This window comes from Bubalus kerabau, chromosome 15 (genome assembly GCF_029407905.1).
Source record: "Bubalus kerabau isolate K-KA32 ecotype Philippines breed swamp buffalo chromosome 15, PCC_UOA_SB_1v2, whole genome shotgun sequence".
In the NCBI taxonomy this organism is placed as follows: Eukaryota; Metazoa; Chordata; class Mammalia; order Artiodactyla; family Bovidae; genus Bubalus; species Bubalus kerabau.
Window position 1 is genome coordinate 55223571 of NC_073638.1, and position 140298 is coordinate 55363868.

General features: G+C 52.2%; 3 protein-coding genes and 2 non-coding genes across 9 annotated transcripts; 3 read left to right on the forward strand and 2 right to left on the reverse strand.

Moving 5' to 3' along the window:
* Positions 1–3709: 3709 nt before the first annotated feature.
* Positions 3710–8707, forward strand: RPS3 (ribosomal protein S3). The gene is made up of 7 exons (XM_055549104.1): positions 3710–3856; positions 4681–4811; positions 5088–5181; positions 6280–6374; positions 7495–7682; positions 8115–8311; positions 8636–8707. Exons 1-6 carry the CDS (start codon positions 3713–3715, stop codon positions 8306–8308), a joined length of 846 nt encoding a protein of 281 aa, XP_055405079.1. The 5' UTR covers positions 3710–3712; the 3' UTR covers positions 8309–8311; positions 8636–8707.
* Positions 4386–4535, forward strand: LOC129629402 (small nucleolar RNA SNORD15). Its single transcript, XR_008703229.1, has one exon. It is a non-coding gene; the product is annotated as a small nucleolar RNA SNORD15 (small nucleolar RNA).
* LOC129629401 (small nucleolar RNA SNORD15) lies at positions 7859–8002 on the forward strand. The gene has a single exon (XR_008703228.1). It is a non-coding gene; the product is annotated as a small nucleolar RNA SNORD15 (small nucleolar RNA).
* Positions 8708–13252: 4545 nt separating the features above from the next.
* On the reverse strand, positions 13253–20336 carry KLHL35 (kelch like family member 35). 3 transcript variants are annotated; one of them, XM_055549102.1, is made up of 7 exons: positions 19229–20336; positions 18074–18258; positions 17264–17382; positions 16255–16359; positions 14733–14921; positions 13629–13813; positions 13253–13513 (listed from the first exon to the last, which is right to left on the reverse strand). In XM_055549102.1, exons 1-7 carry the CDS (start codon positions 20098–20100, stop codon positions 13372–13374), a joined length of 1797 nt encoding a protein of 598 aa, XP_055405077.1. In that variant the 5' UTR covers positions 20101–20336; the 3' UTR covers positions 13253–13371. The 3 variants fall into 3 exon arrangements, with proteins under 3 accessions (XP_055405077.1, XP_055405076.1, XP_055405078.1); XM_055549101.1 differs by having other exon boundaries at positions 16171–16359; positions 19229–20315; XM_055549103.1 differs by lacking the exon at positions 13253–13513 and having other exon boundaries at positions 13615–13813; positions 16171–16359; positions 19229–20325.
* A 5364-nt stretch (positions 20337–25700) lies between these two features.
* On the reverse strand, positions 25701–116635 carry GDPD5 (glycerophosphodiester phosphodiesterase domain containing 5). 3 transcript variants are annotated; one of them, XM_055549106.1, is made up of 20 exons: positions 115766–116635; positions 105138–105283; positions 94520–94620; positions 94286–94367; positions 81931–82019; positions 68028–68204; positions 54123–54226; positions 50927–51020; positions 50000–50059; positions 44125–44223; positions 43729–43822; positions 43207–43352; positions 38748–38830; positions 37264–37414; positions 36502–36720; positions 35555–35712; positions 35174–35321; positions 33880–33962; positions 31030–31142; positions 25701–26622 (listed from the first exon to the last, which is right to left on the reverse strand). In XM_055549106.1, the coding sequence occupies exons 6-20, from the start codon at positions 68142–68144 to the stop codon at positions 26474–26476; spliced, it is 1818 nt and encodes a 605-aa protein (XP_055405081.1). In that variant the 5' UTR covers positions 68145–68204; positions 81931–82019; positions 94286–94367; positions 94520–94620; positions 105138–105283; positions 115766–116635; the 3' UTR covers positions 25701–26473. The 3 variants fall into 3 exon arrangements, with proteins under 3 accessions (XP_055405081.1, XP_055405080.1, XP_055405082.1); XM_055549105.1 differs by lacking the exons at positions 94520–94620; positions 105138–105283; XM_055549107.1 differs by lacking the exons at positions 81931–82019; positions 94520–94620; positions 105138–105283.
* Positions 116636–140298: the final 23663 nt, after the last annotated feature.

Consider the following 140298-nt stretch of genomic DNA (forward strand, 5'->3'; position numbering starts at 1 on the left):
ACAGTGATGACCAAATAGAGTGGATATTATCCTCAAACAGTAATCCCTTAAGAGGTGCTCTAGAGACTGATGTACCCTCTCTCTGTGAATCCAGTGTTCCCTCAGGATTGGCACAGATCCCTGGTTCTTTTGTTGAACACTAGGAAAAGTTGTTGGCTTATTCAGGGGTCTTGTAGGAAAAAAATATAAGTCACTGAACACTCAGCCCAGCTAGATGCTCACCCTCAGGGAAGAGCAGGCCCTCAGGGAAGCAAGACCCTTCACAGCCTGTTTAAGCAGAAGGGCTCTTTAGTCCTCCATCTCACATGCTCAGGGAACAGGGAGGCAGGCACACCCAGTTTCACTCTAAATTCTCTCTTCTTTTTTTGCCAAGCTCCTCTAGTTGGATCCACATATGTTAAATGCTTTCTATGAGATTCCACTGTGCTGGTCTTTAAGTAACTACACTGTTCTCCAAAACTGTGGGCTATATTCATTCAACCAGGCAAGCCTCACCTTTGATTTCTAGAAATTTCAGGACAAGACTTGTGTGGCCCTTGTGTGGACAGACACATCGCCCTTTCTTCACAGTTCCAGGTACACCTCTGTGGCATGACCGGCCAAAGTGAGTAAACCCTGTTTACATTTTGGATATTTGGGAAGAGATTAACAACTCACTCTCATAGTCCCAACATTTTTTGGGGGGATGGGTGGGGGGCTTCACTGTGGGGCACACCTTGTCTTAGTTCCCTGCCCAGGGATGGAACCTGCACTCCTGCAGTGGGAGCACAGAATCTTAACCACTGGATCACCAGGGAAGTCCCAAAGTCAGATATCTTTTTTTTTTTGGCCATGTCAAGCAGCTTGTGGGATCTTAGTTCCCTGATCAGCAATTGAACCTGGGCCCTTGGGAGAAAGCAGAGTCCTAACCACTGGACAACCAGGACATTCCCTATTTTTAATTAGAATTCAGTGTATTGTGACTATTATTTTTACAGTGTGATTTTGAGTGATATAATGTCTTCTTGGAGAAGGCAATGGCACCCCACTCCAGTACTCTTGCCTGGAAAGTCCCATGGACGGAGGAGCCTGGTAGGCTGCAGTCCATGGGGTCGCTAAGAGTCGGACATGACTGAGTGACTTCACTTTCACTTTTCACTTTCGTGCATTGGAGAAGGAAATGGCAACCCACTCCAGTGTTCTTGCCTGGAGAATCCCAGGGACGGGGGAGCCTGGTGGGCTGCCATCTATGAGGTCACACAGAATCGGACACGACTGAAGTGACTTAGCAATGTCTTCTTATAATAGATAAAGAGGAAGGCATCATGGTAAAGGCTTCCTTCATGGGCTTTCTCCTGGGACCAGAGGACAATACCCAGGCAGGCATCCTCTTGTGTCATTGGGAAGGGGCAGGAGATGAGCTACCACAGAGACTCCAGAGGTGGTGTTTACATCAAAGAATTCTCCATGGTCTGATCCTTAGCTTTGAGTCTCCACAACTTGGTTTTGTGGGTATCCCAGGAAGATGCAAGGAAATGTATATGAGCCACACTACTAAGAATGGATTTAAAACCAGAATTCATTAATTAATTTCTTTGATAATCAAACTTTGATTGACACTGGGCCTGAGCCAGGCCATATCCTAGACTCTGGATGTAATGAACAAAACAGACTTGGTCTCTGCACTTAGGAAGCTTACAGTCTAGTAGGAAAAACACATAAACAGGCCATTCCAACCCAGTGAGGTGAGTGTGCTAGTTACAGGAACAGCTAGAAGAGGCCCAATCCTAGAGGAAGTGACAGTGGGAGATGACATGGAGAAAAAGCCTATTCCTGATTTCCTTACCTCAGTGAGGGTTCTCACTAAGCATCTAGCCTTGATGTCATTTTCAATTCTCCCCTCAACCTCAATCCATCACCAAGGTACATTAGATCCACAGCAAGTCTCTTTGGTTTATCCATTTCTTTCCATCTTCCCTGGTCCCTCTGTACAGACTCCCCCCAGAACTCTGTTAAGTCCATGGTTATAGGATTAGAGCATCTCAGCATCAGAGGTGTTTCAGTGCTGGGCAAAAGCTAAGATGGCTTCTAGGACCAGACAATCAGTGAGCGAAGCTGTCAGAAACCGTCGCACATTGGAAACCCTTTCCCATATAACGGGAAAGGAGTGCTGCCATGAGGAAATGTGGGGCCACAAGTTTGCTAGATATTTCTATATTTTTAAGAAAAATGTAAAACAGTTTTATAAAGAAATTTTCTAATTTTTTAAATAGAAACAAACTTCAGATTTAAAATAAAAGTGTTCATCACAAGGAAACTTTTCCTCTTTTTTCAATTTATTTTTGTATCTATATAAGACAATGGATGTTAGCTGAATCTTTTGTGATAATCATTTCATGATATAAGTAAATCAAGCCATTATGTTGTATGCCTTAAACTTATACATTGATGTATGTCAATTATTTCTCAATAAAACTGAAAAAAAAAAACTGTTGGGGAAGTCTAAGGTGTGAAGTGTCTTGATGCCTGAAAGTAACTTTGAAATGTATCAAAAGATGCATTGTTGGGTGGATAGAGGCAAGTATAAATATGTGATAAAGCAAATACAGAAAAAATGTTAATTGCAGCACCTAAGGGATGCATATATGGGTGTACACTGTACAATTCTTCCAACTTTTCTGTATGTTGGAAATTTTTTTGTCTGTGAGGGGAGATTTTTTTAATTGAAAAAGAATTGCGAGCCACTGTCGTGGCTTCTGTTACAAGCTGTAACAGACTTTATGAACGTGAGGTAGAGGTAACGAATTAATAATATAAAGTCCTAAAACAGTCCTTAGAATATTTAATACATATATATATTATTATTATTATCAGTTTACAACAGAGGAAGTGGACACAAATTGGAAGAGATAGGTGCCTCAGTGAATTTCACTGAGGGCTTTCAGCCCAAAAGCCCTTTTTTTTTTTTATTCTTTTGTTTTATTAAAGAATAAAGTGAGCAGACAAGTGTGTGTTTATACTTTGTTTTAAACTGATGAGAACTGGGCTCTAATTAAACTGATGAGAACTAGACTCTAAACTTCTCTGAATTTTTTAAGCTCTGATTGAGATATTGGCTCCTCTGTCTATGGGATTCTCCAGGCAAGAATACTGGAGTGGGTTGCCATGCCCTCCTCCAAGGGATCTTCGTGACCTAGAGATCGACTCCTCATCCCTATGATCGACCCCTCATCACTCTCTCTCCTCCATTTGCAGGCGGGTTTTTTACCACTAGTGCCACCTGGGAAGCCCCAGGTTTCTGGATATTGTTGTGGTTCAGTCGCTCAGTTGTGTCCAGCTCTTTGCGACCCCATGGGCTGTAGCACTCCAGGTTTCCCTGTCCATCGCCATCTCCTGGAGCTTGCTCAAACTCATGTCCATTGAATCGGTGATGCCATCCAACCATCTCATCCTCTGTGTCCTCCCCTTCTCCTCCTGACTTTAGTCTTTCTCAGGGTTTTTTCCAATGAGTCAGCTCTTTGCATCAGATGGCCAAAGTATTGGAGCTTCAGCTTCAGCATCAGTCCTTCCAATGAATACTGAGGACTGATTTCCTTTAGGACTGACTGCTTTGATCTCCTTGCAGTCCAAGGAACTCTGAAGAGTGTTCTCCAACACCTCATAGTTCAAAAGCATCAACCCTTGCACCGCGCTTTCCCCTTTTCCTTTTACCAAAGTGAAAACTACACTTCCCATGAGCGCTCACAGGCGTCGACGTCGCGCAGTTCTTTGTCGTTGCACAGCGCCCTTTATACGCACTTCCGCCTGCTTGCAACTTCCTTTCCCTTCGGCGGCTCGCGGCGGCAAGATGGCCGTGCAAATTTCCAAAAAGAGGAAGGTGAGATCCCGGGGCCAGGTTGCAGGGAACTGTGGCGTTTCGCGGGTCAGGAGCTTCTCTGGGTGCTATTGCGAGACCTATAGCTCTTCGCTATACCCTGGGCAGGGGCTGGACTGTGCCGCTTTCCCGTAGGCAGCGGATGGCGGTGGATTGAGCGCAGGCCCGTGGCTGCTGAAAGCAGTATGCCTGGGCTAGGAGAGAAGGATTTCTGCCGGTTCCGGGCGGAGAGCAGAGATGAGCACTGAGGGCTCCTCCTGCGCTGGAGGAGCGCTTGTGAGCCTTTCTTAATCAGTAGTTAGTAAAGTTACTAAACGTGGTGTTTTGAAGGCATGAGCCTTTTCCCTCATCGAATCATAGTTTTGAGAAGCAGTGTTTGCTTGCCTTCCTAGGCGTGTCTGGGTGCAGGCTTCTGACCCCAAGGACCTCAGTTGGGAAGGTTACTGACAATTTCTTGTTCTGTCTTGGGGTCAAGGAATAGTTCTGGGGAAATGGAAGGGGCCTGGGGAAAACGGTTTGATAATTTAAAACCCTTCAATGAAGAGGAGATGACGAGTCTGACTGGAAGTGTTCTCTTTGTCCAGGTGACCCCTACCCTGTGCCGCGTTCTGTGGCACAGTTTTAAGGGCCTGGGTCAAAGTTAACTTCCAAAAGATGACCTAGAGGCATTTGTCTGAGAAGGGTTGCTATGTTTCCTCTGGAACAAGGCAGAGTAATTGATGATGGGTCGTTGGTTGGAGGTGTTGAGTTTTGATTAGGGTTGCATTGACTGGGCTAGAAAAGTGAGCCCATGTCCAGATCCTGATTTTCATTTTACTTTTGGTTAGTTTGTCGCTGATGGCATCTTCAAAGCTGAACTGAACGAGTTTCTCACTCGGGAGCTGGCTGAAGATGGGTACTCTGGAGTTGAGGTCCGAGTTACACCAACCAGGACAGAAATCATTATCTTGGCCACCAGGTAAAAAATTCATTTTTTTGGCCATCACCTGTAATTTTCGTCTGCACTAAGGTGATTTGTTCTGTAAACTCAGCAGAACAACAGTTGAGTCTTAGTGAATGAGTTTTTAAGCTGCATTAAAAAAAAAAAAATTATAATCTCTTAGTTCTTGTCATCCAAAATTTAAACTTGGTTGTGTCAGATGAATTAGATTTTTACTACCACACATGTGCAAGATTTAAAATTACATCTGTAATGTTATGAGAGCTGTGAATTGTCACTCTTCATTTTCCCCAGGACGCAGAATGTACTTGGTGAGAAGGGCCGGCGGATCCGGGAATTGACTGCTGTGGTTCAGAAGCGATTTGGCTTCCCTGAAGGCAGTGTAGAGGTGAGTGATCCTGGCTTGTATGGGCATAGAAATGGCTGTTTAGGATGATGTTGTGCTGTGCTTTGTCACTCAGTCGTGTCCAACTCTTCGTGACCCCCATGGACCCAAGGCTTCTCTGTCCGTGGGGATTCTTCCAGGCAAGAATACTGGAGCTGGTTGCCATGCCCTCCTCCAGGGGATCTTCCCAACCAAGGGATTGAACCCAGGTCTCCCACATTGCAGGCGGATTCTTTACCATCTGAGCCACCAGGGAACCCTCTTTAGGATGGTACTTCCGAAAACTCATATTATCACCCTGAAAGCTTACTTGTGATCAGTGAGTATTACAAATGGATTGGTATTTTGTTGAAGTTCTTTTAATAAGCAGTTGGCAGCCGTTTATATCCATCTTGGATATAGTAATGATATGTAGGAGAGAGTGGCTGCCCATTGATCTCCATGATTTGGCTGTGGAAGGAGGTGGGGGTGGGAGAAAAATGAGGAATGGTTCAGTTCAGTCTATGTCCCTGAGTGTTTGTTAGATGTGGGCATCAATGGCACCCCGCTCCAGTACTCTTGCCTGGAAAATCCCATGAACGGAGGAGCCTGGTAGGCTGCATGGGGTCGCTAAGAGTCGGACACGACGGAGCGACTTCACTTTCACTTTCCACTTTCATGCATTGGAGAAGGAAATGGCAACCCACTCCAGTGTTCTTGCCTGGAGAATCCCAGGGACAGCGGGGCCTGGTGGTCTGCCGTCTATGGGGTGGCACAGAGTCGGACACGACTGAAGTGACTTAGCAGCAGCAGCAGCACAGTGAAGGGCTTCCCAGGTGGCTTACTGGTAAAGAATCTGCCTGCTAGTGCAGGAGACGTAGGTTCAGTCCCTGAGTCAGGAAGATCCCTGGAGGAGGGCATGGTAACCCCCACCAGTACTCTTGGCCTGGAGAAGAGGAGCCTGGTGGGCTGTAGCCAATGGGCTTGCACACTCAGCCACTAAATGAGAACAAGTATAGTGATACATAGAGTGGTGTCTGCTTGAATCATGAATGAGCTGATTTTTAGTTGAAAACAGTGGTGAGTGTAACAAGTTTAAGAATGTGCCTTGTTTCTTTAAAGCTTTATGCTGAAAAGGTAGCCACAAGAGGACTGTGTGCCATTGCCCAGGCAGAGTCTCTGCGTTACAAACTCCTAGGAGGCCTTGCTGTGCGGAGGTAAGAGTCCGTATGATTGTGTCCTTCTGTGAATCAGTATATCAGCTATTTTGTTAATTTAGTAAGTGGACTGTGACAGGCTCAGCTAGTCTCTGAGGGCTTTAACAATAAGACATTGTCAGTCCATGTTGCAGCCTAGTTAGAAAGACTAGTAAAGACACAAGTGTTTAAAAAAGTGGGTGGTGTTAGTAGAGCACTGTGTGCTTTGGGAATAGAACGTAGGATGGGGGTGGGAAGTGGTTTGGGTTCATGTTGAAGTCATTCACATACATTGTGTGGTGGTAACTCTGGGGACTCAGACAAGACTCATTGCTGATGAGAGAGCTTAAAATCTAGTCAGGTATGCCCTCTAGGTATGTATAGATAGTAAATGTCAGGAACAGAGGACATGAGGTGGTTAGATTGGCCCCAGAGCTGGGCTTGCTAATAAGATTTCAGCTGGCAGTTCCTTGAGCGATTTCACTACTTGGAGTAAATGAAATGCCTTGCTTGGGTGTTGGGAGTTCATTAATCCTTAATGCAGAACCTTGGGAGGTTTTCCAGCAGAGGAGGGATGTGAAGGCTGTGCTGTAGACGGGCTCCCATGGGAGGAATGCCGTAGGCAAGGGTGTGCAGAAGACTGCATACCTGGTTTGACTGCCATCTCCACCACGTAGAACGGTGACAAGTCTGGTGTCTGGGCCAGCATCAGTGTTGCCAGTAAGAATTGATGAGAAATAAACATTTTCCGTTTCCAACCCATACTCACTGAATTGGGGAGTGGGGGGAATACAGCCCAGCAACCTGTCTTCATAAGCCCTGCAGGTGAATTTTGCACGCACTGAAGTTTGAGTGGTTCATTTGGACCTTGAGGCGATTCTGTAATGTGCAGTCAAGTTTGGAAAGCACTTGATTAGAAGGAACTTGATGTGTTTCCCTAAGGAGTTCCCTAAGATGGTGTGTGGTGGGAGTGGAAGAAGGTTTCTATCTCTTGGGTCAGGCTCTGGTCAAACTTACTCTGCATTAAAGGGACACTGAAAGCAGTCAAGTGCAGGCTGAGTTCCGTTCTGAAGTGGGGTGGGGTTGAGTGGTCGTGCCTGGTGATGACACAAATGGCTGGCTGTCTCTTGTGCGCCCAAAGGGCCTGCTACGGTGTGCTGCGGTTCATCATGGAGAGTGGGGCCAAAGGCTGCGAGGTCGTGGTGTCTGGGAAACTTCGAGGCCAGAGGGCTAAATCCATGAAGTTTGTGGATGGCCTCATGATCCACAGTGGGGACCCTGTTAACTACTATGTGGACACCGCCGTGCGCCATGTGCTGCTCAGACAGGGTGAGTAGCCAGGAGTGCTTGGGGCAGTGGGCTTGAATGGGTAGACGTGGTTTTACACATGCTTTTCAGTGTTTGGGGAATTGGGGATATAGTGGAACATTTTTGCACTCTTTGGGTTCATTGTTTAGCTTCATTGAAGAGAGTTGGTTTGTCCTTGTCTCAGCCACTGGTGTACCCTTCAGTGATGACACGATGACGAGTCAGAAAAGGCACATTCTGCTCTCAGTCCTTGTCGGTGCCACGTTCTGTGGTGCTGTGCATGGGTTCCTTTTGCAAAGTGTCCTGTTCATTGATTGATTAGAGGCATTTGTCTGAGAAGGGGCCAGACACAGGATGCTTGAGTAACCTGTTCTTTTTTTCCTTCTGCTCTGTTCTGTTGTGTAGTGGGGGGCGGTGGAACTATAGGTAGGTCTTAACTATGGCATCTTCTAGGTGTGCTGGGCATCAAGGTAAAGATCATGCTGCCCTGGGACCCAACTGGTAAGATTGGCCCTAAGAAGCCTCTGCCTGATCACGTGAGCATTGTGGAACCCAAAGATGAAATACTGCCCACCACCCCCATCTCTGAACAGAAGGGTGGGAAGCCAGAGCCGCCTGCCATGCCCCAGCCGGTACCCACAGCATAATAGGTAAGTCTGTAAGGGCCTCTTGGGGCATAATGGAACAGTATTCCACCTAGTGAATAAAAAGTAGATTACACTTGCTTTACATGAAAGGACACAGATTGGAGCCAGGGACTCATTTAGCCCTGGTCTTCTTTAGTTCATAATTTTCAGGTCCTCTTATTAGTAATTAGCTGTTCTTCCCACAATCCGTTAAAGCGGTGACAGGCCTCTCCTACGCCTGGTGCCTGTTGTGGTGTTTGTTTCTGGATGTTCTCTGTGTGTTGATTTTCATGCAAACCCGACACTGAGGTGAATTTTCTGTTCTTACTGTATTTTGTCCGCTTTCAGGTCTCCTTGGCTGCTGGATCTGGAATCTGAATGTTGCTCTGCAAAGACCTTTAATAAAATCTTTTTAAAAGACATGTGGCCTACTAGACTCTACATCTAGGATTCAGGCTGAGGGCCATGTCACCCCATGGGACAATTGCTTGATCAATTCTTAGGAATCGGTCACAGCCTGGTTCACAGTGTTTCTGTGCTTTCCTTAAAAATCCTGTTGGTTTCGGTGTGAGGAGAGGGACAGAATGAGAGACCCAAGCAGAAGTAACCAAAGTAACCCTCTCCTTGTGGGGGAGTAAATCTGGTGATGGTGAAGGCTGATAATTTACAGGACAGCACCTTGATCGCCTCAACCTGAAATTTGGGGTTAAGGGAAAGTGAATGCTGAAGAGCATGATGTTCAGAAGTAGGTTCACCTAAGCATTATAGAGTTGTGATCAAAATCTACATCTTTGTGTCCTTGTTCTCTTAACCATTATCCTCTAGTAAAGTATAAAGGGTACTTAAATTAACTACCATTCAGTCTGATGATTTAAAGAGTTTTATACTGATATGTGGAGAAGGCAGTGGCACCCCACTCCAGTACTCTTGCCTGGAAAATCCCATGATGGAGGAGCCTGGTAGGCTGTAGTCAGTGGGGTTGCTAAGAGTCAGACACGACTGAAGCGACTTAGCAGCAGCAGCAACATACTGATATGTATTTATAAGAAATTGGATTGTCTTCATTTATTCAGGTGAGACTAGTGAGGGACAGGCTGGCATGAAAATCCTACAAGACAAAAGGCAGTAAATTATGTTGAGAGCATACTGACATCTGTGTTGTCCCCTTTTTAATAGAGCTTTGGATGTTTCTACTGGCTAGACAGTAATACCTTAGTTGTTTTTGTCAGTGTTAGTGGAATTGAGACCATGTCTTGGTGGTAAAAGTACTCCCCTCTAGAATACCCTAACCACTGGAATAGCTGTGGTGTTAATCACCGCTTACCGTTCCATGGAATGGGCTCGTGTATGTATATTTCACCTTGTGGCAAGGAACTAGAGCCTGAATACCAAAACATTCTCCTTACTCTGGGGTGGCACATTTCCAGGAGTGAGTCCTTTCTCAAGCTGAGAAAGTTTTCTGAAAAGGCCCAGGAGAGGTGGTTGCTGAAAATTGTAGTGTTTGAACTGAGCTAAGCTGAGGTGTCGGAAAAGACTTAAGAGTCCCTTGGACTGCAAGGAGATCAAAAAACAAATCAGTCCTGAATATTTATTGGAAGGACTGATGGTAAAGTCCCAATACTTTGGCCACCTGATGCTGGGAAAGATTGAAGGCAGGATAAGGCGAGGACAGAGGATGAGATGGTTGAATGGCATCACTGACTTGATGGATGAGTTTGAGTAAGCTCTGGAAGTTGGTGACAGGGAAGCCTGGCGTGCTGCAGTCCATGGGGTCACAAAAGAGTCAGACGTGACTGAACTGATAGTCAACATTTTCTATCTCAGAAGGTAATTTTTTTGTTTTCTCCCTCAGAAACGAGATTTTTATATTTTACGAAATTTTTATTTCATCAACAACTTAACTAAGTACAGTAGTGCCTCCACACGACATCCCTTAGTGCAGTGGATACACTTCAGGCCCTCCAGGGCTGCCTGATACAGCAGATGGGAAACGATACTACGTTTTTTCCTATACTAATGGGTGGGTAAATACACAGTATAGATACATTTTAGACTTTAAAAAGAATCCAAGACTTCCTTGGTGGTATAGTGGGTAAGAATCCACCTGCCCGTTAGGGGACATGGGTTTGATCCCTTGTCTAGGAAATTTCACCTGCTGCAGAGCAGCTAAACCTGAGCACCACCGCCACTGCAGCCTGCGCTCCGCAACAGGAGGAACCACTGCAGTGCGCTGCAACTGCAGAAAGCTGAGTGCAGCAACAAAGACCAGTGCAACCAGCAGTGAAGAAGAATCCAGTGAGTCCATATAGTGATTGTGTAATATCAAGTTTTATTCTGTTGTGTATGAAGTTTTCCTAGTTCCTTTGAAGCCCACTAAGAATTCCAGTTATGTAGCTTACTGAATGGTAACAGTTCACATTCGGCAGGCAATCTGGGGCCCAGAGAGCAGTGGACCAGGAGCCAGGGGTCCCTGTATATATGGTCTAAGCAGTCGTCCTAGGACATTAGGACACGGCTGTGGCTGTCACCTTTTGCTTGTGTTCCTGTGAGCCTCTCCAGGGATAAGCACTGTCTCCCCTCATCAGGTTCCAAGCCAGAAGATCAGGGGCAATACGCTATCAGGCTGGAGTCTCCCATGGTGGGAACGATGGAGCTCCTAAAGGGTGCTGCATCTCACACCGTTTTCTCAGATTAGCAGGGGCTGCTTGGAGAAAGCAGACTGGAGATGGCAGACCTGAACTGGACTCATCCCATGACCTAAGAAAGCAAATCCCAACTCTTGAGTTCCTCATTTGTAAGCCTGGGAGGGAGAAGAGAGGATCATGATGGCACCTCACAGGTATTATGAGATAGAAATCCAGGAAACCTTGGTTTTAAGGTATTCAGTGGAAGGCTTTTGTTCCAGGCACTGGAGGACACAGCCGTGTGAAACACCTCTGTCCTCCAGAGGCATCCTATGAGTGTGTCACACCTCTCTCCTCCAGAGGCATCCTGTGAGTGTGTCACAAGAGACCAGAGGTGTCACACAGAGGCCTGGCCAATTGTCAGGTGATAGGAGGGCTGAGGTTAAGGGTACAGGGAGGGAGTGGTCAGCTCTGGGGTGGAGGGCGTTAGGTCTGCCCAGGCCTGACACCCTCCTAGACAGCAGGAAAGGGCATTGGCACTTGGCATGAGCAAGCACTGGGACAAATGGCCATCATGGGGGAAACTGGGCAGTGTGCCTGGCTACACAGAAGTGTTTAGCCTGGGGAAGATGCCCACGTCTCAGGGGAAAGCTTGCCCTGGATTTGCTCCTACGTTTTCCACTCTGGCTTTTACCTGGGTAGGCAATAGAGCACCTTCTTTGCCTTGTCCTGGTGTTTCCCATTGGGTGGGAGGAGGCAGGCTCTGAAGCTAGGCCTCTATCCCACTGCCCTCCCCTTTTGCCATTATCAGCATGTCCAGATGGTCACAGGGTCCCTAATCTGGGATAATCGGAGGGTAGGAGCTCAGCTGGGACCCAGGCCTTTGTGCTGGGTGTGATGGGCCAGCCCCAGCTGGAGAGATCATGCAGACAGGGCCCTGGGGCTTTGGAAGACGGAGAACAGCATGGGGCTGCCCTGTACTGAAGGGGATGGAGGGGCAGATGATAGCTCTTCAAAAGGCAATCTGAGTGCAAATAAGAGGAGCCCCAGATGGGGCCTGCCAGCTCTGCTGGGCCTTGCCTCAGTCTGTGGCATCCATCCTTTGTTCCCTTTCTCCTCCACTGGGCGCACCCCTCCCAACCTGACAGTTTTATGTTGCTGCCCCCGAGCCCTAGCCAACCCAGCTGTTTATAATGGCATCAAGAGCTTGCGCCCCCTGTTTATGCTGGGGCTGTGGCATGTCCAGATGCAGAGCTGGACTCATTGGTGTCTCAGAGGCCTGTGGCGTTGGTGCCCACTACCCTGGGCTTCCAGTTTGCTGTGAGCCTTGACCCTGAGTCTGCTCAGGGTTCTGCAACTGTGTTTTGTTTCCGCTTCTTTCATGAGTGGAGGAACCCTGCCTTGGCCCAGGCTTATAGCAGCGAGCCTGGGTTTGGAATGTTTTTAACACCTTTATCCCAGAGTCTGAATCCAAAAGCTTGAGCTTCTGCCTTACGTTTTACAGTTCTGTTTCTGGTCCTCAGACATGTTTGCTTACTTATGAGCCTATGCCTCTTTTTAGTTGTCTGATTTTTGATTTTATCTATCACTGAAAGTGTTAGTTGCTCAGTCATGTCTGACCCTTTGTGACCCCATGGATTGTAGCCTGCCAGGCTCCTTTGTCCATGGAATTCTCCAGGTAAGAATACTGGAATGGGCTGCCATTTCCTTCTCCAGGGAATTATCCCAACCCAGGGATCGAACCCCGGGTCTCCTGCACTGCAGGCAGATTATTTACCATCTGAGCCAGCAGGGCTAGGTGGTTAAATGGGAGAGGATGGTTTAGAAAGGGAGAAGCTTTCTGACCAGAAGTACCTCTTAGATTCTGAAGCTTCATGAAATCTGTGGGCTATATATTCTGCCTTCTACTAAGTATGTGGCCTTGGGAGAGTCTTCTTTTCTTACAGATATTAGTAACTAGCTGACTAAAAGTTTTTTTTTTTGTTTTTTTTTTTTAACTGTTGATAATCTGAAATATGGGCTTCCCAGCTGGCTCTAGTAGTAAAGAACCCGCATCTCTTATGCAAGAGACATAAAAGATGCAGGTTTGATCCTTAGGTCTGGAAGATCCCCTGGAGGAGGGCATGGCAACCTACTCCAGTATTCTTGTCTGGAGAATCCCATGGACAGAAGAGCCTGGTGGGCTACAGTCCATAGGGTCACAAAGGGTCAGACACAACAGAAGTGACTTAGCACAGCACAATCTGAAATACAAGAATAGTGACTATTCCTGGGAGGAACGTGGGAAGGGATGGATTGGGAAATAGACAGGGGGACCTACAAAGGCATTTGTAATGATCTATTTCTTAAGTTAGGTTGTGGGAACACAGATATTTATTTTATTATAATTTTTAAACTGTACAAATATATTTCTTTTTGTGCATAAAATATTTCATGATTCTTTAAATGTCCACACTGTTATTATGAAGGTAAATGAAGTAACATGAAGTGCTGAAGTGCTTTGTAAAGAGACATAGCAGGGAGCAGATATTGGGCATTACTTCTCCAGGCAAAGGAGGCTTGAGCTGGAACACAGACTCGACCTTTGAAGAAGGTTTTATTTCTACAAGAAAAGGGGCAGTAAGTTAAGACGCTGTTTACATGGAGGTGCCAGAAGGGGAGCAGTGGTGAGCCTGAGTTCTCCCTCCCCCCCACCTCCTGCCTCAAGTATGAGTCACCTGCCCCGGCTCTGGACGATGGTGACGCAGCCATGGGAGCTCGTGCAGCGCTGCAGGGATGGCTGGGCCTCCACCTGCCCACTGCTGGGGTCAAAGGTGAAGACCCTGTCGGTGCTTTCCCCGTGATCATCCCGCCCGCCGAGGATGTGGACTTTCCCATCACACACAGTCACGCCACAGCTCTCCTGGGTGGACAGACAGAAAGATGATTAGCTATGTGGTCCGGCCAGGGGTTCCCTCTGTCCCTAGCTGGCTAGGCCAGACAACAAAACCTTGACCCACAGAGTATGAGCAGACAGTCTGGATGGTAGAGAAGTAGGAATTGGATGGACCTGACTTCAAGCTCTGGCCTGACCTTTACTAAATGAATGATCTTAGACAAGTCATTTCACCTCTCTGGGCCTCAGTTTCCTCACTTGCAAAGTAAGAAGAATAACAGTACCTTCTTCATAACGTTCCTTTAATTTAATGAGATAAAGCACGTAAAGCATTTTACATGTGCCTGGAATATAGTAAGCACTCCAATAACAGTAATTACCACCACCACCATCTTTGGATCTCAGAGAAGCCAGAAATCTTAGGCTCCTAGAATTACTGGAGATCAGAACTGGCAAGGACCACCAATCCACATCCCTAGATACTCTCAGGAGCTTTGGAGAGGGAACCGAACAGTGAAGGGGGGCAAGGAATGCAGAGGTGGAGCATCCAGGGCCTAGCACCTCCCTTCTCCAATACCAATGAGGCAAGGGAACTTAGCAAGTCCCCTCTCCGCCTCCTTCCTCCTCCCACAAGAAGCTACCAGGTAGTGGCCTACCAAGAGGAGAGACTGCAGGGCCACTGAGACCAAGCTCCCCATCCAAAGCTACAGCACTTCGGGGCTGGGATTCCAAGTTCTGCTTCATGTGGCCTTGCTGCTGGCCTCAAGCTCTCTAAGGCCAGTCTCCTTACCTTTGAAGCCCAAGGCTGATTATCATTGTAAGGACTAAACTAGAGAACATGTAAAACCACCTAACATGGAGTCAGACACAAGACTCACTACCTCTGAGATCCAGATCCTCCTCAATGGAACCAGTGCCAGGGCTGTACCCAGGAGCATCCACTTACCACAGGGCTGGGGAGGACAGCTGCCTCCCCCCAGACATCTGTGCCAGGGTCATAGGTGAAGATTTTGCTCATAAGGCCGCCAACCACATAGATGGTGTTCTCCAGGGAGACAGCGTCAAGGCACCGCTGTGAGAAGGGAGCTGGTGACCGCAGGCTCCACTGGTCCTCCTTGGAATCAAAGCACTGCACCTGAGGGGCGGAGTGGCGTTGTGAGGCCTCAGCCCCTAACTGCCCCGCTGCCCACACCTCTCACTCCTCTCTGTTGGGGGTGCTCATTCAGCACATTTGCCTGTGTCCACCAGTTCTGAGCTTGGGTCCCTCCCCTCAAGCGTGCTCTGCCTGGTTCCACATTCTAGCCCCTCTCCCTGGACTCCTGTTGTTAAAAGTGTTCTCATCTTTGAAGGTCCAGGAAGTGGTCTGTATCCCAGGAGGTAGAAGTACTGTCTGCATTAGTGCTGTAGAGGGTTCTCAGAGCAGGTCCCCTGTGGAGAAGCATTCCTGGCTGCATAAACTGTCAACCCTCTCTCCTTTCTGGTGCAGTGAGGTAGTGACAAGGTTCTAGCTGGGGTGTCTTGTCGCCCCCGTTCCTGTAGCTGTCCATAGGCGGCCTAGGCCCACAGGTGTTTATGCCCTCCACACTTTCTGAATGTTCGAACTGCTGCACAAGAAGGTGCTAAAGAGCACTCCCTGAGCCAGCCCAGAGGCACGCCAGGAAGGTGTGCTGGGAGTGGGACTGAAATACGGTGAGAGCCCTAGTTTTGGAAAGTTAGATTTTAGGGCCACATTCCTATGAGGCCATCAGGGCAGGGAGGAAGCTGCCACAATGTTTCGTTCACAAAAAGCCTAAATGTACAAAATGTGTACATTTTTTGATAGATGGAAAATTTGATAGACTATGATTCAGCCACCCAGTAGACTATCACACAGACATCGAAATGATGGCTGCGAAGAGTTTCTATGCATGTAGGAAGTACTTATAATACTTTGAAGAAGAAAAAGCAGGATAGAAAATTTTACTAGTGGAACATAAAATTGAGACAGAAAAGCAAAAGTTAATTCAGAGGAAGCCCCGAAGGCAATGTACCAAATATTAATAGCAGTAGTTATCCTTACCTGATGAGATTATGGTTTCTATTTCTGTTTTCTAAATTTGCAATAATAAGTGTATTCTATTTTCGAATGGAGGAAGAGCATTTTAATTACCATTGCCCTCGCTTAATTTTTTAAATCTTTGAAACCCATATAGCACTAGGCCAAACATTTAGGTCCAGACCTACTGTGTGACCTTGGGGTCCTTTTTCTGAATTCATTTCCTTGCCTGAGATATGGGGAGGATGACTCAGTGTTGTCGATGAAATCAAGAAAACGGACAAGGCCATGAAAGAGGTAGCTCGGCTCCTGGCACACAGCAGGCCTCCCCCGCCCTCTGCTGGCCCACCTTGTTGGTGCTGACGCCATCCTGCCCAGCGCCCCCGATCACGTAGAGCCGGCCGGCGCAGGGGGCCACAGCGGCTGAGCTTACTGCCTCGAGGAGCGGGGCCGCGGACGCCCAGGTGTTAGAGAAGGGATCGTAGCGTTCCACGCTGCGCAGTCGCCGCAGGCCATCGAAGCCGCCCACGACGAACAGCTGTGGATGAGGAGGTCACCTTGAGTCAAGGCTGTCTGCATCTCCGCCTCACAGCCGCAGGCTGGGTGTGGAGAAACTGTCCCACCCAGGGAGCATCCCAGCTCCTGGCTCCACCTATGCCCCGGCCATTACCGATCCTCCCTTAGATTTTCCTCTATTAATGGAGACTGGTTTCTAGGATGGGTACTGAATGTGTATAAGATCTGCAAAATAACTGGCACCAAGTTAATGCTTATGGACAGCTATAAAAGTTACTATAAAAATAGTAATTTCTTAAAGGTTTACCACCTAACTTAACTGATCCATTTTATTTGCATTTCTGAATTTGGGGTGTAACTTACAAAGATAATTGGCAGGTTTTTGTTTTTTTTTTTTGGTTGGTCTTAAGTGGCAGAGTCAAGATTCAAACCTAGGTTCTTTGACCCCAGAGCTCACACCCTCGACTACCTGACTACCAGACTGTACTGTCATTACTATTTTTATTAGCATTACCATTATTAAGCAACTTGGAGCAAGTTCTTTTTCTTTTACGTGCCCAAGGCAATGGCACCCCACTCCAGTACTCTTGCCTGGAAAATCCCATGGGCGGAGGAGCCTGGTAGGCTGCAGTCCATGGGGTCCCAAAGAGTCGGACACGACTGAGCGACTTCACTTTCACTTTTCACTTTCATGCATTGGAGAAGGAAATGGCAACCCACTCCTGTGTTCTTGCCTGGAGAATCCCAGGGACGGGGGAGCCTGGTGGGCTGCCATCTATGGGGTCGCACAGAGTCGGACACGACTGAAGCAACTTAGCAGCAGCAGCAGATCCCTTCTTAAAAAGAGAGGATCCTAGAGGGCCCTCCCCCAGAAGGCCACAGCTCTCTGCCTTGGGCCCAGGGCAGCAGCAGCGAGGTGTCCCTACCTGCCCCTGCACCACCGCCATCTTGTGTCTCCACCTGCCCCTGTGCAGCGAGGCCACCTTGATCCAGGTGTGCAGATGTGAGCTGAACATCCAGACATCACGGCTGTTGATGTGGCCTCCTAGGGGGAGAGAAGCAGCTGTTGTCCCCAGGCCCTCTTGCTATCCCCTATCCCCAGGGCACTCCAGGAGAGCAGGGGCTGTGTTTTATTCTCTGAACCTCTAGGGCCCAAATCTCAGGGAGGACACAGTCCATTGGTATCAAATCGATCTTTGCCATTGTGCCATGACAACAGGGAAATTGTTGACTCCCTGTAAAATTGTGTTGTCATGGGAATTAACTAATATAAGCTGCATAGCATAATGCACAGCACATGGTAGGCTAGATAAAGAGAAGTGGTTAATACTAATCTGAATTGAAGTAAACACAGCTGAATAAAGGGTGGAGTCACACCAGTGATTGGCTCTGCAGTACCTCTACAGTATGGCGGTGGTGGTTTAGTCACTAAGTCGTGTCCGACTCTTGCGGCCCCATGGACCGGAGCCCACCAGGCTCCTCTGTCCATGGCATTTCCAGGCAAGAATACTGGAGTGGGTTGCCATTTCCTTCTCCAGAGGATCTTCCCGACCCAGGGATTGAACCCAGGTCTCCTGCATTGCAGGCAGATTCTTTACCGACTGAGCTATGAGGGAAGCCCACCTCTACAGTATCAACAACTGTAGGTTATCAAAAGGATCTGGTTGGAGGAAAAACGGAGGGCGCAAAATGATGAGCCAGTCCTGTGGGACTCCATTTATGGCCTCTGCCCTCACCAGAAACATAGATGTCATTGCGGAGAGTACACGTTGCGAACTCTGAGCGAGCATAGCCGGGCAAGCTGGGCAGCCGGGTCCAGCGCTGGCTGTCTGGATGGTAGGCATCGGTGAAGGGCAGCTTCAGGAGCCCCTTTCGGTCACAACCACCGATGACCACGATCATTTCAGCTAGGTCCATGAATCTGGCATGGGGACACACCCAAATCTGGTTAAGCTACACCCAAGTTTCAGCCTTTTCACCCTCTCATCGACTGCACTGTGCGGTCCTGCTGCCCTTCTGCTCCCCACCCTCCCCATGTTGACTCTACCACTTTCAACCTCCCCTATGGCTACTGAGGTTGATCATTACTCCTGACCCCATTTTGCTGATCTCTAAGTTACAGGAAAAGAATGCTTACAAAGCCCTCACCCTTACTTAGAAAAGTTATCTTCTTTACTTGACTTTGGCTTTCCAAAGGTTATATAGCTGAAAGTAACAGAGCTAGAATTCAAGCCCATTCTCTTGACCTCCATCGGGGAGTAATTTTGCTGTGTCCCTCCTCCTATAACCATCTCCTAAACCCATCCCCTAATCACGAAATCCACTGAACCAAGGTACACACCCTTTTAGCAAAGCATTCTCCCCTCCCACTGACCCCTCAGACTTCTGACTCCACCAGAATTTCCAAACCCTTTAGCCAATTCCTACCTAATTCCTTTGACAAATACTGAACATCTTGTACTCTTGTTCCAGGCCCTGAGCTTACTGTTAGAGATACACTGATGAGTAAGACAGACTGTCCCTTATTCCCGTGAGAGCAACAGACCATCCTGACTACTCCACCCAAAGTCTTTGGTCTGATGTTCCAGGGGTGGGAGTATGCCTCTTTCATTTTTTCCCCAGGCACAGCCTATTTTAACCCCTTACTAGACCGCACTCCCTGAGGTTAACGGGTGTCGCCAAATCACTCCTGAGACTACACAAGACAGTTTGTACATGATAATTTTTCAAGGGCCCAGAATCAAGTCTATGAAATGTCTGTTGAATGTATGACTGAATCTCATTCAAGAGGCATGATCAAGCGATAGGATTAAAGGATGGTGGAGGATTGTGCGAGTGGCTGAAGAAAGCCTGAGTAAGCCAGGGCAGGGGGCAAGGGGCGGGAGGCATACCTCCGCGGCCGGGCTCGAAGTGCGCCAGACTCGCGGCCCAGGATGAAACAGGTGCGGGCCTCTAGCAGCAGCGGGCGGCACTCGCTGCACGCCTGCAGCAACTCATCGGCCTCCACCTTCTCCAGAAAGTAGGCGGGCGCCAAAAGGGGCAGTCGCACGTGCTCCAGCAGGCGGCGCAGCTGGCCGCGGCGGGCCGGCGCGTCGTGGCGCACCCAGCGCATGGCCGCCTCGAACACGGCCTCCTCGTGCGCCACGCCCAGCGCCGGGTCTGCCAGCAGCGCTGCCACCTCGTCAGGCGTCAGCTCCAAGAAGTCAGCGTGGCGCGCCACTTCGGCGAACGCCTGGCGCAGCACGCGGCCGCAGCGCTCAGCCAGAGAGGCGAGGGAGAAGGCCGCGGCCACGCGGCGCAGCGCTAGGCTGTTAGCGGCGCGCAGGCGACCCTCGAGGAAGCGCGCACAGGCCTCACGCAGGCCCGCCACGCCCAGCCGCTCAGCCAGCGCCAGCACCGCGGCCGCCTCGTCCTCCGCGTGCAACCGCACGCCCGCGCAGTACACGTAGTCGAGCACTACGGCCAGGGCCGTGGCCACCGCTGTCCCGGCGGGGCCTGGCGCCTCGGGCACCACGGGCACCACGGCCAGGCCACGCTCTGGCCTCCCGGCCGCGAACAAGCTGCGGAAGTAGGCACTGCCCGCGCTAAGCGCCGCGCGGTGGCATGGGAAGTCGCGGCCACCGGCTCGCAGCACTACGTCGGTGAGGATGCCGCTCCGCCGATATGCGTTCAGGGTCTGCAGGACACGCTGCGCGTGGCAGGACCCCGCGCATGGCGCCTCGGAGCCCCACTCCGACTCCTCCAACACTGGGCCCTTCAGCATCCTGCCGGGCAAAAAACACAGACAGCGTCGGCAAATCCACCTGGCTGGGGCCCTGCCAGAGGACAAGAGGCCCCTCTTCCATCATTCCTTCTTTAGTTCACTAGTTTACTCAGGCAGGCGCACACTATCTTAACATGTGTTCCCCCCCATTCATGCAGCCACACTCCCTTCCATCTACCCATAGAGATTCCAAATGGTCTCAAAGAGCTAGTCCCTGCCTACCCAACGGGCTAGACCCGTAGTTGTACCATCTCCTGCCCCACTTACCCACTTCAGCCATATTGCTCTTTCTGTGCTTCAGGCTCACTAAGCTTTTCCCTGTCAGTCTCAGCAGGGGACAGATGGCATGCTTTTAACTGGGGTAATTTAAGAAGACTCTAATAAAGGAAGGATTTATGAAAGCATAGACAGTGCTTTGGGACTCCTACAAAGGATAAAGCAGTGCCACGTGGCTACCAACAGCCGGGAGACTTGACCTCTCCAAGGTCTAAAGGCAGAGAGCTGGGAGGTTATTGGAAACTATACAAAATACCTGTATGAGAGCCCTCTGACAGGAGCTGCAGCCTTTGGTCAACGAGTTTGGAGAAAGTAGGCACTGACCCCCTCTCTTCATCCCATCTGCTCACCTAGGGATCTCTGTAGGTGCTCCCAGTTAACCACACCCTGATTATTCTAGTTAGTATCTGCCCCTCCTCCGAGAGTACAGGATCTGGCCCATAGTAGGTCCTCAGTTAGTGTCTGCTCAAGGTCGAGTGAATGTATTGAGCTGGTGTTTATTGAGAGCTCTTGTCTGTGAAAGGCAGTGAACAAGATTGTCCTTGCCCTCCTGGAGCTTCCATTGAGGTGGGATCCCATGAGGAAATACAGAGCATTAGGGGAGCTAAGAAGGGGCACTGCACCCAGTTGGAGGGGAGTCAGAGAAGGCATCCTTGAGAGGTGACAGAAGAATAGATAGAATTAGCCAGGTGAAGGAAAAGGAGTGGGAGGGAGGAAGTCTCCAGCTGAGAGAACAGCCTGTGCAAAGACCCAGAGGGAAAGAAGGCGTGAGGTAAGAGCCCAGCCTGAGAGGGAAGTTGACCCTCTTTCTAGTAAGTTCTCTGTTCTCTAGGAAGCCCTGTGGGTGGCGGTGGAAACACTGGCTCTAAGGACTAATCCAGGTGCTGATCCTGCCTCTGCCACTGACTCGCTCGCTGTGCGACCTGTGCAACACCTCCCCTTTAGTTTCCTCATCTGAAACAGGGTCATAAATGTCTCCTTTGTGCAGTGTTTGTTACCTGGTGACTGTTAAATGGAATGTATGAGAAGTGCTAGGTTTATAGTACCAACTCAACAAATGTTTCCTTACATAGTTTTACCCAGGAGGAAGGGAGCACATCACATATGTTAGTTGCTTTTATGTACATAATTTCATTTGATCCTCAAAAACCTGAAGTTTCTTTAGAGTCTTCCTTTTCTTAAGTTTGTCACGAGGAAACAGTCACATAGATGGAACCTGCCCTTCAGAGGTTGCTGTGAGGATCAAAGGAGGGGTGTCTGTGAAAGCATTCTATAGCCTGAAGGGCTGTAACGAATTGGTTATGATTTGGCCACTATGAACATGCAGCCTCTGCTTGCATACCTCCGGGGACAGGGGGCTCACTCCTTTATGTGGCCACTTACTCTAGGGGAGCAGAGGTCTGCTCTCTGCTCCTTACCCCTCCCTCCATTCTTCTGATCCCAGCTGCCGCGCCTCCTCTGAGCCTGCTTTGCGCTGGGAGTCAGATCTTGCTTAGTAGTCAGTCTGGCTTTCACTGTTTATGCCTGGTCCATCCTTGCTAGCGGATCCCCTGTCTTAGCATCAAAGGAAATGAGCTTCATGGTGGGCAGGGTCCCAGCAAGTTAACTACTTTGCCCAAGTAGAGGGGCTGAGCCCTGAACCCGCCTGGCTCTAGACTCTGCATGCCCTGTGGCTCAGCCACACTTGCCAAAGTGGGGGCATGTCTCAGGAGCAGCCCAGGACACTGGTAGGAGCTGGGAAGGGTCGTGGGAGCACGCTGCCCTCATTCTGCTCTCCAGTGGTGGAGAAGGCAGCCACTCTGAGCTGAGATCCAAGAAGGCAGATCTCATCAGCGTCAGGAGGGATTTCTCTCTGCAGAGACATCCTGGCACAAGGGGAGAGGGAGGGAGTCCCCTTGGGGGAAGTGCAGCAGTGTTTTCTTCATTCATTCTCCTACTGTTTACGGCACTGGGCACTTAGAACACACTGACACATCAGACCGAGTTTCCACCCTAGGGATTTCCCATCTGGGGGCTGAAGAACACCCCATTGGAGCATGAAAGGTAGGGTTCCCTGGGCAGGGCTTGATTCAGTTTTCTCTCATCCCAGCTAAGAGTCTAGGCATCTCAAACTGAGGGTCCTGACACAGACTGAGGTACCCAGCCCCTAGAAGTTGACATGTCACCCTCTCTTTCACACTCACACCCACACCTACACACACACACTCAGACTTGTAGACACCACACAGCCAGGGCAGCGCTGCCACCTAAGTCCCCAGTTGTACCTGGCACTTACCTGGCCATGACCTCTCCTGGGCACTCTGCGCCGCTGCTCCTGCACGGACCACTCCTGTTTGTCCTGCCGCCTGCACGCCTGGCAGCCTGGGCGCAATGTCCCTGCCACTCTGCCTGGACTCCCGCTCAGGCTCAGCTGCAGGAGGACAAAGGGGATGGACGCCGGTCGAGGGGGGGTGGGTGGGGAGGGGAGAGTTAAGGGGGAAGGGGAGGAGGGGACACTGGGCTTTTGTTCTGCTCTTGGACCAGCACTGGGAGAGGGAGAAGGGAGGAGCCAGGAGTAGGTGTAGGATCGACTGTGCAACTCTGGGATCCATGTGCCCAGACTGGGGGTGATCTGGCGCTGGTTGTGCCCTCGAGTGATACGTGGATGTGAGGGTGTGTGTGTGCAGGCAGGTGTTCCAGGGTACTTGTATGTGCGTGTGGGAGTGCATGGGGATGTGGTGACTGTGTGGCATTGGGGCAGATGTGACTAAGAATGTGACTGCACAGCTTAGAGGTCTAGGTTTTCCTCCTGCCTCTGTGACTCTGTGCAGTGTCTGTGTTCCTGCTTTACAGCAGACATGTCATTGTGGGACTTTGTGTATCTGGTTACAGGCATTGCATGTCCCTGTCTTTGTCTGCATCTCTGTGTGATTGTTTATCTCTGTGACAGGGGTCTGTCTGCATACAACAGGGGGCTGTGTCTCGTGGACTGCGTGTATGGACAGCGTATGGTCCCTGGGTCTGTGGTATGGTATGAGCTGAGATGGCTTTCATTCAACCAGGTACCCGCCCTTGGAGTACAGTCAGGCAGGCGTGGCGGTATGGGGGAGAGAACAAGGCAGCTCTGGGCCGGCCTGGAGTCCTGGAGCCAGAGAGAGGTGGCGCCCTGGGTTGGTGTCTGATCATTTGCTGCCTCTATGAAAGGCCATTGGGCCTGGTGTCTTTGGGGCAGGCAAGGGGGGGTTGCCTTTATGGAAGAGGGCAGCAGACTCGGGGGAGGTTGCCTTGACAAGAACCTGGATGGGGCAGGACACCTGGGACCTGGCCCTGGCTCTGCCGGGATTCTGCGTGCAGCTCCAGGCAGATTACTGCCTTAGCCTCAGCTCTTCATTTCAGCAGGATTGGTAGTCTAGTTGTGGTTCTGGCTTTGTCTTACCGGGGTGCTGTGAAATCAAGAGGGGTTTGTGAAAGCCATGTGCCATGTGGAGTGGAGTGGGTGAACCTGGGATCCTGTTGGAACCCGCCCCAGCAAGGCTCAGGCAGGCTGAGTTAGTGGAAGGAATTGTAATGGGAGGCATCAGTGGCTAAGCATATGTCCTGAGGCCTGGGGGAGTCTGTTCCAGGGACTCTGCTCCAGGGAATGGTGTATCCTGCTTCCCCCTAAGAAAGGATTGTACGTGTTGCTCTATGTTAAAGGATGTGAGAGATTCCGGCACCATTATACTGGGGACAGAGGGTCCAGGGAGGGCTCTGGAGAGGGGGAGGGTAGGCTCAGCCTGGACAGGCCTCACCCAGTAAGGTCCAAGGTAGCAAGAGAGGAGTGGGTCTGTGGAGATGGCTGGAGGGAGGGGCCCTGTCTCCTGTTTCCCTGTGAAGGGCAGTCAGGCTGTCCTCCACAGACAGGAGGAGGTTACGAGGAGGGCACTGGGAAGATGGGCTTCTCAGTAACCCCCCAGGTCAAGGGACAGGAGCCAGGGTTGAGCACAGGTTCAGCTGAGGGAGGAGAAGGGCCCAGCCATCTGCCTAGCAGGGGGATGGCCTCCATCTTCCCATTGTTTGGGGTGAGGGGAGGCAGCCAGACTGCCTCTGTGTTGGGGGGTGCAGGGGTCCAGTGTAGGGCCCTGGTGAGAGTGGGATGCTGACTGGCTGCTCCACTCAGCACTCCCAGGCCCTCTCCCTGCTCCTGAAGGCTCTAGGTTAACTCAAGTTGCCCAAGTGTGGCCAGGAGCCTGGAACATGCTGCCCAGTGGACCTAGGGGCACTGACTGGACAGGAGGGGGCTGGCATGAAAGATTGATTCTGCTTTCCTGGGCAGGCCTGCCAGACACTGGAGAGGAGGTTATTGGGGCGTTTGGGTACGGCAGCGTGCCCCACTGCTGACCCAGACAGTCCAGGTCTCACTCATTTCCTCATGCCCAAGGAAAGCTGGAGCTGACCTCTGCCCCAGGAAGATGTTTGAAAAGGGGAAAGGAGGGAGAGTCCCCCGACAGTTTCCAGAGGGACGGTCCTAGAGGTTAGTGTAGGGGCCCAGTCTGGCTTCCAGCGTTGGGAGGGATTTCTTTTTCTGAATGAAGCCTCCAGACCCCAAGAATTCTATTCAGCAGGCCCCCATTTGGAGAAGAGACACGCCCCTTGGTTCCCACGAAGCACCATGTTTATTTAATGCTGGAACTGGGGTTCAGCCTCCCCGTTCCCCCTTAGGACACACCCCAGACCATGCAGACTCTTAGGACAAATATGGGAGTTACAGACATCTTCCCAGGGAGGGCAGAGGGCAGGGGTCCGAGGACTGAAAGACAAGGACGTCTGTGGTCCCAGGAGTTGTATTTTGGCTTTCAGCCCAGGTGCCTCCCCGTGCCAGGAATGGGAGTGGGCCTCTTCAGTCAAAGCCAAACCTCTGCCGTTGGGGAGAGGCGTCTCCTAAGGGCCTGTTCCTCCATAGACCAGGAGCTCAGAAACCCTTCATGTGACTGCTAGTCCCACTGCCCAGGCCTACAGTGGGCCCAGGAGCCCACCCCATCTGCCTTACTGTTCCCAGCTGGTTACGGAAGGTCCACAGCCAGGGTGGGGTTCTAGCTCTGCTGTACTAAGCTGTGTGGCCAGGGACGGTCACTTTACCTCTCCAAGACTGTCTCCCCCACCACAGGATGGGGCACTGGCCCCCCCCGAACCCAGGCCTCTTAAGGAAGCCCTAGTGCCATGTGAGGCGGGGAAGGGGCCCACCACTCTGCCACTCTCCCATTCACTTCCGAGAATGGTTCTTCCTCAGTCATGGGACCTGAATCCCAAACCCTGCAGGCTCTGTCCCCACCCTCCCACCGATAATTCAGAGATGAGACGTGTCAAGATGGCAGCTTTAATCATCCTGGCCAAGGCCCCTCAGGCTCCCTCCACTGCAGGCCTCCTTGGTCATACACCCACCATCAACCATGCCTGAACACTTTTCCCAGGTGGCCCCTGCTCTTGGCCACTGACGTGGGAACCTGAGGTCATGTCAGTCTGTGGATCTCTCCTGGGTGTGGATCCAGCAGCCCTGAGCCTGCTCTTGCTATCTCCAGCGGCTCCTGGGGGACATGGCCAGCATCAGCGGGAGGCTGGTTGGGGAAGACAAGTGTTCCCGCCACTGGAGCAGGCATTCCTCCTGGGCCGAGCTTCTTTGTGCTTTGAGACTGATGGAAGAGCGGAGGTGCTGGGGCAGAGGCCCAGCCCAGCCCCTTGAGGCAGGAGAATCACCGGGAAGGCGGTTTCCTCACAGCACAGACAGGAGAACAGACACACGTGGGCACACGCAGGCTCCACATCCTCTGCTGCTGCAGGGGGCATGGCACAGCCCAGTGACCCCCCAAAGCTTCCAGGTAAGGATGCAAAGGAGGGCCTCAAGGAGTGGACCAGGCCCTGGGCCCTGGGCCCTGGGCCCCAAACTTCCCAGAAAAAGGAGCCCCAGGCCTGCAGGGGCATCTGAGAGGCTAGAGGGGAGCCCCTCCAAGAGAGGCTATGGCTGACAAGGGACCGGAGCCAATGAGGAGCCTGTGGACTTAGCACCCCGAGCATGCTTCTGCCAGCTCTGGGGGCTTCTCTGGTCTCCACACGAGGTACAGCTGGACAGACGGGTCTTCAGCTAACGCCCACTCCGGTCTGTGAGGGTCTTGGCACGGCTGCCGCTCCCTCGTGGGGCCACCGGGGTGGTGGCGCTGTTGGCATACGTGTCATAACTGTTGTCCGAACACACAGAGAGCTCATCGGAGACCTCCATGCCATCGCTGATCTCTGTTGGGCCACAGGGAGGGAAGATGTGAGTGCAGGGAGGAGAGGGGGCAAATAAAGAGAGCTGGCAGATGCGGTGGGGAGGCGTGGCCTGCAGCAACTCCCGAGCAGGCACTTGGAGGCTGATGCAACCTCAGGTTTCAGGTGTGGTATTGGTGTGTGAGTCTGGCATTCAAGGCCCTTCTCAGTCTCTGCAAACACTCTGATGCACCTCAGTCTCCTCTCCCCTGGAACTCCACCCTCAAGCCACAGAACTACCTGCACCCTCCTGAGCGTGGCACCCGTGTATTTACTCTCCTTGGGGCTTTGCACATATTGGCCTGTCTCCTGGCCACGACCTCCCAACATCACCTCCTTTTCTTAAAATCTGGCTGAATTCTTCTCATTTCTGTTGCTGCCCCCAGGCTGGGAGGGGGCCTCCTCCCCCTGCCCCCTGCTGCTCCCCCTGCTCCATCACCTGCACTGTCCACCTGTGGCCCCCTTCAGCTGGAGCACTTCAAGTACACGGATGAGGTCTGGGCATCGGTGTTCCCAGTGCCTGGTGCAGTGCTGGACGCACAGCAGAGCCTCAGAAAAGGGCTGCTGAGGGGAGCGAAGCCTGCCCAAGGGGACTCCAGGTGCCTGGGTGGGGCTGACGGTCTCTAGAGAGAACTTCTCAACCAGGAATGGGCAGAGGGTAAGACCTGTGGTTGACTCCTCAGGGCCAGCACCTAGAAGGTGCTAAGTGAACGGCCTTTGGCACTGCAGGAGAGGTGAGGGGTGGGGTGCAGAATCTGACAGGCCTAAGTGCTGGCCTCCTGCCTTCCGTTCATTCTACCTACCCCTTCTGGCTTCTCTGAGTCAAGTACAGCCTGAGGAGCCTGAGGATCCCAGATGCCCTGTTCCGGCTCCTCCTTCCAGGAGCTCCTCAGTGTTGCCGAGAGCTGCGGGACACTAGGGTAGGCCCTCCAACCCAGCTCTGGTGCTCAGGAAAGGCTCCCAGGAGGAGGATTTTTGAGTGAGGGTAGGAGGAATAACAGAAATGGTAGAGACCTAACAAAAGCAGAAGATATTAAGAAGAGGTGGCAAGAATACACAGAAGAACTGTACAAAAAAGATCTTCACGACCCAGATAATCATGATGGTGTGATCACTCACCTAGAGCCAGACATCCTGGAATGTGAAGTCAAGTGGGCCTTAGAAAGCATCACTATGAACAAAGCTAGTGGAGGTGATGGAATTCCAGTTGAGCTATTTCAAACCCTGAAAGGTGGTGCTGTGAAAGTGCTGCACTCAATATGCCAGCAAATTTGGAAAACTCAGCAGTGGCCACAGGACTGGAAAAGGTCAGTTTTCATTCCAATCCCAAAGAAAGGCAATGCCAAAGAATGCTCAAACTACCGCACAATTGCATTCATCTCACATGCTAGTAAAGTAATGCTCAAAACTCTGCAAGCCAGGCTTCAGCAGTACGTGAACCATGAACTTCCAGATGTTCAAGCTGGTTTTAGAAAAGGCAGAGGAACCAGAGATCAAATTGCCAACATCCGCTGGATCATGGAAAAAGGAAGAGAGTTCCAGAAAAACATCTATTTCTGCTTTATTGACTATGCCAAAGCCTTTGACTGTGTGAATCACAATAAACTGTGGAAAATTCTGAAAGAGATGGGAATACCAGACCACCTGACCTGCCTCTTGAGAAACCTATATGCAGGTCAGGAAGCAACAGTTAGAACTGGACATGGAATAACAGACTGGTTCCAAATAGGAAAAGGAGTACATCAAGGCTGTATATTGTCACCCTGCTTATTTAACTTCTATGCAGAGTATATCATGAGAAATGCTGGGCTGGAAGAAGTACAAGCTGGAATCAAGATTGCCGGGAGAAATATCAATAACCTCAGATATGCAGATGATACCCCCCTTATGGCAGAAAGTGAAGAGGAACTAAAAAGCCTCTTGATGAAGGTGAAAGAGGAGCGTGAAAAAGTTGGCTTAAAGCTCAACATTCAAAAAACTAAGATCATGGCATCTGGTCCCATCACTTCATGGGAAATAGATGGGGAAACAGTGGAAACAGTGTCAGACTATTTTTTTGGGCTCCAAAATCACTGCAGATGGTGACTGCAGCCATGAAATTAAAAGACACTTACTCCTTGGAAGGAAAGTTATGACCAACCTAGATAGCATATTGAAAAGCAGAGACATTACTTTGCCAACAAAGGTCCATCTAGTCAAGGCTATGGTTTTTCCAGGGGTCATGTATGGATGTGAAAGTTGGACTGTGAAGAAGGCTGAGCACTGAAGAATTGATGCTTTTGAACTGTGGTGTTGGAGAAGACTCTTGAGAGTCCCATGGACTGCAAGGAGATCCAACCAGTCCATCCTAAAGGAGATCAGTCCTGGGTGTTCTTTGGAAGGACTGATGCTAAAGCTGAAACTCCAATACTTTGGCCACCTCATGCGAAGAGCTGACTCATTGGAAAAGACTCTAATGCTGGGAGGGATTGGGGGCAGGAGGAGAAGGGGACGACAGAGGATGAGATGGCTGGATGGCATCACCGACTCAATGGACATGAGTTTTGGTGAACTCTGGGAGCTGGTGATGGACAGGGAGGCCTGGCATGCTGCGATTCATGGGGTTGCAAAGAGTCGGACATGACTGAGCGACTGAACTGAACTGAGGAGGAATCAAGTACCCCAAAGGCAAGAATCTGTATATCCTAAGCACCTTGAGCAGTGCCTGCCATGCCTTGAAAGAAGGATAAATAAAGGAGTGACTGAATGAATGGATGTTCACACAGTTGTTGGAGCCACCCCCACCCCCGCCCATCTAAAACCACAACCACCCTCTCTGGGTCCAGGTTCATTCAAGCAGCATTTACCAAGCACCCCTCTGAGCGAGGCATGGCACTAACCCTCACAAATACTCTGTGAGGGGAACCTAGCCCATTTTACAGATGAGATGTCTGATGCTGAGGTAGGTTAGGTAACATATTCTTGTTCACACAGCTAGGGGCATAAGCTGGGGTTTGAATCCAGGGCCATCTGGCTTGTAATTACCTCTCCCTCTCCCATTTCCATGCCCACGATTCCCATCTGAATTATTGCTTTCCTTGCCTTCAGCTTCCCGTTCTAACTCACCACCCTCCGCACTTGTTAGGGATTTAATTGTGGGGACTTCCCTGGCAGTCCAGTGGTTAGGTCTCCATGCTTCCACTGCAGGGAGGCATGGGTTCAATCCCTGGTCAGGGAACTAAGATCCCATAAGCTGTATGGTGTGCCTCCCCCTCCTCAAAAAAAAGAGGTTGAATTGCGTTCCCCTCAAATTCCTATATTCCTACACTCTGCATGTGACCCTCTTTGGAAATAAGGTCACAGCAGATGTAATTAGTTAAGGTGAGGTCATTAGAGCAGACTGGTGTCCTTGCAAAGAAGAGAGTTCAAACACAGAGATGCATCCGCGAGGCAAGGGGAGAGGCCAGGACCAGATCTTTCCCTCCCAGCCCTGTTGACACCTTGATCATGGACTCAGCATTCTGAACTGTGAGATGATACATCTCGGTTTTTAAGCCGCCCAGTGCGTGGTACTTGGCTACAGCCCTACTGTAACAAAGGCAAACCTATCTGTGACCCTCCTCTGCTTCCAGAACAAAGCCCAAGCTCCTGACCACACACTCAGGCCCAAGTGCCTCACCAGCGCCGCCTTGGGGTGAATCAGCCAGAGGCCCTCCCTTCAAGCCGTGCGGAATGACCTGGAGTTCTTGGTGCCCAGCAAGTAGGCCTTCCTCGCTGCCTCTGAACACATGCTGTTCCTGCCTGGAGTACCCTTCCTTCCTTCTGCTTGCCCAGCCCTCACCTCAAACCCATCACCCAGGCCCCTCCTATCATTCCTCTCCATTTCAACAACATCACTCCGCACAAAGTGGGCCTGAAACCTTCCTCACTGTCCCAGGGAGTGCTGAACCCCTCTCCTCCTTGCATCCCCATCTGTTATATCTAATTCTCCATGGATTTGTTTGTACAGCTGCTTCCTCCTTCAGTCTGGGAATGTCAACAGGCAGCAAGCAGGGGGGGAAATCAACATTTGTGGGGTTCCTGTATGAACCAGGCATATGGCAGGATGGACCTTCAAAGCAGACTCCTCCCCCAACCCCAGCATGTCACCCTAGCCCACCACCCCTGGGGCTGACACTGAGCCACAGAACCTGGAGCTGATGGCTGCAGGTGGAGGGGGGTGTGTGTGTGTGTAGGTGTATCTGTGCTTCCATGTCACGGTGACATGAAACCAGGTGGGTATACGTATATCTGTGCCATGTGCCTATCTGTACATGCTGCATGTGACATATATGTATACACACCCGTGTGGACCTGCGGGGTGCAGAGAACAGAGCCCAGAGCCTGTCTCAACCTGTCTGCGGAGTTGCACACCTGAGAAGATGAGCTTCTCCTTCATGATGCTGACGTCCCGGCTGGTCCGGCGCACTGCGGCACTCAGCATGATCTGCTCGGGGTTGTAGCTCCGGATGCCACCCAGGCGCCACCTGCAGAGACGGCCCCATGGGCATCAGGTCCTTCCCCACCCTTCCTTGGAGCAGGGATCATGCCCACTTCCACAGACTCTCTGGAACTGGCCCGAGAGACCAGCAGGAATCTTGTCTGACTGTGTAGATGGGGAATCTGAAGCCTAGAGAAGGGCAGAGCTGGGGCCTGATCAGAGTCTACTGACTCTCAGCCACGGATCTCCAGCCCTCTTACTTCCAGAATGCTACATCCGCTCCCCTTGCCCAGGAGGATGCTTAGGGGTTGGTTAGTTATGTCTCAGGTGCCCCCAATTATACACCTGGCTCTCTTTGGATAGGACAAATTTAGGGGCGCAGGCTTAACAGGCATACCTGATGACCTGCCCTGGGGTACAAACCAGCCCTGGGGAGTCCCAGCTAATGTCACCTATAGCCCCACCATCAGGACCAGGCTGAGTGAAGCCAGTGAGGAACCCCAGAGAGGAAGTGAAGGAAAGGAAGGAGGAGACGGGAGACAGCGGGGATCTTGTCTTCACGGGGGGATCAGGCAAGGGTGCTGGAGTGACTTGGGGTGGGGCCTACTGCTGCTCCATTCTTACAGCCCTGGAAGAGTTGGGTGCATATCCCCTAACAGGAAGGGGCAGGCTGGAGTGTTATCCCTCTAATGGCTGGGACAAGGTGGGGGCAAAATTAATTGAATGGGTTGAGGTGGGGCTGCATGGGGTGTGCAGGGACCAGGTGGAGCCAGGAGAACTCAGTTTCTTTGGTCTGGCCCAGAGCACAGTTTTGGTTGTTACAGTTCCTCTGAATTAGCCCCAAATCCCTGGCCTCTGAACAGAGATTTTTCCTGAAATCTAAGAGAGGACTCACTGGACCCCCACCCCCACTCAGGTAAGCGGGGATCAGCTTGGAAACAAAACCCAACTCCCCCGGGGCCCTAAGCCCTGCTGGAGTGGGTGGACGGAGCCCAGACTCCACGAGAAATCAATTGTTTCCAGATGGGATCAGCGCAGCCGAAATGGACAGACAGATGGACAGGTAGACAGGTGGATGAAGAGAGCAGACATACACGGGGAAAGCAGGAGGCAGAGGGGAAGGCAGCCTGTGCTCTGGCTGGGCTGGCCGCCCTACACGTGCTCGAGAACAGCAGCAGGGTCTCATTTATCACTGCGTGCCTGGCACCAACCCCCATGCCTGCTGTGTGGTGGGTGCTATAAGAACTATTGAGTGAATGAAGGGAAAAATGAGGCCCCCGGGGAAATGATCTCCCCCAGGGTCCTCTCCTCCATCAGGCCTAGCCTGACCCCCAGGAAGACAATCATGTCGCCCTGACGGTATCGCGAGTGGCCCAGCATGCCCACGGAGCACCCTGGGGCTCCGGGCGGAAGACCCGACTCCTTGTCACAGGCCCAGCACAGCACCAGCCAGCACGGGTGGACATCTGCCAACGGAGAGGATGGTGGAAATCCCAGGTAAACGGCCCTTCTCTGGGCTCAGTCCCACAGTCAGGGAGCCCCGGGCTCCTCCTCCTAGAAGCTGGTCAGTGAAGGTGCCTGACCTAGGAGGCACCTGACCAAGGGGGACTTCTCATCTTGCAAATCAACATTAAACCCAGGAGGGAAGTGTCAGGCCCGGGTCTCTGCAGCGAGGTACATCTAGGACAGGAAGCTCAACCACTGGGGTGTCCTCCCAGGGGAGAGCAGGGAAGACGGTGCATATAGGGGAGAGGGGTAGGGTCAGAGTCAGAGACAGAAAGTCAAAGAGGTAAGAGAGAAAGATAAACAGTGAGTGATGGAAAAGGCAAACTGGGAGACGGGAGGGCAACAGGTGGTCAGGGAGAGACAGAACTTGGTAGGCTGTGGTCTGGACGTTGGGAAGGCCTCGCCCAAAGTGTCAGGCTGTGGCAGGAGGCGTGGGGCTCCACAGAGGGAGACACTTTGGTGCTGAGAGAGGCCAGGTCAGCAACCTGCAAGGAAATGTCTGCGGGAGGAAGAGAGAGCAGGGGGACACACATGAAGATAGGGAGAGAGCGGGAGGGCTGCAGGGGAGAGGAGGGGAGGGAGGGAAGGGAGGAGGCTTCAGGCAGGGCCGGGCCTGGGAGGGGGACCTGGGCCTAGGGCTCTGCGAGAGCCAGGCTTTCAGACAGAAGTGGAGAAGGGGGTGGTGAGGAAGAGGGAGAAAGAGGAACAGGAGGAGGAGGACCACACCGGAATTACCTGATCAAGTGATAGCTGTGAGATGCCAAGAGTGCAGCAGAGAGAGGGGAGAGGGGAGAGAGGAGGGCATGCGCCGGATCAGAGCAGTATGGGGCAGAGAGAGAATGTCAGTCAAGAGTAAAACCCCCCAGGGACCAGCCCACTCCCACTGCGACCACCACCCCAGGTGTCATCCTGAAGGGTGGAGGGGAGCTGGCACGGGAGCTGTGGGAACCCAGGCCCTGGGTGATACGGGGGGAGTGGGGAGACCAGCCCAGAGAGGAACTGAAACTCACCAAAGAGTTTACACAGCAAATCTCCCCACCCAGCCTGGCTCTGGGCTCCCTGCTGGGTGCTCATTCCAGAAGCCACTGGGCTCTGGCTGAGGGGGACGGGCTGGGGGCCACTGGGAGGCCTCCTTCTCCCCTGAACAGGGTGGTCTGGTCAGGATGTCTGTCTCCCGGCCAAGGGCTCAGGAGGATGGGACCCCACCCTCTGGCTGGGGTGGGGACTGGCCTGTCTTGGGCAGGGAAGACCACGGAAGGCAGTCGGGGCCTACTCACTTCTGGATTACGAAGATGCCAATGATGAGGGTGAAGGAGATCAGGTCGGCGGTGACCCACATGAGACAGTACTCGTCCGGGGGCTGTGGACAGACGGCCCGTGGCCAGCTTCCAGTCATGCTTGGTCCAGACCAGGGCTCCAGACCAAGGGCCCATGGACAGGAGGACCACGTGTCACCCTCAGAGAGGGGCAGAGGAGGACCTGGAGGGGCTTGGGATCTTGAGATTATGTTTTGTAGCCCTGGGATTTGGGGGGTGTGTGTGTGGGTGTGTAGGATAAAAGAGAGCCATTCAGTAGTCAGAGTAGAGGTGGTGGTGTGTGCTAAACCTAGAGGATTCATGTGCTTAAGGGAGCTTAACGCGAGAGTCAAAATACAAAAGACAAATAGGTGAGTGAGAGGGTGTGATGTGATGAGCAGGTGCACAGGTGAGTGTGGATGGATGTGGCATCATGTGGATGGGAGGGTACGTGTCATTGTAGGCTGTGGAGTGTGGGAGCTTCCCCTCCAGGGGGCCAGAGAGGTGCCTAGGAAGGCAAAGCCTGCAGAGCAGCCAGGCCCCACACCCCCGTGATCTCAGGTGAACTGTGGAGGGGCCAGGACGGGCCAGATGCACTTCCTGCTGTTGGTCAGCTCCTGCGGCCTGAAAATTAGTGTACTCATAGCTGCTGCTGCCACCATCAGTTACTCCATCTCATTCCGAGCTGAGCCTTTGGAGATTTTCAAGGACAATGGGCGGGTGGATAAAGACAACCTCCCAAAACCTAAATGATTCACTGACACTGGCAATGTCTTAGCCATAATGAGACCCTCCATCTGCCTTTCATGACTTCAGGGAAGTGGCAGTGGGAGCGTTGGATGGAGACCAAGGGCTCCCCAAGACCCCTGGTGACAGAGCTGAGACTAGCACTTGGGCCAGTCTTCAGATGCTCGACCAATTGAAATCTGGTTTCATTGGCTATACTCTCTGAGCAGATTTCAATGTTTCCTATTCTTGCCCTCATGTTGCCCTCTTTTCTCAATTACTTTCCTTCCTTTAAAACAAAATGTAATAATCCTCAAAACCAAAAGAAAACTCAAGTAGTTGTTTATTTCTCTAGGGCTCTTGGTGTTTTTCCCATTTGGCTCAGGCCCAGGCTCCTCCCACCTCCCAGTATCTCATGACCTTAGGTCAGAAGAATCTTCCTCATGTCCCCCAAAGTGTTCCCTCCAGAGAGAGCCACAGGTGTGGAGCCTGCTCCTCCCTCCTAGGAGTCACAGGCAGCTCTCAGACCCCCAATAATCCTCCAACTCACCATGATCCAGAGTGGGGAAGGCACCTGGTACAAGGTGTGGGAGTTGTCGGAGGTGACGGACGGGACCCCTGCGCACCACAGCAGGGAGAAGAGCCATGGAGCATTGACCGTGTAGAGGTTCACACTCAGGTTCCAGGACGCATAGTCCCTGTGGGGCAGCGACAGAGGCCGGTCAGCCCTCGGGCCCATGCGGGAAGCCTGTAAAGCTTGGTCCTTCACACCCTCATACCATGCTCACAACTGGTGGAAGGAACCTCTGGTCCCAGAGGGCCAAGCTCACACACAAGCCCAGGTCTGCCTGATGCTCTCCACCTCTCCTCTCTGAGCCCGGAGCCCGCGTGTCCAGTCCTCTGGGTGAGCCTGGCTGGGTAGGGTAGGCACCTGAGCTCCTGGCGGGACACCTGAGTGTAGCGCAGGTTCAGCCGCTGGATGTGGCCTCTCCTCAGGCTGGCGGCCGCCTCCTTGGAGCCTGACATCTGCTGGAAGCCGGGAGCCACCTTTCTCACTAAGGGCCTCTGCCTGTTGGGCAGCCACAGAACCTACAGGCAGGAGAGAGGCAGCCTCTGATTTCTCTTCTATAAATGGGGAACGGTGTCTATCCCTCCGGGAGCACCTGGAGGGGTTAAAAGAGGCGGGACCTGGCACACAGTGAAAGCCTACAGGTAATAAGGTGGTCCTCTGGACCATCTCCAGAGGATGTGGTCCCAGCCAAGGCTAGGAACTGCTCTGGCGACACCTCAGGGAGTTTTCCCTCCAGACCCTAGTCAGGACAAGATCGATAACCCCGCAAACGTCCACTACTCTGCACATGGACCCCAGCGTCTACTGTGCTGCCATAGTTGGTATCAGATTCTTTTGATCCCCAAGTATTACACCCGGAGGATGTGGGCAGCAGTTCACGGGAGTACTGTGTTCCCAAGAACCTGGCCCTGCTCCTGCCCTTTGTATATTTTAAAGGACCTCTTTGTTTCTTTCTCGTCCCCACGGTGACCCTGTCAGGGAGGTGTGGGGCATGCTACCTTCATTTTACTAATGTAGAAACTTGAGGTCTGGAGAGGAGTTTATAGCTGGAACTAAACTCCAGGCAGGCCTGGTCTCCCTGAGGCCAGAACAGGGCTCCGTGGAGCTCCCAGGGGACGGAGGGGCTCCCTAGGGGAGGGGCTCCCTAGGGGAGGGGCTCCCTAGGGGAGGGGCTCCCTAGGGGAGGGGCTCCCTAGGGGAGGGGCTCCCTAGGGGAGGGGCTCCCTAGGGGAGGGGCTCCCTAGGGGAGGGGCTCCCTAGGGGAGGGGCTCCCTAGGGGAGGGGCTGGGTGCGCTTCAGGGGCTCACCTGGTGCTGGGGGAAGCCTGAGCTCAGAAGGGCCTCCAGCGTGATGTTGAGGAAGTTACTGCGGTAGGGGTGCTCCCGCGGCGGGTCACGCAGGTTGAGCAGCAGCGTGGCATTGCCCTTGGCCAGCTCCAAGAGCTCCACTAGTCTGCAGATGGACTGGTTTTGGGCCTCCCTGTGGTCGGAGGGTGACAGGGAGCTGGCTGTCCAGAACGGGTCCGTCTATCAGAGATAGGGACACACATGGTGGCCTCACCAGTCCTATGGGGCCTCCACATGCCTTCGTGGCAATGGAACTTGGAGACCCCTGAGCTGCCAGTGTCTGCTGGTGTGTGCAAGTCAGGCAAACCGAAGGCTGTGGCCCCGTGGGGACTCTCGATTAACCCAACCTTAACCTCTCTATCCCAGTCTGCTTACCAAAAGAATGATTTTTTTAGATTATTTCCCAGACCGCAGTACGTTTCTCCTTTAGTAGCATTTCAGATGAGAGAACCGACTTTGTTTAGGGTTTTACAGTGTTAACAGCTTTAACTATTACCATCACCATCAGCTTCTTCTGGTAGGGGAGGCAGAACCAGAACGAGCAGTGATAGCCACGATATCTGGGCTGCAGTGGCATGCGCCAAGGAAGCCGCCAACCAGCCTGGCTGTGAGTCAAGGAAGCTGGGCGTGTGAGGGTCGGCTGGGCGGCGGGCGGCCCCCGGTCCTCTCGTGGACTCCCGCCCATGCTTTCCATGCCTAGGACTGGGACAGGTGCTGCCAGACCTTCAGGAACCACTGGCCGGCGTTGAGCCTCTGCAGGATGGTCCAGTTGAGCATGGAGGCGGGCCTGCGGGCGAGCTCCGGAAACTCCTCCTCCACGTTGGTGGTGCGCCGCAGGGTGGCGTCGTGCATGAGGAAGGGCACCCCATCCAGGCTGCGGGAGGGTGGGGCCACGGAGTCACTGCCCACCCGGGTCCCTCACCTGCTCGTCCCACTCTCTCCTACCCACCCACTTACACCAGCCTACCAAGGGGCTCAGGAAGGCTCTGCCCTTCTTTGGCCTCAGGTTTCCCGACTGCACAGGGAAGTCAGTGGACTGAGAGGCGAATCCTTCTGGTTCTGAGGGTCAGACAGGGGTGGGGACGGCTGAGGATGGAGGGCTGGGCCTATTAGCAACCTTGGAAGGCAGATGCTATCTCATTTGATAATGGGGAGACTGAGACTGGAGGCAGAAGTATCTTAACTCGAGGCCTACCAGCCAGTAAGTGGTGGAACCTGGCTTAGAACCCAGTCCACGTGATGCCATGTGAGAAGAGGGAAAATGCAGGCTCCTTTGACAAATTCCATCCCACTATCATCCTGGTCTCCCCCACTGCTGGCCATAAGCCCCATAAGGTGCCTGAGTGTGAAACAGTAAAAGGCACCTGTGCTCCCCTTCCTCAAGACATTTTTCTACCATCTGCTAGGAAGAGTTGATAAACACACAATTCTATAGTGTCTACAATGGGAGTGGTGTCTTCATACTGTGGTACCCTAATTCAATACCCTGCCCCCTCCCCTTCTCAGAGATGTCATCAGATTGGTATGGATTCTTCTTGCCCTTTATATAAATATTAATACATACTTATTTATCTACATGTAGAAAATGTATCAATCAGTTTTATCTGGTCTTTAAAAATATAACTGACATCACAGTGAATGGATCACTCAGGAACTTGCTGACTTCACTCATGAGAGTGTTTGTGCTCCATCTTGCTGAGCCATACAGATCTCATATTTCCATTAAGTGGATCAGTGGCAGGACTCCAGGTCCCTACCTCCACTCTGCTTGAACCAAGAGAGTCTGTTTTGTTCTCTACATCTTTTATATCCTGGAGTATGGCACAAGGGGATTCCCAGGTGGTGCTAGTGGTAAAGCAGCTGCCTGTCAACGCAGAAGACATAAGAAACATGGGCTGGGAAGAGCCCCTGGAGGAGGGCATGGCAACCCACTCCAGTATGCTTGCCTGGAGAATCCCCACAGACAGAGGAGCCTGGCAGGCTACAGTCCATAGGGTTACAGAGAGTCAGACACAACTGAAGCAACTTAGCACACACACGCACAGCACATGTTTCCTTGCACAAACATGGTGCCTGCCCTGCAGCGGGTAACCCAAGCCTCTGCTCTCCCATCCCCAAGACTCTGGGACCAGAGGTTTCTCCAGAGACCTGGATGTGGATGCACTGAGGAGGGGAAGAGGCGCTGTCCTCCCAATCCGCACACCTACCTGATGGTGACATCAGCCTGGAGTCCGTACAGCTTCTGCTCTAGGGCCTTCCTGAAGGACATCAGCGTGTGCTCCGGGGCCAGCTGAGGGGGAAGGTGGTGGTGAGGGGAAAGCCAGGCTTGAGCTGGTGTGCCCCTCCCCAGCCAGCAAAAGTCTTCCATGCTGGGAGGCTGGGTAGGCCTGGTTCTAATCCCCCTCCTTCAAGCAGTAGCTGTGGGGCCCTGGGCATCCACACAGCTTCTCTGAAGCTCAATTTCCTTATCTGTTAAATCATGCCTGTCTCACAGATTTTTTGGGGGATGGGGAGGAAAGAGAGAAACAGGGGTGGTTAGTGTTGATGAATATAAATGTGGAGGTCAGAGGATATTTTTACAGTCTTCTGCCTCTTTATAGTCTTGGGCTGAGCTGAATGCCGAGTTTCCTCCTCTTTAAACTTGGAGTCCGGGTGGAGATCCCCAAGGGAGAGGAGAGGGTAGATACCATGGCACAGTTTCAGTAGGGTGACCGGTTTCCTCATCTATACAGACGTGAAAACACCATCTCTTAGACTGTTATTAAAAGCCCCAAGCATGTTGCCTGCTATACAGTAAATGCTTAATAAATGACAGCTGTTACCCTATAGAATATACATCAGAAAATCCTAGTCTTAGTCCTGACTCTGTCCCTAACTAGCTTTGTGGCCTTAGGTGCATCTCTTTATCCTCCTATAGGTCTTGTTTTCCCGCGGGTATAAGTACAGTGTTCTCTGAGGGTCCTTCCAGTTGGGGGAATTGGGGTCCTGAGTCTCCCTCCCTAGTTATTTAGTTTGATGATCTTGTCATACCCTTTTCTGCCACTAGGGGTCAGCACCGTACCAAGGGTTGTGCTAGGACCAAGTGCAGCGTAGATGGAAGACTGGGAAGACTTCCGGCAGTGAAGAAGGATGGAAAGTGCTCCCATGGCTCATCCCTTTCTCACCAAGACATGCTCATTCCCATCTTTTCTCCCTGTGGCCATGCTTTTCCCATTTCTCAGCACATAACACACTCCCCTCTTCTGGAAAGCAGCCTGGCGTGGCAAAGGCTTTGGAGCTGAGGTGGAACAATTCTTCCCAGTCACCGACCTGGCCCATCACTTCCCCTTCTGGACCTCAGTTTCTTTAGCTGTAAAATGGGTTAATGTTATCAAGCTCATAGATGAGGTAACAGATGTCAGCAGTCTCTGAAAGGTGTGCTTTTTTCTTCCCCTTTCTACAGGGCAGAGGAGCCTTGGGGGAGGCGCTACCTTGTTTCCCAGTTAAGTGGGCTGCGTAGGAGCCCACAGAGGCACCTGAGGAGAGGTGTAGACTTGGTGGAGTTCCTACTCAATCACTTCCAAATGCCCTGATGCCAGGCCTCCCACAGATGACCACCGGAGGGGTACTGGCAGGAGGCAGACTATGGGTAGACACAAAGAGCACACCAGTGGCTATGGAGACCCAGGGGACAGAGGAAGTGTTTGGGTAGGGCCAAGTCTCTTTTCTGGAGGCTTTTTAAACTCAGGTCTCTCTAGGTTAGGTGCTGACTTCCTGGAGAAAGAGGGTTCCCACTGCCTCAGGCCGAAATGCAGATGGGGTGTATTGTCAGAAATGTGCGAGTGTGGGATGGTCGTCACAGACTCGTGGTGGACCACTGTGCTTCAGAGGCTCATCTCTGGAGTCAGTCTGACCAAATATTACAGTATGCACACACGCACACAGGGCCCCCCCACAGGAATGACACCCAGATACCATCTCCAAGACAGGGATGAGCACTTGGGCTTACCACACATAGATGTGTGAACCTCCCCCAGGCCGATGTATACAGGTGTAGACACTGATACTCATGCATTCACAGTGATGCAAGAAAGAGTTGTGTCAAGACACCTACACCAGCCCGTTAAGGAGCACCACTAGGATGCAATCAGCCAGATGCACAATGGGGAAATTCTACAGGACAAATGATGCAGTTTCTTCAACAAATAAACATATGGGGAAAAAGGAAAGAAGATTATTATAGACTAAAAGATACTTATGGAGAAGGACACGGCAACCCACTCCAGTATTCTTGCCTGGAGAATCCCACGGACAGAGGAGCCTGATGGACTATAGTCTATAGAGTCACACGACTGAAGCAACTTAGCACAAAAGATACTTAGCTCAGCTGGTAAAGAATCCACCTGCAATGCAGAAAATCCTGGTTTGATTCCTGGGTTAGGAAGATCCCCTGGAGAAGGGAAAGGCTACACACTCCAGTATTCTGACTTGGAGAATTCCATGGACTGTACAGTCCATGGGGTCACAAAGAGTTGGACACGACTGAGCAACCTTCACTTGACTTTCAACTACAAAAACTCAGGTCTCTGAGTTTAGAGACAATAAAGGACATTTTAGAGACAATAAAGGAAAGCTGAGCACTGATTCAGTATTAGATAGTATTAAGGAATGATCATGAATTTGGTTAGGTGTAATAGTGGCATTGTGGTCGTGGTTCCATTTTTAAAGTCTTTATACATTAGAGATACACCCTGAAGTAAGTATCGGTAAAATGATACAGTGTCTGGGATTTGCTTTCAAATATTAAAGTGGGGGGAAGGGAGAGGGGAAAGAAAAATCATGGAAATGGATGAAACAAGAATGGCAAAATATTTATAAGTGGTGAAGGTGGTATTGGATTCATTATACTATTTGTTCCACTTCTGCTAAAAAAAAAAAAAAAACCTGCATAGGGCCATCTTGCTCCTTCCCTTTGCCCCCTCCTTCCTGCCTCAGCACACCCTCTTGTCCTGTGGCCTCCAGAGCAGGTGGGATGATTAATAGGGGCCATGGAAAGAAGAGCAGCTATAAGCTGGGGCCCTGCTTCCTGGAAGGTTGTGCTTCTAATTTATCTTCACAAAAGCCAGCAGCAGGGAGACTTGGAGGGGATCAGCAACGCCCTAAGACACATGGGTGGCATGTGGCAAAACTGGACCCCAAATCCAGATCCCTCTGATGGGAAACGATGGCCTTCCCAGCTGGTTGCCTCCAGGTGCTGGGAGCAAGCAGCACAGGGTGTGATGGGAGGACACCAGGCTCCAACTCAGGGGCACAGGTCGCAGCCTTATCTAGGAAATGGGCACAATAATACCCCCAAATGCAGGGGGTGTGGAGAAGGCAATGGCACCCCACTCCAGTACTTTTGCCTGGAAAATCCCATGGACTGAGGAACCTGGTAGGCTGCAGTCCATGGGGTCGCTAGAGTCGGACACAACTGAGCGACTTCACTTTCACTTTTCACTTTCATGCATTGGAGAAGGAAATGGCAACCCACTCCAGTGTTCTTTGCCTGGAGAATCCCAGGGACGGGGGAGCCTAGTGGGCTGCCGTCTATGGGGTCGCACAGAGTCGGACAGGACTGAAGCGACTTACCAGCAGCAGCAGCATGCAGGGGGTGTAGGACCTTCAGGGTGATTTGCAGCCCTGTCAGACTCGACATCTCCTTTAAATGCTTCCTTTGTGAGGCTCCCTTAACTACCCTGAAATTCAGTAACACGGTGGACCTCCCAAAGACCCTCACAACCAAGAAAAAGCTCTCAAGAGCCCTCAAACGCCCTCTGGTGGTGAGGAGAGGTACTGCCTCTGTTGAGAACCGCATTTCAAGGCTTCCATAGGTCGGGAAACCCAACCTAAGGAAGCAGAAGGGCTTGCCCAAGGAAACAGAAGAGTATAACTCTTACTTTCTGTAAGCCAGACTCATATCTAGGCACATCGCACATGCTAACAGACTCCTGCTCTTCGTGGCCCTATGGTGCAGGCACTCCCATCATCCCGGGGTACTAAATAAGGAAACAGGTACAGTGAAGATGGAATTGGTCCTGACTCCCACAGCTGCCAAGGTGCCTGGAAGCCTGGCTCTGGAGCATACTCACTCCTTTGAAGGGGAGGGCCTACTATGGGATCACAGGGGTGGCAGAGAAGGAGCAGGTGCTGACTTTCATGCCTTCCTCCCCTGTTTCACCCTGGTGCAAATGTTTTCCTTTAACAGTGAGCTTGGGGCCGCACCCAGCTCTCCTGCCCACAGGAGGGTTTTCTTGTTGTTTCATCCCAGCCCTGGGAGCCTGCTCCCCTCCCCACAACCAGCATCTCTCTCTCTCCCTCTCTCTTGGGGCCTTCCACAGCCTCACAGTGTCTTTCCAGGGCTCTCAGGATAAAAGTGAAATCTTTTAAGCAAGCTGCCTTCAGGCTCTTCAGGACTTGATCCCACCCAAACTCTCTGGTCTTTACACCAATCCTTTCCATATACCAGCCCCCGCCCCTACCACACACACATCATCACCAAGAAGGGCTAAAAATCATTGCTATTATTATTATACCCGTTTCCCTGCCAGCTCCTTCCTACAAGGAGATAGGTTTTTGCCTCTCCCTCTGGAATGGCAGCTCTGCCCACCCCTCACCCAGTCTTTAGGGCCCACAAGAGGCACTCACCATGGGGGCCCCACGGTGGCCAATGAGGGCAGGTTTGGGGCCCAGGTCCTTTTTCTCCATGATGCAGGGAGAGGAGATGGTGAGAGGGGCCAGGTAGAGGGCAAACACCACAGTGAAGAAGATTCCGAGAATAGCTATCTGGGAGGCTGCAGACACGGGCACAACTGTGAGCCCCAGGCAGCAGGGCAGGGCATGCCAGAGCCCTCCTCCCTCCACTGGTCTGGACCCTGACACTCTGAGAGGGACCCTGCACCAAGAGGACTCCTCATTCTTGCTGCAAAAGTGAACCCGGCCTCTAACTCACACACAGATGTAGAGACACAGAGGAGGAAACATGCAAGGCTGAGGCTGTCACCTCTGTGCAACCTGCAGGCCACTCTGAACCAGGACTCACCATGCTACGAGCAAGGGCCCCACCGCATCCCCAGGCTGCCCAGGTACAGTCCAGGTTGGGGCAGGGCAAGCTGGCCTTGGTGCCTGGATCACATGGGTGGGGAACAGGTCCTGCCCAGTCATACTTACAGGATCGCTCTGCGCGGGCAAACTGTCCTGCCACAATCCAGGAGAGTGCTGTGATAGCCACCAGGGCCCCCACGTGCAGGAACGGTGCTGTGCCCTTGGGTACAGGAAGGGGCAAGAGAGACTGTTGGCTCCCAGCCGTGCCCAGACCTTCTGGTCACCAGCATCCTCCCGGCCTATCCCTATCCATGGGGCAGGCAGCTGTCTTTATTTTTCAGAGGACACTGGGAGTCCAGGGACCCTGGGTGCTAGAATCCTCCCTGTCTCTGAGTTGCTCTGTGATGTGGACCCTTACCCCGCCTTCTGGACTTCAGTCTGGAGGAATGGGAGTGACCTAAAGGTGTTGTCTTGTTCTGAGGGTCCTGGGGAACCAGCAAGTGGGCCCCCACCCCCACTCACCTGCAGGGAGATGAGGAGCACCTCCCACTCGTCCTCCCACAGCTGGGCCACGGCCGACATGGCCACCACGGTGGCCACCAGGATGGCCACCAGCCCGATCTATAGGGGAAGAGCCACCAGACGGTCAGGGGGCGCCAGAGCCTGGACAGCCCAAGGGTCCCCCGTGTGTGGGGGAGGGAGAGCAGAGGTGGAGAGACAAAGGGAGGGGCCGAGACATGGATGGGGAGAGTGGGGCGTGCGAGAGAGGCCGACCTGGCAGGGCAGAGGCAGGTAGATGACAGTGAGAGATGGAGGCAGGAGGAGGCAGGTGGGCGGGCCTGGCAAAGAAGGGAACACAGGAGAAACAGGAGGGTGGAGAGAAGACAGGTGGGCTGGGCTGGGGACATGGCCCCAGGGCTCAGGGTGTGGCGAGGGAAGACACTCAGCAAACGGGGGCCTCCCGGTGCCCAGCAGGTTCCATTCCAGGCCTTGCCCGCCCTCCCAGCCACCTTTCATCCTGTGTGACAGGTGAAGATATCAAGGCTCCCCTGGAGCTCGGGCGAAGGGTGACTTGCCCAGGTCACAAGGCAGGAGGCTGAAGAGCCGGGTTCTGTGTGGGAGCCTGACAGCCAGTCCACCTTCCCCCCGGCCTTCAGGCGGGAGCAAGCAGAGGGGAGGCAGGGGCGGCCCCATGCGCCCTGTCACCAAGGCATGCTCTCAGTCCCAGCCTCTAACGAGTTATGGGAGCTGCCCTCCCAGAGACAGTAAGGAGCAGAGCTCTGACGGAACCCTTGTGGGACAGAAAGCTGCGGGCACAAAGGGATCTGACATGTGTCCTGTAACACAAGATGCTTCCCCACACTAAGCGATGCCTAGCTTCTGGTTATTTAGCCCCCAGGGTCCCTGCCTTGGGTCCTGGATCTACATCTCTGCACCACCAGGCTGGTCTTGTAAAACTCAGGTCATGTCTTCACCCTGAAGCCTTCCACAGCCCCCAGCTCCACAAGGTGCCAGCCAGGACCACCACCTCTGGTCCTCCTGACTCCCTACTGCCTGCTCCCAGTGGTTCTCTGTGCCAGCAGGGCTCTCGTCCTCTTTCTCTCCCTACAGTGCCTTTTCTGGCAGTGGCAGCAGCATTCCCAGAGCCCTCCAACAACCAAACAGGCTCTAAATTGAGTTTCTGGCTCGTGAGAGCAGAAACGGCAGCTGATCCATCTTCGTTCCCTGCCAGGCAGGGAAGATTCATTCTTGTCTGGGATTAAGGTTTCCTTTGGAGGTTTGTCGTTCTGGCCCATCAGCCTGGAAACAAATGTTCTAATAAGAAGCAGTAATAAGGCTGAAATGGGTAGGAACCCTTATGGACTGTGACAGGCTGGCCCAGAAGACATGGGAATAAGAGATATGAAGGTGCGTGGAGGGCCCAAGTGTGCCCTGGGTCTGTGGGAGGCCCCTTCGCTTTTTCCTCGTGTTTATCCTTGTGAAAGCCCAGTCAGGATGTTATCGTCTTCATTTTACACATAGGAAAACGGGGCTCAGAGAGCATAAGGGTTTGCTTGGTCATGTAGCTTTAAGGGGGCAGAGTCAGAAGCAACCCCCACTTTGCCTGTCTTGGAGGTCAGGCTCTTTCTGGGGATCTGCCCTCACAGTGCAGTGGAGGGAGCCCCGGGGAGCATGCTCTCGACGCGCCCCCACCCCGCCCCCCACAACACGCAGGCTCCCTGCCCCAGCTCCAGGGCACAGCAAGCCTCTCTGGAGGGTCACTCCCTGAGCGTGTGTTGTATTATAGTAGGGAACTGCTAGTGGAAATACTTGTGATAAAACTGATTTCCCAGGATCCTAATGCAATGAAAATTTTTATCCTCTCTGAACTCGGCAGTTGTCATAGTGGCAACTGTTATGCTCCGCAGCATTACTGCAACGGTCAGCGCCTGTGGGATTTCGCCACACACACTGTGTCCTGAAGCCACGGAAACAGTGCTGATTCCTAACAACTAGACTGTTGTTCCTCAAGTCTGACTGCAAAGGATACATCCCACCCAGAAAGTGGGGAAAGCCCAGGGGAAGCCTCGGAGAAAGTGGTCTTTGGTTTTCCATGCCGGAGGCACTGCGGTTCGTGATGACAGTTGGAGGGATGGAGGATACAGGAGTATGTCTGTTCATTCACTGAGCCCTGCCTGGGTGCTGGGACCCGGGAGGAGTTGGAAACCAGCCTTGCCAACATGTTGGCCTCTTGGGAAGGTGATGAGAATCTGGGCTCTGTGTGGTTCAAGCCGCAGATGGTTGGCCCAGGGTTCAGGGACCCACTCATGTCATGTTCCTTGGTGACTGTGCCTAATGGGGGTGGTTACCCTCTCAGAGTGTGTTTCCTGAGCTGCAGACGTGGGGAGAGTGAGCACCTGCCTGAAAGGGGTTTGGAAAGATAAATGAGAACATGCAAGTGAAATGCTTAGCACATGGCACCCGACTCCAGTACTCTTGCCTGGAAAATCCCATGGACGGAGGAGCCTGTAGGCTGCAGTGCATGGGGTCGCTAAGAGTCGGACACGACTGAGCGACTTCACTTTCACTTTTCACCTTCATGCACTGGAGAAGGAAACGGCAACCCACTCCAGTGTTCTTGGCTGGAGAATCCCAGGGACCGGGGAGCCTGGTGGGCTGCCGTCTCTGGGGTCGCACAGAGTTGGACACGACTGAAGTGACTTAGCAGCATGGCTGGCAGCAAAATAGTCAGTGCTTACTAAATGTTGTGTTAGTTGCTCAGACGTGTCCTACTCTTTGCAGACAAATGTTAGTAACATAATTTTTTTAAAGTGGGCATGGGTTTCCCTGGTGGCTCAGTGGTAAGGAATCTGCCCATTGATGTAGGAGATGCAGGAGTCGTGAGTTTGATCCCTGAGTTGGGAAGCTCCCCTGGAGAAGGAAATGGCAACCTACTCCATTATTCTTGGCTGGGAAATCTCATGGACAGAGGAGCCTAGAGGGCTATAGTCCATGGAGTTGCAAAGAGTCGGACACAACCTAGCACCTAAACAACAATGGCAGCATCAAAAAGAATGAAATAGTGCCATTTGCAGCAATACAGATGGACCTAGAGATTGTCAAACTGAGTGGAGTAAGTCAAAGACAAATTTCATATGATACCACTTACATGTGGGATCTAAAAAAAAAATGGTACAAATGAACTTATTTTCAAAATAGAAATAGAGTCACAGATACAGAAAACAAACTTCTGGTTACCAAGGGGGAAAGGGTGTGAGGAATAAATTGGGAGATTGGGGTTGAGATATATATATATATATACACACTACTACATATAAAATAGGTAACTGATAAGAACCTACTGTGTAGCACAGGGAACTATACTCAGTATTCTGTAGTGACCTATGTGGGAAACTATCTAAAAGTAGACATATGTCTAACTGAATCACTTGGCTGCACACCTGAAACTAACGGCATTGCAAATCAACTAAAGAAACTACACCGAGGCACCATTTTCACCCACTGGGAATGGCAAAGTCCAGAAATCCCCGAACACTTTATGGGCAAGGGTGGCTTTATAGGCACAATCATGTATTCCTGCTTGTGCGGGCTCAGTCGTGTCTGACTCTCTGTGACCCCATGGATTGTAGCCCGCCAGGCTCCTCTGTCCATGAGATTTCTCAGGCAAGAATACTGGAGGGAGTTGCCATTTCCACCTCCAGGGGATCTTCCTGACTCAGGGATCGAACCCACATCTCCTGCATAGCAGGTGGGTTCTTTTACTGCTGAATCACTAGGGAAGCCCATGCATAAACTATACTGCAAAAAAAAAAAAAGTACCCAAAAAAATGTTAAGATGCAAAATGAGGGTTTAATAGGCTACCACTTGTGTTTAAAGAAAAAGGAATGTGTGTGTATGTGTGTGTACATACACACATCTGCATGTGCTTAAAATATCTCTGGAAAGATAATGGGGAGATTTACATTTTGTACTTCTTTTACTAATGGCCAAAAGTTAGTTAAAACAACACCCCCCGACCCCGCCGCCCCGCAAATAAGAATTCCTTAAAATCTTAGAACAAAACCATAGACTCTTGCAAACAGAGAGGTAGAATTTCCAGCCCCTACTTGACTACTGAGCCCCAGGGAGCTCCTTCCCTCCTGGTGCAGTGGATCCAACTAAGCATCAGCTGGAAGGACGTTCCTCATGCTGAGATCTCTTGGGAGGGATCAGAGGGGAGAGGAAGGCAGGGCTGGGCACCCTGGGAGCTGGCACCGGTGCAGATGAAGGGATCTGAGCCCCCTGCCCCCAGGAGAAGACTCCCTGTGCTGTGCGGCTGCCCTGGCTGGCTTGAGCCTCCAGATGCCTCTCTGCTGGGATCAAGCAGGTGTGCCCTGGCCTGCCGAGAGCCAGGCATGCCCCAGAGGAGGGGGCCACAGTGTGCACCAGCCCCACCTGGGGTGCCCGCAGTTGGCGTCCTTTCAAGTGTCAGCTTTGCAGCTGGGAAAAGAAAGTCCCTCACAGAGAAGGCTTCAGAAGTGCAGAGGAGATCTTAGGAAAGAGTGATGAGCAAGAGGAAGGTTGGAGGGGACCAGAGGTGGCTCACTGCTTTTTATCCCTCCAGGACTTTAGTCACCTGGGTCTGACTCCCCAGCTCCAGACCCTGGAGGCATGCCTAGATGCCCACAGGCACCTCCCACTCCATGCAGCCCAAGTGGAGCTCACCACATCCTTCTTCCAGTTCTCATTCTGTATCCTTTTAGCTGGAAGTGAGCCCCTCCCCTCAGAGTCACTCTGGACCCATCTCACGGGCTCATGATTATTCCTGGACATTTCTGCCTCTTCCTGAATGGCCAGCCCATGGAGTCAGGCTCTGGGGAAAGAGAGGTGGCACGGCCCTCTCTCAGGGGCCCTGGTGCTCCTGGGAGGGAGGGCCTCTCTCTGGGTCAGTTCTGTGCCACTCCTGAGCCCACTGGGGTCTCAGAAAGAGCAGGAGGCATCAGCCACGTGCATTCTACACCATGTGTGCCATGAACGGTGAGCCAGAGCGTCAAGGCTCTGGAATGTATGATGCCTCTTTGCTTTGGGTCCAGCCCTGCGTGGGGCGCTGGGGACACAGAGATGGAAAGTCAGTTCTGGTCTCTGCACGGAGCTCCTAGACTAGGGAGGGTCGGGGTCAGGGAGCCAGATGGAAATGGACAATGAGATGTCAGGACTGTGGCCAGGGAGCCTTAGGGGACTGGGGGAGCCAGAGAAGCTTTGGGTAGGTGGGAGGAAAGCCAAGGAAGGGTTCAAAAGAGAGAGAAAGGGAGGTGGGAGTGAAAACATAAAGCAGAGAAGAGGCAGGCGTGCTGGGAGGGCCTGCGATGTCTCGTGTGGCAGAAGCCGAGGGTGACGGTCCCAGGACAGCAGCTGGGCGACGTCAGCAAGGGGATAACCTGCTCAGGGCCTTAATGTCTGGAAGGAGAGCTTGGATCCTCCTGGGAGCAATGGAATCTGTGGGAAGGGCTTTAAACTGGGAGTCATATCACTGAATCAGAGTTTTAAGATGAGCTCACTGAAGAGAAAGAGAGGATGAGACTGAAGTCAGAGCCAGCCAGAGAGCTGGAGCTGTGACCTACGCTGGTTAACCACAGGGCTGTAGATCTAGGAGCCTGGACCCTCTACTTATTAAGTTGGAAACCTTGGGCAAGTTAACCTCTTTGTACCTCAGTTTTCCCAACTGCAAAATGGGATGATAACAGCACCTATGCTGCAGGGCTGCTGAGGGGGTAAATGAGTAAATACAGTCCAGTGTTAGCTCCTAGAACAATTATAACCATGATCCAGGGGAGCGAAGGTGTGTCCGGGCCCTCCCTCTGCGGCTGTGGCCTCCAGCCTCTCCCCTCCTCCGAGTCCCTGTGGAGGCACCCTCACCTTGTGCAGCCAGTGCAGGTTCATCTGTTGCCCCACGGCGATGTGGCACAGTGCCAGGACCTGAGGGAGGGCCCAGAGGGCAAGAGTCAGGCATCACGTGTGGCCCAGGTTCCTGCCAGTTCCCCAGACACCCTGCTCCCCGGGCTCTCCAGGCCCGGCTCAAGCAGTCAGCTAACCTGCAAACCATTTTCATGCCCAGCTCTGCTCAGCTCTGCCCAAGCCTGGCCGCCTCCCAGATTATTTCAGGTTCCTCCAGGTTCCTTCTCCTCTAGGGTTTTTCCCTCAAGAGCTCATTGGGCCTTGCTGCACTTGGGCTGCCTAATTCATGTTTTGGGAGTTCAGGACCCAGGATTCTGAAGAAGACTTGAGCCTGTCCCCTAGGAGCCTGGAGAGTTGCTTTGCTGCTCACTCACTAGGGTAAAGAATCTGCTTGCAATGCAGGAGACCTGGGTTTGATCCCTGGGTCGGGAAGATGCCCTGGAGAAAGGATTGGCAATCCACTCCAGTGTTCTTGCCTAGAAAATTCCATGAACAGAGGAGACTGGCGGGCTACAGTCCATGGGGTCACAATGAGTTGGACACGACTGAGCAGGTAACACACACCCAGGAGCTCCCAGTCCAGCCTGGGGACTGAGTTGAATCTGAAGGAGTGCTGTGTTGGAAGCAAGGACCAAAGCAGACGTTCTTGGAAGAGGAAGTCTACGGTGGGGCCTAACAGTGGGATGTCCTCACGGGGTCAGGGGAAAACATGCCAGAAGGGGGCAAAGCAAGAGGACCTTCCACCTTGAAGAAACCAAGCCCCAGAGGTCTGGAGAAAAGCCAGCCGTCCTCCTCAAACCAGGGTGGGGCCCTCCATCAGCCCGGCACAAGCCAGGCCTCCCTTCCCCTGGGAACAGGGCCACCTCCCTCTGAGGCAGCCCCATGTACCTGGAGGCCAGCGATGTAAGTGAAGGCAGCTGCTGTGGCCATGAGGATGGGCACGGACCAGTCACTCCAGTAGCCCATGCGGTTATAGAGGTACCTGCCAGGAGGACAAGGGGCAGGGGTCAGACCTCCACCAGGGAGCCTGGATGCTCCCTGGGGCCTGCCAGCTCTCAGCTCTCGGGCGGCCTGCTCAGGTACTAGACTCTGGCCCTTCCGTGAGGAGGTCACTGCTTCCCTGGCCATCGGTCAGCCAGTGGAGGGCTCTCGGGGGACACCTGGGCATGGCAAGAAGCATAAACAAGAAAACAATTTCCCTTAATTCCACTGCCCAGAAGTAATCATCACCAAAACTCTGTTGCCTTTTTCTGGTGGGTGCCCCCCTCTGCTTATATATTTTTGTAAACAGCAAAGCCGAGACCCCACTGTGTATAGCACAGGGGTCAGAGTTCAGGCTTTGGAGGGAGGCACTCGCAGATTCAAATCCCCTGGCTTGCAGGACGCTGGGGAGGTGACAGACTTCCCTGATGCTAAGATGCTATTGATTGTGACATTCATCTCAATTTCAACGTCAACATTTGAAAAGATGAGGTCTTAGGATCGATGACATGTAACACCTGACTTCCCTGCACCTTAGTTTCTTCATCTACAGGATAGAATAACAAAGTGCCCTTCCTAGGGTTTCCTGAGGATGAAGTTTATGTGAGGAACAAGGTAAGTACTCAACTCTCTGCTTTTTATTAACATAAGCATTTACCGATGTCAGTAAAAGCCTGAGGAAATGTGATTTTTCTCTGAGTCATGAGGTTTTCTGTTGCACTAATGTACCGCATGAAGCCAACTTCCTACTAATGACAATTAATAGTTTCCAATTATTCACTATTATAAATTAACACAAAAACTCTTTGGCACATACCTTTCTGCATTACTAATTATTTCCTTAGGAAAGACTCCTACAGATGGAATCACAGGACCAAAGGGAATGAGCTGTTTTTAGGGTTCCTGTTGGAGCCTGATAAGTTGCTCTCCAGAAAGACTGAACCACCCATATCCTTCCTGTACAAGTGGGGAAACTGAGGCTTAGAGAAAGCAGCAAGCAACGTGCACAGGGTCATCAGAGAAAATGAGCCGGCACCAGGCAGCTTCAGGCCTGCTACCCTCTTGGGGCTGGGAGGACTGCAGGAAGACACCGTGGGGTGGGTACCTGCTCTCCCCTGGCCCTCACCCTCGGAATTCGAGGGCAAGATTTACTCAAGGCGAAACTGAGGCCCAAGAAAAGGCAGCCCCCGGCCCTGGTAACTAGTCCTGCAAAGCCTCTGGCTCCACGTGCCTCTCCCATTCCTGGGAGAATTGGAGGGAGCCCCCCCTGCCAATTCCCAGTTGACAGTAACAGCCCAGCCAGTCCCTCCCTGGCTTTCCCCATTCAGCCCTGACCATCCAGGTCTTGCTTGCCTCTTCTTGCCGCATGAGCTATCCCTGGAGGCTCTCTGTACTCTGAGGACAAGGCCAGGGGCTCCTGAATCCCAGCACAACTCCAGGAAACCAAGGAGACTGGCTAAGGGAGCTGCAGGTCCCCAGACCCTCCCCGAGCACAGGCATGCCTTTCCTCTGTGGCCTCCCCAACATCCATCCTCTGCTTGAGCTGCCCAGCGATGGGGAGCTCAGTCTCTGGGCAGAGTGGGGTGGCCCCGTGGACCACATGATACAATCAGGTAGTTTAAGTCCCTGTCCCAGGTCTGACTGCATCCTGCTGTGTGACTACAGAAAGGCTACTTAACCTCGCTGAGCCCCAGTCTCCCGGACTGTCCTAATACGTGTGCTTGGCACTAGCTGCTTGTATGGCCATAGGGGAGGCCTGTCCCTCTCCGGGCTTAGCTGCTCCTTCTATACGTGACTGGGTGGACCAGCACTGGGGCGGCAGCCCTGCAGCTCAGCAGAGCCATCCAAGGACCTCAGGGAAGGCCCATCAGGGAATGCTCCCACTTGCCCACAGCAGTGCCTGTGCTTTGGATACCTGCGAGGATGAATAATTTATTTATGGCATCTAATAAAGGCCAGAGGCCACCTCTGGGACTCGGCTGGGGCCCCGGCTGACTCGCCGAGCTGTTGCAGGGCAGCAGCCTGTCCTTTATTGAGATCATTAATCACAGAAGCACAGCCTGGTGCCATGCAGAGGGGAGCGAATGCCAGACTCCATGAACTGAGTCTTAAGATCACTACAAAATCCTCGAACCACAGCCCATCAGAAGCCCAGAGTCCAGAAATCGTAAATTCTAACATCACGACCACCTTCCAGCTGGAGATTCAGCCTCCCAGGAAGTGACCTCAGGTTTCGGAGAGCTTGGAGCCCTCTCACATCCATCATCTCATTTTGTTCTCAAAAAGACCTGCTATCTGCTGGCACTCTGCTATCCCATTTTACAGAAGAGGACACCAAGCCTGAGAGAAGACTCACACTCCTGTGTCCATGGCCACACTGAGCTGGACTTCTAACCAAGAGGAAAAGGCAGCACAGAAGGGGCAGGGAGCACCAGCTGCCAAGCCCCAACTTCGCCCCCAACCGCTCATCTGAACTTGGGCCTCAGTTTCCACACCTGTCGGTGGGCAAGTTCCTACTGGAGCCAGTGGCCTTCCCCTTCTCTGTGCCATCCACTGTTTGACAAAGGCAGGCCATGGGAGAGCGAGGGCAGGGGATGAAGCAGGATAGGTGCCCTTGTGCACCCAGCCCCAGACATGTCCTTGGACCTGAGGCTGCTGCCCACAAGGGACCCTGAGCTTTCCCAGAACCACATCATCTGCCAGCCCGGCCCATGGCCCTGCTCAGGGAGGCAGGAGGCCTGGGGTCGGGGACCACCTCCTCTGCTGAGGCCTTGGTTTCTCTGGGCCTTGGAGTCCTTGTCCACAAGGGGTCCAGAGGTCCCAGCTCCCAGCCGAGCCCCTGCCCTGTCTTACATCCCTATTTCCATGATAGCAGCAGCAGGAAGGAGTTCCCTGTTCTCCCCAGCTGGTCTCAGCTCCCCTAAGCGTTTATTCTCTCTAGAGGATTACACCCTCAAAGGTTACACAGACAGCTGGTGGCCAGTGGTGGCCGGGCCCTGAGGACCAGCCTGGGAGAGAGGTTCAAACCCGTCCCTCACCCCCGACCCCAGTCTCAGCCACCAGATGCCCAGGCCCCAGGCCCCGCCCCCTGGTCCCCACTCACCAGTTGAATTCATCGTAGTCATTGTGGACTTCCCACCAGAAGTACAGCCAGGTAAGCGTGAGGCCGAAGGTGAAGGTCAGGAGCAGGAACCAGAGGCGCTCCCACTGGAGGGGCGGAGCGAGGGCAGGGGTCAGCGGGGGCAAGGCTGGCCCTCGGGCCACCACCGCCCAGAACGTTCCCACCCCTCCCCCGTGGCAGCCCCACAGCCAGGAGGGTGCACAAGGGCACCTATCCTGCTTCACCCCCTGCCCTCGCTCCCCCATGGCCTGCCTTTGTCAAACAGTGGAAAGTTCTCTTGGTTCCAGTAGGAACTCGCCCACTGACAGGTGTGGAAACTGAGGCCCAAGTTCAGATGAGCGGTTGGGGGCAGAGTTGGGGCATGTTAGCCAGTACTCCCTGCCCCTCTTCACACGGGTGGGGACTTGAGGCTCAGAGAGGGGAGTGACCTAACCAACATCCCCACACCCAGAGTCACAAATGATGGGGAACCAGGGCAGGGTCGGGGGTCCACCCCAGAGCTGGGCCCTTAGTGCTGCAGCCTGAGGCCCTTCCTGTGTGTGCCCGTCTCCAGGACCAAAGGCTACATCTGCCTGAGCTTTCACACTGGGAGGGTGATCCGGGGTCTGAGGGGTCACATTCCTCACCTCTGCCCCTGCTACACCAAGGCCCAGAGAGGTGAAGCAACTTGCTCGAGTCACACAGCAAGTTAGAGAAGGATTAAAGAGCAGTGCCCCAGCCTCTAGACTTGAAGGAATGTTCTACCACCCCCACCTGGGGTCAGCCCCTCTCTCTCATGGGGCCCGGGGGTGGGGTGGGGGCAGTGTGCGTGTGGGGTGGATGGAGGGGGTCCTGCTGACGCCGCCTCTGCTGCTTCCCCCAGAGGTCTGCAGGCACTTCCGGCTGGGCCCTCGGGTGTACCCCTGCTTCCATCCGTCCCCTTATCTCAGAGGCACAACAAGCTTGGAACATCCTGCTCTCTGGGAAACTGCTGAGATCATGAGCACAAACAACAGCTCGGAGGGGAAGTCAGTGCAGGAGAGACCCAAGACCACCCCCCACCTTGAGAGGCTGGAGGGCTTGGAGGAGCTCAGCGTCTCTCATCCAGCCACTGCCCGGGCCCCCCGCAGCTTTGCTGGCACCTCTGATCCTTCCGGCACTGCACAGCCAGCTTGGAGCTACAGTTCTAAGCCCGGTTTAACCTCTCGATGTGTCTGTCTAGAAAGCAAGCCCTCTCAGGTCCACTGGACAACCCTCTTCCTCCTCCTTGAGGCCTTCCCCATCCCAGCAGGGATTCCATCTCCGCAGAGCTTCCCTAACTGTGGCACCCCTGTCGGTTATGACACGACCCCTGCAGTTCTAGAACTGTCCCACTGTGTGTCAGGAACTCCCCCCACCCCCGCTATACTGTAACCACCTCAAAGTCGGGGTGTTCTTCACATTCCCAGGGTGAGTGGCAACTTAAGATAGATTTGATAGTGAGATGGCAGACGAGAAAAGACTCTTTCTCCGACGCTGGCATGAGTATGCCCACCCAGGAGAGATTTCACTCTGGGTTTACCAACTTACTACCCCGTCCAAAGAGAAGCCCTTGGTATCCTGTGAACGCCAAGCCAGCGGTAGTGAGTGGCCCTCTGTCCACAGAGATCACTCTCCCTCAGTAGGTATGAGGCCTCTGGCAAGAGGACAAGGATCTGAGAAGGGCCCGGGTGAGGGGGGAGGCTCAGCCGATGATGAGTCCTGTCCCAGGCCACCAGCATGGAGGTCAGTAGGTGGTGGGAATCAGCGGAATAGTATCAGGGACAGTGACAGGGAGAGAACCGGCCACACGTGCTGGGAGGGGATGTCCTTGGTGACACGTGATGCAGGACCCAGTGACAATTCTGACAGGTGATCAGGAAGACTGCGGGTATCAGGAGGGCCCACAGTGGACAGGGGTCTTGAGTACTAAGGGTCACTGTTCTCACTGGGCTGGATCCCGACAACGGGGCAGGAAGGATAGGGCAAGAATGAGGGGCACCCCCTCCCTACCCCTGGAAACCCACAGCGAAGGACTAGGAACCCCATTATTGGAACAAGGCATGAGCTGGGGTTGGTGGCCACCCAAGGTTGACAGTACTGGGAGCTGAAAGCCAGAGGTCCTATGGTCACAGGGAGCCTGTAGATGGGGGTGAAGAGGCTCTGTCCACAGCAGGTCACTCAGAACAATCAGAGGAAAAGACTGAATGGCAGGGGCTGGAAGAAAGGGAGGGAAGGCCAGGAGCTCGGGGAGGAGGTGGCCTAGGGAGAAGTTCCACTGACAAAGAGGCTCCAGTGGCATGACTGGTCCTTGTCTGGGCAGGTTATAGGGGAGGGGCCTGAGCCAGCCCCGCCCCTGACCAGCCAGCCTGGCTCTGCTCCAGGGCGGTTCAGCCACTGGCCCTCCATCGCCTCCCACTGTCTGCACAATGCCCGGGTATGTATCCCCATCTCAGAGCAAACAAGGATCCCAAGTCTCGGAGAAGGGCAGCCACATATACAGGCTGAGCAAGTTGTAGAGCCCCAGCACGGAGAGGCGCCACTCACATCATGGTCACACCACTGACATGCATGTTTGTCATGACAAGTTTTCCAGCAGGTAATGGTCAAAAGCCCTGCGGAAGGGCCACCCTTTGCTTATTTGCACAGAGGCTCAAAGTGGGTAAGTGGTTGAGCAACGTATTCAAGGTGACCAAGTAGAGGAGGAGTGGAGGTAGGAAGCAACCCTCTGCAGCTCCCTTGGGAACCAGCCCTGCATAGCTCTCCTGGAAACCCACCTTTGCCCTCTGGGACACAAGTGTGACAATCCCAAACCCAGCTCGGCTCCCTGAGATTCCTTTCTCCTCTCTCACTGGGGCCCATCCCCTAGGCCAAGCCTTCCTCTCCTTCAGGAACTCCTCCCATCGCTGCAGCCCCCAAGACCTCCCTTTCTTTTTCCTTTTTCTTTTTGGCCCCACTGCATGGCACGTGGGACCTTAGTTCCCTGACCAGGGATCAAACCTATGACCCCTGTATTAGCAGTGCAGTCTTAAACACTGGACCACCCGGGAAGTCCCAGGACCTCCCTTTCTTCACTGCTTCTGCACAGACTCTTGGTACCCACCAGCTTGACCTGGAAAGAAGCCAGGCTCAACAGGGAGACAGACCTGGCTCTGCCACTTGGGTAAGTTACCGCTGAGCCTTGTTTTCCTCCCCTGTAAAAAGGGAATAACACCCGTACTCTGGAGGGTTGATGTTAAATGAAGTGATGTACATCAAGCGGTACACAACAGGTGCATAATAAGGGGCAGTTAGTTCACTGGGCTGCAGACTCCTTCCGCGCAGGGATGGCTGAAGTATCTGTGCACCCTGGCCCACAGCCCTCGGAGGACCATGGTGCTCAGACACGCTGCGAGGAGAAGACGGTGTGGACGTGGTGGGGATGCAGGGAGGCCTCAGGGCCACCAGTGACAAGGACGTCATCCAACCCTGGGTTTATCCTCAGGCGACGCCTGGGGGCCCCTGGGATCCAAGGGAAGGAACTCCCATTGTGACATCCCAGCCCCTTCCCTTCCAAGTCTAGCAGCTGCCTGAGAGCAGGACAAAGGTCAGGTGACTCCTGACCGGCTACAGAGGTACAGGGAAGTGGCTGAGAGCAGCCGGGGAAGGGGATGGGTGAGCTCTGGCTGTGGACGGGCAGGCGGCTCCCTCCCTGCACAGGGGTGGCTGTGGGGGAGCGTCCCAGAGGCCCCGGCCCCATCCTGTCTCCTCCACTCTTGCCCCCACCCTCCTCCGCCCCACACCTGGCAGCAGCGCACCAATTTTTCCTGCTGGTTGTCACGTCTTCTCCTCATCCCTCTTATCTCTGTCCCGCCTGCAGCTTTCTGCATTCAGAGGAGACCGTGCGTGTGGAAACAGCTTATTAGCAGCCGGGCTTACAGGGTCACACAGCGCTGCAGCCACAGATCCCAGCCCATGCAGGACATGTGAGCATAAGCCATGCTGCTGCCGGGTGATGCCCGCCCCAGACTGTGCCCTGGGCCAGAACTCTACACACAGACACTGCTGTGGGTGCACCCCTGGGGTCCCCTAGCATCTGGGGCACCTCCAAATAGAACCTGGAGCCTGAAATCTGCATCAGGATGGCACCTGAGTGGGAGCCGCCTCCTTGCCCTTGGTACCACCATGGACTTCAGACTCACACTCAGAGGCAGAGCTGTCTGGCAGGACTCCTATTCCCTGCATGTCCCTTGGGACAGAGACTGCCTCTGTGGCCCCCAGGACAGGAGCACCCTTGCTTTGGCTCCCACGGCTCCAGGGATGGGTACTCCTGCCTGCATGCTGCTTGGCCCTCCTCTGGGCTGAGGGTTCTCCCTTCTGAGACAGTGGCCGGACAGGGGCAGGGCAGAGTCCTGTAACATTGGGTGAGAGTCCCAGATAGGCTGCCTACTAAATGGTGGCCTTGGAGAAGACACTGCTTTATCCTCCCCGAGCACCGACTTCCTGTTCTGTAAAATGGGGACGGCAGTGTTGGACAGAAGTGCCTGGCAATGGCAGGGTGTCAGGAGTTGCTTTTCTTGCCTCCATCCCTCCCGAAGTCTGCTCCTCAGTTGCCGCCCTGCTGCCAGTTCTCTGATACCATCCAGAACAAATCCAGCCAAAGGGCAGGAACACTGGGGTCAAATGACCAGGGCACGGGGCAATATAATCAAGAGCTGGGTTTTCATTCCCCGCCCTCCTACTGCTAGCTGTGTGGCCGTGGGCCAATGGCTCAGAACCTCACTCAATCCCCAGCTTCCTTCTCTATTCCTGAAGATGACATCACCTCTACCTCATGGGAGGGCTGCCAGGCCTGAATGTGACTACAGATGTAAGCTTAAGTCGCCAAATCCACGATCGTTCCTATAATTATCATTTCGTGTCTGACAGCCCTTTAATTATGTGAAGACAGTGATCAAGTGTTCCCTGCCCCCTGCTCTACATCAAATTTCCCCAGCTGCTTACAGCCAAGCAGATCACCCCTTCCCAGCCCAGGGCAGGTGCCATGGTCAGGGGGATGCAGAGGTCAGGCTCAGTTCTGCAGGTTGCAGTTCTAGGAGCCGGCAAAGATGAAGGAAGAAGACCCTGACCTGACACAGCAGCTGCCCCATCTGGGCTCACAGCACCATGTGGCCGCCCCGGAAGACAGAGCCTTGCAAAAGCACTTCATAAAGCTGGGGGTGGGGCACTTCTAGCAGCCCTCTACCTGCTCCATCACATCTCATCCTCTCCACAGCTCTGCAAAGCAGCAGGAATAGTCAGAGGAAACCAGGGCTCGGGGAGGGAAAGTGGGCTGCCCAAGGTCACAAGGGGCAAACGTGAGCCAGAATTCACAACCAGGTCTGGGTGCCTCCAGCTTCTTCAACTATCCCAAAGCAACAAGAAGCAGGACCTGTAATTATCCTTGTCTGACCAAGGAGGAAAATCACAGGCAGTGCCAGAGGAGGAGCCTTGGGATTTCAGCATTAGAAAAGATTTCAGAGATCATCCTGCCTCATCCACTGAAGGTCCAATTAAGAACAGGAGAAACTGAGACCCAAAGACAGGGAATGGTCTGGAAGGATGGACACAGGATGAATGCCAAGTAAATCAGTACACAGAAAGGTCGGAGAATTCAACAGATGATATTGGGACATCTGGACATCCTTTTGTGTGTGTGTGTGTGTGTGTGTATAAGACTCCTACCTTACACCTCACACCAAACTAAATTCCAGCATCTCCCTCCACATCTGAGCCACTACTCTCTTCCAATCATTCTACACACATACTGAGCCCTGGACACTGGGAGATAAAGCCTGGACTCCACGCTGAGCAGCCTTCACAGAAGACTGACCAGCCAGGAGACAACTGGAGTCCTAGAAGCCAGTATGGTGAATGGGGCAAGCATGGGCTGCTCCAGAGCACACTGCCAGTTATGGGGGCAGGGATGGTCTGGAGGGCTTCCTGGAGGAAGAGATGCTTATAGCAAAGCTGAAAGGAACAGGCTTTTTGGAATGACAAGGTAAGGGAGGGTGTGGAAGGTGCAAAGGCACAGAACCTGGTGGCTTTTGTTTGGGATAACTGGCTTCTGGCAGGTTTATAAAAGCTGTGTCAGGACTTCCCTGATGGTCCTGTGGCTAAGACTCCGAGTTCCTATTGCAGGGTGCCCAGGTTAGATCCCAGGGTTGGGGAACTAGATCCCAGATGCCACAGCTAAGAGGTCACATGCTGCAACTAAAGATACCATGTGCTGCAACTAAATGAATAAATATTGGTGCAGCCAAATAAATATTGAAAAAAAATCACTAAAAATCAAAATGAAATTTCAAAAAGTTTCCTCTATGTAAGAGTATTAACTTTAGTATAGATTATCTATTTTTTCTTATTTTATCAGTTGACTTCAATTTTGGTTTTCATGCTTTTTATATAAAAAGTTAAATTTTTATGCAGTCAAATCTATCCCTCTTTTCCTTTATAGGCTTTTGTCTTTGGTATCGTGTTTAGGGAAGGTGGCTCGTGATTATATATTTACATATTTTACACTGATAATTTCTCATTGTTGACACTTAAATCTGTAGTTCACCTATCCATCTATAGCTCCATATGTGTGTATACGTGTATGGAGAGAGGTTTGAAAGCCTTTCCTCTAAATCGTGAAAATGAGAATTTCTTTTACTTTCTATCTTCCTGAGTTGTTTGAATTTTCTCAATATGTTCTTCCTAAATAGAAAAAAAAGAGCTTAAAAAAAGAAAAACATTTTAATCCATCTGGAATTTCTTTTGATTTGAGGTAAGAGGCAGGGATCTAATTTTACTTTCACCAAATGGATACTTCAGCTGTCCCTGTTCGGTTTGTCATATCTGCAATAATTTCCACGATCGTCTGCCACACAGCACACGCTCAGATGTGTGTGGGCTGTTTCTAGGTTTTCTAGTCTGTGTTCCCCGTGTGCTGGTTCCGCCTGGCACGGCTCCTTCCGCGTGGCTAAGCTCTGCTCCGGGTGCCACTCCTGTGGTCCCGCCTCCGCTTCCAGACAGAGTCCAGCTGTGTCCTTAGCACTACGCAGCCCTGTGCAGAGGCTGGACAGCGACTGAGGGGTTCCTCTCTGCGGAGTCCGTCCACCTGCAGGCTACACCTGGGGCACACCAGCTCCTCCCACCATCAGCCCATTTCATCCTCATCAAGTTCCTAATGGGGAGATGGGTGAATGTCAGCTGGGAAAGGTGTGGGGAGCTCCCAGAAGAGAGAGCTGGGCAGCCCTAGCAGGATTATTCTGGCTCTGACCCAGGAGATTTGGGGGAAGGGGCAGCCTGGGGAGGGTTGAGCTGGACGGCAGCATTAGGGCGAAGAAGGGAAAGGGATTAAAATCCCCACCCCCAGCCAGCTCCTAACAGTGTAAGAGGCTGGATTTATCTTTCCGGCTACAGAGAGCTGGGCAATTAGGCCTCTGACCTCACTTCTGCCGGGGAGCACTCAGAATGGCTCATTAGGCAGGAGAATGAAACCCGGCTCAGCCTGGAGCACCCACTCCCACCAGACCATCCTGGGGGTTGCATCTGCCAGTGCGGAGACAGGAGAGCAAGAGCTGGGGGCCCTTCGGAGGGAATTATCTCTATGCCCGGCAGAGGGCGCTGCCGAGGCCACAGGGTGGTGCGTGGCCACAGCCTCTTGCGGATGCCCATCACCTCCCACCCCATCCATGCTCCCTAGGGACTCAAGGTGGTCACGGAGGTCATGAACAAGAGCTTAATTGTCTCCCCTGGAGTGCGGCATGACTACGCCAGGCACCCCTTCAGTGTGGTTTAGGGAGGGGGTGCAGTGTGTGAGGTGGGGGGTGGGGTGGTTCCCGAAGGCCAGAAACAGCCTGGCTTTAATTACAGCGATAAATCCTCAGCTCCCTGCACTGCAACAGCCTCTGCCAGCCTCTCCTCTCTCTCTCTCATGGATGCAATAATATCATCGCCCATTTTCTTATCCTCATGGCAACCCTGGAAGGTTTACAGGATTAAATGGGTCTTATCATCTCCAGTTTAGGCCTGGGAGAGCTGAAGCTCAGAGGGCTCCTTTCTGACCTGCTGAGTCCCTTTCCCCCAAAGCACTGGAGAAGGAACAGCCATTCCCTTTAAAAGTTTGTAGGGAGGACACGTTTTCCCCTATTGGAACAGTGGTCTGTCCTGTTCAGGTATCTGTTATCTAACTGGACCCGTGGGGCATGGGTTTGTACCTCCACCTAATTCACAAGCAAGCTGAGGCCCAGAAGGGGTCTGCTTTTGACTCAGGTCACTCACTCTGTCGCTGGAGAACGCAGGGTAGACTTCAGGCTGCAGACCCTTAGCCAGGTGCATCTGGCTGACTCTAATCACACCCCTGAGCCCATTCCCAAGGCTCCTTCCTCCAGGGAGCCCACCTTGATTCCTGAGTGAGAGCCATTCTTCCTTGCCCTGTATGCCTGTCAGAGGCCCACAGGGTGTAATAGGACAGGAAAGCATGGAGCTGGGAAACTCACCCCCTCCTCCCACCTACTGTCAGAGCCTGACCCCAGCCCCAAGGGTGGCCTGGGAGGTCCCTTGGCTGGGTTAGCACTGGTCCCTGCCAGCCACAGCCAGGGGCACTGGAACGCATTGTGTACCTGCACTCTCCAGACCACCCAAGTGCTCCTTGGGGTGCTCACTCGGGACTCATTAGGGATCTAGCTTGCCCACCCTAACTGGTTTCCTCACTTGCTCTTCAACTCACCTGCTCGGTCATCCTCCCCCTCCGTGCCCAAGGCCCTCCTCTGAGAAATAGTCACCACTCACCTGGGCGGCCCAGGGCCCTGGGTGCTGCTGCGGGAGTCCAGGGGAAGGGGAGTGGGGTGGGGGAACAAGGCCTGACTTCTTTGTTGTGGAGAGTTCTTAGAGGAAGAGACATTTGCGATGAGCTTTGAGGGACAGAGACCAGAGAGAAGGCATTCCAGGCAAGGGGGACAATGGAGCAGAGGGCAATACTGGAGGGGGTGAGGTAGGCTACCCTGGGTGTGCAGGTGAGAGGGGGCCGATGGATTCCCCCACAGAAGGTGTCTTCCTGACATGGTGGGAGGGGCTCCCTTCGGAAGAGGTAGGCAGTGGCAGGCCCGGGGAAGGGGATTTATTTTGTCTGTGTTCTTCCTCCACTATACTATTCCTGGACTCCACCAAGACCACGACCCCTCTCATTCACCCCTGGGCATAGCATGGACTCCTGACCCCAGGAACGACCTCATCCAGCCAGGTAGAAATCATGGGATGACGGGAGGCATCATCAAAACTCTTTTTTGCAGCCAGTCAGCTGATGATACTGTAGGTGTCTCTAGAATCCCTCCCTTAGCTGCTGCTTTGTGGACCCCTCCCCCTAGTTGAGGCCTCAAGCCTTCTCTCTGGCTCCCTGCCCTCCCCACCTCCACTCAAGGTCCCTCAGCACTTTCTCCATGATGGAACCAGAGTGGTCCTTGCACAGTCTGAGTCCAACTGGGCCCCCACCTCCCAGGATGGAGTGCAGGTTCAGGTCCCCTTGGCCACGCGCCTCCCCTCCTCCGCTTTCAGTTCCCAAACACAAGACACTCAGCTGCAGTAACACGCAGCTGCCCTGCCTTCCCCACGCTGGCACGACATGACAGCTGACTCTTTCTGACACCAGCTCAGACAAGCTTTCCTGCCCAGGATGTCCCTGGGCCTTGGCAGTGATCACCCTGGGTGGTCTGGATGTCACTTCTGGTCTGCTCCCCACCCACCCGGGAGCCCTTTGGGGGAGGGGAGGCACCAGGTTTGATATACTCAGGGCAGGTGTCAGGACAGGTTCGTTGACTGACCAATGCATCCCAGACAAGACTGTTTGGAGTGAACAGGGGAGAAGGCACAGGACTGGGGCAGCAGGCAGGGCCAGTGCAAGCCGTGCCCTCAACTCCTGGGCTTGAATAAATCACTTCCTCTTCCTGGAGCCCCATCCATACAATGGAGGACGTCAGAAAAGCTTGGAACACTCTTGAAAAGGCAAATGTAGAAGTGCAAGAGCGTCGACTGTCACTGTCTGTCTCCTTCAATGTCTCAGACAGAAGTTCCTCCAGGCCTCTGACCTATATCCCTCTTGCGACAGTGAATCTGGTCTTGACACTGTGCTGCCTCCCGCATGTAGAGTCTTCAGGGGGCCCTGTGGGGATGGCTTGAGAACCGTCTTCTGTCCTATCCCGTCCTTAATTGGCAATATTAGAGTAATGAGTCACAGACAACAACCAATTAATTACCCCAGTTATAAAAAGCTTCTGCTTCCCCTTCCTAGCTGTCGAGTGAGCTGGCCCCCTGCTGCCAGGCTCCTCCACTCCCTCGGTGTTGGCAGGAGGGAGAAGATGTCATTTCACCTCTCTGGTCCTCAGTTTCCTGTTTGCTTATTTGTCAAGTGTGTGTCCTGGGGGGAGGGTTGGAGGAGGTGGGAATGTGGAAGAGGGGCAGGAAGGAAGAACAGCCTGGATGGAGAGGAGGGGCAGCCTTCCCAGGCTCCCAGCCCCCCTCCTCCATCTCCAGGATCTATCCCAATATTGCAGGGTCAGCTCTTAACCAGGGAAGCACTGAAGGTGCCTACTCTGGCATTCAAGTCACTCTTCAACTTGTCCCAAATGCTCCTGGTCCTGTGATCTTTCTCCCTCCAGGCAACCTCCCAAGTCCTCTCCATTCCCCTTTTTCTCCTTGAGGGAGGAAAGGAACAGGCTGAGCTGAATCCATCTTGAAAAAGAAGGAAACTCCACCTTGCACTTTCAGTGAGCATTGGACCATGTGCCTGGGAGCCATGCGGATAACATGCCTACGGCCGAACTGGCCCCCCGGACTAATAAACACCAGATTCCATACCAAGATTTCCCGTCGCCAAAAAGAATGTAATAATCCCCTATGTAGTCAATCACCTTTGTAATCTTTATGGCACCCATTGGTGTAGGCTACAATGTATAATCAGCTGACCCTTTGGATTATGAATCATGGCTGTAACCTGATTGTATCTCCCTTTAACACTTTCCAAGCTAGGTTTAAGGAATTTGGGGATGTGGGCTTGAGCAGTACACTTAAAGGTATATAAGGTTTTCAACAAAAGTTGGCTGGGGTCCCTGGCTAAAGAGGAAACTCTGCCTTGGACCCACCGGTGTAATTAACTGCACTTCACTATCCACGTTGTCCTTCTGAATGAGTTTTTTTCCCGGAGCATTTGGCTATAACATCCTTGCAAGCTCTCCTTTAAACACACCCAGACTCAAAACATGCCTGTCTTCCTGGCAGCCTCCAACTTCTTGAGACTCTTGCTGCAAATCTATCATGGACTCCAGGTGGGACAGGGCTTCAAGCCTTGATTTCTCCATCCATAATCAGGGCACAACAATTAAATATGCCCCACGGGGTGTTTGTCATGCCTCACAATCAACAGGGCTGTGCCTGTAAGAAGTCATCCGCTCCCTGCACACAACACGTGCTCGACAAACATTAACTGTTACTCTCACACTTCATTCCCAGCCTGAGGACGAGGGCTTCTGTGACTCACCACCTGTCTGTCACCTCGTCTCACAGATGAGGCCCGAGAGGTCCAGCTCCACCAAGGAACCTGACCCTAGGTTTCCCTGACTTGGAGACACAAGAGGCTCCCCCAAGAGGTCCTGAGGGGGAAACAGGGGTGGCAGGGGTGGGGGTGGTAAGGGGTGCCCAAAGGAGGAGGGGAAGGTGGAGATGAGGCCCGAAGCTGGACCCCCTTCCCCTGGCCGAGGCCTCTCCTCCACCCCCTAGACCCCAGGGGTTCTCCTTCACCCCCTAGCCTGCATTCCCAGGGCTCACTCTGGGCCTCCAGCTGTTCAACAAAACTTAGGTTACAGCTTCTCTGCACCAGCCTGACTCTGAGACACTGATCCTTCAACTGCCTCAGGCCAGGAGCCCATCACAGTCCTGGGGAGGGGCTGAGAGAAGAGAGTGGGAACCCAGGAAGTGGGCAGGAAGCAGGAGCTGACTGGGGAGGGGTCAGGTGGGTGGGGAGGCTCGGGTTGCCTGAGGTGAACCCAGCCCTTTTTGCAGAGGCCCTGCTACCTGGAGCTGCTGCAAACCCTCTCCCCTCTCGCCAAGCTGGCTGCTGGCCTGCAGCGTCCTGCCATACCTGGCACCCAGGCCTTGGCATCTATGGAGCCTATATCGCTTGGGCCCCCAGTCAGCTCAAAACTGGCCTCACCCACCACTTCCCCCAGTCTGGGCCCTGTGCTGGCCCCAGCCAAGACCCATCACTTCCTGACTCCACACAGCCTATGTCTGGCTGGCCCTGGGCCCAGCAAGGTGTGAGGTGCCCCAGGAGAGCAGCTTCCTCCAGTGTCTGATGGCTAAGCGCTTCCTTCTTAGGAGGCCAGACATCCTTCTCCTCCCTTCCTCAGCCTCAGCTCTCTTCCCACCCCACCCCAGCCCCACCGAGTGTGCTCGACCCACATCATGCGGACCAGATCTGAGCTCTGCCCCTCACCAGCTCTGCGACCTTGGCCTGGTCACAACGTCCCTAGCTGTTGCCCCAGGTGGGAAGTGGTAGCGATGACATCTAGTTCACGGGCTTGGGAGCAACAAGGGTGGCTGCATGTCCAAGCTCAGCTTAGCACCCAGCAGACAGACAGACACACCTGGGTGCCAGCGAACTGTGAGCTCCTGCCTTCCTGACATGTGGAGCCCCTGCTGTCTTCTGTCCACTGTCTCAGGAAGAACAGAGCTTGGAGCAAAGCAGAGAAGACAGCCAGGCTGCTCTGGGCAGGGCCCTCCTCTCCTTTGCCTCAGTTGCGCGTACTGTCTCCTGTGTGCCTGAGTGGGGACATGGCAGTGAATCAGGCCAGGTGCCCACCAGGTGGTACCTGCTTCTCACCATTTGAGGGTGATGAGCCCAGGTTCCTGGGTCAGTCTAGCACTCTGTCCCCTCGTCCCTACCATCACAGGCAGGGAAGGAAGGCAGACAGGCAGACAAGCTTCTCAAACCTCCACATGCAAGTAGCCCAGCGATGCTTGGCCTCTGACCTCCGCCCCTGGTCACTCCAGCCTGTTTTGGGACTGGCTGATTTTGGAGGCTGGCCTCTTTGTTCAGACAAGCAGGAGGGAGGAGAAAGTTGTTTTTCAGGCAGCAAAGCTCTTAGATAAACACCATTTATCTCTCTCTCTGTTCACTCCTGAAGGAATTGGGTTCCTTCAGAGAAGAAACTAGATCCACTGGCTGACGGCATCCCAGGGACGGAAGTGCAGTGCGGGGTCTGGCTTGGGGAGCCGGACACTGAAGGAGGCTTTTTGTATCCGGCTGAGCACCTGCTGCCAGCCCTGGCAGGCGTGTGTGGCTCAGGTGACTGGGCCCCGGTGCCAGGCCATGGCCCTGCCAGCTCCCAGGCTCCTGATGGCCTGGCCCAGCTCCCCACCCTCCCCTCTGGCCACCTGCCTGCTTGCCTGCCCGTCAGGATCCGCCAGGAAGCTGAGGACTTCTGCTCACCTAGGGGGGTCACCTCCCTCTTGGAGCAGCCCACCCTGCCCAGGGCTCCACGAGCAACCCAGCCCCCACACAGCCAGGGGGAGCGTCAACAACTAGCTACACCCCTGACAGGATGGCCTACTGCCTTGCCCACCTAGTCAGGTAGATTTGGTAATTTCCACAGGCCCACCTTACAGAAGGAGAAACTGAAACCAGAAGGCCATACAGCAGAGCCACAGAGCTGGGGCCCCTCCCCTCCCCCAGCCCCGGGCGCCCCGCCCCGCCCCGCCCCGCCCCGCCCCTGGCCCCTCCCCCGCCCCGTCCCGCCCCGTCCCCTGGCCCCTCCCCCTCCCCGCCCCGTCCTCTGGCCCCTCCCCCCGCCCCGCCCCGCCCCGTCCTCTGGCCCCTCCCCCCGCACAGCTCACCGGCGTGGTGTCATCGTGAGAACGCTGGTAGCGCTTCCAGCGGCAGCCGTAGATGCCCGTGAGGCAGGAGAGGCAGAGCTGCGGCTCATAGTACTGCAGGGGCTGGTGTCTCACCATGCTCGTGCCCGCGGCCCTGGCGCCCTGCCTTCAGGCGCCCATGGAGGCCCCCAGCTGGTCCTGTGGGAGGAAGCACGGGTCTGTGAGGCTGGGCAGGGCTGGGGACTCAGTCCCCACACAGCAAGTGGCACTGTAGCCCAGGTCAGGGAGCGTCAGCCTCCGCTCAGAGCCCTGGCGGGTCCTTGTCTCACTTGGAGTCAGAGGCCCATCCTTCTCGGTCCCCTGCCACCCGCCCATGACCTAACCAACCAACAGAAATCCCCTAACCCATTAGCTGTCACTGTCCTACTCCCACGCCCTGGCGACCTAACCTACTTTCTGTCTCCATGGATTTGCCCATTCTGGACATTTCACATAAACTGAATCACATGATATATGGCCTTGTATGTTTTGCTTTTTACACTTAATGTTTTCAAGGTTCATCCACGTTATAGCATGAATCAGTACTACATTTCTTATGACTGGGAACTATTTAGTTGTATAGATAAACCGCTTTATCCATTCATCAGTTGATAGACATTTGGATTGTTAGCACTTTTTGGTTGTCATGAAAACTCGGCTATGAACACATTTTTGTGTGAATGTATATTTTTATTTCTCTTGAGTACATACTTTGGGATGGGGTGGCTAGGTCATATGATAACTCTATGTTTAACTTTTTGAAGAACTGCCAACAGCTGTTTTTCAAAGCTGCTGTATGATTTTACATTCTCAAAGTACGGTCATTATCATCCCCATTTTACAGGTGAGAATTCTCAAGCACAGAAAGGTCTAGCCATTTACCAAAAGTCACCCAGTGGAGGCCAGCAGTCTGGCTTTAACTCGAGGGCTAGAAAACTGTAAGTGAAAGTGTGAGTTACTCAGTCGTGTCCAACTCTTTGTGATCCCATGGACTGTACAGCCCACCAGCGTCCTCTGTCCATGGAATTCTCCAGGCAAGAATACTGGAGTGGGCTGCCAATTCCTTCTCCAACTCATGACCAAATCCAACCAGCCACACATTTTTACACAGCCCACAATTTAAGAGTGGTTTTCACATTTTTTAATAGTTGGGAGAAAAAAAGCCAAAACAAAAATATATTTTGATCTGTGAAAATTATACAAGAGTCAAATTTCAGAGTCCATAAATGAAAGCCTGCTGACCCTGCCACCACAGGGCACAGTGGCTCATGACCCGGGATCATAAGCGCAGCATGTGGTAGAGAGAGGAAAGGGTGCCGTGGGCACTTAATAGGGACAGGAAGGTCACAGCATTGTACCTGTGTCATCTGATGACAACTGTCCAAAGTAGAGCTTGACAGTCTTCCTTTACAGGTTAGAAATATGGGTCCCAGGTGAATGGAGGAATAGGGTTCATCCCGATAATGGAATATTACTCAGCAGTAAAAATAAATGCGGGAGACCTGAGTTTGATCCCTGGGTTGGGAAGATCTCCTGGAGAAGGGAATGGCTACCCACTCCAGTATTCTTGCCTGGAGAATTCCATGGACAGAGGAGCCTGGTGGGCTACAGTCCATAGGGTCCAAAAGAGTCAGACATGACTGAGCACTTTCACTTTTCACAAAAAGAAATGATCTATCAGCCATAAAAATACATGAAGGGACCTTAAAAGCATACTGCTCAGTGACAAAAGTCAATGAGAGAAGGCTAAATACTGTATGATTTCAACCATATGACATTCAGGAAAAGGTAAAACCATGGAACTGGTAAATGGATTAGTGGTTACCAGGGGTTGGAAGTGGAGTGCACAGGTAGATTTTTAGAGCAGTGAAACTATTTTGTATGATACTATAATGATGGATACATGTCATTACACATTTGTCAAACCACATAGAATATACAACACAAAGAGTAAACCCTAATGTAGACTGTGGACTTCAGTTAATAATATGGTATCAACACTGGCTCATCAGTTATAGCAAATGAACCCCCCTAGATATTAATACTGGAGAAGGCAATGGCACCCCACTCCAGTACTCTTGCTTGGAAAATCCCATGGATGGAGGAGTCTGGTACGCTGCAGTCCATGGGGTCGCGAAGAGTCGGACACGACTGAGCGACTTCACGTTCACTTTTCACTTTCATGCATTGGAGAAGGAAATGGCAACCCACTCCATTGTTCTTGCCTGGAGAATCCCAGGGACGGGGGAGCCTGGTGGGCTGCCATCTATGGGGTCACATAGAGTCAGACATGACTGAAATGACTTAGTAGCAGCAGCAGATATTAATACAGGGAAAACTGTGGGGTAGGGGAAAGAGAGTATGTAGGAACTCTGCATTTTCTAATCAATTTTTAAAAACTCTCACCAGGGATTCCTTGATGGCTCAGATGGTAAAGAGTCTGCCTGCAACGTGGGAGACCTGGGTTCAATCCCTGGGTCAGGAAGATCCCCTGGAGAAGGAAATGGCAATCCACTCCAGTATTCTTGCCTGGAAAATCCTAATAGATATGAAATAACTAAAATAATAATAATAATAATAATAAAATAAAAACTCTCACCAAAAGAATAATCTAATAATTAACTATGTATACATGCTAAGTTGCTTCAGTCTTGTCTGACTTTTAGCAACCCTATGGACTGTAGCCCACCAGACAAGAATACTGGTGTGGGTTGCCCTGCCTTTCTCCAGGGGATCTTCCCAACCCAGTGATTGAACCCGTGTCTCCTGTGCCTCCTGTATTGCAGGGGGATTCTTTACCGCTGAGCAACAGGGGAAGTCCAATAATTAAACATATATGTATTTAATTTAAATATCTATATTGACTGGTCGATAGATCAGATCAGATCAGTCGCTCAGTCATGTCCAACTCTTGGCCACCCAATGAATCGCAGCACGCCAGGCCTCCCTGTCCATCACCAACTCCCAGAGTTCACTTAGACTCATGTCCATCGAGTCAGTGATGCCATCCAGCCAACTCATCCTCTGTCGTCCCCTTCTCCTCTTGCTCCCAATCCCTCCCAGCATCAGAATCTTTTCCAATGAGTCAACTCTTCGCATGAGGTGGCCAAAGTACTGGAATTTCAGCTTTTGCATCATTCCTTCCAAAGAAATCCCAGGGCTGATCTCCTTCAGAATGGACTAGTTGGATCTCCTTGCAGTCCAAGGGACTCTCAAGAGTCTTCGCCAACACCACACTTCAAAAGCATCAATTCTTCGACGCTCAGCCTTCTTCACAGTCCAACTCTCACATCCATACATGACCACAGGAAAAACCATTGCCTTGACTAGACGAACCTTTGTTGGCAAAGTAATGTCTCTGCTTTTCAATATGCTATCTAGGTTGGTCATAACTTTCCTTCCAAGGAGTAAGCGTCTTTTAATTTCATGGCTGCAGTCACCATCTGTAGTGATTTTGGAGCCCAAAAAAATAAAGTCTGCCACTGTTTCCACTGTTTCCCCATCTATTTCCCATGAAGTGGTGGGACCGGATGCCATGATCTTCGTTTTCTGAATGTTGAGCTTTAAGCCAACTTTCTCAGTCTCCACTTTCACCTTCATTAAGATGCTTTTGAGTTCCTCTTCACTTTCTGCCATAAGGGTGGTGTCATCTGCATATCTGAGGTTATTGATATTTCTCCCGGCAATCTTGATTCCAGCTTGTGTTTCTTCCAGTCCAGTGTTTCTCATGATGTACTCTGCATAGAAGTTAAATAAACAGGGTGACAATATACAGCCTTGACATACTCCTTTTCCTATTTGGAACCAGTCTGTTGTTCCATGCCCAGTTCTAACTGTTGCTTCCTGACCTGCATACAAATTTCTCAAGAGGCAGATTGGTGGTCTGGTATTCCCATCTCTTTCAGAATTTTCCACAGTTTATTGTGATCCACACAGTCAAAGGCTTTGGCATAGTCAATAAAGCAGAAATAGATGTTTTTCTGGAACTCTCTTGCTTTTTCCATGATCCAGCGGATGTTGGCAATTTGATCTCTGGTTCCTTTGCCTTTTCTAAAACCAGCTTGAACATCAGGAAGTTCACGGTTCACATATTGCTGAAGCCTGGCTTGGAGAATTTTAAGCATTACTTTACTAGCGTGTGAGATGAGTGCAATTGTGCGGTAGTTTGAGCATTCTTTGGCATTGCCTTTCTTTGGGATTGGAATGAAAACTGACATTTTCCAGTCCTGTGGCCACTGCTGAGTTTTCCAAATTTGCTGGCATATTGAGTGCAGCACTTTCTCACCTCCCACCTGCCATGAATTTTCATTCTATTCATAACTGCAGGGGTATCTCTGAGAGGCAAACTTCTTTTTCCTTGACACACTTTCCTGGGGCCATCAAGATCGCCAGTGGCTCCTTGCTGTCTCCAGGGGGGCCACCCAGACCCACACTGGCACAATGACCCCCTCACCACCCCTAACATGTCTCTAACATCCCTCAAGGCCTTTTTCTCACCAGCCCTTTGGCCGCTTCCCAGGTCTCATCTCTCCCCTGGGTGGGGAATCCCTGTGGTAGGCCTGGTCTGGCCAATCTAAGCTCTCACCTGCAGCCAGAGAGCTTCCTAAAAGACAAATGACCAGGATCTGGCTCCTCCAGCCTCACCACTCCAGAACTTGCTGTCCCTTCATCTGGCTAATGCCTCCTGACGCTTTAAGTCTCCGCTCAGATGTTACCTCCTCTGGGGAGCCTTCCCTGAGACCCAGGTTGGGTGAGAGGGCTCCAGGAGTCCCTCCTCCCTCCTGGGCTGCCTGTGGGAGCACAGATGACATGCCTGCCTCCCCCAGGGAACAACCTGAGTTACTCCCATTTCCCCAGTGGCTAGCACAGGGCAGTCCTGGGGGCTTCCTGGACTGTACTTCTGAAAAGGCCCGGAAGTTCTGCTAACAGAGACATGCTGCCCAGACCCTGAGTGGTTGGGACAAGTCCCCAGAGACCAGATTCTCCGCACCTGTCCTGCTCCTGCCCAGACTAATGGCATCACTTCCCATCTTCTGGTTCTCCAAGCCACCTCCCAGGGCTGCTGCTATCAGCCAAGTTCCAAAGAAATATCCAGCCTGGAGCCCTGCTGGCTCTGGGACAAGAGAAAGCCCTCACCTCTTAACCTGAACTTCCACAGCATCCTGTTTGCACAGGGAAGGGAGTCAGGAGGGAGATGGAGTGAGAGTCTGCTATGGAGTGGGTGAAGGTTGTTGGGGGTAGGCATACCTCCAGGGGCCTTGCCCACCCTTATACCCTGGGAATGCACCTCACCCACTCCTTGGCTCTTCATCCCTCCCCCTGACTGGCCGGCTGCCAGGCCCTCACTGCCCCCAGACCCTGCTGCCTCCGGTCCCAGGTCTGCACGCTCTCCTGACAGTGGAGTCTCAAGCCAGGTGCCAGTGCCTGGCTATCAGCCTGGTCTCCTACTGACTTGCTGTGTAACCTTGGGGACTTATTTTACCTATCTGAGGAATGGGCACTAGATAGACAGTACGAAAAGGACCCAAGGTTACAATAAAAAGGAATAAGTCGCTGATACATGCTATTAATACAATGTGAATGAATCTTGACAACATTATGCTAAAGTGAAAGAAGTTGGTGATGGAAGGTAGAGGGGGTGGCTTGCAGGGCACCATGCTGAGCATTGTACCTGTGTCATCTGATGACAACTGTCCAAAGTAGAGCTTGACAGTCTTCCTTTACAGGTTAGAAATATGGGTCCCAGGTGAATGGAGGAATAGGGTTCATCCCGATAATGGAATATTACTCAGCAGTAAAAATAAATGCGGGAGACCTGAGTTTGATCCCTGGGTTGGGAAGATCTCCTGGAGAAGGGAATGGCTACCCACTCCAGTATTCTTGCCTGGAGAATTCCATGGACAGAGGAGCCTGGTGGGCTACAGTCCATAGGGTCCAAAAGAGTCAGACATGACTGAGCACTTTCACTTTTCACAAAAAGAAATGATCTATCAGCCATAAAAATACATGAAGGGACCTTAAAAGCATACTGCTCAGTGACAAAAGTCAATGAGAGAAGGCTAAATACTGTATGATTTCAACCATATGACATTCAGGAAAAGGTAAAACCATGGAACTGGTAAATGGATTAGTGGTTACCAGGGGTTGGAAGTGGAGTGCACAGGTAGATTTTTAGAGCAGTGAAACTATTTTGTATGATACTATAATGATGGATACATGTCATTACACATTTGTCAAACCACATAGAATATACAACACAAAGAGTAAACCCTAATGTAGACTGTGGACTTCAGTTAATAATATGGTATCAACACTGGCTCATCAGTTATAGCAAATGAACCCCCCTAGATATTAATACTGGAGAAGGCAATGGCACCCCACTCCAGTACTCTTGCTTGGAAAATCCCATGGATGGAGGAGTCTGGTACGCTGCAGTCCATGGGGTCGCGAAGAGTCGGACACGACTGAGCGACTTCACGTTCACTTTTCACTTTCATGCATTGGAGAAGGAAATGGCAACCCACTCCATTGTTCTTGCCTGGAGAATCCCAGGGACGGGGGAGCCTGGTGGGCTGCCATCTATGGGGTCACATAGAGTCAGACATGACTGAAATGACTTAGTAGCAGCAGCAGATATTAATACAGGGAAAACTGTGGGGTAGGGGAAAGAGAGTATGTAGGAACTCTGCATTTTCTAATCAATTTTTAAAAACTCTCACCAGGGATTCCTTGATGGCTCAGATGGTAAAGAGTCTGCCTGCAACGTGGGAGACCTGGGTTCAATCCCTGGGTCAGGAAGATCCCCTGGAGAAGGAAATGGCAATCCACTCCAGTATTCTTGCCTGGAAAATCCTAATAGATATGAAATAACTAAAATAATAATAATAATAATAATAAAATAAAAACTCTCACCAAAAGAATAATCTAATAATTAACTATGTATACATGCTAAGTTGCTTCAGTCTTGTCTGACTTTTAGCAACCCTATGGACTGTAGCCCACCAGACAAGAATACTGGTGTGGGTTGCCCTGCCTTTCTCCAGGGGATCTTCCCAACCCAGTGATTGAACCCGTGTCTCCTGTGCCTCCTGTATTGCAGGGGGATTCTTTACCGCTGAGCAACAGGGGAAGTCCAATAATTAAACATATATGTATTTAATTTAAATATCTATATTGACTGGTCGATAGATCAGATCAGATCAGTCGCTCAGTCATGTCCAACTCTTGGCCACCCAATGAATCGCAGCACGCCAGGCCTCCCTGTCCATCACCAACTCCCAGAGTTCACTTAGACTCATGTCCATCGAGTCAGTGATGCCATCCAGCCAACTCATCCTCTGTCGTCCCCTTCTCCTCTTGCTCCCAATCCCTCCCAGCATCAGAATCTTTTCCAATGAGTCAACTCTTCGCATGAGGTGGCCAAAGTACTGGAATTTCAGCTTTTGCATCATTCCTTCCAAAGAAATCCCAGGGCTGATCTCCTTCAGAATGGACTAGTTGGATCTCCTTGCAGTCCAAGGGACTCTCAAGAGTCTTCGCCAACACCACACTTCAAAAGCATCAATTCTTCGACGCTCAGCCTTCTTCACAGTCCAACTCTCACATCCATACATGACCACAGGAAAAACCATTGCCTTGACTAGACGAACCTTTGTTGGCAAAGTAATGTCTCTGCTTTTCAATATGCTATCTAGGTTGGTCATAACTTTCCTTCCAAGGAGTAAGCGTCTTTTAATTTCATGCTGCAGTCACCATCTGTAGTGATTTTGGAGCCCAAAAAAATAAAGTCTGCCACTGTTTCCACTGTTTCCCCATCTATTTCCCATGAAGTGGTGGGACCGGATGCCATGATCTTCGTTTTCTGAATGTTGAGCTTTAAGCCAACTTTCTCAGTCTCCACTTTCACCTTCATTAAGATGCTTTTGAGTTCCTCTTCACTTTCTGCCATAAGGGTGGTGTCATCTGCATATCTGAGGTTATTGATATTTCTCCCGGCAATCTTGATTCCAGCTTGTGTTTCTTCCAGTCCAGTGTTTCTCATGATGTACTCTGCATAGAAGTTAAATAAACAGGGTGACAATATACAGCCTTGACATACTCCTTTTCCTATTTGGAACCAGTCTGTTGTTCCATGCCCAGTTCTAACTGTTGCTTCCTGACCTGCATACAAATTTCTCAAGAGGCAGATTGGTGGTCTGGTATTCCCATCTCTTTCAGAATTTTCCACAGTTTATTGTGATCCACACAGTCAAAGGCTTTGGCATAGTCAATAAAGCAGAAATAGATGTTTTTCTGGAACTCTCTTGCTTTTTCCATGATCCAGCGGATGTTGGCAATTTGATCTCTGGTTCCTTTGCCTTTTCTAAAACCAGCTTGAACATCAGGAAGTTCACGGTTCACATATTGCTGAAGCCTGGCTTGGAGAATTTTAAGCATTACTTTACTAGCGTGTGAGATGAGTGCAATTGTGCGGTAGTTTGAGCATTCTTTGGCATTGCCTTTCTTTGGGATTGGAATGAAAACTGACCTTTTCCAGTCCTGTGGCCACTGCTGAGTTTTCCAAATTTGCTGACATATTGAGTGTAGCACTTTCACAGCATCATCTTTCAGGATTTGGAATAGCTCAACTGGAATTCCATCACCTCCACTAGCTTTGTTTTTAGTGATGCTTTCTAAGGCCCACTTGACTTCACATTCCAGGATGTCTGGCTCTAGGTGAGTGATCACACCATCGTGATTATCTGGGTCGTGAAGATCTTTTTTGTACAGTTCTTCTGTGTATTCTTGCCACATCTTGTCGATAGATAGCTAGATCAATAAATCTATTCCTAAGAGATTACATGATTCAGCCAAGACCAAACATCTAATGGTGGAGAAGACAGCATTTGCAGCCAGGGCTGCCAAGCCTAAAGCCCAGTCTTTCCAAGGCACCAGCCCTAGAGGGTCCATCTGTCCTCATTTCTACCGCCCTCTATGACAGCCACTGCATGTGTCACTGAAAATTGCACCTCAAAGGGCCAAGTTTAATGTTTTGTTTGGTACCAGGGCAGCAGGGGCACAGAGTGGGGCCAAGAACTCTGGGGAGGAGAGAGGACTCCCCCACCCCACCCCCACCATGGACTCAGGGCTGGGGCAGGCAGGGACCTGACGCCCCCCTCCAGCAGCCTTCCAGCCCCCAGGGAAGGAGGCAGGGCACACACATGGAGGACGAGCCATCACCCCTTCTCCTTGGCTATGGCCACCCTCGCTGAGTGTCAACCCCAGCCCAGCCCCAGGGCTGGTGGGCGGAGACTGAGCTCAGTCACCAGCAGGCTGGGTGACCTCCACAAGCCTCTGGCCTCAGCTTTCCTGTCTGTATCAGGGGAGGGTCTAAACCACATCCGATGATCTCTAAGGGACTTTTTAACACTCAGCTTCTAAAACCTTTTAACCACCTGCTCTCTCCTCATTCTCAGGAGATAAGCAGAGATGGGGTTGCTCCAGGAGGATGGAAGGACAAATTCCCCAGTCCTTCCTTGTCTGGTCTGACGGGGAAGGGCCTCCTCCAACCCCGCCTCTGACTGGAGCAGTTAAGATCAGGATGAAAGCTGCAGGCAGGCTAGTGACAAGGTGAGAAGCCTGGTCATCCTGGGCCCCATCTCGGCCCAGGGGCCGCCACCATCTTCGACAGGAACCCAGGTATAGGTAGTCATGGCCTGGATAACGCACAGTGACGACTCCACACCTGACTTAGAGTGAAACCCAAGGGGAAACGGCACAAGGCGGTGGGACTCCTCCCTATAGTGCTTGCGGAACATGGCCATGGAGCAAGACCAGGGCCTCCCTGTGGTCCTTCCTCGCTGCATGCCCATCCCCTGTTCCCAGTGCAGCTGTACCTGGGAAGCCACCTTAGCTCAGGGCCACTCCGTCCATCTACTCATCTCGGTGCAGCAGCCCCTCCTCCAGGAACCCAGCCCTGCCAGGTCAGGGTCTCTTCTGGACCCACAACTCCTGTGCTTCCTCCAGTTGCTCTGCAGGGCAGCTTCCTGGAGACAGTGGATGTCAGTAGAACTCAGAAATAAGGGACGACTTCTAGCACAAGAGGGTCTTGCTAGGCGGACGGCACAGGGAAAGGTGGTGGCAGGGAGGGTGAGCAGGGCCTCTCCCAGGACTGAGGGCTCCAGCAGGAAGTTAAGCCCCATGTCGGTTCCATCTGGTGGTGACCGTGGGCTCTGCTGCCAACAGTAGCCTCCCAGGCCTCTGGGGACCTCGGGGGGCAGCAGCAAGGCATCCCCAGGCAGCTCACCGGCTGGGCTGACTCTCCAAACAACCCACCAGACCCACAGAACAAGTCCCCGGCCACAGAGCTGCGGCTGGAGATGGGGGTACCGAGCAGATTCCAGGCTCCTCCCCACCGCTCGCCTGTGCTTAGCTTTTGAAGAATGCTCAAAGTCACTATCTTCCCCATTGCCTGGGCCTCATCAGATGGCTTAAACTGAGAGATGTGGGCTGTCACATCTCACTGTGTGGCCGTGGGCAAGTCATTCTATTTCTCTGGGCCTCAGAGAAAGCCCTAGATTCTAATGAAATCAGCAAAGAGGCAGACAGAGGGCAGGAAGGAAGTCTGTCACTGAGGCAGCTGCCAGTGGGGAGGGGCGGGGGCAGGAGGGCCTGGGAAGGAGGCCTGGTGGGCCAGCATACTCCCCGCTACTCCACCCCCGTCATGGCCACTCATTCTTTGGGGGAAAAGCTACTGGTGGCTTAGGCTGGGGCTCAACAGGAGCCATCAAAGAATCAACCATACCCTAATTAGGGTCACTATTAATCTCTTTTCACCGTGGTGCCAGGGCCTCCTGTTTACCCAACACTTTGTCCCAGAAGATTTCTGATGGCTCTTCCTCCGGGGGAATTCCCAGCAGGCTGGCTTCACCTCAAATGTGGGTGCTTCTGCCCTTCCTGTAGGGAGTGCTCCCTGCTTCTCCTCCCAGAAGGGCTGGCTTCCTCAGAACCACAGCCTCTGGAATTATCTGTTCCATACCCAAGGCTCTCTAGCTCATGCGGTAAATGTTTCAGAAGCCTCTGCAATGCTGGGACCCAAGAGAGATGTACAGAGACTCAGGTGGTTCCTCCTTTCAAGGCGGCAACCTCATCAGAGCAACAGCAGCTACGATTATAACCACACACACAGCACTTTACAGCGTGCAAAGTCTCCACACACATCGTCTCACTGAAGCATGGCCCCAACTCCACGGGCAAGTACCAGATCCCCATTTAATGGACGAGGAAGTTGAGGCTGCTAGAAGGTAGAACAGGTTTGCTGAGCTGCATCCTTGGTTGAGGCCCTTGGGGGACTGACTTGCATGCTTGGGGCCTGGTGGGCCAGCAGCACCCTGTCATGGTAGTTTATTCTTTGGGGGAAAAGCTTAGGGTAGCTGAATGGAGGCCAAGCTCAGGACCTTGCCCAGGACCCTTGGGTTCCTTTGGCACAGAAAGGACCTCTCCTTGGGTCTCTCTTTCCCCAGATCAGGGCTGTGGGCTGGGCTGAGCAGTCACCAGGAACAGCCCACATACTCTCTAACCAGGGTCTTAGAATCGCCTCCCCCAAGTCTCATACAATGACAGAATCCTGGTGCAATCCAACAGGGATCTCAAAACTAGCCCTGGATTTCAGACTATGACAGTCATCAAATGTCAGCACCAGGGAAGACCTGGAGCTATTCCCTCTGGCCTTCAATCCCTGCAGAAATCCCCTGTACAGCTGGTGGTGGTTCCCCAGCAGACTGGCTTGCATAGGCTTGTATATGCCTCTAGACAGGCCCCTCCCTCCCTGGAGGGCCGACAGGTTCCTCTTTAAACCAGAACAGAAGGTAGGCCCTCTTAAGAGGGGAAGCCCGCCCCCAGCCACCTCCGCCCCCAGCAGCAGTGACAGGTTCCCCAGGAGCAGGCAGAGTGTGCATGGGGCCAGCCTGGGGCCTGGTGAGGCGAGAGACTTCCCCAGTCTCTCCTCCCTCCCCGGTGGACGCCCCAGTCCCTCCCAAGTGCCCAGTGATTCAGTCACAGGAACCAAGCTGGCTTTTTCCGATGCCTCTCCCTGGGTCTCTGGAAGGAGGGAGCCCTGAACAGGAGGAGGGCAGGCTGAAGCAGAGTCTGGCAGAGACAGGCCCTGAGCAAACTTGTCTCTGCCCGGTTTTTGCTCCCTGAGGGAATGGTGAGCAATGATTTATTTTATTTATTTATGCAAAATAGCAGAGTTATTATACAAACAGGCTTCCGAAGCAGGCCCTGAGGAGAAGCAAGTCCTGCCATTTTAGGAATCTCTCTCGCTTCCTTCCCCTCACACCTACCTGTCTCACCTCACCTGCCCCTGCGCCTCCTCACACGACTGTGCTCCAAGCAACACAGCACCTCGCAGTCTCCCCCGCTCCCCCAAGCCTTTGCCGGTGCTGGGCCCTCTGCCAGGAGTGCCCTCCCGCCCCCGCCCCAAATTCCGTCCATCTTAACAAAGGCACCCTGGACAAAGCCTGGTCTGATCCCCCCTGCAGAAGCCCACTGCTTCCTCCTTTGTCCTCCCATCACCAGGCAGAGCTCTTGAGACATGATCATAGGCCTCTGTGCACGGTAATTATCTGTTTCCGTGGCTGCCTGGCCCACCAGGCCGAGAGCCTCCCCAGGTGGAGATTTCTCATCCATCCAGCCCAGCTTTCCTGAAGAGTCTGCAGATGATATCTGTGACCCTGCAGGTGACAGGGTCACGAGCTCCCCCAGGCCCCCGTCCCTGCTAGAGGAATCACTGCGCAGCAGACCTGTGTTCTTACACGAGGTCATCACCAAGGAAGCTCCCGTTTGCACTGGTTAAATGTGCAAACGAAGGAACGAAGGACCATATCGGAGCCTCTTAAACCACCCAACCGCAGAGCCACTTCTGATCCTGCTCCCAATTCTGCCTCTGAATAATAATTAGCCTTTTCCCTATTTACAGAAAAAATTAAGTTACTAAAAAAAGTCTCAAGTATTTTCTCCCACAGTTTTTTCTGAACCCTCTGCCATGTGTTCCAGGTCTAGTACAAGACGACCTCAGACTTAGCACAGAATACTGATTTCCTCACTGCCACCTGCATCTCTCCTCATCACAGCACTCCAAGAGGAGCACAAGCTGGACTACTTCCAGGCAAGTCTGAGAACCTGGGGCCTAAGCTTCTCTTCCCCTCTTTCAGACAGCCAGGTTTCCTTTCTGACCTTGCTCAAATGCTGAGAAGGAAAGCCCTAGGCGTTGGCTGGCCCAGGAAACCCTGATGGTTCATGCTCCTTCCATGATTCAGGCCTCTAATTCCACCATTTACCATTCATTCCTTTGGCTGACGCATCACTTTCTCCAGAATTTGTTCTTAAAAATACATATCTCCCCTGGAAATGGGACTCCATCAAACCTCTAAACTGAAAGTCAAGGAAACTCAGTTTAATGCCTGGCTCTAGAGAGGCAATAAATCATAAGGGTTAGGAATGTGCACCCAGAGCCAGCCTGCTGAGTTTGGAACCCAGTTCTACCACTTACTAACTCAGCAGGTTCGTTGATGCCTCTACCCCTCAGCCTCCTTATCTGTGAAATGGAGATAACAGCACCAGCCTCATGGGCTGTTGTGAGGATTAAATGAGCTAATACCTATAAGGTGCTTTAGGTAAGTATCTAGTCCACTGCAGAGAGCAACAGATAACTCTACTCAGAATATTATTATTTTTTTCTTTCTTGCCTATAAAATGGAATAATAATCCTTATTTCCTCTTTTCCCATGAACTGCAGCTTACCACTCCCGTGAGAGTGAACATCATTCTGGAACCCAGTGGAATGTTCTCTGAAGCTTGCCTCCAACTCCTTTCTGCCTGCCTCCTTCTTTGCTTTTTCCTTTACCTGGAAGAAGGTACCAGCGGCTATGAGCTGGGCTCCTGGGGGAGAGGGGTCTTGTCCATGGAGGTGGTGATGTCACTTCAGTGGGAGAGCTGAGGGGACAAACCCAGTCAGATCACACATAAGTCCATGCTGCCTCTCCCCTCCCCCGGGCCCTTAGTGAGCCCCCACCCTGCGCCCACCCTGTGCTGGGTATGGGGACCAGGGATGGGCTACATCCAGTTCACGTTCTAGGAAAGCCGCCAAGTGGGTGGGGGAGCCCACGTGATCTGGTGGTGGACTGTGAGATCCCACACAAGCACCTCCACACGTGCTGCCCACAAACCGGCCCTAACCCAGTACAGCCTGCTCCGGAACCACTCTTGCCCCCACCAGGACCCACAGAAACATGATCTAAGGCCCAGCCACCCTGGGGTGAAACCTGGGGTTTTGTCTGGCTCCCAGGAGGCAGAGGCCTGTTCGTGCTGCCCAGAGACCTGCTTCTTTGGAGGTAGACGCCAAACCAGCTGTTCTAAAGCTGCTGAGGGAGGGCTGGGTGGGCTGGAGGCGGGATCTGGAGCACCGCAATTATGCGGCTGACTTCTGACTCATGCACCGCTTCCCCCATCGCCAGCTCCTTCGGCCCTCCTGCCCAGGAACTGGGAGGGGAGATGACTTGGTAGTGACAGGCCATGGCGAGAGGAGAAGGGTGCTGGGTCAGCACTGCAGGCTTTGGGGGATGCGGCCACACTGCCCAGTAGGGGACACTGAGGTTGGTGGGGCCAGAGGTCTGCCTATGTCACCCAGAGAGTCAGAGCCAGAGCCAGGGTGGGACCCAGGGCAGGGGCGGCTCAAGCTGTGGTCCAGCCCAATACCAAGACGACATGAGGAGCTTCTCCAACCCAGTCAGGGCCTGGAGCCACATACCAGCTAGAGGCACTGCCAAAACTCAGCCTTGGCCGGGTGGGGGGACAGAACTGGGCTCACAGACAGCTTAGAAATGACATCCAGCTACTGAGAGATGGACTCCTGGTGTGCCCCCAGTCCTGCCTCCACTTCCAGCCCCCAGGTTTCTCAAAGAGCCCTGAATGCACTGCAATTTACAGTTTAGAGAACACTTACTTTCTTCATCTCTCACAATGATCCTAAGGCCGAAGTGACAGAGGGATATAAATAGAGCAGGGCTTCTCAAACAAATCACCTAGGGATCTTGTTGAAAGGCAGTCCAACTCAGTAGGTCTAGGCTGGGGGCTGAAATTCTACTCCTTTTTTTTTTTTTTTTTTTTTTTTAAATAAGCCCTTAGGTGATGCTGATGCCGCAGGTCCAGAGACCACAATTTAAGTAGCTAAAACATAGTTGTTAACCGCACACATGCTGGGGTCAGACTGCTTAAGTTAAAATCTTGGCTCTTTCTGTGTGACCTTGGGCAAGTTACTTAACCTCTCTGGGCCTCAATCTCCTTATGTATAAAACAATACTCATCATAATAAAACCTACCCCCATAGGGTTGATGTGAGGATTAAATTATGTAAATTGCTTAAAGTGATGATTATCATTTCAAATTTTAAAATGGAGGCTCTGAGAGATAGACACACTCAGCAAGGTGGCGGAGGCAGGATTCAAACCCATATCTCTTAAATATAAATCCTGCAATAACAATTTGCCACAACATGTCACAGCCAGCAAGCCCTCCACCATCAGACAGACATGGATATTGAAGCCTGGAGAGCAGCCAGGAATTGACAAGGTCACTAGAAAGTTGATTCAGAAATTCAAGTCCATGACCCCCGACCTACTGCTCTTCCCACCACACCTCACTGGCCTGCAAGACAGAGAAAGTATCCCAAGTTCCCCCTGTGGGGATCCCAGCTCCACTGGGCAGCGGGCACCTGAAAACCTGATGTGTGTGGGAGAGGCTGCATGTGGAGGCTGCCCTCGTGCCCACTGTAGCCTGAGCTGTCCCGCACTCTCAGAGCCCTGCCTGCCAGTCTGGATGAGAATGGTCTAGCATCCCCCTTCCATCACCCATCTTCTACATCCATTCTGTGGCACTGCTTCATTTCAGGGTCACCCAGCCTGGGTAGCAGGCAAGGGAGGAGGCAGGCCAGGCCCATCTCCACCCCCAACCTTGGCTTCCCAGCACGGGGCCAGCGGGAGCCTGTGAGTCACTTGAAGGAAGTGCCTGGCCCCAAACAGGAAGTGGCTCTTCTAACAGAACCCTCATCCCCCAACAGGAGCTCCCCGGGGCAGGTGCTGATGAAGACTCTCCCCAGGCAGAGTCTGATGAAGGAAGGGAAGTTGACTGGGACAAAGCGACACCTATTCAGATCTTGCCTGAAACTCAAATGCAATACCCATTGTCTGCACTGGGAAACCTCGTCAGAGAGCTTCTCTGCTGTGTGATATTACGTACAACAGTGTGCCTCTCTGAGGCTCAGTTCCCTCACCTGGAGGATCACAGGGTTGTACTGCAAGAGCCCTATGGCCTGATATTCTACAATGAAATGAAGGATAGGAGGATGTGAATATAGGTTTTAAACAAATGAAGAAAAACTTATATGAAAGAGATGGAAACAGTGGATGCCAATACCTAGATTTAAGCTCCAGGTGTAGTGCAAGCACCGTCGTTTATCTATTGTTAGCACAGGGCCGGGATCTCATTGACAAGAAGACGTCTCCTGTACCACCCTTAGGCTCAAGGAAGAAGGGTCATGACCTTGAGCCCCACACATCACAAACACATGCTTACAAACATATTACAGAACATACAGGAGCTTCCGTCACACAACATCCATGGGACCACAAGCCTACTCTGCTCTCCTAGCACAGCTCAGGCCCCAGAGAAACTCTTCATTCCTTGGGTTTCAGGAACAAAAGGTGACTCTGTCCAGATGAGGGTCTGAGGGATGCACAGTTGCTGACGGGCTTGAGCGTAGGGTAGAGGGAGGGAAGTGGGGGGAAGCAGGATGCTACTGGCAGGAGGAAGGGGACTAAGTGGCAAGAATGCTTGTGGCGGGAGGGGGGGGCAGACAAATCAAACTTGTCTGATCCTTTCAGAGAGCAGCAACGTCTTACATAACAAAATATCCATTTCCCAGTAACACTGAGCATCCTCTTTTTTTTTTGGCTTGTCTCCCTGTTGCAATTTGTGGTTCTAAAAGTACTCATGAATTAGTGTGGTATTCACAATAAATGCACATGGCAGCCGAGAAACATCTTACAGTATTTAACAATTCATATTACTCAGATTAATGTAACACGAAATGTGATACTAATTCTTTACAACTAGATGGACATTAAACACAAAAATGAATAGTTTCATTACAAATGAATAGTTTCATTTTTATAAAATTTTCAAAACTTTGAATTAATTACTATATCACATATATTTAAATAATTATATTTTAAAATTAGATATTAATTATGATGCATATAGTTTTAATTTCCTAGATAATTTCAAGGAATAAAATAATTTTTGAAAATATAAAATTTCCTTTCTTTATATTTAATTTACATTTTTTATGGAAATTATTCAAATTCTACATACTTTAAATATAACTGCATTTTATTTTTGATCCTTTAGATTACTATCAATACACAATTTTCAAATGATGTGAAAATCTTGATTATAACAATTATAGTGATCTTGCTAACATGAAGACAACAAAATATATTTTATGAAATATGTCTTATTACTCATCCAAATTTCCACCGGCCCACCAACAAAATGCCCGGATGTGTAAGAACAATTGTCCTCCTTGAAATTTGGTTCCTTTCAATCATATAAAACCATAACTTTACAAAGCGTGACAATGAAACTATCTTACTTAATAGTTTCTTGGTTTGTTCTGTAACCTCCCGATATATGACAGAGACTGTGTGGCCTCCATTTGTACTTCTGTCCTGGGCCCGGAAAAGTCTAGACCAGACCTATCTGTTGACCCCCTGCCCACCAACTCACTTTTGTGGGGCTCAGGCCACCTGAGCTGGTGGCTCCTCCTCGCTGAGGATCAGCTGGGTGGTGAAGTCAGCCTTGTCCTCCTAAGTCTGCCTTTTAGAAAGTGCTCTTTACATGAAAGGTCCCCATGCTTAGACATGGGCCTTATTTCCGGAGCTGACTCATACACCCTCAAGGGCCGAGGCCATGACTTGAGGGCCATCTCCCACAGACCTGGTACTCTTTAAAGTCCCTGACATTCCAGCCCCATCTGCAAAGGGACCCAGATAGGAGGGCCCAGCTGCTGCTGGTTCACCAGGCTGGGAGTGCCCACTGGATCAGACAGAGGGAACAACCCATGCGCCCCAGCACCAGTTTTCTCCTTCTCTGCACTCACCTCAGCTTACTTCTACCCATGCCCCCTCCTGTCCCCTCACTCTGGGCCTACCGGTCACAGTGACCCACTCTGGGCTAAAGCCACCAGGATGCACCCTCAGCCCCCTGACATCTGAGCTGACAACTCTCCCTGTTCCCTGCCCTCTACCTTCCCAGCATCTTTCATGAAGAGCTTCCAGAAGGCAGGGCCTGGGTTCTAAAGGGGGGAAGGCTGAGGAACATGCAGGAGAGTGAAAGTAGGGAGACCTGGGTTCTGAGTGTGGCCGGGACACTGAAAGGCAGGTCGGCCTCATCTCTAAGCTCAGGGTCTTCATTTGTCAGATGGAGATGCCACAACTCAGCCCAGACGGCCTCGTGGGACTTAGGGGAGACCCGGTGAGCAGGACCTGACTGGGCTTTGTAAACTGCAAACTACCGAACCATGCGATGGGACCTTGTTTGTCTTCTGTTTCCTACTTGGCCTGGCGCATGCGGAGTCCCTCCATGAAGACACCATCCACCATTTATGGAGGGCCGGCCACGGCTTTGTATGAGGCCGACATTCCCTGTCTGTCCTCTCGCTTACCCCTCTTAACCTCGCATTACAGCACATTCTACAGATGCCAAAGCAGAGGCTCAAGAGGGTTTAGGTCTCATGCTCAAGGGCACAGTTAAGCAAGCGGCAGAGCCAGGATTCATACTTTATCTGACTCCCAAGCGTCTAGACAACACAAATCCAGTCACCAACACATATTTCCTGAACTCTTCGGTGTGCCCTGGGAGGCCTGGACCAGAGGGCCAGGGGGGCCTTGGCGGTGGATCAAAGCCACCCCCCAGCCTAGCCTAGGCAGAATAAGCAGACTTGTTTCCCCTGCACCCACCAGTCATCAGCCCCTCCTGCCTGCTCCTGGGACTAGGCGCTTCAGGCCACCTCGTCCTCTGGGCCCTCCACCCTATGTCCACCTTCACCCCTGGGGTCTGCAGGTCCCCTGAGCTTCAGGATGGGGGAGACAGCTTTGCAGCAGACTAGACATTAAGCCCGGTGAATCAGGATCCTGCCCATCTGAGCATGGAACCTCTTACATCATATGTGGTACGAGGGGCTAATTGACTCAACAGCAGTGACTGACCACTCTGGTGTCTGGCTCAGTTCATCCTGGCCACTGGGAGGTTAGCTCAGGTTCCGAATGAGACTGGAGCTGGTAGGGACCACAGCAGAGCTGGTCAAGGTGCTCAGATAAGCAGGCATGGGAGGCTGCGGGGAGTGGAGCCTGGCCCTCTCATCTTCACCTTTTTGTTATATGAGCAGAAGCAAATCACTCCACCTCTCGGGGTATGAATCAAGCAGGGATTAACCATGCTGAAACCATCTGCTTTTAGGTGGGCATGTATAAAACTTTGGTGAGAAACAGGGGGCACTGCAGCTCAGAGAGGGCAGGTGACTTGTCCAAGGTCACACAGCAGGTGAAAGAGTCAGACTAGAATCCAGACCTGTCATGCTCCGTGGGGTTAGACCCTCAAAGGCCAGAGTGGAGAGGCCAGCTTAGGGTGACATCCCTTGGGCTATCACAGGTGCAGGAGAACGACTGGGACAAGTTCCATCAGGGTCGACCCAGGCTGACATCACCAGTTAAAGCCATCAAAGTCAGAGTCCTGGACGCACCACTTCTGTTTATTTGTTCCTGGGATACGCTGACCCACACGAGTTCAACGAGCCATCCCTGAGCACTTTCTATGGAAAAAGTCCAGTAGACACAGCGGAGTGGGTGGGCTGGGCTGGGAAGAAAAGCCAAATTCAATTCAGGTGGGGGATGGGCCCCTTGGCCTCAACTTCCTCCCTGGTGCTCAGGGCTCCATGGCTCTGTGCAACCTCCCGGTTGACCCCAGTCCCTGCTGCAGTGCAGGTGGGGCTGGAGGTGGGGGTGGCATAGAGGCAGACTTTTCTAGAAGGGGTGACATCAGGACATCAGGGGTGATGTCACCCCTGCTAGGGCTGGAGCCACTACCTGAAGTCAAGCAGTCAGGGAGAGTCCTGGGGGCTGGGGCACTCTGAGGGATCTACCTCTGGGTGCTGAGGGACAGAGACTGCGCCTGGGGCTGGGGGCAGAAGAGAAGCACGGGGCAGCTCTCAGAAGATGGTTCTGGCTGCTGACCACATGACCCTGGAGCACCCACTGTGCACCCCCTTTCTAACAGGAGGGAAGAGCTGACACTTAACAGTGCTCCCTCAGAACCAGGTTGTGCCTGGAGAACTCTGCCTCTGTTGGTCCCACTCACATCCCCTGAGACCCCTTCACCAACCTGGGTCTCTGCTCCTCCTGAGAGCCAACACCTGTGGAGGCGTATGGGTGAGCTGCCATCAGAACTGCCTAAATCCCCTCTCCTGTGGGCACAGCCGCGCCTCAGGGGTCCTTTACCAGGGACCCCCCTGGGCGTGGTCTAAGTTCTGCAGCGATCTCGCCCCTGGCAGCTAGCTCTGGGAGCTCAGCCAAGTTCCCCTCCCAGGGGCTTGGCTTGAAGTCACGCTCTTGCTGCTCCTTCTGTTTCTGGTTCCACTTTTCTTATGCTCTTAGTAATTCCCAACCCTTTCCTCTTCCCCCAGAAAACTTCCTAGTAACTCAGTTTCACATGAATCCTTGTCTCAGGGTCTGCTTCTAGATTCCCCAACCCCAGACAGTTACAAGGTAGGTTCCATTTGTTTTCCCATTTCAGAAATGAGGCTATGGAGCTCAGAGACTGTCAAAGACCCCCAGGTGGCAGGCAGCAGAACACAGGCTTGAATTGAGCTCAGTCAGTTCAGTTAGTCAGTTCAGTTGCTCAGTCGTGTCCGACTCTTTGCGACCCCATGAATCTCAGCACGCCAGGCCTCCCTGTCCATCACTAACTCCTGGAGTTCACTCAAACTCACGTCCATCGAGTTGGTGATGCCATCCAACCATCTCATTCTCTGTTGTCCCCTTCTCCTCCTGCCCCCAATCCCTCCCAGCATCAGGGTCTTTTCCAATGAGTCAACTCTTCACATGAGGTGGCCAAAGTATTGGAGTTTCAGCTTTAGCATCAGTCCTTCCAAAGAACACTCAGGACTGATCTCCTTTAGGATGGACTGGTTGGATCTCCTTGCAGTCCAAGGGACTCTCAAGAGTCTTCTCCAACACCACAGTTCAAAAGCATCAATTCTTCAGCACTCAGCTTTCATCACAGTCCAACCCTCATGTCCATACATGACTACTGGAAAAACCATAGCCTTAACTAGACGGACCTTTGCTGGCAAAGTAATGTCTCTGATTTTGAATATGCTATCTAGGTTGGTCATAACTTTCCTTCCAAGGAGTAAGCGTCTTTTAATTTCATGGCTGCAGTCACCATCTGCAGTGATTTTGGAGCCCAGAAAAATAAAGTCTGACACTGTTTCCACTGTTTCCCCATCTATTTCCCATGAAGTGATGGGACCGGATGCCATGATCTTCATTTGAATCTTGAGCTTTAAGCCAACTTTTTCACTCTCCTCTTTCACTTTCATCAAGAGGCTTTTGAGTTCCTCTTCACTTTCTGCCATAAGGGTGGTGTCATCTGCATATCTGAGGTTACAGGCCCCTGCAAAGCCTGAACACTGACCTCTCCTGTCCACCATCAGTATCATCTGAGTCTATTTACATCCCTCCTGGCCATCTGAGCTAATCTTTCTTTTTATTTTTTTTACTGGAAGGAAAGCAGGAGAATATGAAGATGATCCAAGGGGGATGACTAAGTCCTTAGATTCTTCTCGTTGGCACAGATCCTGTTTTGGTCAATCCTTGTGAATCAGGGCGGGTCTGACATTCTGGGAATGCAGGGAGACTTCAAACCAACTTCATGAAAACAAGTTGTAAAAATACTGGCCGCCACTCAAAGAGGCCTGCTGATGAGCTTGGCTCCACAGAGCAGGGTTGAACAAGTTCATGAGAAGGGAGCACACAGCAGGAAAGACTTAGGTTAGATCCAGAGGAAGGACTTCCCAGTAATTGGGAGCTGGTCCAGGGATGGGGTTGGTCATGGACCCTTGGAAGCAAGCGAATCAATGTCCTGACCTTCCCAGGCCTTGCTGGTTTGAAGCATCTATGAAGTCACTGGTGAGCAATGGAGACAAAGCAATGCGAAGCCAACCCTGCAGAGTCCTAAGCTTCAACCATTGACCTGGGACCTGGTTTACCAGGATGTTCTGAGTTTGTAGGGTTTCTGCCTCCTAGGAGGTCAAAAGTATTCACAGGGGACTTCCCTGGTGGTCCAGTGGTTAGGACTGTGCTGGTGGGGGCTCCAGCTTCGACCCCTAGTTGGGGAGCTAAGATTCCATGCGCTGCACAATGAGGCCAAAAAAAAGTATCTGCAGGTAAGGACCCCCAATCCTCCCCACACCCAGTGTGGATGGAGGCCCTGGGGCTGGCAGAACCCAGGGCGGCACTGGGCTGCCACCTGGCCACATCCTCTGCCCCTGCTGTCTGCAGCCAGCTTTCTGGGTAGAGACACCTCCTCCGGGAGCCTCCCAGTACTGCCCTCAATCTTTCCCAGCATCAGAGTCTTTTCCAATGAGTCAGTTCTTCACATCAGATGGCCAAAGTATTAGAGCTTCAGCATCAGTTCTTCCAATGAATATTCAGGGTTGATTTCCTTTAGGATTGACTTGTTTGATCTCCTTGTCCCCTTTTAGACGCATTCTAACCTGTCTGCTTTTACAAGGAGGTGTCACATGGGGCCTGCAAATGCATACACGTAGACATACAAAAATACACCAAGAATGCATTTCCAGGCAAATACTTATGGGTACTCAGCATCAGCACACGGGCTTGCGGAGGTATGTGCAGATGCACAGACAGGCCCCATAGACACAGCTTCCTGGAAGCAGCATGGACTAGGACCGCTGTCTCCTTTGGAGTACTAGCCTCCCTGGGCATCATGGGCTCCAGGAGTCAAGGTTGGCTGGGTGAGGGCTCAGGGCTGGATCTCACAGCTGCAGCGCAGGGACTTGGGGAAGGCAAGACCCCAGAGAACCACCATCTGCCTCAGTTCTTCCTTCCCTCTCAGTTTCCACAAACTCTTCCTCCAGGAAGCCCTCCCTCATCACATCCTTCCTCTCAGTGCTAGGGGCAGGAGGCTGCCCCCCAGAAGGGACAGCACCCCAATCTCCCCCTTGGACACTTTCTCATATACAGGGGAGGGCTGCACAGCCCAATCACAGCTCAGAGCTTTCAGGATCAAGGTCCCCTCCTTTTTCAGCCTTAGCCCTGCCGTGCCTCCAAATCTTAGTTCAAACGTCACATCTGAGTAACCCCTGTCAGCTTCCTTTCCAGGTGCAGCCCCAGCATCAGAAAGATAAGAGGTCAGCATAGGGGGCTCATCTAATCCTTAAGACAACCCAGCTGGGGCCAGTGTTCTCACACTTTTTTTTACAGATGAGAAAACCACAGCTCAGAGAGACGAGGTAACGCAGGGCCACACGGCTGCTAAGACTTTCTTTTTTTTCCTTGAAATCATATTCCCAGCCATGACCTCCCTCAGGAGGGATGCATTGACCTCAGAGGCAGATGGAGAGTGGCAAGTGGAGGGCCTGGCAGGGAGGAGCCTCCAGGACCACTGAACGTGGCCACAGCCACTCGGAAGGCCAGCGTGGGTTCCTCCATTCACTTCCTATGGGATGTGGAGCACATCAGCAGCGTTCAGTTTCCCCACCTGTGATGTAAGTGGGGCTGGGGACCATGACCCTCAGGGTCAGTTCCATTTGGACCCGGCAATGTGGCAGAGGAGGAAGGGGAGATAATGAGGAGTGCAGGGGCTGCTCTCCATGAGGGCGTGGGGACAGAGGAGGTGGCCACTGGACATTCTCTGGCCCTGCCAGCTGCCAGGCTCCTTCAGAATCCTCCTCCAAGGTAATCATCCTCCCAGAGGGTGGCAATCTTCTACCTTCCTCTGCAGGAGAGCCAATCTAAGCAGAGAATAAACAGCAAAGTATCCAATATACTGGGCTTCCCAGGTGGCCAATGCAAGAGACGCAGGAAACACAGGTTTGATCCCTGGGTTGGGAAGATCTCCTGGAGAAGAAAATGGCAACCCACTCCAGTATTCTTGCCTAGAGAATCCCATAGGCAGAGGAACCTGGCAGGCTATAGTCCATGGGGTTGCAAAGAGTTGGACACGACTGAGCGACTGCGCATGCATGCACACGTGCATCCAATATACTGGAAGGGGCGGGAAAGCAAGCCGGCGGTGTGCACAGCGCATGCAAAACTGATGCAAACACCCCAGGCAAACACCTGGGTATGAGTCCCCTCATTCTGTCCTCTCTCCCTACACCCCCGCCCCAGTCCTGCTGATGCCAACGCAGAAGCAGCTCCTCCAGCGGGGCACTCCAGCCCCTCATACTTTACCCAAGGGCTCCCTGGGACCCATAGCATCAAACAAACCTTTTATGTTGCATCGGCCAAATGGCAAAAACCCGAACGAACTTTTTGGCCAACCCAATAGTGCACTCTTCTCAACTCAGCCTCAACTCACCATCCTGGCCTCCCACACATGGGAGCCCCAGCCAAGTGGGCCTAAGTCCCTGCCCCAGGGACTCCACTCTCCAGCTCCACACCTTTACACAACCAGTTCCCCCTGCATGGAATGCCTTCCCACTAGCCTCGGCTTGTCGAACTCCTATAGATCCCTCAGTACCTAAATGGGAAATGCTGCCAGTTAGCAGTAGGAGTCAGGTCCTAAAGTCAGCATATCATGAGTAATTGCATCTGGTCAAAATCACCCTTGACTATGTATAGCTACCATTTGTTTACAATGCCTAGGCTTTGTTCTAGATATTTCCTGTGTTTTGATTCATCTTACTCTTACACTTCCGGCAGACTGTATTTCCAAAGACATTGGCACTAATAACTCCCAGCCCCCACGCTCTCCTTAGAACTCTGACACTCTTGCCATGGAGAGGTGGGGTCTATGTTATCACCCCCGACTTGAATCCGGGAGGGTTAGGAATGATGGCTAAAGTGACGCTACAAGATTTCCAAGGCCAGGTCATCAAATGGGATGCATACTGTGGGGAAGCACAGATGAGCTCAGAGAGAAACAAAGCCCAGAGACCACATGGGTAACCTTGAGCCAGAACTGCTCAGCAGAGCCCATCTTAAATCCTGAGCTATAGAAACTGTGCGGTAATCAAGTGATTGTTCTTACATAAAGTCACTGTGTTTGGGGGTGATTTGTTATATAACAGTAGTAACTAGAACATGATTATCTCCTCTTTAAAGCAGAAGAATCTGAGGCACCGAGAGGTTAAGCAACTTGCCCAAGGTCACAGAGCTAGTAACCAGCAGACCAGGATTTGAACCCAGGGAGTTTAGCCTGTGTCCACACTATTCACTGCCATGCCATTCTGAGGGCCTGCAAGGTCCGACTGGTCTCCAGGCTCACAGCAGGCCTCAGGGAGTGGTTGCAGAATAAACAACCAAGAGTAGGGATGCACAAAGAATAGCTGAGTGAGTGTGAATGAAAGCAGAGTAAGCTCCCAGGTGCAAGGCAAGGGCCTTAGATGAGCCCAAGCCATGCAAATGAATTGGACGTGACCCCCTCGTCACCTGGAGAAGGCGGTGATGAGGGAAGCCTGGCAGATGCCACCCACCTCTGCCCTTCATGGATGAGCCTGAGATGCCTGCCTCCCTGCTCCCCACCTCCCTCAGCCCTGCACGCTGCAGGATCAATCCTGGAGAGCCAGTGCCTCCTAAGAACAAGACCTGTGGATCCTGGAGCCTGCAATGGGAAGGTGCCAGGCTGGGAGGCAGGAGACCTTATTCTTACCCTGGCATGGCCAAGGCCTAGCTGTGTGAACTTGGACAAGTCCCTGGTCCCAGGTGCTCTCCAATGACACTGTTGCTGTTGTTGTTGTTTTAACTTGTTATTTTGTATTGGGGTAGAGCCAATTAACAATGTTATGATAGTTTCAGGTGAACAGCAAAGGGACTCAGCCATACGTATACATGGATCCATTCTCCCCCAAACTCCCCTCCCATCCAGGCCACCTCCAGTGACACCGTTCCAAGACTCACCAGATGCTGAGTTGGTCTGGTGGATGGGGGCTGAGGTGAACTTCAGTATGTGGGTCCTACAAAGCCCCAAAGGGATCTGTGCCTAGGAGGAAAGCAGATAACAAGAATGAATCCCCCTACCACTCACTGGTGGCTCTTCGCGAGCTGGGGTATTTTCTCATGCACCATTTCTAATCCTTGCAGCAATTTAATCTGGTACAATATCAAGTGACCCAGTAGCAATAGCAGACTTACCGCTCAACTGGTGCTGGAAACCAGGAATCCAACCCAGGCCCATTCAACCTCAAAACTCCTGCTCTTTCCACAGCAGCAAGAGACAGGAGCAACCTAAGGATCTATTGACGAACAAATCGGTAAATAAAATGTGGTATATACATATGATGGAATGTTATTTGGCTTTAAAAAGGAAGAAAATCTTATCACATGCTACAACATGAATGAACCATGAGGACATTATGCCAAGTGAAATAAGCCAATCACAACAAGACAAACACTGCATGATTCCACTTATACGAGGTATTTACAGGAATCAAATTCATAGAAACAGAAAGGAGAATGGCGGTTGCCAAGGTCTGGTGGGAGGATGAGGAGTTATTATTTAGTGGGTACAGAGTTTCAGGTGTTTGAGATGAAAACATTCTAGAGACCTGCTGTGCAACATGTGAATACAGTTAAGACTATCGACGGTATTCTTAAAAATGATTAAAATAGTATATTTTAAGTTATGGTTTTTTTGAACCACAATCCCACTCTTGGGTTAGAGAGGGAGATTAGGAGAGGTTTTAGAGGGGATAGTCCAGGCAGGCTTCATGGAAGAGGGGACTTTTGAGTTGGGCAGGGTTGGGGCAAGCATAGATGAGTCTGGGGCATACAGACAAAGGCTCGGGGCCTTTGGCCCTTGCCTTCCTGACTCTCAGGATGCAGCTGAGATCCCAGCCCACTCCAGGCCCCCACGATCTCCACACAGATGCAGCACCCCACAGGGGAACAAGCATTGGCCTGGCCTGAAGAAAGAATTTCTTGAACACCTACTATACGTTCCCAGGCTCACTTACTTCATGACCTCGGGCCATCCCTGTTCTTCAGGGGCCTCAGTTCTCCCATCTGTACAATCAGAAGGTTACCCAGAATTCCTTCCAGTTCTCACTGGGAATAATCTGTGAGAGGGAGGGGAGGTGGGAGGTACCAGTGACCTGCCAAGAAGGGCACCAGGACACTACTGGTCAAAAGAGCAAGAATCAGAAGCTGCAGCCTTGGAACTTCCCTGGTGGTCCAGTGGCTAAGACTCCAAGCTCCCAATGCAGGGGGCCCGCGTTCAATTCCTGGTCAGGGAACTAGATCCCACATGCTGCAACTAAGATTTGGTATAGTCAAATACACAAATATATTAAAATTTAAAAAAGAAGGGGCAGCCTCGTGATCCCGCCCTAGGCAGCCTTTGCCCACTTCCAAGAGGAAGGGGTTTGGTTTCATTCCAACTCTACACACAGGGGCCAGTGCCTCGCCTATGTTGTGATAGGATCACAATCCCGCCTCGCAATCCAGTACTGGAATGACACAACTGCACTGAGAGACAGAGCCCTCCATGCCCAGGGCTCTCTCCAAGAACCCCGACTCTCATCTCTCCCCTAACTCAGGAATCCTCTGTCTCCAGAACAGACAAGGTGGGACGGTCGCTGGTCCCAATCCCAGCTCTGCCAAGTACTACCTGGGCCTCAGTGTCCTCGTCTGTATTTCGGGGACACAGTTACCTCCTCTGTGAGGGTCAGAGAGGGCAAGGACACAAAACGCTGTGCCCAAGGTCTGGCATGCAGTAGGTGCTTAATAAATGGCCGCCATCATCGGCTCTCTTTGCAGACGATGCCATTTTCATCGATCTGTTTGTTCCTCTCAGAGGCTGGTTTGTTTGTCTGAATTCTTCCCAGAAGAGATGTTCCCCAGCCTTCCTAGGGGAATGCTGAGTGATGCTCCCTAGCCAGCCGCAGGGAGGAGAAGGGAGGAGCAAAGAGCTTCGCCTGATGGAAAAAGTCAAATCATCACCACGTGGAAACGGAAGAGAACTCCCAGGGAAGCCCAGTGGCTGCCCCAGCACCTTCCACCCACCCTCTCCCTCCCTCACCCAGGGGGGACTCAAGGTAGCCTCAGATCCTGCTTCCTAAGCTCTCCGAGGCCTGGCTGGGAGGCCTGATATGATCAGGCTGCTACTTAAATCGCACAAAGCCTTCTATTCTTAGCTGAGCAGCATCGAGCTCCCTCCCAGCTGCCTGTCAGTGCTACCAGCCCCTGGGGCATGGGCCTGGGGTCAGTCATGACCACAAGGAGGTGGCAGGCAGCCTGGTGACCCGACTCAAGCCTGAGGCCTGCATGAGGGCGCCCTGACCCTGGATGACCAGGGGTCCACAGAGGGGTCGCCTGGGCTAGAGGGAGATGTGAATCAGAGGATCCATGAGGTTACTTCTGAGTCTAGTCTGCTTCTCAAAGTCTTGATTTCAAAGAGCCAAGATTCTAGGGTTCCATGATTCAGTGCTTCCAAGAGTTGGGGACAGAAAGATTCCGTGGTTCTAAACAACCAAGTTTCCAAGGTGCTGTTGAAGATCCGAGGCTGGGCTTAGCGTACGCACTCCCCACCCTTCCCGTTAAGAGGCAGAGGATGGCTGGCTCCATCCTGATCCTGGAGTCCCCTGCACAAGCATTACATACAGCTCACTAGACTCAGCACTGGGATCTGCAATAGTCCGCGGCCCCCCAGATCTGCTGGGGGCAAGAGTTCCTAGGGAACTTCCTCCTAGGGAAAGGAGGTGGGGATGGGCCGAAGCTGCCCTGAGGCCCACTATCATCAGACACTGCTGGGCAGGGCGTCCACTATCAGCATCTGCCCTGGGCTAGCAGGACCAGCATACACCTGTCAGACAGGTCTGGAAAGGCTAGGGGACCTGTCCAAGGTCAAAGCTGGGACATGGAGGAGCCAGGGTGAGAGCTCCAGGCCTGGCTGGCTTCAGAGATCATTCCTTGACTCACACTGCTTCATGTTAGCTCACAGCTTCCTGGGACAACCTTCCCCAACATGCTCTTTCAGATGCAAAACTGAGGCCCAGAGAGAGAAAGGTCAAGTGCTCAAAGGCACAGGGAATTGGTAACAGAGCCAGGCAGGACTGTTCCCACTGACTGTCCTCCATGCCCTGACCAAGTCCTTGCCACTGATCCTTCTCTAAATCCTCTCTTTCTGCCCACCCGGAACCAGGCTTCAGGGGCAGAGCTCTGTCCTGCTCTCCGTCGCCAGCACAGCAACTGCTCCATCAGGTCATCTGAGGGACGAGCCGAGAATCAGGGGATGGGATGCTGGGTCATGGCCTCATGCCCAAAGCTGGCCAGCTAAGCATAAGGAGTGACAAGGTCTGGCGAGGGCTGATCCAGGGTTGGTCAGTTCACAGGGGCATTTGTCAGAAATACTCAGAGGCTAATTAACCAGCTGTCCCATTAAGGAAAGTAAACGAGGCTTCACTGAGCTGGCGTCACAGAGCCTGCTGGTCACCAGAACAGGGAACAAACACAGCCTTGGCTTCCTGAGCCACTGGCCTGCACTCACTATGAATCAGTGGTGCTTTTTGCTTTCCAATAGAGTGTGTGTGTGTGTTTTTTTTTGACTCCAGATCTTTGTTGCAACATGAGGGATCTTTAGCTGTGGCATGGAAACTCTTAGTTGAGGCATGCGGGATCTAATTCCCTGACCAGCGCTTGAACTCAGGTTCCCTGCATTGGGAGCACAGGCTTTGCCACTCGACCACCAGGGAAGTCCTTCAATAGAGTTGTATAGGTAATTCCACAATGCTGAGAGTTAGGCGTCCCTTACCTTCCTTCTACAGGAACAAGGAGGTCAGGGACTTGCCCTAGGCCACTGGCAAGAATGCAGTCAGGGCTGCCCCATCCCAGAGAGAATGCCCAGGTGACTCAGAGCCTCCCCTGCTGGGCTCATGAGTGGAGAATGTATCTAAGCTGCCCTGATCATTTTATGGAGCTTAAGAGAAATTTCCTCTTTCCTGCTTAGAGAGAGGTCACAGACCAAGTATCTAAAAAACCAGTTGCTTTGTTCTGGGCTAGAACTAAATCTTTCTGCAAATCAGTGGCCTACTAAGTACCTGGCACCAGGTGTCCCTCCTGCTGGGTAGTTTGATTTGACCTCACACCAACCTCAGAAGCTTTATAGCCTAGGCCGAGCCTCAGACTGGCCATGTCGCAGATTCAAGGTTGCACACGTAAGGGGTGGAGCTGGGACAAGAATCCAGGTGTGTCAGGGCTTTTTAAGCCGGAGGGCTGGGAGAGAATAGATATTTATATTCACTGGGCTCTCTTTTCAATAAACTCCTTAAGTCTATGCTGCCCCCTCTCTATATCCTTCTCCCTGCCCGCCCCCTCCCCTGCCCCCAACCCTGTGCCAATGGAAGCAGAGGGAACATCTGTGATGCCAGTTGTCTACCTCCAACCCCCAGCCCTGGTGGGGCCAGAACACCATCTGGGAGCCACTCAGGAACAAGGGCATTGAGAGGGACCCTCAGAGCTCTTGGGGAGTGGAGGCTGGGTGCAGCCCAGCCCTATACTTCTGCGCCCCCATCCTGGACAGGTGGCTTTGACCAAGCACTCCGTGTGACAGGCTGCAGGCCCCCCAGAGGGGTATCCCAGGCCCTGTTGAAATAAAGCAGCAGCCACACCAGAGACCTGAGTTGCTCCCACTGACACCTCTTGGGAAGCAGAGGGGAGGGAGGGTGACAGTCTTGTTCTGCCCTCAGGGACACAGGCCAGAGTCCCCCAGATAAGAGAAGCCTGTTGAATCCAGTCTGCGAGCAGAAAAGAAATGTTGAGGAAGGAGCATTCTGACACATGCCCCACCCTTTCCCAGGGGCCAGACTCAACACTCTGCAGGCCTCTGGGGTGCAGCTGGGAGGGGTGGTGTCTGGTCCCAGGACCTAGCACTGCTTTTCCTCCTGTCAGAAGGCACACATACACAGGAGTGCAAACATGCAGGCCTGGCCTACCTGTGCAACATGTACATAATTCATGGGCTCCGATAGCTTTGGCCTGGATAAAGTATACCCTACAGAAGCCTGAATGGAGATTAGCGAGTGGCCACCCGGGAGCACTTCTGGGAAAGGGGTGAGTCCCCAGAGGGCTGGGGGACTGTGGGGGGCGAGGGTCAGTTTACTATATGCTTTCACAAGTTTTATCTCATTGAATCTTCAAAGAAGCCCAGTGTGGGAGTTACTATTGCTCCCATTTTACAGATGAGGAAACTGAGGCTCAGAAGTCAAGTAGCTTACCCATTTTCACACAGAAGGAAGAAGCAGAGCTTCCTATCCTGCACCAAGCTGCTTCATGCAGGCAACCCGCAACCCCTGTCTAGCTCAACTCCCCTCCGCCACCCAGTTTGGGGCCTTAGAAAAGCCATCTGTGAGGACAGCATGGCACTTCATCCTGAGCTCAGCAGATTGGATGCTGAAAGGAAGACAGAATGAGGACTGAATTCCTCCAGCAGAGTCAGCCTGACCTCTGCCCTGGCAAATGTCTGGCCCTTGCCCTGCTAGGGCTTCCCAGGAGACCTCAAAGCTGGGGGAGAAACAGTCTGGTCCTCCCCTGCACACATGCCAAGAATTCCCAAGAGCCCTTCAGAGCTGGAAGGGACATGCTAGGTGACCTTGAGCCCAACCATGAGCAAGAGCAACGCAAGGTCCAGAGCAGGAAAGGACTCGTCCAAGATCCCACGATGGAAGAGTCCAGTCCGTCCACAAACCTCCGGGCGGCAGCAGCCAGGTGCTGGGGACACCGGGATGAATGGCTTGGCCCTCAAGGTGCTCCCACTCAGCTGGTGTTCGGACCCTTGGGAGCTGCTCAGCTTCTCCAGCCCCATCTCCAACATCCCACCTCTCCTCCCTCTGCCTCCATCACCCCAGGCTCTACACAGGGTCCAGAAGGTGTAACCTACCCGGTTGCCACCTCTGTACCTGTGCTCCAGGCTGTTGCCTTTCCAAGAATGGCCTTCCCGGCTGGCCAGAGCCTGTCTACCCCTCCAACCCCCAGGTGACCTCTGCTCTTCTGTGCAGAGACTAACTCCAGATTCCTGAGCCCAGCTCAGGCCAACAGAGCCCAAGGAAAGTGCTCCTTCCCTCTTCTGAGCCTCCCCTCACTCCTGACAACATCAAGGAACTCCTTCTGTGTGAAAATGGGTAAGCAACTTGACTTCTGAGCCTCAGTTTCCTCATTTGTAATATGGGAGCAATATTAACTCTGTCTAGGGTAAATGTTCCTGAAACTGTCTCCCTTACCCACCTCTGGACCAGGGACTACAGAGCCACTGAACTCAGCAGTAACTGCATCACCCACCTACCTCCCATGAAGACCCCTAACAATAAAAAACAAAAACACTTCTTTCTTTTAGGGCTAGTATTTGTCTTTCTTTAAAAACCCTTAGTGGGCCCAAGGAAATGAAATGAAAGGTTCTTAGTCAGACACATCTTGGCATTTCCAAACGCTGGCTGTGTGCCTGGCACCCAGGAGACGTCTGAGAGATGTGTGTTTGGTGGATGAAAGAATCAAAATATCTCCACCATTCACTTCCTCCTGTTGCCTGAAACTCCACCATTATTACCAATTCTTTCCTGGGGCTAAACGGTCCTCCTGCAGATCCTCTCTCAAAAGGCAAGCTGCCCAGGGCAGAAACAAGCTCTAGCTGAAGCCTTCTGTGCCAAATTGGAAAGTGAGGGTATACAGATCAGCTCTCCCGTGTGTTTTCTCCAGGCTATCAGCCCCCAGACCCTGCTCTGCAACAAAGCAGCCGCGTGTTCAGGCAAGCTTGGGAAAGGCTGGTGGCACCTGTGCCACAGGCTGGGGATCCCTCGTGCACATCAACACAGTAAAGGCCCTGAGAAGCCCTGCTCTGAGCTATGTGACCTTACATTTCCCAAATCTAGGCGTCCTGGGGCCCAGAACCATCCCAGGGAATCAGGGCTCCGCAGAGCACAGTCCAGGCAGTGTGGACCAGATGGTGGGCCCAGGCCCACTGCAGGACTAGTATGCATGCTAAAGGCAAGCCCACACTCCCCGCTGGCCGATCCAGAGGCAGATGATCCTGCCCCAGCTTTGTGACAGAAGCAGTAAATGAACAGGGCATCACAGGGCTTGCAAACGGAGCACAGGAGAGGGAAGAGGTAACAGGCCAGGCTGGAGACCTGAATTCCCACTGAAGTTCTGTGCTCACTGCTGACCACTGGGCAAGGGACCTCCTCCAGCTGAGCTCAGTTTCCATTGTCTGCAAAACAGAGATAATGCTATGCTCAGGGCTGCTGTGAAAATGCAGTGTGGTGCTGCAGGCAGAGGTGGATTATAAACTGTAAAGTCCTGGGCCGGCATGTGCTGTGTACATCATGATATACCTGTGTGTGCTCCTGGGAGGGTGTGGTCATGTCTTGATTGATCACAAGCCACTGCAGAGGTCCTCAATCAGGATGGATAGATGATGGATGCAAGACCCAGGGACAAAAATTTCTAGTTGAATAGCTACGAGTGAATGAATCAATGAAGCAATTCTAATAAGCTCAGTAATAAGCTCAGTTGTCCCATTTCTCAGTCCCCAACTGGTAGGAGCAGCAAATTAGGAAATACACACAGGGGCAAGAGGGGAGGAGAAAGAGGTGCTGGACCACTGGAGGCAGATCTGTGGGCAGGGAGAGAAGAGTCAGGAACCCACAAAGGCAGAAACTGTTGTTGAACAAGTGAACAGTCCTGGGTCACGGGGTGCAGGAAACCTGTGGGGTCTCAGCTGGTCTTGGCTCTCTGAGCAAAGCAGTCAGTGTTCACAGCGTTCACCATCCCAGGAAGTTAACCACGTGGGCCTCGTGCAGGGAAAGGAAGCCATCACTCCTTTTCGAAAAGGTTTCCAACCCAAACTATTAGACGGCTGTTTTTAAAGGGAACAGGAAGTAGGAGGAAGCCCCAGGGACACAAGCCTTAGCTGCCTGAAAAAATAGGCTGGGATGGAAAGAATCTGCCTGCAATGCAGAAGACCTGGGTTTGATCCCTGGGTCAGGAGGATCCCCTGGAGAAGGGAATGGCAACCCACTCCAGTATCTTTGCCTGGAAAATTTCATGGACAGAGGAGCTTGGCGGGCTACAGTCCATGGGATTGCAAAGAGTCGGACACGACTGAGCAACTAACACTTTACATTTTTATACCAACTCATCAACATATTCATGCACAGAACAAACTTTTTTTTTTCTTTTTTTCTTCAGCTGCATGGGGATCTTAGCTCCCTGGGGATGGAACCCATCCCCCCAGCACTGGAAGCATGGAGTTTTAACCACTGGACTGCCAGGGAAATCCCCACAAACATTTTGAAAGTGCCTATTGTGTGCCAGGTAAGTGCTGTTAGGCGCTGGGGGGAAGGGATACCAGGCCTCGTCGGACAGTGTAACACATTGAAGACCTGGATAGACTAATGAAGTATTGGGTCACTTGAGGATAGTGAAGGAGGTGTTGGAGAAAAAAGCCACAGACAGGAATTCTGGAGGACCAAGCTAAATCACCATGTGACCTCAGGCAAGTGACCTTCCTTCTTTGAGCCTCCACATTCCCATTCAAAAAGTGGGGCAGATTTAAAAAAAAAAAAATCACTTAAAGTACTACTCTGCACCAGGAACTGGACCAGTGGTTACAGACCTTATCTAATGCACACAGCCAGCAAGATAGCTGCTGCTATTTGTGGTGGGGAATGATTGTCCCTTTTACAGATGAGCAAATTGAGGCTCAGCTGGTTACTCACATGCCTGAGGGCAGAAAGTTGGTGGGAGCCAGAATTAAAACCCAGGTTTGCCTGACTCCAGAGCTCCCCCTCTCTGGCCCTCCCAAGCAAGTCCCACGCTGCCTCTCACAGAGGGCCGCTAAGGTTCGGTGACATCATGAATAGCAAACTGCTTTGTAAAAGGTAAACTATCCTGTGATCAAAACCAAAGAGAAATCAGTCTTGATCCTCCAGGAAAACAAACACTGAAGTTCACAGGAGCATTGAGAACTAGCTGCAACCCAGAACTCCTGGGTTCCCGATCCCTCTACCTCCTTGACCAACTTCTTCCCAGGGAAAGGGCAGTCCCAGGAGCCCTGGGCAACCTCCCACAGCCCATGCAGTGCCCTCCCAGACTGGAAACGGCCTCACGCATGACAACCCCTGTGGTCCTCCTCTGCTGAGGACCTAGATGCCTGGCCTGGTGTGAATGGGGGTAGGGGCTAGGCAGAATCAAGAGCCCCATGGCTCCTTGGTCCCACTGACAAGCCAGTCACCTCATCTCTCTGAGCCTTGAGTTACCCCACCCACAAAAGAGAGATTAACGTAGACAGACCTCACGTGGGAAAGGATCTGCTCAGAGGAGGGACTCGACAAATATAACTGACCTTTTGTGGGATGAGTTTAGGTGGGTAGGAGGAAATCCAGGCTCTCAAAATCCCTGTTTGAGGAGGCAGGTGCTGCCCTACCCACCAGGAATCCCCCCATCCCCACTCCCTGTCTAACCTTAAACGTGCCCCTCCTGCTCTCGGAAGCCCCGGCCTGAGGGGTGAGCTCAGCTCCTACCACCACTGCCATCAGCAGGACCCTAATTTACTGACTTCCCAGGGTGGTGGGAGCCTAGGTAAATGAGAAACAGAAAGGGGGGCTTCAGCAGAACTGTATCCATCTTTACTGGAGACATCTGGGACCCTGGGCACAGACATCCTCATAGACCTACTGTGGCCCAGAGAGGCTGCTAACCGGCTTCAGGCCACACAGCAAGTCAGGAGTCAAGTGGGTGCTGGGACCCAGGCCTTCAAGACCTAGCCCAGAGCACTCTCCACTACCCCTGGGTCCCCGTTTTGGAGCATGGATAAAACCCAGAGAGGAAGAACAGTGAAAACAGTCAAGATGAGGCACCCACCCCCACATCATGCTGGTCAGAAGGCACTGGCCATTGACAACTGGGCTCCCAAGACAGAGGTTGAAAACAACACCCAGTTGCTCTGCTGTTCCCTGCCTCACTCACTGCAGGTACTGATGGGCACATTTCTGTACAGAATGGGCTCAGCCTGCTTCTGCACAGGCCTCAGCAAAAGGAAGGAGGTTCCAATTGCAGCATGGTGGACTTAAGTTAGACACAAGAAAGAACTTCCTGAAGCAGCATTAGAAGCGGACAGTACAGGTAGAAAGGAAACAGGATGAAAGTGGTTGTGGAGTCTCTTCTAAAATACAAGATGCTTGGATTTCCCTGGTGGTCCAGTGTTAGAGTCTGCCTTGCAATGCAGGGGACACAGGTTGGATGCCCAGCCAGGGAACTAAGATCCACACGACGTGGAGCAACTAAGCCCAAATGCCACATCTAGAGAGAGTCCATTCATCGCGATGAAAGATCCACATGATGCAAGGAAGATCCTGAGCAGCCAAATAAATAAATATTTTTTAAAAATACAAGATGCTATCTTATCCATCAGGGCTTCCCAGGTGCCGGTAGTGGTAAAGAACCCTCCCACCAATACAGGAGACATGAGAGATGTGGATTTGATCCCTAGGTCGGGAAGATCTCCTGTAGGAGGGCATGGCAACTCACTCCGGTATTCTTGCCTGGAGAAGCCCATGGACAGAGGGGCCTGGCAGGCTACAGTCCAGGGAATCACAAAGAGGTGGACAGAACTGAAGTCACTTAACACGCATGCACGCATCTCATCCATGAATTCATTTTAGCTTCAAAACAGACCTGGAAGGTAAGTGTGGCTACCATTTTCTTCTGTTTACCCTTACTTTCTAGGTGGGCAACTGAGGCTCAGAAAGTGTAAGTAACTTACCCAGTGTCTTCAAAGCTCTAAAGAGGCAGAGCTGGGCTGCAAAGAGATCAAGGCACGACCACATCCACCCTTGGCATCTCGCTGCTCCTCCTCAGTCTGTAGGAGATTTTCATCCGGGAGAAGAGGGAGTGCTCAGTGGTGGCCAGCTATTAAGGAGAGGGCTCTGCATTCTAGGACTGCCCTGCTGTCCCCACAACGCCACGCCCCAAAGGCCTCCAGACACTTTCCACGCAATATGGCCCAATACATCTTCTGTCTGACTATGCACCTGAGCTCATCTGGCGCCAGCCTCCCCGTAGCCTTTGCCTGACTCCTGAGATAAGGCTGTCCCTGGTAAGACCACCCTGGAAGCTACCTGCAGCCTGACCTAGGGGGAAGAGGCATGGGACAGGGTGAGCCCCGAGGTCCCTGCCTCCTCTGCAGCAACAAGTGAAGGGGAGGCTTGGCTCCTCCAACCACGCTCAGCAATCTCCGAGTCACTACCGGGCCCTGGGAGGGCTTAGCCCTGTTCCACTGCTGGGGAAGCAAAGGGCCAGAGCAGCCAGGCCACTTGCCCACAGTCAAAGAATAAGAAATAATTCAATGAGAAACTGAGCAGGGATTCAAACGCATGTCTGTCTGATTCCAGAAGCCATGTGTGTCACCAGAGCATCATTCCACCCTGGAGCATCATTCTACCCCGGAGCATCTTCCTCGCGCTCTGCTTGCTGCAGACCCTAGGGCCACGCCTCCGAGCCTTATGCTTCCTCTTCCTAGAACACCCTTCCCACCCAATTCAGACCAGTAGAGTTCCTAGCCTATCTTTTAAGATTCATTTCAAATGCCCCCTTCTCCATGAAGCCCCCCGGCTTCTCTCATTCTCTTCCGAGCTCCTGTGTTTTGGCTTGCATCCTGCTCAGAGCTGCCTGCCCTGCCCTGTGAGGAAGAGACTTGCCCCACACCCTAACCATTCCCTGCCACCCCAGCCTTGGGGCTTCTCCAGGGTGGCGACACCCAAGTCTTCTTCCTCCCAGCTCTTCATGCAGACTTGGTGGTAGAACTTGGGGACATCTCATCCAACTGCTTTTTTCTCTTTTTTTTTGACAAATAAGCCATTTATTCTCAAGCAGAAAAAAAAAACAAACAAATATCCATTTTGATTTTCAAAACACCCTGGACATTTATCACATTAAATCAGTTATTTGATTACGGTCATCCCTCGGTATCTGCGGGGGACTGGCGACTGCTATCAGACACTGAGCCTTGGAGGCCACTTCTCACAGGACATGATTTGCAGGGGAGGACGTGGCGGGGGGGCGGGGGGAGGTAACTGACAGGTAAGTGTCCACAGCGGGGTCAGGCTGTGGGGAACGGTCACAGCCCTCGTCACCGGGGCAGAGTCTAGACTGAGGGCAGTGACGGTCCCCAGCCTCTCATTAAAGGTCCAGCCGCATCGTGAGTTCTGGCTCCCACTGTCTTATTTGTGATAATGGTAAAGACCGTTATTTCCTGGGCACTTCCTGCTCACCAGGCACCGTCCCAGGCACTTTCCATTCATTGACTCATCAATCCTCACAACAACCCTCTGAGGTACTCTCTGCTATTCCCAGTTCAAAGACGAGGAAACCCAGGCACAGGGAGGTTAGGGACACGGTGGTTAGTCCCCCAGCCATATTACAGCAGAGTCAGGATTTCAGGAGAAAGTCCGGTTTTAGAGCCTGTATTCTAACCACTATTCCATGCTTCCTGACCAAAAGGGACAGAGACACACGCTGGAAACTCACAGCTAGGTCCTCTGAGGACCAGTGGCAGCAGAGCTGGGCCAAGTGGTGGGGATGGCGGCCAGGGGCCTGAGCACCAGTCTCAAAGAGGTGGTGGAAATTTGGCAGAAATAGAAAGATGGGTGCCCCCAGCACTCCTCTCAGAGAGGACTGTGGAAGATGGGATGCTCTGGGGTGGGGGCTGAGATCCCCTTTGAGAGGGATAAACTCAAGTATCAAAGATGAGCCCTAAACTGTATCCCTTGGAGGGTGAGTCCAGAGCACCTCATAGGTTTTACCTGAAAGCCTTGCGTTTGTTGTTTGCCTCTCTGGGCCCAGCCCACTTTGCATCGGGGCCCCTGGAGGCTGAGGTGTTGAGTTATCTGCTGTTGGTTTCCGGGAGGTTCACCCAGTGGGAAACCCCAATGGGACACTGGAGGAAAGAAGGGAGTGGAAGTTTTATTCCACCACTGGGGCTCCTGGGTTACCTGGGTCCCTCTCCTGCAGGACAGAGCCTCTGTCCTGATAGCTGACCACTTCCTCCTGGGGCACCTGCAGCCCTGGGCAGGAACCGGCCCCCTGCAGCTGTGCTCCCTTTGCTGGTTTGCCACACCCCGTTGTCTGAGTAGCTCACTCTGGGCTCATACACCCTCCCTTGCTGAGCCAGAGCAGAGGAGACCAGGTACTGTTGCCAGTGACCCCTTTTGGCAGTCTTTCTTTCCCCCTCAGAGTCCCCTCTAAATGTGCTGGAACAAATGATTACATAATAGGGGTTTGCAGGGGGGCATGTTACTAAGTGTGCAGTCCTCCGCTCTCTCAGCCCGGGCCAGCACTCAGAGCAGGTTGGGATCAGGGAGCAGGACTGGGCCATGAAGGCAGGAGGCAGAGTTCAGTGAGGTCAGCCACGGCCAGTGTGAGCACTCATGACACGCTAGGCACTGTGAACTATACACCAAGCACTTCATTCACTTCTCAGAACCTCCCCAAGGACGTTGCACATCCTATTTGCGCATTTTACAGAAGAGAACACCAGTGCTCAAAAAGCACAGCTGAAATGACTCTCCCAGGGTTGTATTTCCAGTAAGTGACAAAGCCAGGGCTCAAATGTGACTTTCTCTGCTTCTGAAACCCATCCTGGTAACTTCCCTGAAATAATTTTCTTGGATTGGCTTTCAACAGAGGCAGCTGACTTAAATGGGGTCAATTATTGGTGAGGGCCACACAGAGGCCTCCAATGTCTCCCCAGTACCCTCCCAGAGATGGAAAAAAAAAAAACAACCTCTGGCATTCTTTAGTTCTCCCAGGTGGGACAGGGCCCCAAGCAGGCAGTGCAACTGGGTGTCCGGGTTGGAAAAACAAGCAGATTCAGACAAGGCTTCATTGTTAAGGAGAGCTTGACTCTTGGGCCATTAAAACAAAACCAAGCAAGACAAAATGCTTGCTGCCTTGTCTTATCTCTTAGAGAGAAGGGGGATGGGAAGGGCCCCAAGACTGGCTGCTGATCTCTCCCCACGCCAGCCTCCGTCTCCGAGACCCAGCTTCAGGTGGCTGGGCCAGTAGAAAGAGCAATGCAGGGGGAGCCCAGGGTCTGAATCCAGCAGGCTCTGCCACTGTCTGTGACCTTCTACAGCACACTGCTGGCATGGCCAGTGCCACACTGGTGCTTCCTGCACATGGCCTCATTTGGTCTCTACGGTCCTTTCAGAGAGAGATGTTATTTCTGTTTTCAGATGAGGACACTGAGGCTCAGAGAAGATACTCAAGCAGGGATCAGAGGGGTGTTGGAATCTAGGTTTATCAGATTGCAAAGTCTTTCCAGTCCCTGTTTCTCCAGGGAGGGCAATACCCTGGAAGCAACGAGCTCCTTGTCTCAGGGATGTACGGGTATCACCCAGGGATGCAATAGGAGGCATGCTGCAGAGGGTAGCCAGGTGGTTCTCAGTCTTGGTTGTGCTTTGACGTCACCTGGGGAGCTTTAAAAACTATTGTTGTGTAGGTCTTGCCCCAGGAGCAGGGACCAGGCAGAACTTTTAAAAGTTTCTGCAGTGATTCTAGTGTGTACAGCAAATTTGAGAGCCATGGGCCCAGATGCTCACTATAACTTCTTCCACCCCACACCTTATAAAGGGAAGAAGGGCTTTGTTACTCTGACCTCCTTTTACAAGAGAGGCAAAAACCAGGCAAAATATAAGGGCCAAGGTCGTGTCCTTAGGGCCCACCATCAGCTGTGAGTTCAGGCAGTGTGAGGGGACCCTGATTTTAGGGTGCCTCTGGGGTGAACTTTTTAAAAGATACTTGGGGGGTCCTGGCTCCTTTGTCAGTGGAAGAAAAGTTTCTCTTTGAGCCTCCTGGGTGGGAGGGTGAGGCAAATTCTTCAAGGCCTTTTTTTCTTTTACATAGAGTTCACTCATTCAAAAGCTAAACAGCTGTAGGATTAACGCTGGAAGACCACCTCTGCCGGTGGGTGTGCTTTGGGAGCAAGAAGATAAAAGATCTCCAAGCAAGGCCTGTTTATTCTTTTCTGTTGGAGATTTGGTCCCAGGCCTGGGAAGAGCTGAGGCTCTCAAACCTCGACCCACACTTCCTCCCACCTGCCTCCTTGGTGCCCTCAAGCAGGATGTCACGGATGGTGAGACAGCGTGGGGCAGGGGGAAGATGGAGGCCTGTGGAGTCCAGCAGACCCAGGGTCTGCCCAGGCAGGGACTCCTCCTGGACAGGAACCACTCCTCTCTGAGCCTGTGCCTACTGTTGCCCGCACAGCGATACCAAGGTGAGTGTGCGTGTATGCGTGTTAAGTGATACTTTTCAATGCAGTTCCAGGAGCACCGCCTCCAGGAAGCCCTTCCGGACTCCATCTCTGCCCTGCACTGAGCAAACCCAGCCCCTGGCCTCTGCCACACTGTGTGTTGTCACTGCTTCTGTGTGCTCCCCTCCTGAGGAGGCCGCATATTCATTCACTATCCAGGGCAGCTGCCCTGTGCCTGGGACTCATTTCCTACGTCCATGCTGAGCACCTATTCTTTGACTCCAGTAGGTGCTCAAGATACAGGCAACAACAGCACATATGCACTGAGTGCTTATTATGTGCCAGGCATTTTTCTGAGTGTTTTACATGAATAATGCATTTAATCCTCACCACAACTATAACTGTTCCCATTTTACAGATGGAGAAACTGAGACCCAGAGAGGTTAAATCACTTGCCCAAGTCACATGGCTAGAAAGTGTGCACTTGGGCTGTGATCTGAGCGTTGCCCTCTAACCATCCACAAATGTCCATGGGATCGGTCCCTGCCTTGGGAGCTCAGTCTTCACAATTTGGAGGTTTTGTATCTGTGTTTACTTGTTGAATGTCTGTTCCCCCCACGGACCAAAATCTCCAGTCATGTTATGTTTTGTAACATGTAATCATGTGTGCATGCAGAGGGAGAGGGAGACCAAATGAACACTGCTTCCCTTAAAGGAACGATTCATTCTGCTCAGCATCTGCTACCTGGACTCCAGACGGCTCCTCCCAACTGGGTCATTCCTGCTGTGAAGGTCTGGGAAGGACCAGGTCCCTGGACATCCCTCCTGGTCCTGATCTCTGCCTAGAACTTGGCCTACCTACTGGGAGGGTGGTGGGAATGGCAGTTCTCCAAATTCGATCTGCCAGAGTCCTCCCCAGGTGGCAAAGCATCCTCCTGGACGAAGCCCTCCCTGCTGATTGGCACACCCTCCCTCCCAGCTTCAGTGGCTGGGCTCTTCCATCAGCTTCTTACTGAGTCACTTGATCACGAAGCAACTGGGGGGACGGGCAAGGGGACTCATGCTGCCGGAGTCTGTGTGTCAGGCCTGGCACCTGCCTCCCATCGTCTCATTTAACCCCTGCAACACTGTGATTACCGGTGACATTTTATAGAGACGGAAACAGAGGTACAAAGATTGAGTAACTTGCCTAAGGGGCAGCTTACACTGGCTCTCCTGGGACAGGGTAGAGGCACCCACTCTGTGCCAGGCACTCTGGGAGCAGGGGGAGAATTGGGTGGCAGAGAATCTGCTTCTGACTGGCTAGCAAGGGAAGCAGACCTACATAAACCCAATCCACAGACCACAGCAGGCAAGTAAGGGCTGTGGATCTGCAGAGGAGGAGTCCTGGAAGCTTCTAGAAGGAGACATCTTCAGGCCTGGCTCGCTTCCTGATTGCTCCACTCCCACGACCACCACAGGAAGAAGGGCAAGCCTTGGCTGACAAAGTTCTGGTGCCCCGTGGGTCCCGCCCTGGAGGCTGCAAAGGGAGGAGAGGCAGCTGCTCAGCCAGCTGCCCCGCCAGTGACCCCACTGTGACCAGGCCCGCCTGCTTCCAGCCCTGCCAACCTGGCCTGGCCCAGCCGGCTCCCAATCACAGGGTCGTCTCGGCCCAGTTAATGACCATGCTCCAGCAGCCCAGGCCGCCTCCCTCCTTCAGGGGGAGGAGGCAGCGGCTAACTACAGAGCCTGCTGGTCCAGACAGCGCCTGGGCCAAAAATCACAGCCGCCCATCGTACCACATCCTCTGGCTCTGATGCTGTGGTCTCCTCCCCTACCTTCCAGGGTCACAAAGGACACTGCAGAAGGCTGGAGCTCTGGAAGCTTGGATACCCCACTCCCCTCCCCATAGACCCGGGGAAACAGGACCACAGATGGGTCTGATTCACCCCAATTCATACAGCCAGCCAGTGCAGGGTCCAGGGCCCCCTGCTCAGCCCAGCACTGCCCTTCCCTAGCCCTGGGAGGAAGGACCCTTTCCAGGCTTTTTACATGTGCCGTTTGCTCTCGAGGTACTAGGGTGGAGTTGAAGAGGCAGGACATCTAAGAGCTGCTGTGCTGTCTGTTCAGTCGCAGATAACAGCGCACTCCTGACTTCTCCCACCATCTAGCTGTGTGACCTTGGGCAAGACAAGGGGCCTTTCTGAGCCCTAGTTTCTGGGGCATAACAGTAGCTTCCTCCCAGCGTTGTGAATGAGAGGGTCTGTAAAGCAGCACCATGTCTAGCTCAGAACAAGTACTCAAGAGCATTAGCAATTGCTCATATCACCATTACAGTAGTAGCAAATGAGTGTGGATTTTACCGACTGTAAAGTTGGATGCAATTGTAGGAATTGTTTATACTATTACTATGAAGTGTGAAAGATTTAGAGGCAGTGTGACCAGAGGCTTGGGTAATCCAAGAATGTTTCTCAGTGGGGGGTGGGGGGATGGTGGGGATTTATGTTCTGAATTGGGCCTTGACTGATGGGGAAGTGGGCAGAGCGGAGGATGGTATGGACAATGGGAAAGAAAAGTGAAAGTGTTAGTCACTCAGTGTCTGACTCTCTGCGACCCCATGGTCTGGCCATGGACTTCTCTGGGCAAGAATACTGGAGTGGGTTGCCATTCCCTTCTCCAGGGGATCTTCCCAACTCAGGGATCAAAGCCTGGGTCTCCTGCATTGCAGGCAGATTCTTTACCCTTTGAGCTATCAGGGAAGCCCATGGATGATGGGAGGAACCCCATAAACAAAGGGGCCACACGTGATGTGTTTAGGAAACAGTGGTGAGCAATGACCAGGGGTCCATGCAGTGGCTTTGGTGGGCAAGACCTTGAACACACGAAGAGGTCTAGTCTCCATCTTACTGGTAAGAAGGAGTCACAGAGGGTTCTCAATGGGGCCCTGTGATGCTTTCTGCAGTGTGAATTCTGTCTGGCATTCAAGGCCCTCCACCATCTGGCCACCCACCCCTCTTATTCACACCCTTCTCTGACCCCACAGATTCATCACCACTCTAAGTTCTCCCCACCTCCCTGCTTATTACACCAGCTCATCTTTCCCGCCATTAGACCACCTTCACAGCAAGGCACTCTTTCATTAAATGCCTATCAGGCCATCTTTATGTATATGACCTCACAGTTACCTGTAGCTAACCTCATTTTACAGAGGAGGGAGCAGAGGCCTGGCCGGGCAGGTGCCTTGCTCACAGTTACACAATAAGTGGCACAGCCAGAATTCAACCTTGAGCTGATGTCAGGACCGCTACTCTCTACAGCAAGTTGCCTCTAGCCCCTGTCTAGACACCTTTCTCCTTGACAAAGCCTTCCAGGATATTCTGGTCCCCAGGAGCCTCTCCCAGCCACCCCTCCTGACCCATTTGGAATCAGGAGCCCAACAGCTTGATCCTTGTTCATCTAGCTTGGTTTCCATTGTTTCCTGCAGGCCCACCTTGCCCCCTTTAAGAGAGCTGGGGTTGATAACAGGTCACTTTCTTCCTGTTGCCCCTTTCTGCCATATCTAAGACTTGATCTAGCACTGACAGGAACAACCTGCCTCCTCTGGTGGGGTTCAGAAACCCAGCTGAACACAGAGCAATCAATTCCTCCAAGCTGCCTCCCAGCAAGGGGAGCCATAAATTATTTACTGCACCTTTGTGGCTAGGGAGGCCAGACAATGGGCCAGAGGGAATGAACACCCACTCCCCCCAACCCTGAAGGGAGCCAGCAGCCCTGAGTTGAGGGGTCAGAACCCAAAGCCTCCTTGCCAGGGCCCCGAAGCAGATTCAAAAGGGTTATAGGATGAGGGCGGTGGCCCAGGGGATCCTGACCCTTACAGCTGAGCAAATCCAGGTCTGTGAACCTGCAACAGTAGCCTCCATTCCTACTCAAGGCAAGTCTGAGAATTTCTCTGGCTTTCCTGGTCAAAAATTCAAGCTTCCTTTTCTTACAGGGAAGGAAATAGCTATCTGGCCATGTGCTGTATATTCATACCTCATTTAAACCTCACAACAACCTTGTAAAAGAGGAGTTCTAATTCACAGAGAAGCAGCTGGGGCTCAGAGGAGTGAAGTGACTTGCCCAACACCACATGGCCAGTGGGAGGAATCAGAGCAGATTTCTGCTGCCTGGTGTGACTCACTGCTGTCTGCCCGTGCACTCAGCCTGTCCCATGGAGTGCTAGTCCCCACAATGCCTTCTCCATCCGGACACCTTCCAGGGCATCTGGTACACAGTCAGCACTCAGTTCCTGAAGCAAACTCCAAGGCTCTGCGCAGATGGTTTCACCTCTCTGAGCCTCAGTTTCCCACACAAGGTAGCCATTAGCAACAAGCCCCGTCTTGGCAAACACCACTCTTTAACACTTGACAGTGGGCTGGGCGAGATGGCCCTACTCTCTGAGCAGGTAACCCATCACCTGCCTTGACTCCATTTTACAGGTGAGGCGTGGAGCCACGGATGCCTCCAAGAGGCCCCTGGGGGGCACCCCAGTGTCTTCTGCCTCACTGTGTTCCAGATCCTTTCTACTCCACCATGAAATGAGATCACAGGTGTGAGATTATCTCATCAAAGAGGAGCTTTGTTTAGATGCGGGATTATTATGAGCATTTGAACCCCCAGGGAAGGTGGGGGCTGGGAATCCCAAGCCCCTCAGTTACTTTCTCTTCCAGGTCCCCCAAACACTCACCCCCAGAGACTGAGAGCTTCCAGTCTTCAGCTGACCTCTCCACTCTCCCCTACCTCCCAGGGGCTTTCCAAGGTGGTTTCCCCTTGACTCCAGGAAGCTGGGCACAGCAGGGGTTAACAAGTCCCAGCCAAGGCCACCAGGGCTCCTATTGAGGCCACGTTCCCTTCCCACCAAGAACAAGAGCCCACGGAGTCCACGCCAAGCACTCTTTCACAACATCCTTCTCCGTGCACAACCCCAGGAGGCAACAGGACCCCTGCCTGGGAATCCGGCCCCTGGGACTGTGCCCTTCGCCCCGGCAGCCCCAACCCTGGGAACCTGTGCAAACCCCTGCCCTCCCAGACCAGAGGTGTCTTGCAGATTCCCCTGCCCCGGAGAGGCTGCGGTCAGACTTGAGGTCTGGGCCAGAGGCTGTGGGGCTGCTGATCTGTCTCAGGCCCCAGCACCAACCACATGGATTCTCACAACAGCCTCACATGTGGTCACTGAGACCTTACATCTGGGGTGGGAAAACCCCAGCCACCCATTGAGAAGACGCTAACCAGGGAAGCAGAGTGGATACCTTGAAGGATGTCTGGGAAGGTTCTTCTCAAGTGTACTTCTGGCTCAACCTGTCACTTGTTTTAGGACCTCAACAATTGGTACCCCCTTGTTCCCAGGCCTCAGTGTCCCCCTTTCCAATGTTCAGCATGTGCGCCGGGTGAGTGCTGAGGGCCTCATCTCCTTCAGCTCTGACAGGCTTTGACTTGGGGACCTCTATGGTGTGTTCTCCTAGCAGATAAGCAGCGTCTCAGGACCGCCTAGCCTCTTAGAGACGCTGGATCCTGGCACACAGGGGACGGGGCAGATGTCAGGGAGGGAAGCTGTGAAACTGGTAAGCTTCCCATTTCTGCTTTCAACTCTGGGTCACCTTTCCTGGGAGGTGACATGACAACGGTGTGGGAGGGAAAGACCACCTCCCAGCCTCAGGATCAGCTCTCCGAGGGCCCAGTGGCCCCACCTTGACCCCTCCCCCCCACCTCCTGCCTGGCAGCTATGCACTTCCTTTCTTTTCCTCTCCATTCTCTGCTCCTCTCCCTTTCCAGCCTAACACTCCTCCCCAGTCTCAGCACCAGAGTAAAAAAGAGCAGGGTCAATCAACCCTGATGAACCTCAGTTTCCCCATCTGTGAGCGCTCTTAACAGCACACACCACCTTTGATCACACGCAGTGGGAGTGAGCCATTTGAGGGATCCTTTGCGCAAGGGTGGGGCGCGGACCCGCACACAATGGGCGCTCAATAAGTGCCCGTTTTCTCCCCTTTTCTCCTCCCTTTCCCGCGCCCCGCTCCTAGTCAGTTCCAGCTGCAGCTAATGCCCCGTGCACACCCGCAGGTGGCCTCGGAGCTGCCAGGATGGGGTCGGAGGCCGCCTTTGCTCGGCATCCGGGGCTCTCTCACCTGCAGCTCTCGGCTCTCTCTTGTGTTCTCTTCGGGGCAAGCGTTCAGCTCCTCGTCTGGGCGGCAGGAAGGTGGCAGCTTCGGCTCGCAGCACCAGCACAGTCTGGCTCAGTCTGACTGTCCAGCCCGCCTGGGACCCCTCACGGGGCTCTGGACCAGGCCGGGGCTTCCTGGACTTTCGCACGGATCCCAAGTCCGAAGTACCGTGTCAGAGGCGGCAGAAGGTCCGGGTTTCGGGGAACCAGAGTCTGGAGGCGTCCGGACTCCTTTGCACTCAATCAGGGGGCTGGGGTGCACTCCGCCTTAACTCTGGCCGAAGGGCTGGGGGCTCCGACACACACTACAGAAAGGCTGTGAGCGAGCCCGTAACCCTGGAACCTTATGGTGGGCCAGGAGCGTCCCGTCCCGGTGCACTGGATCTGGGTCGGGGGTTCGGAGCGTCCGGACTACACGTCCCGGACCGCGGAGCAGGGAGCGTCCCGCCAGAACCCGGGGCTGGGGCAGGCGGGGCAGGGCAGGGCGCCGGCGAGGAGCGCGGAGCCGCGGCGGCCGGAGCCGGCCGGGAAGTCTTTCTAGGTCCGGACTCGGCTGGCTCCGCAATATGGGGCGGTCCACGGCGCGGCAGCTGACTCCAGAGCTCCGGGCCGCGGCTATACTTCCTCCTCTTTCCTCGGCTCGCTCGCCTCTCGCTTAGTCCCGCACCGCAGCCGCTGCCACCGCCGCTGTCATCCCCACCGCCCACTCCCACTGGAGCTGCAGTCTGAGCCCGAGCCGAGCAGCCGGTGTAGCGCCGCTCAGTGCCTGAGCGCTGGCCAGCACGGCCCCTCCCGAGTAGGGGCGGGATCAGTATGAGGCCCCGCCCACCCGAGCTACAAGCAAGGGGCGGGGCGAGCTCCAGATTCCGCTCCTACCCCAACCCGGCTCAGGTCCCGCGCCGTCGGGCAGCTGGAGCCAATCCGAGAGCGGGAAAAGAGCGGAACTCTGCGGAACGTGGACTCTACCTCGGAGAGGGCGGGGCCGAAGCGGAGCGGTGCAGCAGCAGACTGGACAAGGGAGGGCACGGTGGGATTTTAAAGAGCTGAGCTGAGGAAGAGGGTAACCTGGGGACCCGGATGGAAGTAGGAGTGGGGAAGGCTGGTTTATCTGGGACCGAGGGTGGGCAGTCAAGGGGTAGGAACAGGGGTCGAGGTGGGAAAAGGAACAGGATGGAAACGAAGGTAGTTATCCTGGGGCGAGTGGAGTCCTCAGGAATAGTGAAGCCCTCGATACTGGTGGGACACAGCCTCACAGTATCCTTCTCCCTCTCTGGCTTCTAAGGCTCAGCGTGAGATGAACTTGGATACCCTGAAATATTCAGGTTTCTGAAAGCAATGAAAAATAAGATTTTGAAAATAAAGAGCGGGTCTTTCTTTAACATTTTTCCTCCTTCCCAGAGCCCATCTGCGGGGGTGGGGGTGGGGGTGGGGGGGCGTCGTTGTCAGTTTTAAAAGTAAGAAGCTAAAAGCAGAGGTTAGGTAGGAACAGCGCACAGAGATCTCGATAGTACTCAGTTTCTGTCCTGTACTCCCACCCCATCCCTCCCCCAGAGCCTTGGAGTTGGAGCTGTGTCTGATTTATCTCTGGGCGCTAGGTTCCCCATACAGGGCGAGGCACAGAGCTAGTCTTGGAGGGTTTTGATGTATGAATGATTGAGTGTTGAACGTCCAGCAGGGGCCATGTAAAAGCCATTAATTGGCCTGGGGAAGGAAAGGATGGAGGCTACGGAGTACAGGTTTTCTGTTAAGCCTCACCACCAACCTTGTACTGTAGGTACCCCATTTCACTGATGAGGCCACAAAGGCAGAGAGATGTCACCAAGTGATGTTCCCAAGACCATATAGCTGGCACAGGATTCCTTCCACTCATCACTGTCACATTCTAGGGCAAAGCTATGTGGCTTTGAACAGGTTACTTGATCCCTCTGAGCCTATGGTGCCTCAACTGTAAAAGGGAAATAAAGATGTTGCTACTTAGCGAGGACTGGACAGGCTTCAGAGGATGGAGGGAAGGTCTTCTGGCACAGGAAATAGCATGTGCAAAAGCATGGAGTCTGAAAGAACCTCTCTGGGGATCCCTCGCCTATTCTGAGGGGATTAGGAGAGGTTTCCCTCAGGGAGTGACAAGCAGACTCAGCCCAGAAATAGGGGTTAGCTAGCTTAGGAGGGAACCTTGGGGAATGGACAGTGCTCTGTCTTTATAAAGGCCAGCCTGGACTAAACGCTGGAGGTGGGGGAGAGCACTGCTCTGTTGAAGAATCCAGACAAGTTCAGGGTAGTTAGTGCTCGTAGAGAAGGCACAGGAGAATGGATGGAAGAGGCAGGCGGAGCTAGACAGGAGCAGGAGAATACTTTTTCCTTTTTTTCTCTTTTTTTGGCTACATTGTGATCTCAGTTCCCCAACCAGGGATCAAGGCCAGACCCCCACAGTGAAAGCACTAAATCATAACCCTGGACCACTAGGGAATTCCCCAGACTTTTTTTCTAAGAGCCAAGAACTCCGTTAGAGTCTTGCTTCTGGTCCTGAACCCAACAGGTTTTTGCTGAGGCCCCAGCCTTGAAGCCCCTGATTCTTCTCTCACTGGGTATCAGAGGGGAGTCCTGGGACGTTTTAAAGCCAGGTCTTGATATGGAAAAGACAGGTAGGGAAGCCAGATAGCATGAAAATATTTAAAGCCCACAAGAGGCAGACGGTATGAAGAGTTGGAGTCCTCTGTGAGGCCTGGACCCAGAGCTCTGCCCCATCCCTCTTCAGAGTACATCTTAGAGTCTGGCTGGGGGAACACGGAAAAGGGTGAGCAGAGGCTGAAGTCCAAACTGTGTGTGTTGGAGGGGAGGCAGAGGCGGGGGAAGAAGCAGGTGTTCTCTCCTGGCCAGGCCCAGGGGTGGGGGTGGGGAGGTTGGCCCCAGGAAGCTAACACAGGTGACTGTGGCTGGAGGGCTTGCAAGCTATTTTGCTAAGAAACCTCGTGACTGCTCCCTCTGCTCAGAACCTTCTGTGGCTCCCAGTTGCCAGCATGATCAAGACCTAGATCCCAGCCTGGTATTCCGGTCCCTCTGTTGCTGCTCTCTGCCAACCCCACTGGTTTTACCTCCCAATCACTCCCCTCTCCCCTCATACCACACTTCTCTCAGCTTCATCCATAAGCAGGATACATCTCTCCCTTCATGTGGTTGCTCCTGCTTGTCTGGGCTCCATGTTCCCCCTTCCTCCTGAGTTAATTCCTATTTCCCTGCTGACCTGAAGGGAAGAAGCTTCGGGGCAAATGCCCATCTGTCCTCCCCGTTGCGGTATTCCCAGACCCTAGCATAGTCTGGCACGTAGTCTGGCTCAGTAAATAATTGTTGAATGAATGTTCAATCTTTCAAATCAAGTGTCTCCTCCGCTGAGAAGCCTTCCTTGGATTCTCATTGGAAGTCCACCTTCGGTCTGGAATGACTTGGCTTGAAGGCTCACTAATCAGGTATTTCGTGTCTAGTTGGACCCACTGCGTCAGCAGTGCCTCTGAGGCTGTGTGCCCCCATGCACCAGCACCCAGCAGACAGCCTGGCACCCTTGTGAGACCTCAGCTTTGGGAGATGAATGAGGCTCTCACAAAACTGTTCTCTGGCTGCCCCTGCTGTGAGAGTCTCCAGAGTGGGGTCAGATGAGTAGAATGCCTGCATGAAAAGGAGGCTTTCAGCACAGACCCTCCATGATCCTTGAGGCCCCAGAGACAAGTGCCCAAGGTCAGCAGGAAGGGAGCAGCACGCAGGACTCAGACGCCCACATTCGCCCTCTGACTACCCTCCCCGGGGAGGAAGTCTCCCGACCCAGGAGAATCAGGCCTTTCTCCGCCAGAGAGGCTCACGATGTGTGACAGAGGCACGGTCACAATCACGGTGGCTTGTCTGAGGGTGATTGAATCTGAGCCCCTGGGGCTGACAGGAAAGGAGAGCCTTGTCAGCCTGGTGCCTGCTCGAAGGACCTTCACCCTCCTCACATTCTTCTTCTTTTTTTTGGCTCTGTCTTTTGGCATGCAGGATCTTAGTTTCCCGACCAGGGGTCGAACTGTGCCCCCTGCATCTTAACCACTGGACTGCCAGGGAAGTCCCCTTTCCCGCATTCTTCTGACCTTACTTTCTTCTGCAGTTTCAACTGTGTTGCAAGCTCCTTCCCAATTGCAATACAAATAAGCATTCACTTTGATGCTTACATTTACATTAACAATTTCACATTTTTTGCCTTAAGTAGGGCGCCCCATGAGGTCTGCTTTCAGTACACCGCTCCTGCGTGCCCACTATGTGGAGGCACTGCCCTTGGTGGGGGTGGACACCACCCTCCTGCAGCTCACTGTCTGGTGTGGGATCAGCAGGCTCAGCTGAACTAGTTCACACTCACGATACATCCTGCTTTCCTGCCTCGGCCGGCCTGGAACCCTTTCCCCAGCTCTCCTGCCTGCACGCGCCCCACTTGGCCACTGGGCTTTGCTTCATCCCTCAAGGCCCAGGACACAAGTTGACCTCTCTGAGAAGCCTGCCCGACTCCCCCAGCAGGGAGCACAGCATCATCAAACGGAGCTGGTGATGCTGCAGGCTCTTTGTGCCTCTCCAGGGGCTCTGATCTACTTAGATGTTGGCTGTTTATGGGTCGGTTTTCTCACTGGAATGTGAGCTTCTAGAGGGTAAAGAATGGAATCTTGTTTCTCTGTGCCCCCTGCCTCTGCTCATTCCACATTTACCAGTAGTTCTTTGAAAAAGAAAGATTACTAAAAATAAAATTTTACTTATTTTTTCCTATTTATGTATAAATGTATTTATGTATTATTCCTATTTTATTTAATTTTTTGGCCACACCATGTGTCATCTGGGATCTTAGTTCCCCAACCAGGGATCAAACCCAAAACCCCTGCATTGGAAGCACAGAGCCTTAACCACTGAACTACCAGGGAAGTCTCTTAGCAATAATTCTTAGGCTGGATGAAGTCTCGGATGAAATATTGGGCATCCAGGGATGTGACAGTCAGGGAGGAACCGCCCTGAACATCAAGGAACCCCGGTGCCAGGCTGTCTGCAGTGGCCACGTGTATAGTGTGTGCCCTGAACATGGAGGAGGTTGCGTGATTCAGTGGGGGCGAGGGGAGCAGGGGGTTTGAGGCGGGTTCACTGAGAAGGTGACACTTGAAGTAGAGGGGATGTTGAGCCCAAAAGCATGAAAGTGGGAACTAACAGGTGACAGGTGAGGAGTTCAGTGCATTTGGAGGAGCCGGAATGACACAGGAAGGAAGAAATTGAGGGCGCAGCTAGAGCACAAACTCTGGACCCACATGGCCTGGGTTTGAATTCTGGCTCTGCCATCACCAACTCGTCATTGCTCTGCGCCCTGGTCCCCATCTGTACTGTGAGGCTTATACAACTACCTACACTGTAGTCTATCTAGGATTAAAAAGAGTTAACTTCTATCAAAGCTTAGGGTAGTGTTGGTACATGATAAGCCTCACTGTGAGTGTCTGATAAACAGGATGGAGCTGGAGGGGCCAGCAGAGGCCGTATTAGGTGGGGCTGTGAGTTTGGCCTTTATATCCAGAGGGCACTGGAACATTAGCAAAGGGGGAATGTAGAAGAGAGGAGGTGGCTTGGCTTAGATCCAGCCTCACTCCTCCCAGCCTGTGAACACCCAGCTGGCCCCCAGCCCTGCCTGCTGCTCCTCCTCCCCAGCCTTCCGGTGCCCCCAGTGGCCCTATGGCATCAATCAACTTATAGTGAGACTGTAGGGGCTAGGGCCACCCCCACCCTGACATACAGGAGGAAACTTTGTCACTGTTCAGTCGCTAAGTCATGTCTAACTCTTTGCAGCCCCATGGAATGTAGCATGCCAGGCTCCCCTGTCCTTCACTATCTCTGGGAGTCTGCTCAGATTCATCTCCATTGAGTTGGTGATCCTATCTAACCATCTCATCCTCTGGGGCTTCCCCCGTGGCTCAGTGGTAAAGAATCTGCCTGCCAATGCAGGAGACGCAGGTTTGATCCCTGGGTTGGGAAGATTTCCTGGAGAAGGAAATGGCGACCCACTCCAGTATTCTTGCCTGGGAAATCCCATGGACAGAGGATCCTGCTGGGCTATAGTCCATGGGGTGAAAAAGGATTGGACATGACATAGTGACTGAATAACAACAGAGCCCATATTACACTGAATGGCCTGCCTTGTTATGCTCAGTATCCGATATGATAGTGAATATGTTGAACCTAAGATCATTGCCAGATCTAGAGAAAATTCTCTGACTTGTTGAGGAAAGTTTATGGCCCAATTAATTGCCAAAGGTGGTCAAGGAGGGGCCCAGGTCCCATGGGCAGGGCCTTGTATCCAGGCCCTGGCTGGGCTGAACGGACATTGGGATTGGATCCAAAGGTATATTGGGTGGAGAATGGGCGAGAGGGACAAAGTCCACTGCCAGGACTGGAGGTGAAGTTGGACATAGGGCGCTTGAGGCCTGATGCAGCAGACTCCGCGGGAGCTGGACATGCATCCTGGCCTGGGCATCGCCCACTCCGTGTCTAGGCTTCTCCATGAGTGAAATGGAGATGAGAAGAGTGGCCCCTTGAAGCTGAAGCCGATGGAAGGAGAGGCGGCAGGGGGACTTGTCACATTTGTCATTGAGTTTGGTTTCTCTGCTGAGGGCAGAGGGGACCCCTGGGAGGGTCTAAGCAGGGGTAGCAAGATCGAGTTTGCTCTTCAGAGCTTGCCCTGGTCACTGGAGAAGAGAATGAAGCAGGGAGGCCGGGCAGGGGACTCTTTTGAGAGCTCAGGTGACAAGGAGAGAGGAGGGTCTGATTTGGGCCCGTGTTGTGGGGCAGGGGTGGGAGGTCAGGAACACTTTGGGGAAAGGGGGGAGAGGCAGGCCACCGATGGTGTCTCTGAAGGGCAAAGGAAAGGGAGCGTGAGAAGAGTCCAGAGTTCAGGAGAGGGGCTGGGCCTGAGGTTACAGCCTGAGACAGGGAGGAGAGGGTCTGCGGGCCCACAAAAGGAGTGTAAAACTCATGGGGAGAGGGTTGGGCAGGGAATGGGGCCCAGGAAAGAGCCAGAGAGGGACTGGTCAGAGAAGGGAGGAGGGAAGGGGGGAATCAAACACTGAGAGAAGACTGAGCAGCAAGGAGAGGTTAGCAGGGCCAGAAGGAAGCATCCTGCGGTCAGTGGCTGGGACTGAGGGTGGTCCAGGGTGGGGGGCTGTGTGGGAACTGAGACAGGAGGAGGGGTTCATTTGAAGTTGGTGTGGGCACCCTCCCAGGGTAGCTGTGAAGGATGCATGTTTGGGTAGCAGGTGGAGGAGAAGGCGGGGATGGAGGATTTTAGAGATGCAAGGAGGCGGTAACGGGTAAGGGTAGCAAGGCAGGCACTGGCCTGAGATGCAGGAGAGGCAGCTTTACTTTACTTCTGGGACTGGGAGGACCCGAGTCAGGATGGAGCAGGTGAGGAAGGTCAGGGCTGGGGTCTCACATGAAGCAGGGGACAAGGTGAGGGCCAAATGGAGCAGCCAAGGGAGTGACGTGAAGGTGGGAGCCTTGATGTGAAAAGCGAGGGAAAAACTGAGGTGGAAGATGGAAATCTGTGGGTTGGGGGCGGCTTCGGGGAATGCCTGGGTCAAGTGAGTAAGAAATGATACCGGCCCCCTTCTCGTACTCCTGGATCCCTGCTCAGGCTCCAGGCATTTCTTTATTTATTAATACTTCTGGCTGCCCTGAGTCTTCATTGCTCTGGGTGGGCTTTCTCTAGTTGCAGTGAGCAGGGGGCTACTCTCTAGTCGGCGTGCAGGCTTCTCATTGCAGTGGCTTCTCTTGTCGCAGAGCGCCAGCTCTAGGGTGAGTGGGCTTCAGAAGTTGTGGTGCACGGGCTTGGTTGCTCCAGGGCAAGTGGGATCTTCCTGAACCAGGGATCGAATCCCTGAATTGGCAGGCAGGATTCTTAACCACTGGACCACCAGGAAAGTCCCTCAGGCTCCAGTCTTGAAAGGGCAGGGAACTTCAGGGCCCTCTCTGACCTCAGATCCTGTGGGCTCTCTTCTTTCCACCAGGCCTTGCCACCAGCAGATGAGAATATCCATGTCATGCCAAGCTCACCTTTACCCATACCTCCTGATGCTCTCAAGTGGGGGGTGTCTGGGTTGGCTCCACCATCACCAATTGTCAGGGGCTCTTACCCACTGGACCATGAACTCCTTGTGAGATTTACTTTTGCATCTCTAGTACAGGGTGTGAGTTCAGCTCAGTTCAGTTCAGTCACTCAGTTGTGTCCGACTCTTTGTGACCCTATGGACTGCAGCACGCCAGGCTTCCCTGTCCATCACCAACTCGAGTTGACTCAAACTCAAGTCCATCGAGTCAGCGATGCCATCCAACCATCTCATCCTCTGTCATCCCCTTCTCCTCCCACCTTCAATCTTTCCCAGAATCAGGTGGCCAAAGTATTGGAGTTTCAGCTTCAGCATCAGTCCCTCCAGTGAATATTCAGGACTGATTTCCTTTATGAATGATACCCAACAAACGGGCACACAATACCTTTCACGAGACAAAGGCAAAAGAATACCTTCATTTGGCTGCCTCTGCTGCCCCCTACTGTATAATCCTTGTTGGTGCAGAACAATAATCCCAACCGCTAACGCTAGTGTCACTAGAAACACGACTGAACTGAGCTGAACACTCGTGCTCTGGTTCTCAAACCTTTTGGTCTCAGGACCATTTTTCACACCCTAAAGTTCCCACAGAACTTTATTTATATGGCTTGTATCGATATTTACAGTATTATAAATTTAAACTGAGACATTTAAAATACTTGTGATTAATTTAAAATAATAATAACAACCTTAGTAAATGTTAACATATTTTAATGAAAAATAACTACATTTTCCAAAACAAAAAATTAGTGGCCTTGGTTTCTATATTTACAAAAAATGTTACTGGGTGGCCAATAGAAGACAGTTGGATTCTTATACCTGCTTCTGCTTTTGGTCACACAGTATATTGTTTTGTTGAAGTTTACAAAGAAAATACAGGCTCAAACTGATATGAGTTAGAAATGGAAGGAATATTTTAATGGCCTTTTCAAATAATTGTGGCTATTACTTGATGCTAAGTTAAACTTGATGTACTTTTTGAAGTTCTGTTACTATTAAAATCTGAAACCACATCAATGAGATTTTCTTACTCAGTTACATTAAAATCCATTAGTCTCTTTTGCATGCATCTCTTACCATGAGTGATTTTGTGAAAGCATGCAATGGCCATTTGGGGAAAAAATAGTTCACCAAGTCATGCAGATATTTCAAATACTAATAAATTTCAATATATAATATTAAACATCAAATTCATTACTATAACCACCAATCTCATCAGAAAAGTCTTTAAATTTTTGGAAGCCATAAAGCTCACAGTTGGTGAACACAAGCTTTCCAAAATTCTAATTTTTATCTGAAAGCTTGAGTTTTATTATTAGCAACAAATACTGTCAGTTTACCTTGAAATGACAGACAGATTTTATTCATTTTTGAGAAAAATGTCCTCCAAATACTCATTTGCATAACCATAATTTATGTCAATATTTCTTTCAAGGAGAAATGGTGTCCCATGAAAAAAGTGGCTAGTTTAGCTCACAATTCAAACCTCACAAATCCCGAGGTGGGATGTACCTGGTCTTTTCAAGCCAGGAGGCCAACAGGGCTGGGTGGAGGGATTGATGGTGGCGGTGGGGGCGGGGGATGGGGGTGGCGAGCAGATGTAAACGATGATGTGCAACATTACTGAGATTAGATCATGAAGCATCTAGAGCCCATAGTGAGGAATTGGACTTTTACTCCAATTGAAATGAAAAAGGCACTGCAGATTTCCAAGCAGATGGTGTCATCATGTGCCTTATGAGTTAAATAGACCAAGGGGCAGAGGGCAGAAGCAGGGGGAGAGGAACGTGGCATCAGATGAGAGGATCAGGGCAACAGCAGGGCGGTGAAGTAATCAGATTCTGGGCTGTCCTTGGGAGGTATAACCACAGGATTTCCTAGTGAATAGAATGTAGGTTGTGAGAGAAAGGAAAGAGTCACCTATGACCCCAAGTGTTTGACTGAACCCCTCCATGGCTGGTGCTGCCAGGATCTGACATGGAGGAAGGTGGCAACAGGAGCAGACGTAGGGGGCAGATCAAGTTCGGATATACGAATTCTCAGATGTCTCTTAGACATCCAAGTGGAGATGTTAGGCAAACAGCTGGGTTTGCAAGTCTGGAGGCTGAGAAAAGTCTGGAAACTGGGGAGCTGCTACTGGTTTCTCCTCTTCCTTAGACATGGGAGTCCTGGAGCTCAGTTTTGGGGCTTCTCTTCTCCAGTGGAGGCCTTTCCTTATCAAGCTCATCCAATTGCAAGACTTTAAATATGTTCTCTGTGTCTACAGCTCCCATAGATGTGATGGCTGGGGCTCTAGCCACCATCTGGGTCTTTAAAGACACGGGCCACACCCTAGGGTTGGAGGAGCTATGAGCTAAGGAGCCAGAAATCCTGAGAATGTAGCAGAGCAGTGCCCGCATGCCACCCTTGAACCATCTATTTCCAGACTTTTATAGGAGAGAGAAACAAACTCTCTTGTTGAAGCCAAAATAATTCTGTTGTTATGTGTGTGTGCTAAGTCACTTCAGTTGTGTCTGACTCTGTGCAACGCTATGGACTGTATGTAGTCTGTCAGGCTCCTCTGTCCATGGGATTCTCCAGGCAAGAATACTGGAGCGGATTGCCATGCCATTCTCCACGGGATCTTCCCAACCCAAGGGTCAAACCTGCGTCTGTATGTATGCTGCATTGGCAGGCAGGCTCTTTACCACTAGCACCACCTGGGAAATCCTCTGTTATTTATAGTTGAACTTAATCCTGCAGCGATACCTCCCATTTGCTGTGTTGTTCCATGTTCATCCTCACAAAGGGCCTGTCGAATGGATGCTACGCATGTCATTTTAGACAAGAGGAAAGGGGGCTCAGGGATTTTAGGCAAGTGGCCAGTGCAAAGCCAAAGCAGATTCAAGCCCTGGGCACCCTGACTCCTGACCCTACTCTGTCTACCAGCCCCTGGGACCACAACCAAGCTGACCTCCCTGTGTGCACTAACATGGTCTGGATTTCTCAGGTCCTTCGTCCGGGGCCCAGAAACGTCAAATGAGCAGGAGGAGCCATCATGGGGTCAGAGCTGTTGCGGGTGACAGCTGTCCCTCTTTTAACACTGGGAGTCCCGTATCCCTCGATCACGGGCAAACCCAGACAGGTGGTCACCCAGAGCTCTGGTCCAGCCAGGACCCATTACCACCTCTGCGGGCACACAGACCCTGAGCCATTACAACTTTCTCATTGCCAGGTGTTTATTCCCTCCTCATCCCCGAGCCCTGGGGGCTTCCTTAGCTGGGACCTTGGCTGGGAGTGTCCCCACCACTCAGAACAGTGCCAGACAGAAAGCAGGTGCTCAATAAATCATTCTGGAGCCTCTCCTCCTCCTGTTCCTCTGTGGCATCCTAGACAGCATCTCTTCTTTGGGCATGAGCTGAAGCTGATACTCAGCCCTCCACCCCAGGCTGCAGGCAGGTCCTTCTCACAGGACCCCACCCCAGGGCATTGGGCAGAGGCAGAATTACTGCACAGAACACTGGAGCACATGGAGCCAAGAGTCTAACTCAGTGCTCCAAATGGGGAATGGCTGTTATCATAAAAGCAGTGGTAGGGAGACACCCCGAGGAGAGTTTTGAGGATGATGTGTGTGCATCCTCAGTCACTCAGTCGTGTCTGACTCTTTGCGATACCATGGACTGCAGCCTGCCAGGCTCCTCTGTCCATGAAATTTTCCAGGTAAGAATACTCAAGTGGGTTGCCATTTCCTACTCCAGGAATCTTCCCGACCCAAGGATTGAACCCACGTCTCCTGCGTCTACTGCACTGGCAGGTGGATTCTTTACCACTGAGCCACCTGGGAAACCCTTTGAGGATGACATGGGCAGGCATTTGGGGAACTTCATTTTGCTCTGTGGAAGGTGGGATAGAAAGGGTGGGAATGAAGGAGGAAGACAGTGAGGAGACAGTTCCTGGAATCTGAAGAGAAAGGATGAAGGTTTGATTACTCTGGGAAGGAAGCAATGGAGAGTATGAAAGATGGGGGAGCTGGGAAAACTTAGAGACACAGCTTAGCTGCTGGCGGTCTGACCCCTCCCACCTTTGAGTTCTGGGTCCTTCCTAAGACTAAATACCTGTGCGAAATGAAAATGCGGGGCTCCATGTCCAAAAATTATTAAGAATTTCAAGATAAAAATGGAAAATATTGCATCAGACATATTTATATTAATTCATTGTCCATCTGAAATTCAGCTTTAACTAGGAGTCTTGTACTTTAGCTGGCAGCTCTGCCTGGTGCATCCTGGTGTCTCCTCCATTACTTGGGCTCCTAGGAGAAGGAAGGTCAAACTTTAGCCTGGATCATAATCACCCAGAAGTCTTGTTAAAACAGGTTGCTAGGCTCCACCCGAGAGTTTTTGACTCACATAGGCCTGGGGTGGAGCCCAAGAATTTCATTTTTAACAAGTTCCAAGGTGATGCTGATGCTGTTGGTCCTGGGTATACATTCCGAGAATCGCAGTTGAGGCGTCCATTTCTCTACTGAAGCCCATGAATAGGCTCCAGGAAAGTGCAGTGACCCAAAATGACCACCAGAGGGGGAAAAAAGGCACTCACTGCCTTGGAATTGAGCTTAGACCTACGCTGAGCATTTGCTCTGTGCCTGACCGTGTCCAGGGCCCTGGCTGTGATGAAAATACGGGTCAGGCTCAGTGTCTGCTCTTGAAAAGCTCAGGGTCCGGTTAGGGAGAAAGAGGTGTTAACTGGCAATTATAATTGGTGCAGAGGGTGCTGGAAGCACAGAGTAGTGGGTTCTTGCTGTGCTGAGAACATGCCTAATTTGTTCTAGCCTTGGGGCCCTTACACATGTAGTTTCTTCTGCTTGGAATTCTCTCCTCCACGCGAAGGCTTTCAGAGGTTTGACTTCGTTGGCAGGCAGAAAAATGACTCCCAAAGATGTCTGGGTCCGGATCCCTGCATGTTTTAACTGCCACAGTAAAGGTCACTTGGCAGATGTGATTAACTGAAGGGTCTTGAGATAGATTGCCTGGTGGCCCTGTGTAACCACAAAGGTCCCGTGGGAACATAGAGAAGGCTGGAGGAAGTCAGGCCTGAACCATGAGAGGGGTCACCCAGAAGGGAAGAAGAGGAGTAAGGGCATTCTGCATACAGGAATCCACACGTGCAAGACCATTCAGGCTGGAAAAAAATCAGGTGTTCTCAAGAACAAGAACAGAGGTGGGGAAGAGAGTTGGAGGTGAACACTTGGCCAGGCTGGTGGAGGATTAGTTGGACCCTGAGGGTCTCAGGGAGCTTCAGGAGGATTCAACTGATGGTATGTTAGACCTTCACTGTTGACCCTCTGGCAATGGTGTGCAGGAGGAAAGACCAGAGACAGGGAAGCTAGTGAAAAGACTGCTGCAATGGTCTAGGAAGAGGTGGTCAGACAAAGCAAGAATGACAACAGTCCCATTCATTCATTCATTCATTCATTCCATGTATTTATGGGACAACTTCTCTGATCCAAACCCTGGGCTGGGTGCTGGGACTTGCTGGACTTCTCAGAGAGCTTACAATCTAACAGGAAAGGCCAGCGACCAACACCGCACAGCACAGTTAGCCAGCTGGTGATAGCCGTGGTCCCTGAGGTATCAGGAACCCAAATGACAGGGTCTGGGCAGAAGTGGGAGTGGGAGGCATCTCCTAGGAGAGCCTCTGACCTGGGCATCCTGACCTCGTGAGCACAGATGCCTCATTCAGCCAAACTCTGATGCCCTCCCCTCTGCAGCCCAGAGCTAACAATATGGCCATTGAAGGCGGCTGCCACCACTCGGGGTCCAGCCTTTCCTGCCCACTCCCACCCTTGGCCACACAATCCTGGCCTTCAGCAGGGAAGAAAGAGCAGGATTATATGTAGGTAGCAGGGGCTGGGCCCACTCCTCCACCAAAGTCAGTCTAGCCCCCAGCTCCAGGTGGGCACCAGGTTGGCACCTTCCTCAAACACCCAAGGCTCTTATGTTAAACATTTGAAGGGACAGCCAGCAAGAAGCAGGGGGAGAGAGGAGATGACCTTCAGTGCCGAGAGGAGGCTCTTTAAGGGCTGTCTTGCCTGCTCAGGATTCCTGGAACACACCACATTCATCTACAAGGGTGAGACTGGCCCCACGGATGAAATGAATTAAAGTCAGGCTGCCTAGAGCACTGCTGTCTAGAAGGTTGGCCTTCTTCCTATTCTGAGGACATGTCTAGTTTGTTCTAGCCTTGGGGCCCTTGCACATGTAGTTCCCTCTGCTAGGGATGCTCTCCTCCACTCGAAGGCTTTCAGGGGTTTGACTTCATTGGTAGGCAGGAGAGTGACTCCCAAAGATGTCTGGGTCCTGATCCCTGCATATGTTATAGCTGCCATGGTAAAGGGTACTTGGCAGATGTGATTAACTGATGGGTCTTGAGATAGATTACCTGGGGCCCTGTGTAAACACAAAGGTCCTTATATGAGCAAGGAGGGGACAAGGGTCAGAGACAGAGATGTGATGACAGAAGCAGAGATCAGAGAAAGGGGCAGTTGTGGAGATGATACACTCCTGGCGTTGAGCATGGAGGAAGGGGCCTTGGATCAAGGAGTGCAGATAGCTTCCTAGAAACTGGAAAGGACTAGAAACAGACTTGCCCCAGAGCTTCCAGAAGCAACGCAACCCTGCTGATCCATTCTAGTGTTCTGACATCCAGAACTGTAAGTAGATATACCTTCACTGTTTTAAGTCAATAAGTTTATGGTAATTTGTTGCAGCAGCAATAGGAAACCAGTACAGCTTCTCATCATTCAGGCCCTGCAGTAAAGTACTCAGCTCCCTGCCTGCAACCACCGGCTTTGGTTTCTTTTTTTTTTTTTTTTTTTGGCTTTAGTTTCTTCATAGAGTTTACCTTTATCTGGAATGATCAGATCTGTTTCTGAGTGCATAGCCTGTCTCCTCCAGCCGCATGTGCATCTCCCTGAGAGCAAAGTCCTTTTTGTTCCCTCCTTTGTCCTTGCGCTCTGAGTCCTTATGAATATTGGTTGCATGAAATAAGGAATACATAAAATAAAAGGCTTAAGGGACTTTCCTGGTGGTCCAATGGCTAAGGCTGCACACCCCCAATACAGGGGGGCCCAGGTTCAGTCCCCAGTCAGGGAACTAAATCCACACACTGCAAATAAGACCCGGTGCAGCACCCCCTCCAAAAAAATAGCAGGCTTAATATGCTCTCTCCCTCCTGTGCACGTTGAAGGCAAGGGCAGGGAGAAGCTGAGACTGGTGGGGGAGGCTATGAAAAGGTAGAAGGGGTCCTGGGAGCTTGGAGGATAGAAGAAGAGGTATGGAGGGTGGGAGTCCGGATCCCTGCATGTTCGTGGGCGCTGCAGGGGTCCCTAACACAGAACTCGTGCATGAACTTTCTAGTGGACGCAGCTCTCCAGTTTCAAATTCAGCACCTTTTCTTTTTTTCTTTTGTCCCTCAACCTGGAAGACAGGCTGCTGAAAGGAACCATTATTCTCACTTTGCAGATGGGGGCATGGAGTCTCTGGACAGTGATTGACAGTGGGAAGACACCCAGGTGCATCTCTGGCAAGGGATCATGGGATCTGAGAGGAGCCTGAGGCTGTCCTGTCCCCTTTCCCTCCCGACCCAGGCCCTGCAGGCTTCCAGCTGCTGGACAGCCCTCTTTCTAGTTGTCTGACTCCCTTTCCTCCTCATCTGCTCTCAAGGCTGGACCAGGGAGAGGTGAGTGAGGCATTCACCCTGGCTGCAAATTAAAAGGGGCACCCCAAACCTCAATAATCAAAAAAAAATCTTTTCATGCAACATTTTAAAAAAATCAAAATTAATACTAAAAAAATCCATGATGAATGAAATATCAACATTTTAAATAAATAGTTTTGTTTTTTCTTATCAGGCTCCAACATGACTTGACGCAGTATTGTTTTATTCTTATCCAGGACCGGCTACATGGTGTGTGGGGCCCCTCCTTCAAAATTTATTCTGAATTTCGAGATGGCAACCAAGTCGGGGGCTCTGTCACACTGCACAGGTTGTACGCCTGTGAAGTTGGCCCTGATCCTGTCTTTATTAAAATGTTGATATTTTGTTCATCTTTTTTTTAAACATTAACTGTTAAAAATATTTCTTGAAAATATTACTTATCTTTATTCCTGTGGCCTTTGGTGTTCCCATTGATTGTGCACCTGGGAAGAGCACCTCCCTTTTTTCACCCTCCCCAAGCTTTCTCTGCTTGATGTGAGCTCCTTCTTCACCCCCAGGCTGCCTCCTCCAGGAAGTCTTCCCTGCTTTCCCATCCCTGCATGGCTTCTGGCAGCCCTCTGCCTTCTTCCCTGTGTCACAGCCCGGATCACCCTGTGTGGGCTCTGTTGCTTAAGGATGGGGAGCAGATTTTATTTGTTTCTGTGTTCCCAGCACAGGGCCTGGCTCAGAAGAGTTGCTTGGAAAAATTGGTTTTCAGTGAAAATGAGTGACCTGAGGAGTTTGGAAGTCTATGTCAACAGGATACCTTTGTCAAGTCCTTCTGTCTTGAGAAGGACCTTAGCAAACCCCCCTGGAAATGCTCAGTGGTGGCAGAGCCAGCTATGTGGACCCTGGGCCTGCTGGTCCCCCACACCCCTCCCCCGAGACACTGTGGGAGACCCAGCCCCATCAGGTGGCAGGGCAGGCCTCTGCAGGAGGTGGGTATGGGCCAGTGCTGTTGACAGGGAGGAAGGCAGTGCGCGCCCACTATTGGGACTTTGCTATTGGGGCAGCCTCATCTCTGCCCTGTGATGCCCCTGGCGTGTCACGGACCCATCGTTCTCTGTACAAGCCACACTGAGCTGCTGGATGGCACCTGGCCTCAGGGACTCATGGTTTTGCTTCTATAACCAGGCTTCCTGCCCTGTTCCTGGGACCAAGCTTGCTGAAATTTATAGCTGAGACCCTTTCTGACAGCCCCATTCCTGCCGATCTTTCAGGGCAGGGCTTCTGAGTCAGGGAGTTTGCGGGAACTGCCTATGTGTCCCTGAGCTTGAAGCCTACCTATCCCTTTAGATCAGGGGTCCCCAACCTCTGGGCCACGGACTGGTACCTCCTGAGATCAGCAGCAGCATTGGATTAGAAAATAAAGTGCACAAGAAATGTCATGCATTTGAATCATCCTGAAACCATTCAGCAACTCCTGGTCTATGGAAAAACTGTCTTCCATGAAATTGGTCCCTGGTGCCAAGAAGTTTGGGGACCCCTACTGTAGATCGCCAACTGTATCCTGGGACCCCATCGCACCTGGCCGTCACTTGTCCAAATCCCCCTTCTTTGTGGGCCTGACCCTGGGACCTGGGCAGGGTTAACAAAGAGGAGGCATGTAGCAGCCCGGGACAGCTCTGATGGGGTCAGTGATGCTAGTCTGAGACTCCTCGATTGGCTGCAGTAGACAGAACCTGGACCCCAAGCAGAGAAACCTGGCTTCAAATCCAGGCTCTATCATTCCTGGGCTTTTTGAGGCTCAGTTTCTTGATCTGCAAATTGGGAGTTAAAATGCCTGCCTCTTAGCAGGGATATGGGAGTTAACAGAGAATGCAAGAGCTCCCTGTACAAAGTGAAGTGTTAGTTACTCAGTCGTGTCCGACTCTTTGTGACCCAATGGACCCCAGAGAACCCACCAGGCTCCTCTGTCCATGAATTCTCCAGGCAGGAATACTGGAGTGGGTTGCCATTTCCTTCTCCAGGGATGTTCCCAACCCAGGGATCGAACCCAGGTCTCCTGCATGGCGGGCAGATTCTTTACCATCTGAGCCACATGGAAGTGGCTCCCTGCACAAAGCGGGCATCAGTAAGTGATAATTCCCTTTCTCCTGTGCCAAGTTTGAGTGCCCAGACTGGTCAGCTGTGCCCCTGGTGACCCCCATCCCCGCTCCAGCTCCCAAGCCTTGAGTTCTTTTCCATGACTTTCTGTCCTGGCAAAAGAGATGGGGAAGCTGAGGCTCAGAGGGATCAGGGACTTGCCCAAAGTCACATACAGCATCAGAGGCTTAGCACAGACTGAAACCCCAGGGCCTGATGTTAGCCTAGCCCGGGCTCCCATCTCCCCATCTGGCCTTGAGAACGCGGAGCCTGAGAAGGACATCTAAGCAGCAGCATCCTCTGGGGCCCCTCCCCCACCTCAGGCACCGGCAGAGAGCCCAGGGCTCTTGGTGCTTCCATGAAAGGCATATTTCCCTCCTGAGTCAGAGCAGACCCAGAACAGACAGCTCCAGCCTGCCCTGAGAGCCGGCTCCCTCTCTCCCCGCTGGAACCTCTGGGCAGTGGCCAGCACAGCTGCATCCCCTCGGCAGGGCCTGCAACGATAGGCCCACGTTGCATCAGCTGGTCCTGTCCCTGAGCCGGCTCCTGCCCACCAGCCAATGGGCTCCAGCCGAGTGTACAGATCCCGGCTCTGACCCACCCCACCCTCCACGAAATCACCGCATGGTCTGGTCCTCCCTCGGCTTTCTCTGTGAGGGAGGAGGGGATGGAGGGCATCGTGGCTCTATTGCATCCAGCATGGCTTTCCTCCCTGTTTACCCAGGCCCTGCCAACTCCTCCTTGATTCTCCCTCCTGGAGGTGGCAGGGATTCCCCGCTCTGCCTGGCAGGGCCTGTTTCTCCCCAGCCTTCGTTCTTCTCCCACTCTGTGCCTGCCCTCCCCGACACTGACCATCCCATGGCATCCATCACTCTCCTGTGCCCTGACTCCCAACTGTCCTCTCCAGCCTGGCTTCCTCCCCTCAGGGCCAGACTCACCAATGCTATGGCCTCCTGGGCACCTCCAGTCTGCAGACCACGGAGTTTATCGCTTCCCCCTAGAGTCTCCATCTCAGAGAGGACCTGCGGACCCAGGCCAGACCCCCGGGAGTCCCCCTGCCTCCTTCTCCCTGGCCCGCCATGCCCCAGTCCACTGCTGGACGCTCTTAACCCCGTGGCCCCTCCCCGGATCCAGGCATCAGCATCTTCTTTTTCTTTTAATTTTTTATTTTGCATTGAGATATTGGCAATTAACAATGTTGTGATAGTTTTAGGCGAACAGTGAAGGGACTCAGCCGTACATGTACATGTATCCATTCTCCTCAGACTCCCTTCCCATTCAAGATGCCACATAACATGGAGCAAAGTTCCAAGGAGGCACCAGCATCTTGAGCTGGGTTATTGTGACATTTTCCTCTCTGGCCTCCCTCTGTCCCTCTCCGCTCACCAGATACAGAACTCCTTTAAACACTCCAGTATGACCTTGTCACTGTCCTACTAAATTCCCTTCTGGTGGGGGGGCTCCCAAGCTCCTGTGAGACTGGTCTGGCCATTTTCTGCAGCTTTGTACTCCTGTCCCAGGTGGCATTAGTGGTAAAGAACCCGCCTGCTAATGCAGGAGACATAAGAGATGAGTTTGATCCCTGGGTCAGGAAGATACCCTGGAGGAGAGCATGACAACCCGTTCCAGTATTCTTGCCCAGAGGATCCCACAGACAGAGGCGCCTGGGGCGCTACAGTCCACAGGGTCCCACAGAATCAGACACAACTAAAGTGACTTAGCACACACTCCTGTCCCCATACATGGTTACCTTTGTCAGGACTCTTTTGCCTGCTCTGGCTGCATGCCATGAAAGCCTGTTACAGTTCAGCTTGTTTTAGCCTGAGGCCAAAAGCCTGTGGGGGTAGAAAATGCCTGGCTGGCCAGATAGGCTCCAGTCCCAGCCTCCCAGCTTCCACAGAGCTGCAACAAGGGGGCCGAGCCCCAGGCCCTGTCATAGCCCCTACTCAGACATGGTTCAGACCTAGCTTGATCTCCCACTGAATGTTGCTTTTCTATCTACTTTGTTGTTGTTGCTGTTTAGCTGCTAAGTCATGTCCAGTTCTTCGCGACCCCATGGACTGTAGCCCACCAGGCTTCTCTGTCCATGGGATTTCCCAGGCAAGAATACTGGAGTGGGTTGCCATTTCCTCCTCCAACGGATCTTCCCAATCCAGGGATTAAACCCATGTCTCCTGCATTGGCAGGCAGATACTTTACCACTGAGCCATCAGGGAAACCCTCTATTTACTGATAGCTAAAAACTGATTATAAAACTAATATATGCTATTGAAAAAATTCAGAGAAGCAGAGAATTGAAAACGGAAATAAAATGTATTTCCATCTCCAAAGATAAACAGTATTAAGTCATTTAAGAGTATTTCCTCTGGCCTTTTAAAATGAATATTATGCATCTCTCTCTCTACTTTTTAAATACACATTCATTGAGAAATGGGCTTCCCTGGTGGCTCAGCTCGTAAAGAATCCGCCTGCAATGTGGGAGAAATGGGCTTCCCTGGTGGCTCAGCTCGTAAAGAATCCACCTGCAATGTGGGAGACCTGGGTTCGATCCCTGGGTTGGGGAGATCCCCTGGAGAAGGGAACGGCTATCCACTCCAGTATTCTGGCCTGGAGAATTCCATGGGATTGCAAAGAGTCTGACATGACTGAGCGACTTTCACTTTCATTGAGAAAAAAGCTCCAAAGAGTAGAAATGGTTGAAAAATCAGATGGAAATTACCAAGTAACAGAAGTTGACTTTTTGGTGAAATGTGAACACCCTTTCACAGTTCTGTGCCTCTGCATGTAGAATTTTCATAAACATGCTGTTTTATAAGCTGTTCCATTTTTTATCCACCAGTCCATTAAGCGCTCTTCTTCTGCTTCAGAATTAACATGGCTTCCACCTTTATTACGGCTGCCAGTTTTCCTCCCTCACTGACATTGTCTCTAATTCTGGTCTCGCTCTTACAAATGAGGCCAGGGCTTCCCAGATGGCTCAGTGGATAAAGAATCTGCCTGCAGTGCAAAAGATGCAGGAGACACGGGTGGTTCGATCCCTGGATTGGGAAGATCCCCTTACGGAGGGCATGGCAACCCACTCCAGTATTCTTGCCTGGAGAATTCCATGGATAGAGAAGCCTGGTGGGCTACAGTCCTTGGGATCACAAAGAGTCAGACATGACTTAGCACACACAAATAAGGCCATAATGAACATTCTTGTACATGTATCTATGCTCATGTTTTTAAAAAATAATTTCCTTATATTATGTTCCTCAAAATTGTTTTTTTTCTCCCCGAAGAACAAATAAAAAAGATACAAATAAACTTATTAACAAGACAGAAATAGACCCACAGACATAGAAAACAAATTTATGGTTACCAAAGGGGAAAGGGCAGGGGATAAACTAGGAGGTTGGGATGAACACATATATACTACTATATATATATTGTAAAATAGATAGCCAATAAGGACCTACTGTGTAGCACAGGGAACTGTATTCAATATTTTGCAATAATCTACAAGGGAAAAAATCTGAAAAAGAATGTATATTCCATACATATATGTGTGTGTGTTCAGTCGCTCAGTAATGTCTGAGGCTTTGCGATCCCATGGACTGTAGTCCCTGCAAGGCTACTCTGCCCGCTCCAGGCAAGAATCATGGAGTAGTATCCATTCCCTTCTCCAGGAGATCTTCCCAACCCAGGGGTTCTTGCATTGCAGGTGGATTCTTTATCATCTGAACCACCTGGGAAACCTGCATCCCTATATATATCTCACTGAATCACTGTGCTGTACACCTGATACTAACAACATTGTAAATCAACTATGCTTCAATATAGTTTTTATTTTTTTAAATAAAAAATTTTTAAAGAACAAATCAAACTTTAACATTTGTGAATAGGATCATGGTAGCCTCCGAATTCATACTGGATGGCAGATAGCCTTACCCCTTCCCCTCTCCCTCTCACATCCAGTCCTTCCCCGGCCATCAAGGAATGTTGCCAGTTTCTACCCGGCTACTGGGACTGTCTGTATTGATCTAAGTAACACTTGCCTTCACTTCAGCTCTGAGATCAGAATCAACATCAAGACATAAAGAACTTCCTCACTTTTTGTTTCTTCTGGTCTTCCCACCTCCTACTGATGGAAAGTAAGGTTGCTTCCAAGTTTCGCAATTGCAAACAGTGCTGCAGGGAGTTATTCAGTACACTGTTTAAAGCTCCCAGTGTAAACTGCCTTCTAGAAAGAGTGTGCCCATTTCTCCTCCTGCCAACACCCGGAGGAAACCTTCTTCCTGTTTAAAATGAAATCCCTCAGATCCTTCCAGATCCTGCTCATTTCTTCACGTTACAGGTGAGGAAACAAAGGCACAGAGAGGTGCGGTGTCTTTCCAAGGTCACTGGCTGAGAGGCAGCACCCAGGCTTCCTGACTTCCGGGCTGGGCTCTTCCTCCTTTGCTGGGCTGCCACCTCGGCCTCTGTCTCCCCCGAAAGGCCGCATTCCAGCCCTTTGCTACCCTCTTGTGTCTGTGCAAGGCCAGGTGTGAATGGAAATGACAGGATGGGCAGAGCCGGAATGGTCCCAAGTGGCTGCTTAAGGTTAGGAAGGATTTTTAAATTTTATTTATTTTTTAATTATTTGCCTGCTCTGGGTCCTAGTTGCAGCATGTGGGATCTAGCTTCTTGACCAGGGATTGAACCCAGGCCCCCTGCATTGGGAGCATGGAGTCTTGGCCACTGGACCACCAGGGAAGACCAAAGTTAGGAAGGGTTTGACCAGGTGATGAAGAGGTGAGCAGAGATCCTAACATCGTGCAGTTCTCAAAGTGCTCTCCAACCTGTTTCATTTGTGCTTCTCATCATCCTCCAGTTCATCATTCCTATTTGTCAGAGATGGGGGCTGGACCACGGGCACACAGCTAAAACACAGCAGAGCTGGGCCAGGATCCCAGATCTCCTGACCCCCAAGCCAGGGCTTCTCATATTCCATAATGCCAGGATGGCTATACTGGATTGAAGCAGACTAGGGCTGGGAGTGGGGTGGTCAGAGTTCAGGGGCCCTCTTCTGAGTGTCAGAGACCCTAAGACAGGGAGGGCAGCCCTCCAGCTGATCTGGGCATCCCTATTGTTACAGTAGCAGTGTTACCTGGGGGAGAAAAGAAGATCTGGGCGCTGGGTAAGTGGGTGGGTAGAGAGAAAACAGGGCAAGAGAAAAGGCAAGAAGGCATGTAATAGCCATCTGACCATGCTACCAGTTCTCCAGCCAGGCAGCTGGGGCTATTTCCATAGGTTGCCAGAGGCGGCCTGAGAGAGGGAGACTGGCAGAAGGAAGAGAGCTCCCAGTCCCAAAGCTGAGCTTTCTTAACAGCATCCTCCCTTGCTCTGGCCCTAAGAAGGCGGAGTCTCTCACCAGGAGCTCCAAGTAGCTGTACTTGCAAACTGGCTTGCCACAAAGGGCCACAAAGGGGCTTGAACTTTCTCCTGGGGCCACTTGTTGTTCAGCACTGAGTCGTGTCTGACTTTTTGCGACCCCCATGGACTACAGCACACCAGGCTTCCCTGTCCTTCACTATCTCCCCGAGTTTGTTCAGACTTATGTCCATTGAGCTGATGATGTCATCTAACCATCTCATCCTCAACCCCCTTCTCCTGCCCTCAATCATTCCCAGCATCAGGGGCTTGTCCAAGGGGGCCACTAGGAGCCACAGAAAGGTTTTGAGCAGGTGCAATGGACAAAGCCCTGGGCTGGCATCAGGGGACCTGTCCCTGTGTTCTGCACCTGGCTCATTCCATTTCCCAGTGGGAACTGTATCCCTGCCTTGTCGGGTTTTGGACACCCCACACATGGTAGACGCTCAAGAAATGTCTTCAGGTTTTGGAGTGAAGGCAGAAGGGAATGTCAACTGGCAGGAGGTGAGGTGCCAAGGAGAAGTCACACTCTCATTTTACAACTGAGAACTGAAGCCCAGGGAGGGAAAGTGACTTCCCCAAGGCTCCACAGTTAATTAGGGGTGAAGGATCCCAGCTCTGCTCTATGTCCTCCCCTCCTCCCCTTGAGCCTGAGCCGGTGTACAGGTACCTATCAGGCATGTGTGCCACATGTGAGGGCATTTATGTTGCTAAAGACTTAGGCAGACGTGTGTACGTGTGGATTGCGTGAAGGGGCTGCAGCGGGCAGGTGGACACACGTGTGTCTGAAGTGTCATGTGCTAGTGTGCACATTTCCTGGGCATCCTGTCGGGCGTCAGGGACCAGGAGGACTGTAGGACGGTCGGGGTGGGGCTTGCTCTGGGAGGAGGAGGGAGGAATCATGTATCGGCCCACCCCTCACGGGCCTCCCACCCTCCAACGTGGCAGCTCACAGGACAGCCCTTTGGGTCAGAAGGCCCCACACTCCACGAGAGAGCACCAGAGCTTGCAGAAATTGCATTTCCCTGACTCATGCTTGGGACTGCGAGCACATTCTTGGCTTCTGGACAGCATCTCAGAGAACTGCCGGTGGCAGGCCTGGTTTTCCAGGGAGAGGGCCCTCCAGGGGCTGGTCATCCCA

What these genes read in the sequence shown, in the direction of transcription:
- GDPD5 (XM_055549107.1), bottom strand. Translation starts at nt 68,144, where the DNA reads ATGGTGAGACACCAGCCCCTGCAGTACTATGAGCCGCAGCTCTGCCTC. An exon ending in CAGGCTGATGTCACCATCAG is followed by an intron (nt 37,415 to 38,747) that starts GTAGGTGTGCGG and finishes ACCCTCCCGCAG; the next exon opens with CCTGGATGGGGTGCCCTTCC. An exon ending in CAGGCTTCCCCCAGCACCAG is followed by an intron (nt 35,713 to 36,501) that starts GTGAGCCCCTGA and finishes TCCTGCCTGTAG; the next exon opens with GTTCTGTGGCTGCCCAACAG.
- KLHL35 (XM_055549101.1), bottom strand. Translation starts at nt 20,100, where the DNA reads ATGCTGAAGGGCCCAGTGTTGGAGGAGTCGGAGTGGGGCTCCGAGGCG. An exon ending in CTTCGAGCCCGGCCGCGGAG is followed by an intron (nt 18,259 to 19,228) that starts GTATGCCTCCCG and finishes TCCCCATGCCAG; the next exon opens with ATTCATGGACCTAGCTGAAA. An exon ending in TGGCGGTGGTGCAGGGGCAG is followed by an intron (nt 16,360 to 17,263) that starts GTAGGGACACCT and finishes CCTCATCCACAG; the next exon opens with CTGTTCGTCGTGGGCGGCTT.
- RPS3 (XM_055549104.1), top strand. Translation starts at nt 3,713, where the DNA reads ATGAGCGCTCACAGGCGTCGACGTCGCGCAGTTCTTTGTCGTTGCACA. An exon ending in TCCCTGAAGGCAGTGTAGAG is followed by an intron (nt 5,182 to 6,279) that starts GTGAGTGATCCT and finishes GTTTCTTTAAAG; the next exon opens with CTTTATGCTGAAAAGGTAGC. An exon ending in CCATGTGCTGCTCAGACAGG is followed by an intron (nt 7,683 to 8,114) that starts GTGAGTAGCCAG and finishes GGCATCTTCTAG; the next exon opens with GTGTGCTGGGCATCAAGGTA.